Source organism: Rhinoraja longicauda, chromosome 7 (assembly GCF_053455715.1).
Source record: "Rhinoraja longicauda isolate Sanriku21f chromosome 7, sRhiLon1.1, whole genome shotgun sequence".
Lineage (NCBI taxonomy): Eukaryota > Metazoa > Chordata > Chondrichthyes > Rajiformes > Arhynchobatidae > Rhinoraja > Rhinoraja longicauda.
This window is the reverse complement of record NC_135959.1, coordinates 72,571,132-72,715,310: the sequence shown is the minus strand read 5'-3', so window position 1 is coordinate 72,715,310 and position 144,179 is coordinate 72,571,132. Positions and strand designations below refer to the sequence as shown.

Below are 144,179 nucleotides of genomic sequence, written 5' to 3'. Positions count from 1 at the left end.
GGTGAGAGAATCTAAGACCACAGGGCACAGCCTCAGAATAAAAGGACGTATCTTTAGAAAGGAGACGAGGAGGAATTCCTTTACTCAGAGGGTGGTGAAACTGTGGAATTCACTGCCTCAGACGGCTGTGGAGGCTAAGTCTGGGTATTTTTGACAGGTTATTGATTAGTAAGGGCATCAAAGTTTATAGGGAGAAGGCAAGAGAATGGGGTTGAGAGGGAAAGATAGATCAGTCATGATTGAATGGCGGAGTACTTGATGGACTGAATAGCCTACCTTTCTGCTCTTATCACTAAATGCTGGAGTAACTCAGCAGGTCAGGCAGCATCTCGGGAGAGAAGGAATGGGTGACGTTTCGGGTCCCGAAACGTCACCCATTCCTTCTCTCCCGAGATGCTGCCTGACCTGCTGAGTTACTCCAGCATTTTGTGAATAAATCGATTTGTACCAGCATCTGCAGTTATTTTCTTATGCTCTTATCACTTATGAATTTATGACCCTCTCACGGTATTGTTTTTAAGAATTTAAAAACCAGGTCAGTGACTCCTTGTTGCATTGCGTCTTTAACTAGAGAGCCCAATTCTTAACCTTGGTCACCCCATTACTGGAAGGATGTGGAGAGGGTGCAGGGGAGGTTTACCAGAATCAGGCCTGGATTAGAGGGTTTCAGTTGGAAGGAGAAGTTGGACAGACATGGATTGTTTTCTCTCGAGCGTCGGAGGTTGTGGGGAGAACTGATAGAAGTATAAAATGACGATAGGCATAGATGGGGTAGACAGTCAGAACCTTTTCCCATGATGGAACTATCAAATATACCAGAGGGCGAAGATTTAAGGTGAGAGGGGCAAAGTTTAAAGGGGATGTGCGGGGGAAGGTTTTTTTTTACACAGGAGGTGTCTGGAACGCATTACCAGGGGTGGTGGTGGAGGCAGATACGATAGTGGCGTTTAAGAGACTTTTACATAGGCACATGGATATGCAGGGAATGGAGGAATATGGACTATGTGCAGACAGACATGGCGACGTAGGCATTGTGCGCTGAAGGGCCTGTTTCTCTGTTGTACTGTTCTATGTTAGACACAAAGTGCTGGAGTAACTCAGCGGGTCAGGCAGCATAGAAACATAGAAACATAGAAAATAGGTGCAGGAGTAGGCCATTCGGCCCTTCGAGCCTGCACCGCCATTCAATACGATCATGGCTGAATCATCCAACTCAGTATCCCGTACCTGCCTTCTCTCCATACCCCCTGATCCCTTTAGCCACAAGGGCCACATCTAACTCCCTCTTAAATATAGCCAACGAACTGGCCTCAACTACCTTCTCATCATCATCATCATCATCATCATCATCATATATCTACAGCCGGAAACAGGCCTTTTCGGCCCTCCAAGTCCGTGCCGCCCAGTGATCCCCGTACATTAACACTATCCTACACCCACTAGGGACAATTTTTACATTTACCCAGCCAATTAACCTACATACCTGTACGTCTTTGGAGTGTGGGAGGAAACCGAAGATCTCGGAGAAAACCCACGCAGGTCACGGGGAGAACGTACAAACTCCTTACAGTGCAGCACCCGTAGTCAGGATCGAACCTGAGTCTCCGGCGCTGCATTCGCTGTAAAGCAGCAACTCTACCGCTGCGCTACCGTGCCGCTACCGTGCCACCTTCTGTGGCAGAGAATTCCACAGATTCACCACTCTCTGTGTGAAAGAAAACTTTCTCGTCTTTCAGCATCTGTTGGAGAACATGGACAGGTGGCGTTTGGCAGACTGGTGCTGCCTGACCCGCTGAGTTACTCCAGCCAGCACATTGTGTCGTGTGCGTGTGTCTTTGGTTAGCCGGCATCTGCGATTCCTTGTTTCTGTGCTTCCACCTGTTCGGGTTTTCCTGAGCCTGATTATAATTGCAGCCTGCCTTTTATGTTGTGAGCTGTGATTTATCTATTCTGTAGACGTTTAGCTGAGTCGCTGCTTGAATGAGCAGGCTGTATTCTGGCTGCCGCCGTTGCTGTTTGACACATCTTCCCGAGACACCTGGGGAAAGAATAATGTGCGATCGCGTTCACTGGGCTCCCGAGTCAGTGCGCCAGACATGCCCGTCTCTGTAATTGGAGTTAATACAACCCTGGCAGTCTGCGGCTGCTTCTCCTGCTTCATTAAAAATACATCACAGTCACAATTTTGCATCATTAAATTTTTGTTCAGACAGATGAAAGGATTTTTTATTTTTTTTTTGCAATCAAAACCTTCTTCCCAGGATGGAAAAATCAAATACCAGAGGGCACAGCTTTAAAGAGACTGAGGCAATGTTTGTCTTTTTTTGCAAGCCAGCGTTCCTGTGTCGACATCTTTATCCTACATGGGAAGTATTTATTCACAAAATGCTGGAGTAACTCAGCAGGTCAGGCAGCATCTCGGGAGAGAAGGAATGGGTGACGTTTCGGGTCGAGACCCTTCTTCAGACTGATGTCAGGGGGGGCGGGACAAAGGAAGGATATAGGTGGAGACAGGAATATAGAGGGAGATCTGGGAAGGAGGAGGGGAAGAGAGGGACAGAGGAAATATCTAAAGTTGGAGACGTAGAGCAGGAGGGCAGGACAAATCACAGAGGGGGAGCAACGAGAGAGCATGTTGCTAAACTCGCGTCGAAGAGAGGAGGAGAACGTCTTCAAAGTGGACATACCTTGAGGAGAAATCGCAGTGGAGCAACAGGTAGTATAAGAAAATAACTGCAGATGCTGGTACAAATCGAAGGTATTAATCCTACATGGCTTCTCCCATTTCTTTGTGGGGAAATGGCCGGGATGATCTTACCTCCCTGAGCTATAGTCAACAGGGACACAATACGATCGAAAGGGAGACACAAAAAGCTGGAGTAACTCAAGAGGGTTGTTCCTTTTCTCCGGAGATGCTGCCTGACCAGTTGAGTTACCCCAGCTCTTTGTGGACATCTTGGGTGTAAACCAGCATCTGCAGTTCCTTCGCACACAGGGAACTGGCAATCTTATTTCAAAGACCGACACACAGTGCTGGAGTAACTCAGCAGGCCAGGCAGCATCTCAGGAGAAAAGGAGAAGGTAATGTTTCAGGCAGGTTAGAGATAATACAACTGTCACAGGCTGTGGCAGTATCTCCGACTTCGTTAAAAATACATCACAGTTGCAATTTTGCATCAGTAAAATTTGCATCCAGACAGATGAAAGGAATTTTCTTTTACATTGTATGGAACATGGGTGGGAGGGGAAAGAAAGGGGGATAAAAGGGAAATTTAATGGGGTTTTTTTAGTTTAGTTTATTGTCACAGGTACAGTGAGAAGCTTTTTGTTGTGTGGAGACAGGAAGGTAGAGGGAGATCTGGGAAAGTCAGCGGAAAGATGATACATGATCACAATTGAGCTGTCCACAGTGTATAGACACAGAATAAAGGGAATAACGTTTAGTGCAAGATAAAGTGCAGTAAAGTCCAATTAAAGATAGACCGGGGGTCTACATACAATGAGGTAGGTGGGAGACCATCGCTAGTTGGTGATAGGATTCAGTTGCCTGATAACACCTGGGAAGAAACTGCCCCTGAATCAGGAGGTGTGCGTTTTCACACTTCTGTACCGTTTTCAAGAGGGAGTTAGATTTAGGTCTTTGGGGCTAAAGGAATCAAGGGATATGGGGAAAAAAGCAGGAACGGGGTACTGATTTTAGATGATCTGCCATGATCATATTGAATGGCGGTGCTGGCTCGAAGGGGCCGAATGGCCTACTCCTGCATCTATTTTGCTCTGTTTCTATGTTTTGCCCGATGGGAGAGGGGAGAAGAGGGAGTGGCCAGGGTGCGACTCGTCCTTGATGATGCTGTTGGCCTTGCCGAGGCAGCGTGAGGTATAAATGGAGTCAATGGAAGAGGAAACACTGAGATAAGAGATGAAGATAGAACCTTTGGAAGACGGGAACAGGCCCTTCGGCCCTCAATGTCTGTGCTGGCCATGTGACCAATCCCAACTCTTATCTGACTGCACATGATCCATAGGTTTACAGGGTTCAGAGGAGGTTTACGAGAATGATCCCCAGGATGATTGGGTTAACCTATGATGAGCGTTTGACGGCTCTGGGCCTGTACTCGCTGGAGTTTGGAAAGATGAGGGGGGAACCTCATTGAAACTTACTGAATAGTGAAAGGCCTGGATAGAGTGGATGTGGGGAAGATGGAGGCCATAGCCTCAGAATAAAAGGACGTACCTTCACAATGGAGAAGCGGAGGAATTTAAGTTTAAGTATAAGGGGCAGGCCATTTAGAATGATGAGGAAAAACCTTTTCAGTCAGAGAGTTGTGAATCTGTGGAATTCTCTGCCTCAGAGGGCAGTGGAGGCCAATTCTCTGAATGCATTCAAGAGAGAGCTAGACAGAGCTCTTAAGGATAGCGGAGTCAGGGGGTATGGGGAGAAGGCAGGAACGGGGTACTGATTGAGAATGATCAGCCATGATCACATTGAATGGTGGTGCTGGCTGGAAGGGCCGAATGGCCTACTCCTGCACCTGTTGTCTATTGTCTATAATATCTTCAGCCAGAGGGTGGTGAATCTGTCGTCCAGGTTTGTAGGTTAATTGGCTTGGTAAAATTGAACATTGTCCCTACTGTGTGTAGGACAGTGCTAGTGTACGGGTATCCTTGTTTGTTGTTGTGGTTATATACACAGAGGTGCTGCCTCATTGCCTGATCATGTTGACTGCTTGCTGCATTGATTACTTGAAGGATGCAGCACAGAAACAGTCCTTTGGTCCACCGAGTCCACGCCGACCATCGATGAACTGTTCGCACCAGTTCTCTGTTTGCCCACTTTCTCATCCACTCCCTGCACACGAGCGGGAAGTTACAGAGGCCAATTAACCTACAGACCCGCACGTCTTGGCTAGGTTTAGAGTTACTGCACTGTGCCATCACCGACCAGCGATCCCCGCACACTAACACTCCCCTGCACACTCTCGGGACAATTTACGTTTTTACCAAGCCAATTAGCCTACAAACCTGTACGTCTTTAATTTATTATCGTCGCGTGTACTGAGGTACAGTGAAAAGCTTTCTGGTTTGGTGCTGCCCACTCAGCGGAAAGATTATACATGATTGCAATGAACCCATCCACAGTGTACAGATACAGAAACAAGGGTATAACGTTTAGTGCAAGACAAAGTCCAATTAAAGATAGTTCAAGGTCTCCAATGAGGTAGATAGTAGCTCAGCTTCTCCAACACTCTGTGTCTATTTTTGGTATATATCAGTACATGCTGAGTTACTCCAACACTTTGTATTTATTTAAAATTCCAGCTACGCCACTCTCTGCATTTAAAAATAAACCTGCCGCACATAGCGGAGCCGCCCGCTCGCGATCACCGGCTCCCCTCTCCTCTCTCCCCTTGCTTCTCTCCTCTCTCCCACACCCGGGAGACCCTCTCCCCGCTATCGCCCCCCCCCCCCCCCCGGACCTTTCACTAATGCGCTCCCCCCCCCCGGACCTTTAACTGATGCCTCCCCCCCCCCGGACCTGTTGGTGCTGGGGGCAAGAGAGAGTAGGGGAAAGGGGTGTGCTGGGGAATGGGGGGGTGGGGGGTGGGGCAGAGTAAGTGTGTGTCTGGGGGAGAGAGAATGGGGGGTCTGAGAATGGGGACTGGGGAGGGGGACAACAGGGGTCGTGCGGAGGGGGCTTGGTGGTGGGGGAAAGAGGGGTACTGGGAAAAGGGGAGGTCGTGGGGAAAGGGGGGGTGTGGGGAGAGTAAGAGTTGGGCTGGGGGAGGAGAGAATGGGGGGTGTGGGAACGGGCCCAACGGGCCCTCTTTGCTAGTATACTACTAAAACTCTCGTTTGTTATCTTGTTTGTGACTGAACTTCAGCCAAAACGGTACACGATAGCGCAACAATGTTAGGCCCACCTTACTCACCATTGTCACTTTAGTGATAATGCAAGTAGTTTTATTGAAATCGGTGTTATATTTTTAAAGTTATTCACATTTTAAAGTTTAAAAGGAGGGAGGGGGGAGAAGGGAGAGGGCAGGGGGGGGGGGGGGGGTTGAGGAGAGAGGGGAGGGGGGGAGGAGAGGGTGCTGCACCAATGCAGGAGAGGTTTGGGCCCAACGGGTCCACTTGGTCTAGTCTCCTTTAAAATGTTCCCCTCTCACGTTCAAGCCGTGGCCCCTAGTCTTTGGCATTTCAACACTGGAAATAAATGTTTTTTCTCTAGTTACCCTATCAATGTTGATACGTTCTCGGAGGAGAGTTAAGGCCATTTCGCCCATCAGGTTTACTCCACCATTCAATCAAGGCTGATCCCATTTCCTGCCCTCTTCCCGTAACCCCTGACACCTGTACTAATCAATCTAATAAACTCTCTTTCAGCTTCCTCCGCTCCCACCACCCCACCCCACCCTGCTACAGTCAGTCTGAAGAAAGGTCCCGACCTAAAATGTGGTCTGTCCATGTTCTCCAGAGATGCTGCCTGACAGGGGCACAGTCAGAACCTTGCCCAAGAGGATGGCAAAATCAAATATCAGAGGGCACAGCTTTAAAGAGTCAGAGGCAAAGTTTATTTTTTTTTGCAAGCCAGCATTCCTGTGTGGGCATCTTTATCCTGCATGGCTCTGATCCATATTCCCTGTGTTGAATGGATTCTTTGTAGGAAATGGCTGGGATGATTTTTCTCTCTGCGCTCTACCCAACAGGGAACTGACGATAGAAGAGAGACACAAAAAGCTGGAGTAACTGGGAGGGTCGTTCCTTCTCTCCAGAGATGCTGCCTGTCCCGCTGAGTTACTCCAGCTCTCCGTGTCTATCTTCGGTTTAAACCAGCATCTGCAGTTCCTTCCTACACAGGGAACTGACAATGTTATTTCAAAGACAGGCACACGGTGCTGGAGTAACTCAGCGGCTCAGGCAGCATCTCTGGAGAAAGGGAATGGGTGACGTTTGGGGTCGGGACCCTTCTTCGGACAAAGTAGGGCGGCTTCACTCTCGGCGTCTCGTCTGGGAGCCGGAAACCTCTGCTTGTGGCCGCTCCATCAAGGGTGGAGTCTGGCGTTTGGAAACATCTGCTCTCACAGTGCGGTTCAGCTTTGGCGCCCCTGCCTCGGCCCCTTGCTCACTGATATTAACGGCTGCTTTTCGTGGGAAACATGTGTGGATGTTTAAGATGGTATTCCGCGATTTCCCCATCTACCCCTCCCCCTCCTAGATTGTAATGTCTGGAAGCAATGTGCTTGTGGTGCTTTCCCACTGCTCCATATAGGGTTGCCAACTTTCTCACTCCCAAATAACGGACAGACGGTGACGTCACTGCCCTGCGCCCCACGTGACCTCACCGAGCCAGCGGCCACGTGCTCTCACTCCACAAAATGGCAGCCGACCGGGCCGGGAGGCAGGTTGCGATGCAACCTCCATTAGGCGGCGCCCGGGCCTACTGTGTCCCGGTCTACTGTGTCCGGGCCTACTGTGTCCGGGCCCACTGTGTCCGGGCCCACTGTGTCCGGGCCCACTGTGTCCGGACCTACTGTGTCCCGGCCTACTGCGTCCGGTCCCACTGTGTCCGGGCCCACTGAGTCCGGGCCCATTGTGTCCGGTCCCACTGTGTCCGGGCCCACTGTGTCCGGGCCCACTGTGTCCGGGCCCACTGTGTCCGAGCCCACTGTGTCCGTGCCCACTGCGTCCGGGCCCACTGCGTCCGGGCCCACTGCGTCCGGGCCCACTGCGTCCGGGCCCACTGCGTCCGGGCCCACTGCGTCCGGGCCCACTGCGTCCGGGCCCACTGCGTCCGGGCCCACTGCGTCCGGGCCCACTGCGTCCGGGCCCACTGCGTCCGGGCCCACTGCGTCCGGGCCCACTGCGTCCGGGCCCACTGCGTCCGGTCCCACTGCGTCCGGTCCCACTGCGTCCGGGCCCACTGCGTCCGGGCCCACTGCGTCCGGGCCCACTGAGTCCGGGCCCACTGCGTCCGGTCCCACAGCGTCCGGTCCCACTGCGTCCGGTCCCACTGCGTCCGGTCCCACTGCGTCCGGGCCCACAGCGTCCGGGCCCACAGCGTCCGGGCCCACTGTGTCCGGGCCTACTGTGTCCCCCCAGGCCTAATACGGGACAGTTGGCAACCCTAGCTCCATACCGCTCCTTTCAACATTAAGTGTATAAAATTGTGAGAGGCGTAGATAGGGTAGACAGTCACAACCTTTCTCCCAGGGTGGAAATATCAAATACTAGGGAGCATAGCTTTAAGGTGGGAGGGGCAAAGTTTAAAGGAGATGTGAGGGGCAAGTTTTTTTGACACAGTGGGTGGTGGGCGCTCCCGGGGGTGGTGATGGAGGCAGATACAATAGTGGTGTTCAAGAAACTTCTGGATAGGCACATGGATGTGGAGGGATATGGATCATGTACAGGCAGATAAGAGTTGGTCGTGACATCTGGTTCAACACGGACATTGTGGGCCGAAGGGTCTTTTGTCGTCCTGTACTGTTCTATTAAGGAGTGATTTTCTTTCTACATACAGTGTTCAGCAACATTTAGCATACGTCCATTCACGTAAATACCTGTGTATTGTAGACTGACATTTATCAGCTCATGGCTTTGTGAAATTGCCATCATCTCTCATCCACCAGTAATCTATACTGAGCCAAGCATGCACGTAGGCTTGATAATAAAATGATATCAAATATGATCTCTGGGCGTTCAGCAACTCAAACGCCCAGGAACAAAAGAGACTACAGAGAGTGGTGGACACTGCCCGGTCCATCACAGGTACTGACCTCCCCACCATCGAAGGCCCATCACAGGTACTGACCTCCCCACCATCGAAGCGATCTACAGGAGGCGCTGCCTCAAAAAGGCAGCCAGCATCATCAAAGACCCACACCACCCTGGCCACGCTCTCATCTCACTGCTACCATCGGGAAGAAGGTACAGGAGCCTGAAAACCGTGACCTCCAGGTTCAAGAACAGCTTCTTCCCAGCAGCCATCAGGCTCTTGAACACTGCACAACACTAACCTCAGTGGGTACAGCTGCTGCCTCACGGCAATAGGGACCCGGGTTCAATCCTGACCTCGGCTGCTGTCTGTCTGGAGTTTGCAAGTTATCCCTGTGACCCTGTGGGTTTTCTCCGGGTGCTCCGGTTTCCTCCCACTTCCCAAAGACGTGCAGATTTGTAGGTTAATTGGCCCTCTGTAAATTGCCCCTAGTGTGCAGGGAGTGGGTGAGAAAGTGGGATAACATAGAACTAGTGTGAACAGGTGATCGATGGTCAGCGTGGGCTCGGTGGGCCGAAGGGCCTGTTTCCATGCTATGTCTTTCAATTGATCAAAATGATGCTGATCTTTGGTTGCATTACAGACTTTGACTTGACACTATATGATTACCCAGATATGGCAGATATTAATTTATTGTATATTTATCTGTGCGTTTTTGCATTAACAGGCCTGTTAAGCAGCAGCAAGTAAGAATTTATTTGTTCCATTGACGGTACATGTGAGAAGTAAACACTCTTGACTGTTGAAAGTGCCATTAAACTATGGCAGCGTGATTGAGCCTTGCAGCTCCAGAGTGCTTGTCTGTACGGAGTTTGTACGTTCTCCCCGTGACCTGCGTGGGGTTTCTCCGAGATCTTCGGTTTCCTCCCGCACTGTAATGACGTACAGGTTTGTAGGTTAATTGGCTTGGTATAAATGTGAAAGTGTCCCTCGTGTGTGTGTGTGTGTGTGTGTGTGTAGGATAGTGTTAATGTGCGGGGATCGCTGGTCTGTGCGGACTCGGAGGGCCGAAAGACGTGTTCCCGCCCTGTATCACTAAACTAAACAACATAGAATGAGCTTGGCGTGCCAGGCTAATGTAAAACACATTGCCTGAGACTGCTATGTGTATGAGGGTTAAATTTGGAATGGCAAATGGGCAGCTTATATCTTCAAATGTCACGGATTGAACGTGAACATCTGCCGTGGGCAAAGACAGCAGGTCCACGAGCTGGCAGGGCAATCTCCAAACGGCCTTGAATATCTGAGATTCACGCAGCATCACCGAACCCGGTTTCCAGGGGTGTGTGTGTGTGTGTGTGTGCGTGCGTGCGCTCGCTGTGTAAAGGAAGAATTGGCTGCCGCAGTGTTAGATTCGATACTTGGCGACAGCCCAAGAGGTTCAGACTGGGGAGTTCAGTACTTAGTTTAGTTTAGAGACACAGCGCGGAAACATGCCCTTCAGCCCATTGAGTCTGCGTCGATCAGCGATACCCAAACACTCGCACTATCCTACACACAATAGGGACAAATATACCAAGCCAATTCACCTTCAAACCTGTACGTTAGATTCACCACCCTCAGACTAAAGAAATTCCACCTCATCTCCTTTCTAGAGGGACGTCCTTTAATTCTGAGGCTGTGCCCTCCGGTTCGAGGCTCTCCCACTAGTGGAAACATCCTCTCCACATCCACTCTATCCAGGCCTTTCACGATTCGGTACGTTTCAATGAGGTGCCCCCTCATCCTTCTGATTCCTGGGATGGCAGGACTTTCATATGAAGAAAGACTGGATAGACTCGGCTTGTACTCGCTGGAATTTAGAAGATTGAGGGGGGATCTTATAGAAACTTACAAAATTCTTAAGGGGTTGGAGAGGCTAGATGCAGGAAGATTGTTCCCGATGTTGGGGAAGTCCAGAACAAGGGGTCACAGTTTAAGGATAAGGGGGAAGTCTTTTAGGACCGAGATGAGAACGCTTTTTTTCACACAGAGTGGTGAGTCTGTGGAATTCTCTGCCACAGAAGGTAGTTGAGGCCAGTTCATTGACTATATTTAAGAGAGAGTTAGATGTGGCCCTTGTGGCTAAAGGGATCAGGGGGTATGGAGAGAAGGCAGGTACAGGATACTGAGTTGGATGATCAGCCATGATCATATTGAATGGCGGTGCAGGCTCGAAGGGCCGAATGGCCTACTCCTGCACCTATTTTCTATGTTTCTAAACTCCAGCGAGTACAGGCCCAGAGCCTTCAAACATTATGTGAACCCAATCATTCCTGGGATCATTCTCGTAAACCTCTGGACCCACTCCAGAGCCAGCACACCCTTCCTCTGATATGGGGCCCAAAACTGCTCACAATACTCCAAATGGAGTCTGACCAGCGCCTTGTGGAGCCTCGGCATTGCATCCCTGTTTTTGTATTGCAGCCCTCTTGAAATGAACGGCAGCATTGCATTTGCCATCCTTGCAACTGGTTCGAAGTGCAAATGAACCTTTTGGGAATCCTGCACCACTTCCAAGTCCCTTTCCCAACAGCCTCGAGGCAACAAGTGCTGGCGCAGTCCCGGAATGGTTTCTCTGTCGGGGAACGTTGGACGTCCTGGGTTTACGGTGCAGGTGAGGACAGGCGAGGGGTGCCTCTTTGGTCAACACACCGAGGACAGGCTCTCGCCCGCTCCACTTAAAGTTGGCGTTTGTGGTGGGAGTCAGCGGGCCTGCAGAATGGCTTCAGAGTTGACAGCCTTCAAACAACCTGGAGATTAGCAGGGAATGTCCCCTGCCAGTGATAAACGCATGCCTGTGGAAGCCAGCAAACGACAGACACAGCTCAGAGACAGGCCCTTCGGCCCAACTCATCCATGCTGGCCCACCTGCCTGTGTTTGGTCCAAACCCCTCCAAACCTATCCTATCCATGTACCTGTCCAAATGTCTTTTAAATGTGTTTTCAAGTACCTGCCTCAACTGCCTCCTCTGGCAGCTCGTTCCATGTACCCACCACCCTCTGTGGTACCCACCACCGGGTCCGCACCGCCCAGCGATCCCCGCACATTAACACTATCCTACACCCACTAGGGACAATTTTTACATTTGCCCCGCCAATTAACCTACATACCTGTACATCTTTGGAGTGTGGGAGGAAACCGAAGATCTCGGAGAAAACCCACGCAGGTCACGGGGAGAACATACAAACTCCGTACAGACGGCACCCGTAGTCAGGATCGAACCTGAGTCTCCGGCGCTGCATTCGCTATAAGGCAGCAACTCTACCGCTGCGCCACCGTTTAGTGCAACGTAAAGTCTGATTAAAGACAGTCCGAGGTCTCCAATGAGGTAGATGGGAGGTCAGGACCGCTCTCTAGTTGGTGAGAGGATGGCTCAGTTGCCTGATAACAGCTGGGAAGAAACTATCCCTGAATCTGGAGGCTTCCAATCTCCAGTGTTGTTTGAAGCCTGTCTATGACTCTGTGGCTCTGTGACACTGAACCAGCAAGAAGGAACGTGAGGTCTCCCAGTTGCCAAACACTTTAATTCCCCCTCCCACACTGACCTTTCTGTCCTGGGCCTTCTCCATTGTCAGAGTGAGGCCCAGGACTAATTGGAGGAACAGCACCTCATATTTCACTTGGGCAGCTTACAATCCTGCAGTTTGAATATTGATTTCTCTAACTTCAAGGAACCCTTGCATTCCCTCTCTCTCCATCCCTCCTCCACTCTGGTCTTCTTTCTAATTTCCCCGATAGTGTTCCTTCGTCCTCGCCTCGTCCCCAGCCAACAATGGAGCGTTGTGGGCTCCAGCTTTCCTGAGTGATCGATGCAGGCTCTGCTTTAATCTGTACCTTGGGCGACGTTTCAGGTCGAGACCCTTCTTCAGACTGAAGTCTCAACCCGAAACTTCACCCATTCCTTCTCTCCTGAGATGCTGCCTGACCCGCTGAATTACTCCAGCATTTTGTGATACCTTCGATTTGTACCAGTTGTTTTTCCTACTCCCTGTGACGCCCTGGGTTTCCTCCGCGTGGGTTTCCTTCCACACTCCAGAGATGTGCGGGTTTGTAGGTTAATTGGCCCTTTGTCAATTGCCTCTGCTGTGTGGGGATTGGATGAGGGAGTGGGATACGGGCCAAACGCAGGCAGGTGGGACCAGTGCAGATGGTGTACGTTGGTCGGCATGGGCAAGTTGGGCTGAAGGGCCTGTTTCCACGCTGTGTGACTCTATGACAATGTAGATGGAGCGAGGAGCGAGGCTTCAGGGACCTCTGCCTGCAGTGTTGTGGAGCTCTGTCTGTTCAAAGCCCTGCCGCACCTGCCATTATTTAGTGGCTCTCCGCAGTGATTGTATTCAATGTTTAAACAGGCCAGTGTCGGCACACAACACACCCAGGTCTGTTGTTCCCAGTCTACACGCCTCAGTCTTTAGCTCTTTTCCTCCACCCACCCCCTAGAGATTTTGCTCCACGTCAAACAATTAGAGACATCCGCCCAGAGGGTTTGGCAGGGAATAAAAAAAACATTCCTTTGGTCCTTGAGCTGAAATATTAACAACGGCATTAGGTTGACGTTTAGGTTGAGGTTAAGTATTAATGCTGGGAAAAAAAGAGCCCGAGGGACATAACTCTCCCCACCCGAGACGTCACCTGCCCACGGTTGGCGTTTCGGGTTGAGACCCTTCCTCAGACTGGCTCCGACCCAAAACGTCACCCATCCTTTTTCTTCAGAGATGCCGCCTGACCCACTGAGTTGCTCCAGCACTTTGTGTCCTTTTGTGTAAACCAGCATCTGCAAATATAAGTCCATAAGTTGTAGGAGCAGAATTAGGGCATTTGGCCCACCAAGCCTACTCCACCATTCAATCATGGCTGATAGACACATGGACAATAGGTGCAGGAGGAGGCCATTCGGCCCTTCGAGCCAGCACCGCCATTCAATATGATCATGGCTGATCATCTAAAATCAGTAGCCCGTTCCTGCTTTCTCCCCATATCCTTTGATTCCGTTAGCCCTAAGAGCTCTATCTAACTCTCTCTTGAAAACATCCAGTGAATTGGCCTCCACTGCCTTCTGTGGCAGAGAATTCCACAGATTCACAACTCTGGGTGAAAAGGTTTTTCCTCATCTAAATGACCCACCCCTTATTCTTAAACTGTGACCCCTGGTTCTGGACTCCCTCAACATCGGGAATATTTTTCCTGCATCTGGCCTGTCCAATTCCGTAAGAAATGTATATCATATCATCATATCATATATATACAGCCGGAAACAGGCCTTTTCTGCCCACCAAGTCCGTGCCGCCCAGCGATCCCCGTACATTAACACTATCCTACACCCACTAGGGACAATTTTTACATTTACCCAGCCAATTAACCTACATACCTGTACGTCTTTGGAGTGTGGGAGGAAACCGAAGATCTCGGAGAAAACCCACGCAGGTCACGGGGAGAACGTACAAACTCCTTACAGTGCAGCACCCGTAGTCAGGATCGAACCTGAGTCTCCGGCGCTGCATTCGCTGTAAAGCAGCAACTCTACCGCTGCGCTACCGTGCCGCATACCGTATATGTTTCTATAAGATCCCCTCTCATCCTTCTAAATTCCAGTGAATGCTATCGACCCCATCTATCTTTCTCTCAAACCCATTCTCCTTCCTCTCCCCATAACCCTTGACACCCTTACTAATTAAGAACATCAATCTCCGCCTTGAAAATATCCATTGACCCTGGCTCCACGGCTGCCTGAGGCAATGAATTCCATAGATGACTGTGAAGCAAAGGGAAATAGAAGAAAGCACAAACTATTTGAAGACTTCTGGTGTACGATGTTTCAAAGTGCTTTCCCGTGCTGTTAAGATGGAATAAAGATGAAGTAGCTTTAATAATTTGATGGACAATTTTGACTTGTCTCCTCGGGCCAGAGGCTTTTGGGAGGCCCACCTAATCATAAAACATTTAAGTACTAACAAGACCGGTGGTGTGATCACTCGTGTTAATGTACCGACTCCATTGAGATTGGATTAGCATGCTCATTTCAAAGATTAGATTATCTCATTTTTATCCAAAAGGCTTTCGCCCGACTGAAATAAAAATTACTCAACATGTGAATCACAGCCGATACATGATTACATAGGTTCGGCATGGTAGCACAGCGGTAGAGTTGCTGCCTCACAGCGCCAGAGGCAATAGACAATAGGTGCAGGAGTAGGCCATTCGGCCCTTCGAGCCAGCACCACCATTCAATGTGATCATGGCTGATCATTCTCAATCAGTACCCCATTCCTGCCCTCTCCCCCTACCCCCTGACTCCGCTATCCTTAAGAGCTCTATCTAGCTCTCTCTTGAATGCATTCAGAGAATTGGCCTCCACTGCCTTCTGAGGCAGAGAATTCCACAGATTCACAACTCTGACTGAAAAACTTTTTCCTCATCTCCGTTCTAAATGGCCAACCCCTTATTCTAAAAACGGTGGACTCTGGACTCCCCCAACATTGGGAACATGTTTCCTGCCTCTAACGTGTCCAACCCCTTAATAATCTTATATGTTTCGATAAGATCCCCTCTCATCCTAAATTCCAGTGTATACAAGCCTAGCCGCTCCATGACCTGGGTTCATGTCTGACTACGGGTGCTGTCTGTGTGGAGTTTGTACGTTCATTCTGTGACCGTGTGGGTTTTCCACGGGTGCTCCGGTTTCTTCCCACATCCCGATGACGTGCAGATTTGTTGGCTAATTGGCGTATGTAAATTGTCCCTGGTGAAACTAGTTGCATTTGGCCCACAGGCCGCCAAGCCCCTTCCTGTCCATATATCTGTCCAAATGTCTCCGTAGGACGTAGAAACAGATTTAGGCCATTCGGCCCATTTAGTGTACAATGTATGTCTTAATTGTATCGGCTGTAGCTTGCTCTGACAGCTCGTTCAAGATATGGACTACCCTCTGAGTGGAAAAGTTGCCTCTGAGGTCCCTCTTAAATCTCTCCCCTCTCACGGTAGCTTTAGATTCCTCCACCCTGGGGAAAAAGACTGAGCACTCTCTTCAATCCAGGCCCTCCATTTGATGATTGATTGAAAGACACAGCATGGAAACAGTTTCAGTTTAGTTTATTGTCACGTGTACCGAGGTACAGTGAAAAGCTTTTGTTGTGTGCTAACCAGTCAGCAGAAAGACAATGCATGATTACAATCGTGCTATTGACAGTGTACAGATACATGAGAAGGGAATAAAGTTTAGTGCAAGGCAAAGCCATCAAAGTCCGATCAAGGATAGTCGGAGGGCCATCAATGAGGTAGATAGTAGTTCAGCTCTGCTCTCTCTGGTAGGATGATTCAGTTGCCTGATCACAGTCTCTTCCCTCCGATCTCCTAAACCTTCTGTACTTCCAAACTTCTGCTCATAATTGCCCCTCAGAGAGCGTGGTTAAAAACTCAAGCGCTCCCTTTATTGCCTGAAGTGTTTAGTTTAGTTTAGAGAAACAGTTTAGAGTGGAAACCGGCCCTTCGGCCCACCGAGTCCATGCCAACCAGCGATCACCCCGCACACTAGCACTATCCTACACACCAAGATCAATTTACAATTTTACCAAACTAATTAACCTGCATGCCTTCAGAATGTGGGAAGCAACCAGAGCACACGGGGAAAATCCACGCGGTCACAAGGAGAACGTACAAACCCCATACAGACAGCACCCGTAGTCAGGATCGAACTCTGGTTTCTGGTGCTGTAGGGCAGGCTCAGTCATACAGCATGAAAACAGGCCCAACTCATTAATGCTGACCACCTAAGCCAGTCCCATTTGCCTGCGTTTGGCCCATATCCCTCCAAACCTTTCCGATCCACATATCTTTTATCCAAACTGGGCAAGCTGTCCCAAAATTTCCCCGCCGAGTCCACGCCGACCATCGTTCACCCTTTCACAGTAGTTCTCCATTACCCCACTTGTTCATCCACTCTGTACACACAAGGGACAATTTACAGATTGTCAATCGGCCTACAAACCAGCACGTCTCTGGGATGCGGGCGGACAAAAATCTTGTTCAAACGCTTCCTGCAGCCAATACCCCACAATAAAACGCAGACACAAGGAACTGTTGATGCTGGTTTACAAAAGAAAGACACAAAGTGCTGGAGTAACTTAGCGGGTCAGGCAGCATCTGTGGAAAACATGGATAGGTGACGTTTCAGGTCGGAGCCCTTCAAATCTCCTTTGCGAACTCTGTTTTAAAATATGATTGATTATTATCTACCTCACTGGAGACCTTTGAACTATCTTTAATCATACTTTATCGGATTTCAATGGTATATCTTTGCAGTAAATGCTGTTCCCTTTATCTGTACACTGTGAACGGCTGGATTGTAATCATGTGTCGTCTTTCCGCTGATTGGATAGCAAAGATTTTCACCGTACCTCGCTGCGCGTGACATTAATAAACTTAACTAAGCTTTTTACACACCCCATCAATCTACATTTTAAAACACAAAGTGAAGTAGTTATCGGTTACGTGGAGAATATTGATCCAATGTGCGGGATGGGTGCACAGTATTAATATCCTATTTAGTTTAGAGACACAGCGTGGGCGGCACGGTGGCGCAGCGGTAGAGTTGCTGCCTTACAGCGAATGCAGCGCCGGAGACTCAGGTTCGATCCTGACTACGGGTGCTGTCTGTACGGAGTTTGTACGTTCTCCCCGTGACCTGCGTGGGTTTTCTCCGAGATCTTCGGTTTCCTCCCACACTCCAAAGACGTGCAGGTATGTAGGTTAATTGACTGGGTAAATGTTTTTTAAAAATTGTCCCTAGTGTGTGTAGGATAGTGTTAGTGTGCGGGGATCGCTGGGCGGCGCGGACTCGGTGGGCCGAAGGGCCTGTTTCCAAGCTGTATCTCTAAATCTAAAAAAAAAGAAACAGGCCCTTCGGCCCACCGAATCCATGCCGACCAGCAATCCCTGCACATTAACACAATCCTACACGCACTAGGGATAATTTACATTTATACCAAGCCAATTAACCTACAAACCTGCACGTCTTTGGAATGTGGGAGGGAACCGAAGAACTGGGAGAAAACCCTCGCAGGTCACAGGGTGAATGTACAAACTCCGCACAGACAGCACCCGTGGTCAGGATCGAAACCGGGCCTCTGGCGCTGCAAGGCAGCATCTCTCCCGCTGCGCCACCATGCTGCCCTATTAGTTCTGTCAGTGCTGATGTGGGATGATGGGCCAGGGTTTACAGTTCTCTGCAGCTTTTGCCAATGGCTGCATCTCATCTGGACCCCATGAAGCATTTAAACAACGCTTAGAAGGCTGGGAGCAGGATGGCACGTGGTGAAATATATTTTCATCTTCACTGCACGTGCCCTGAGTTTTCCCCACTCCCCTCTCATTATGATCAAAGTGAAGGAACAACACGCTGGTGCAGCGGGTGGAGCCGCTGCCTCTCAGCGCCACAGACCCGGGTTACATCCTGACCTCGGGTGCTGTCTGTGTGGAGTTTCCAGTGACAGTGTCTCCTGTCTCCGGGTGCTCCGGTTTCCTCCCACATCCCGAAAACGTGCTGGTTTACAGGTGAATTGGCCCTCTGTAAATTGCCCCTCGTGTGGAGGGGGTGGATGTGAAAATGGGAAAGCAAGTGTGAACGGGTGATTGTTGGCCAATGCGAACTCGATGGGCTGAAGGGCCTGTTTCCCTGCTCTCAGCATCTTTAGTCTAAACTGAAAAGCGAGCGATGCTGCAAGCAAACCTACCAGAAATGTTCTGGCATCCTGTCCCAGAACTTTAGTTTAGTCATCGGGTCACACGGCACATTCCGACCTAGATGCCCCATCCATGCTCTCGTCCCATTTGCCTGCATGTGGTCCATATCCTTCCAAACCCTTCCTATCCATGTACTTGTCCAAATGCCTTTTAAATGTTGTTAAAGTACCTGCCTCAACTACCTCCTCTGGCAGCTCGTTCCACACACACCCACCACCCTCTGTGTGGAAAAAGTTGCCCCTGGTGTTCCTTGTAAATCTTTCTCCTCTCACCTTAAACCTATGTCCTCTAGTTCTTGATTCCCTGACTCTGGGTAAAAGATCCTGTGCATTCATCCTATCTATTCCCTTCATGATTTTGTACACCTCTATAAGATCTCCCCTCATCCTCCTGCGCTCCAAGGAACATAGTCCAAGCCAGGCCAACCTCTCCCTATAGCCCAGGCCCTCGAGTCCTGGCAACATCCTTGGGAGTTGCTGTAAATTGTTCATGCACACTTTGAATTGATTTAAGACTACAAGTCGTGCTGCCATCTGATTATTTTGCTAGTGTGTTGCAGGGATAATGAGTCACGGTGCTTGAGTTGAATGTTTTAGTCCGTAACCTGAAGACATTTATTACCTGATGCAAAATGAGCTGAACTTTCACAGGTGAACATATTTTATTTCAAGGCTTAAAACAGCATTAAAAATATTTCTCAGTATTCATACGCATGAAAGAATTATGTATTTCAGTGTAGACACAAAATGCTGGAGTAACTCAGCGGGTCAGGCAGCATCTCGGGAGAGAAGGAATGCGTGACCTTTCGGGTCGAGACCCTTCTTCAGACTGATGTCAGTGTTAGCGGCAAGGAGATGTTACAAAAGCAGGAATGCTGGAAGAACTCCAGTCAGTCGAGCAGCATCTGTGGACAATGTCCACAATGGGGTAGAGGTGAATCGGACAGTACCCTAGCTTATGGAAGGGCCGTTCAGATGCCTGATAACAGAGGGGAAGAAGCTGTCCCTGAGTCTGGTGGTGCGCGTTTTCAAGCTTCTGTACCTTCTGCCGGACGGGAGCGGGGAGAAGAAGGAATGACTGGGGTGGAAACAATGGACCATTGTGGGCTCCTGGGCCATCGGTGCCGGCTCTGATTTGTCCTGAACCTTTTCATGCCTCTAGTTTCCCTGACTCTCAGTCTGAAGAAGGGTCTCGGCCCGAAACGTCACCCATTCCTGACCCGTGAGTTACTCCAGCACCTTGTGTCTATCTTTGATGATGTCGGCTGCTTTCCCGAGGCAGCGTGACGTGTAGATGGAGTCGATGGTGGGGAGTCTGGGTCTGTGTGATGGGCACACACAAGACCAGACACTGAATGTTGTGTGGACAAGGAGACCAAGTCTGGCTTTGAGACTCTTGGAAAAATGCAAGGGAGCAGGAGTTGAAGTAGATGATTATTAAATAACTGATCGAAGGTATTTATTCACAAAATGCTGGAGTAACTCAGCAGGTCAGGCAGCATCTCGGGAGAGAAGGGATGGGTGACGTTTCGGGTCGAGACCCTTCTTCAGACTGAAGTCTCGACCCGAAACGTCGCCTCCCGAGATGCTGCCTGACCTGCTGAGTTACTCCAGCATTTTGTGAATAAATACCTTCGATTTGTACCAGCATCTGCAGTTATTTTCTTACAAAGATAATCCAAGGGTCACCAATGAGGTTGATAGTAGTTCAGGGCTGCTTGCTAGTTGTGGTTCATTTTGTGAATAAATACCTTCGATTAAATAACTGATGATCTGCTCTGGGGTTCTCTGTGAATAAACCACCTCATTTATAAACGCAGAACTCCACCAGCTTTGTCCCTGAATCAAATGGTTTGGATCCGACAGTGTTTGCGTGAGAGGACAAAAGGGTCAGGCATTTCATAACGGCTGGTTTGGGAATTCATAAATCAAACCAGCAGGAATGTAACCTTAGCTGTGAGCACTGAGAAACCTGATGTGTTTCACTGGATGTCAAGTGGCACGCTAAACTGAAGGAGCAGTGCCATCTGTACAGTCAGTTTATCACTTTGGTTTATAGTCACGTGTACCGAGGTGCAGTGAGAAGCTTTCGTTGTGTGCAATCCAGTTAGCGGAAAGACAACACATGATTATAATAGAGTCATCCACACTTGTATGTGTTATTGCATTTTTATGGATTATTCTTATTGGTCTTATTGTTGAACTGCGGGTAATTTTTCATTTCACAAATAAATGACTATTGACTATACAGACGCAGGATAAGGGAATAGTGTTTAGTGCAAGGCAAAGCCAGCAAAGTCCGATCAAAGATATCCACCTATATCCTTCCTTTGTCCCGCCCCCCCAGACATCAGTCTGAAGAAGGGTCTCGACCCGAAACGTCACCCATTCCTTCTCTCCTGAGATGCTGCCTGACCTGCTGAGTTACTCCAGCATTTTGTGAAATAAATATCTTCGATTTGTACCAGCATCTGTAGTTATTTTCTTACAAAGATAGTCCAAGGGTCACCAATGAGGTTGATCCCAATCTCGTTGTACCCCTGGGTACAATGACAATAAAGATATATTGTATTGTATTGTATTGATAGTAGTTCAGGGCTGCTCACTAGTTGTGGTTCAGTTGCCTGATAACAGCTGGGAAGAAACTGTCCCTGAATCTGGAGGTGTGCGTTTTCACATTTCTGTACCTTTTGCCCGATGGGAGAGGGGAGAAGAGGGAGTGGCCAGGGTGCGACTGGTCCTTGATAATGCTGCTGGCCTTGCCGAGGCAGCGCGAGGTGTAGATGGAGTCAATGGAAGGGAGGTTGGTTTGTGCGATGGTCTGGGCTGCGTCCACAATTGGCTGCAATTTCTTGCGGTCTTGGATGGAGCTGTCAGAGAGTGCCGGGCACAGCGTGAGGTGTGGGCTGACAGTCCCCAGGCCCTGCCACATACTTTGTGCATTGCGTCGACGTTGCCAGCGATCCCACACATTCCCACTTGCATCAGTGGGAGTCATCTCAGTGAGGTGCCGCCAAACGCTCATCATATGTTAACCCACCCATTCCTGGGGTCACTATCGTAAACCTCCTCTGGACCCTCTCCAGTGCCAGCACATCCTTCCTCAGATACGGGGCCCAAAACTGCTCACAGTGTTCCAAATCCAGTCTGACCAGTGTTTTAGTTTAGTTTAGTTTAGAGACACAGCGCGGAAACAGGCCCTTCGACCCACCGAGCCCGCGCCGACCAGCGATCCCCGCACATTAGCACTATCCCACACACACAGCGGACATTGTCCACTGATGCTGCTCGACTGACTTAAGTTCTCCCAGCATTCCTGCTTTTGTAACATCTCCTTGCTGCTAACACTGAAATCAGTCTGAAGAAGGGTCTCGACCCGAAAGGTCACCCAAAGACGTACAGGTATGTAGGTTAATTGGCTGGGTAAATGTAAAAATTGTCCCTAGTGGGTGTAGGATAGTGTTAATGTACGGGGATCACTGGGCGGCACGGACTTGGAGGGCCGAAAAGGCCTGTTTCCGGCTGTATATATATGATATGATATTCCTTCTCTCCCGAGATGCTCCAAGCCAATTTTTCCAAGCCAATTAACCTACAAACCTGTACTTCTTTGGAGTGTGGGAGGAAAATCCCATGTTTGACCCATATCCCTTTCCTATCCATGATCTGTCAAAATGCCTTTTAAATGCTGTTGTCGTACTTGCCTCAGCTGCCTCCTCTAGTCTCATAAAGTGTCTCGTCATGTGTCTAAGAAGTGTCTCATAAGGCCTCAGCATTACATCACGGCTTTTGCATTCTCTCTTGACTCTTAAAAACAAAAGTAAGAAACCAGAAGTAGGAAAGTACATTTTAAAAAATGTTGTGTCTGTGCTGGACTGAAGACTCATTAAACTTGTTTACAGCAGTGTGTCCAGGGATGAACTCATGGAAAATGAGAGTGCTAACGAGCTGCCTGTCTGCACTGGACGGCCACAACTACCGTCCTCAGGCAAGCAACACTCTGTGGGTTTTGGAATTAGACAATAGGTGCAGGAGGAGGCCATTCGGCCCTTCGAGCCAGCACCACCATTCAATGTGATCATGGCTGATCATTCTCAATCAGTACCCCGTTCCTGCCTTCTCCCCATACCCCCTGACTCCGCTATCCATAAGAGCTCTATCTAGCTCTCTCTTGAATGCATTCAGAGAATTGGCCTCCACTGCCCTCTGAGGCAGAGAATTCCACAGATTTATAACTCTCTGACTGAAAAGGTTTTTCCTTATCTCCGTTCTAAATGGCCTACCCCTTATTCTTAAACTGTGGCCCCTGGTTCTGGACTCCCCCAACATTGGGAACATGTTTCCTGCCTCTAACGTGCCGAACCCCTTAATAATCTTATATGTTTCGATATAATCCTTCTAAATTTCAGTGTATACAAGCCTATTCGCTCCAGTCTTTCAACATACGACAGTCCTGCCATTTCGGGAATTAACCTAGTAAACCTACGCTGCACGCCCTCAATAGCAAGAATATCCTTCCTCAAATTTGGAGACCAAAACTGCACACAGTACTCCACGTGCGGTCTCACTAGGGCCCTGTACAACTGCAGAAGGACCTCTTTGCTCCAGAATTGTTGCCAGAACATGGAAACAAAGCTGGCTGGAGCAAATCACAAAGTGCTGGAGGAACTCAGCGGGTCAGGCTGCGTCTGTGGAAGGAATGAACACGTGATGTTTCGGGTCGGGACCCTTCTTCAGACTGATGGGGGGGGGGGGGGGGAGAAAGTTGGAAAAAAAGAGGTGGGGAAAAGGCCTGGCAAGTAATAGATTGGTGGGGAGTGCTGGAGTAACTCAGTGGGTCAGGCAGCATCCGTGGAGAAAAAGGATGGGCAACGTTTTGGATCAGAATGAAGATGGGTCCCGAACTGAAACATCACCCAAGCATTTTGTCCAGAGTTGCTGCCGGACCCGCTGAGTTACTCTATCTTCGGTATAAAGCAGCATCTGCTGTTGCTTTCCACACGAGTAATAGGTGGATACAGGTGAGGGGGGTGATTGGCAGATGTTTACTTTAGTTCATTATTATTATCATGTGTACCGACCGAGGTGCAGTGAAAGTGCTTTTTCTTGCATGCTAACCATGCAATGGTGGAGTGAGTGACGAAGGCAGGATGTGAAAAGGGGACAAAAGGTTGTCAGACAAGGAGAAGAGGAGGAGTGAAATGTGAAGTCGGAGGGAGGGATGTGGGTGGAAAGGGGTGGGCAAAGAGGCAGGAGGTTGAGAGGTGATCGTAGATACATGATCGTGAGGGGAATAGATAGGGTATAGATAGGGATAGAGTAACTCAGCAGGTCAGGCAGCATCTCAGGAGAGAAGGAATGGGCGACGTTTCGGGTCGAGACCCTTCTTCAGACTGAGGGCCCATTCCTTCTCCCGAGATGCTGCCTGACCTGCTGAGTTACTCCAGCATTCTGTGAATAAATACCTGCGATTTGTGCCAGCATCTGCAGTTATTTTCTTATACTTGGAATAGATAGGGTAAAGGCACAGAGCCTTTTAACCAGCATAGGGGAATCAAGAACCAGCAGACGTAGTTCTGAGGTGAGAGGGGAATGGTTTATTAGGAACCCGAGGGCAACGTTTTCTTACAGAGGGTGGTGGGTGTACGGAATGAGCTGCCAAAGGAGGTAGTTGAGGCAGGTACTATAACAGCATTGAGAAGACATTTGGACAGATCGATGGATAGGAAAGGGATATGTGTCAAAGATGGACATGTGGGACTAGTGTGGATGGGGCATCTTGGTCGGCATGGACGAGCTGGGCCGAGCGGCCTGTTCCTGTGTTGTATGACTGGGACACTTTGGCAGGTTCTGATGTGAGGGCAACCATGTTACGATTACTGCACTAGTTGCAAACAGGATGACAACTTACTGAACAGTGAAAGGCCTGGAAAGACTGGACGTGGAGAGGATGTTTCCACCAGTGGGAGAGTCTGGGACCAGAGGGCACAGTCTCAGAATAAAAGGACGTGCCTTTAGAGAGGAGAGGAGGTGGAATTTCTTTAGTCGGAGGGTGGTGAATCTTGGGAATTCATTTATTCACAAAATGCTGGAGTAACTCAGCAGGTCAGGCAGCATCTCTCCCGAGATGCTGCCTGACCTGCTGAGTTACTCCAGCATTTTGTGAATAAATCGATTTGTACCAGCATCTGCAGTTATTTTCTTATACTACTTGGGAATTCATTGCCGCGGACTGCTGTGGCAACCAAGTCATTGGGAATTTTTAAGGCAGAGATTGACCGATTCTTGATTAGTACGGTTGTCGGAGGTCGCAGGGGAATGGAGTTGAGGGGGGAAGATAGAACAGTCATGATCGCGTGGCAGAGTAGACCCGATGGGCCAAATGGCCTCATTCTGCTCCTACGAATTATGATCTCGTGACGGGAGTGTTGGCTTGTCTCTACAATTTCCCTTTGAAGAATGTCAGTGACCGACTGGCTGGCACCAGTGCTCCATTGTGCCAGAAACTGCTTGAACTCTGCTGTGGTTCTTGGCAGGGTGGCGCGGCAGAAATGGTGCCAAGTGGACAGAAGGTTACCCAGCACTGCTGTTTCCGTGCTTGCTTTAGTGTTTGTTTAACATGTGCTAACAGTCTTGCTGTTTGTAGCTTGGAATGACTTGAACATGTCTCCCCTGTGCAAGCAAGCTTTGAGCAAGAACTTGGGGTCAGTCAGCACGAGAGACTTTAGTCTTTAGAGACTAGTCTTTGGGCCCTTCGGCCTACCGAATCCACACCGACCAGCTACACTAGCACTATCCCACAAGCTGGGGACAATTTACAATCTTACAGAAGGCATATAACCTACAAACCTGTATAGACAATAGGTGCAGGAGTAGGCCATTCGGCCCTTCGAGCCAGCACCACCATTCGATGTGATCATGGCTGATCATTCTCAATCAGTACCCCGTTCCTGCCCTCTCCCCGTACTTTGGAATGTGAGAAGAAACAGAGTACGTGGGGAAAACCAGGGAGAACGTGCAAACTCCATCCAGACAGCGCCGGCAGTTGGTATTTTACTTACTTCGCCCCTTTGTCAATCGCCAAATCCCCTCGCCTGTATCCACCTATCACTCGCCAGGCTTTGTCCCCCCCCCCCCCCCCCCCCCCACCTCTCTTTCCCAGCTTTCTCCCCCCTACTCCATCGGTCTGTAGAAGGGTCCCGACCCGAAACATCGTGTGCCCATTCCCTCCGCAGATGCTGCCTGACCCGCTGAGTTCCCCCAGCACTTTGTGTTTTGCCTCGTTGAGGAGGGTTAGGCTCGAGTTGATATTTGGTTCGCTTAGTTTAGCCGCACAGTGCGTTAATAGGCCCTTCGGCCCACTAGGTCCACGCTGACAAGTGATCACCCCATGCACGAGCACTTTACTACACACCAGTGACAATTTACAGAAGCCAATTGACCTACAAATCCGCGCGGCCTTGGAGTGTGGGAGGAAACCGGAGCGCCCGGGGAAAACCCCATGCGGTCACCGGGAGAACGTACCAACTCCGCACAGACAGCGCCCATAGTCGGGATGGGACCCGGGTCTCTGGCGCTGTGAGGCAGCAACTCTACCGCTGAGCTCCTGGTCCCTTCAACGGCTTTGGAAAATGACTGCCTTCTCGTGCGCAAGACCACACTGTAAATCTTGCCCTCGTTAGGAAAGGGCAACTGTCCTGTCAGGCTGCCTTGTCAAGGCGAGAAACACGAGGCTCTTCAGGGAATAATTCACGCCAGTCAGGCCAGTTCCAAAAGAATCGGCGGTGCGTTATTGCGGTTTAATTAAGCGTTGGATGGACACATTCATTTGAACAGCAACCGCATTGTGCCGCAGGACCTGCTTCCGGTTTGTACAGTAAAGCCATTCATCGTCAGACCGCATTACAGACCAATTAATCACCTTCCCAACTCTGATTGAGAATGGTTTATTCCTCCATAGCTGCGGACACTGTTATCGACAGCCCCACAGCAAAAGCTAATCAAAATATTTGCTCTGCTAATTCCAGGGACATTCGAACATTGAGATCTCCACAGACTGCCTCCCAGCCTCTCATTAGACCTCGTGCTGCAGTAACTCAGCAGGTCAGGCAGCATCTCTGGAGTTTTCTAAAGAAGGGTCGCGACCCAAATCGTCACCTATCCATGTTCCCCAGAGATGCCGCCTGACCCCGCTGAGATACTCCGGCACTTTGTGTCTTTTTTTGTCAACCAGCATCTGCAGTTCCTTGTTTTTTTTGGTTATTTAAAAAAAAAAGTTTTTAGAGATACAGCGCGGAAACAGGCCTTTCGGCCCACTGGGTACGCACCGCCCAGCGATCCCCACACACCAACACTCTCCTACACACCCTAGGGACCATTTTTTACATTTGCCCAGCCAATTAACCTACATACCTGTACGTCTTTGGAGTGTGGGAGGAAACCGAAGATTTCGGAGAAAACCCAGGCAGGTCACGGGGAGAACGTACAAACTCCGTACAAACGGCGCCCGTAGTCAGGATCGAACCTGAGTCTCCGGCGCTGCATTCGCTGTAAGGCAGCAACTCTACCGCTGCGCCACTGTGCCGCATTCTGTCTCTGGAGAACGTAGATAGGTGACATCTCTGGTCGCGACCCTTCTTCAGAATGATTGTGGTGCGGGGAGTGGAAGAAATCTGGAAGAGATGTGGGGTCAAGATGGAGGTTGGCGAGTGATAGGTGGATACTGGTGGGGGGGGGGGGGGGGGGGGGGGGTGATAGGCAGATGGTTGGAGAAAGGCCGGAGATGAAAAGACAAAACGTTGTGAGATAAGGAAAGGTGTCCAAAATCATGAGAGGAATAGACTGAGTCGACGCACAGAGTCTATTGCCTCGAGTAGGGGAATCGAGAACCATAAGTTTAAGGTGGGGGGGGGGGGGGGGGGGGGGATGGTTTTAATAGGAACCTGAGAGGTAACTTTTTTTACACAAAGGGTAGTGGGTGTTTGGAATGAGCTGTTGCAGGAGGTAGTTGAGGCTGGGACTATCGTAATACGTAAGAAACATTTAGCCAGGTACATGTATGGGACAGGTTTAGAGGGCTCTGGGCCAAGCACAGGCCGGTGGGACTGGCGTAGATGGGGCATGTTGGTTGGTGTGGGCAAGTTGGATGGCTCTGTGACTCTTAAGACACTCAATACAGGAAGCACCTATATTCCTTTCCACTAGCTTCACGATCCCTGCCTCCTCTGCCCTCAATACACTTCTTCTTTCTCTGCTCTACTCTTTGTCCACCCATTTGCCTCTCGAACCTATCACCTGTATCTACCTATCGCTAGCCAGGCTTTGGCATGTCCCCCCCCCTCTCTTCCAGCTTTCTCCCCACCACAATCCGATTGAAGAAGGATCCGGACTTGATCGGTCACTTGTCCATGTTCTCCAGAGATGCTGCAGTACTTTGTGTCTTTTTTTTTGTAAATCAGCAGCTGCAGTTCCTGGTGTCTACATCTTGTATATGAATGTACTTAGTGGAGTCATGGGGTTGAACAGCAGGGAAACAGGCCCTTCGGCCCACCTTGTCCATGCCGACCAAGTTGGCATGCTGGTTTGTGTAAGAAGGAACTGCAGATGGTGGTTTAAACCGGATCAATACAAAAAGCTGGAGTAACTCAGCGGGTCAGACAGCATCTCTGGAGAAAAGGAATAGGTGACATTTTGGATCGAGACCCTTCTTCAGACTAGGCTAGTCCCATTTATTTCACAAAACGCTGGAGTAACTCAGCAGGTCAGGCAGCATCTCAGGAGAGAGGGAATGGGTGACGTTTCGGGTCGAGACCCTTCTTCAGACTGATGTCGGGGGGGCGGGACAAAGGAAGGATAGTCTTAGGCTAGTCCCATTTACCTGCATTTGGCCCAAATCCCTCCAAACCCTTCCTATCCATATACTGTATCTGTCCAAATGTCTTTTAAAAGCCATGATTGTATCCACTTCTACAGCTTCCTCTGGCAGCTCGTACCAGATACGGACTACCCTCCGAGTGAAAAAGTTGCCCCTGAGGTCCTTCTTAAATCTTTCCTGTCTCAGCTTAAGCCTGAACTCTGGTTTTAGAATCCTCTACCCTGGGGGAAAAAGACTGTGAGCGTTCACTTTATCCGTGCCCCTCGTGATCTTGTACACCTCAATAAGGTCACCCTTCTATGCTCCAAAGTAAAAAGTCCCAGCCTATCCAACCTCTCCCTGTAACTCGACTCAGGCCCACAAGCCCAGTACAGGGAGCAGATTCCTTAAAGTTTTGATTTTTCACCGGAGTGATGGGGGTGGGATACAGGAAGAAGGGGGGGTACTTTTGCAATGGTTCTTTAACTGGGATGGAAAAGACGAGCTGCAATTTCCTTGAGGGAGATTTTCCGTGACATGAAGGGCAAGGCGTGAACACGGGCAGTCTGCTGTCATGAGTGGCTGTGTCTCGAGGAACTCGCAAGCATCATGGGAGAATGAGTGGCTGCTGGCCCATTGCTCCTCTTGAAGCCGAGGGCAGGGAGAACTGTGACGGAGAATGCCGAGAGTGGGAGGAGGTGGTGCATTCAGCAGTCCATATACAGAATGTAGTCAGGCATACATCCCTGGCGGATGCAGGACTAACGTCCGAGCTCGAGACTGACCAGGGAAAGCCATAGTGGAATGTGCTTGATGTTTTTTATGGCTGTTGGCAAATTAATTTTCCTCCTAGGATAAATAAAGTTCCATCGTATTGCACAGTACAAGGATACACTGTGCTGGAGTAACTCCACAGGTCAGGTAGCATCTCTGGGGAACGTGGATAGGTGATGTTTCGATTCGGGACCCTTCTTCAGACTTGCAAGCATTCACTGGAATTTCGAAGGATGAGGGGGGATCTTACAGAGAAGTATAAAATAATAGACAATAGACAATAGGTGCAGGAGGAGGCCATTCGGCCCTTCGAGCCAGCACCGCCATTCAATGTGATCATGGCTGATCATTCTCAATCAGTACCCCGTTCCTGCCTTCTCCCCATAACCCCTGACTCCGCTATCCTTAAGAGCTCTATCTAGCTCTCTCTTGAATGCATTCAGAGAATTGGCCTCCACTGCCCTCTGAGGCAGAGAATTCCACAGATTCACAACTCTCTGACTAAAAACGTTTTTCCTCATCTCAGTTCTAAATGGCCGACCCCTTATTCTTAAACTGTGGCCCTTGTTCTGGACTCCCCCAACATTGGGAACATGTTTCCTGCCTCTAACGTGTCCAACCCCTTAATAATCTTATACGTTTCGATAAGATCTCCTCTCATCCTTCTAAATTCCAGTGTATAAAAGGACTGGACAAGCTAGATGCAGGAAAAATGTTCCCAATGTTGGGGGTGAGTCCAGAACCAGGGGCCACACACAGTCTAAGAACAAAGGCCATTTAAAACTGAGGTGAGAAAAACCTTTTTCACCCAGAGAGTTGTGAATTTGTGGAATTCTTTGCCACAGAAGGCAGTGGAGGCCAATTCACCTGATAGATTTAAAAGAGAGTTAGATAGAGCTCTCGGGACTAACGGAATCAAGGGATATGGGGAGAAGGCAGGCACGGGTTACTGATTGTGAATGATCAGCCATGATCACAATGAATGGCGGTGCTGGCTCGAAGGGCCAAATGGCCTCCTCCTGCACCTATTGTCTATTCTCTATGGTATTCTTGCCTTAATCGTTCGGAACATTAAGTTTAAGAGTCGGGGTGTAATGATGCAGCTTTATATGACTTTGGTCAGGCTATATTGGGAGTATTGCGCCTAGTTCTGGTCACCCCATTACAGAAAGGATGTGGAGGCTTTGGAGAGGATGCAGAGGAGTTTATTAGGATGCTGCCTGGATTAGTGGGTATTAGCTACAAGAAGTTGGACAGACTTGGATTGTTTTCTCTGGAATGCCAGAGGTTGCGGGGAGACTTGATACAAGTACGTAAAATTATGAACGGCTTAGGTAGGGTAGACAGTCAGAACCTTTATCCCAGGATGGAAAAATCAAAGACCAGAGGGCATAGCTTTAACGTGAGAGGGACAAAGTTTAAAGGAGGTGTGGGGGGCAAGTCTTTTTACACAGGGTGGTGGGTGCCTGGAACTTGCTGCAGGGGTGGTGGTGGAGGCAGATACGATAGTGGTGTTTAAGAAGCTTTTAGATAGGCACATGTAGGGATATGGGTCACGTGCACCAGAGGCATCATTTAGATTTAGAGATACAGCGCAGAAACAGGCCCTTCGGCCCACCGGGTCCGCGCTGCCCAGCGATCCCCGCACACTAACACTATCCTACACCCACTAGGGACATTTTTTACATTTTTTACATTTGCCCAGCCAATTAACCTACAAACGTCTTTGGAGTGTGGGAGGAAACCGAAGATCTCGGAGAAAGGTCACGGGGAGAACGTACAAACTCCGTACAGACGGCGCCCGTAGTCAGGATCGAACCTGAGTCTCCGGCGCTGCATTCGCTGTAAGGCAGCAACTCTACCGCTGCGCCACCGTGCCGCATCATGTTCGGCACGGGCAATGTGGGCCGAAGGGCCTGTTCTTGTGCTGTGCTGTTCTACGTTCTTGGTCTGAGAATCCTTCATAGTGTTTTTATTCACAATCTGTTAAGAAAAGAAAGTCAAGAATGTTGAGTTGTCATATGTAGTGGCAACAGAACAATTATACTCTCACTGCTGCTCGACATGCTGTTAACACAATAACACACAGATAAATACATAGCAATAAATAATACAATAAATACATTCATGACTTTAATACCAGGTAACAATGATAGTGCAAAACTAAAGGGAAAAGTGAATCCAAATACACATAGAAGATCACAATTGCTGAGATTAGTAGACACAAGGAACTGCAGGTGTTTTTTTTTACAAAAAACAAATGCACAACGTGCTGGAGTAATTCAGTTGGTCGGGTAGGTGACCCAAAACGTCGCCTATCCATGTTCTCCAGAGAATGCTGCCTGACGCGCTGAGTTACTCCAGCAGTTTGTGTCTATCTTTGGTATAAACTAGCATCTGCTGTTCCTTGTTTCCACCTATCACTTGCCAGGCTTTTTCCCGCCTCATCCCCTCTTTTCCAGCTTTCTCCCCCCTGCTCCATCAGTCTAAAGAAGGGTTCCGACCAGAAATATTGTCTGCCAAGTCAAGTTTATTTGTCACATACACATAAATGTGCAGTGAAATGAAAGATTACCCACAGTCCAACAATAAGAGCAATACAAATAAAAATAAGCAATAACACACACAATCAAACAAAAGAAACATCCATCACAGTGAGTCTCCTCCAGCCACCTCCTCACTGTGATGGAAGGCCAGAATGTCTTTTCTCTTCCCCTGCCGTCTTCTTCCGCGATCAGGCTGTTGAATTTGCCACTCCCTCCACAGATGCTGCCTGACCCGCTGAGTTCCTCCAGCATTTTGTGTTTTGCTCATGATTCCAGCATCTGCAGTTCCTTGCGTTGACCCACATGTTGACCTCCTGATTCCTGCAACAAATAGCTACAGAGGCAAGACTTTCCCCACAGAATGCAAATAATACATTAGAGGAAGGCATAGGCTGATAAATAGTTAAAGAATCAAGCATCATCATTTTAACAATCGATTCACTCTCTGCCGTAATCTTTACTATTTTAAATTATGCATTCTATTGATTTATAAAGCCTTCGACTTTAATATGCAACTGCAAATATATCAGAGGCTGCAGGGCATGTGGCTTCTCAACAATGATCCCTGCGGCACTAACACCCATAAAATTAGAGGCAGCAGGTGAATACATTGCAGTATTGACCATGTGTTATTTGTGGCCAAGATGTATGTGGACAGGGATGTAGTGCTGAGGATCTATAAGGCGCTGGTCGGACCGCATATGGAGTACTGTGAGCAATTTTGGGCCCCATATCTGAGGAAGGATGTGCTGGCTCTGGAGAGGGTCCAGAGGAGGTTTACAAGAATCATCCCAGGAATGAGTGGGTTAACATATGATGAGCGTTTGTCGGCACTGGGCCTGCACTCGCTGGAGTTTAGAAGAATGAGAGGGGAACCTCATTGAAACTTGCCGAACAGTGAAAGGCCTGGGATAGAGTGGATGTGGAGAGGATGTTTCCACTAGTGGGGAGAGTCTAGGACCAGAGGGCACAGCCTCAGAATTAACGGACGTTCCTTTAGGAAGGAGATGAGGAGGAATTTCTTTAGTCAGAGGGTGGTGAATCTGTGGAATGCATTGCCACGGAAGGCTGTGGAGCCATCAATTGATCTTTTTAAGGCAGAGATAGATAGATTATTGATTAGTACGGGTGTCAGGGGTTATGGGGAGAAGGCAGGAGAATGGGGTTAGGAGGGAGAGATAGATCAGCCATGATTGAATGGCGGAGTAGACTTATTGGGCCGAATGGCCTAATTCTGCTCCTATCACATGAACTTATGAAAGTATAGACACCCTTGTACCAGATCTATCAAGCTTTAAAATATTTCTTTATACACACCATCCCAGATTCTTATTCGAGCTGGCAATTGGAAAGTGTTCTCCAGTAATCTCCTCATAGATTCATACAGCACGGAAACAGGCCCTTCGGCCCAAATCTTCCATGATGACCAAGATGCTCCATGCAAACAAGTTCCATATCCCTCTAAACCTTTCCTATATCTATTCCCCTCATGATTTTATATACCTCTATAATAATCACCCCTCAGCCTCTTGCACTCCAAAAGTCCCAGCCTGCCCATTCAATGTACATTCAATTACTGCCCTGTGGTCTTGTTAGGATTACAAGATTTATTTTAACATTTAACCCGGACACAGAATAGTTCAACAGTTGAAAAAAAAAACATGCACATGTACTGAACTTTCTTTTGTTAAAGATAGACACAAAGTGCTGGAGTAACTTAGCGGGTCAGGCAGCATCTATGGAGAAAAAGGAAGGGTGATATTTCGGGCTGGGACCCTTCTCCAGACCTGAAAGGTCACACATTCCTTTTCTCCAGAGATGCTGCTTGACCCGCTGAGTTACTCCAGCACCTCGTGCCTGCCTTTGGCATAAACCAGCATCTGCAGTTCCTTGTTTCGACACCTGGACTTTTTGTTGTTATTTATTATGGGCTTTACAGAGTATTGCGTGTACAACATATCTTTTGTGCTGCTGCAAGTGAGAATGTCATCGTTCCACTTCGGGGCGTATGACAAAAAAACACAGGACAGCTGGGGTTGGATCCTGTGAATCGCAGTGCGCTGACTTTGAATGAACTCTTCACAGCGAGTCCTGGTCTAGACAGTAACTGTCCTGTGCAGGAACTAATTATCTCCACGTGTCAACATGGCTGCCAACCCATTCCCACCGATGACTTATTGCCTGTGCAGTGTTACAGTGAAGAAGCTATTTTCTCACTCACTTCCACAAAGAGGTTTTGTATTTGATGGAATTGATTAAAAGACACAGCACGGAAACAATCCCCCTGGCCCACCGAGTCCAGTCCAACCATCGATCACCCGTTCTATGTTATCCCACTTTCCCACACCCTCGTAAATCTTCTCTGCACTCTTTCCAGCTTGGTGACATCCTTCCCAGGGCAGGGTGACCAAACCTTAACGCGGTACTCCAAGCGCAGCCTCACCAACGCCTTGTGGCATAATGTCACAACACAACACACCAAATACTTCCTCACTGTAAGAGGAAGGGTTAATGCATGATGAGCGTCTGACACCACTGGGCCTGTGCTCGCATTAACAACTTTTAAAATACATTTGGATAGGTACGTGGATAAGAAAGGTTTGGAGGGATATGGAGCAGAATATTGTAGCGCATCAGTTCCAGAGACAAAGTCCAATGTCCGCAATGGGGTAGAGGCGAATCGGACAGTACTCTAGCTTAGGAGAGTTAGATATAGCCCTTAGGGCTAACGGAATCAAGGGATATGGGGAGAAAGGAGGAAGAGGGTACTGATTCTGGATGGTCAGTCATAACCATATTGAATGCGGTGCTGGCTCGAAGGGCCGAGTGGCCTACTCCTGCACTTATTTTCTATGTTTATGGAAGGACCGTTCAGAAGCCTGATAACAGAGGGGAAGAAGCCGTTCCTGAGTCTGGTGGTGCGCGCTTCAAGCTTCTGTACCTTCTGCCGGACGGGAGCGGGGAGAATAGAGAGTGACCGGGGTGGGACAAGTCTTTGATGATGGTGGCTGCTTTTCCGAGGCAGCGTGAAGTGCGGATGGAGTCAGTGGTGGGGAGTCTGGTCTGTGCGATGGGCTGGGCTACATCTACAACTCTGCAATTTCTTGCGGTCTTGGGCAGAGCTGTTCCCAAACCAAGCTGTGATGTAACCCGACAGTGTGCTTTCTGCGGCACGTCTGTAGAATAGGGAGGTAGTTTGGATGTATCCCCGAAGATCCACTCCTTATATGTGGCGTTGGGACTAAGATCACAAGAGGTCATCCAAGCAATCTCTGGGAACCAGAGCTGATGAGAAGCCCAGGCTTGCTGCACAAGATGCTGGCAAGCGGAGCAGTCCACAGTGGGAATCATTAGCTGGAACAACATTGCTCATTTCAATCCAAAACGGTGTATGTGCTGAAATCCTCCATCCACAAAACAGAAAATGACTTTCCGGTATGGTCCCTCTGTTCATAATAACCTTCAGGAGTAACAATTATAACGATGTTCTTCCAGTTGAGTGATAGAGTGGTACAGCGTGGAAACAGGCCCTTCGGCCCAACTTGCCCACACCAACCAAGATGCCCCATCTTCACTAGTCCCACCTGCCTGCGTTTGGCCAATATCCCTCTCAACCTCTCCAATCCATGTACCTGTCCAAGTGTCTTTTAAATGGTGTTATAGTACCTACCTCAACTACCTCCTCTGGCAGCTCGTTCCACACACCCACCACCCCCTGCATGGAAAAGATGCCCTTTAGGTTCCTAGGAGGAATCCAGAACCAGGGGCCACAGTTTAAGAATAAGGGGTAGGCCATTTAGAACGGAGATGAGGAAAAACCTTTTCAGTCAGAGAGTTGTGAATCTGTGGAATTCTCTGCCTCAGAAGGCAGTGGAGGCCAATTCTCTGAATGCATTCAAGGGAGAGCTAGATAGAGCTCTTAAGGATAGCGGAGTCAGGGGGTATGGGGAGAAGGCAGGGATGGGGTACTGATTAAGAATGATCAGCTGGCTCAAAGGGCCGAATGGCCTCCTCCTGCACCTATTGTCTATTGTCTTTTAAATCTTTCTTCTCTCACTTTACACCCATGTCCTCTGATTCTTGATTCCCCTACTCAGGTTGAATGCACAGAGTCTTTTACCCAATCCATGGTTTTATACACAAGGCATGTTTTTCATTTTATTTGGCCTCTTCAGTCCTGGCCAGTGGATAGTAGAGCTTAATTTTGCTTTTGCACAATGTACCTTTAAAAAAAAAAAATTTTTTTTTTTAATTGAACTTTATTTTTTTCTGTTTGTTTATTATATTATCTCCCCGTTCACTCCAGTTCCCGGTGTGACCCCGGTCACTCCCTCTTCTCCCCTCTCCCATCAGGCATGAGGTACAGAAGTGTGAAAAGGCACACCTTCAGATTCAGGGACAGTTTCTTCCCAGCTGTTATCAGGCAACTGAATCATCCTCTCACTAACCAGAGAGCGGTGATGGTCTCTCACCTGCCTCATTGTAGACCCCCAGTCTATCTTTAATTGGACTTTAATAGACTTTATCTTGCACTAAACGTTATTCCCTTTATCCTGTGCCTGTCCACTGTGGACAGCTCAATGGTGATCATGTATCATCTTTCCGTTTGTTTGTTTGTTTGTTTGTTTGTGACTGAACTACAGCCAAAACAGTACACGATAGCGTGACAATTTTAAGGCCCACCTTACTCACCGTTGTCACTTTAATGGCAATGCGAGTAGTTTTATTGAAATTGGTGTTATATTTTTAAAGTTATTCATGTTTTTAAGTTTAAATCTATCTCCTAGGGAGGGAGGGAGGGAGGGGGGAAGGATAAGGGGGGTTGAGGGGGATGGAGTGGGGGAGGGGAAGGGGGGGAGGGGGAGGGGAAGGGGGAGGGTAAGGTAGGGGGAAGGGGGGAAGGGGGGAGGGGAAGGGGAAGGTGGGGGGGAGGGGGAAGAGGGGAGGGGGGGGAAGGAGAGGGTGCTGCACCAATGCAGGAGAGGTTTGGGCCCAACGGGTCCACTTGGTCTAGTAATAAACTAAACTAAACTGAACTAAACAATCTCTTGAATGGTGCATCTACAAACTTGCTGCAGCAAGTAAGAATTTCTTTGCTCTGTTTTTTGGTACATTTGACAATAATGAATACTCCAGAGGGTGGGTGGGTGGCTTGGCGGGGGGGTTGGTTAGTATGCCTGGACAATGCACACCATTCAATCTCCCCGCCAGTGAGAGAGGGCCCAAGCTTCCACTTGGCCGCTGGGTCCAGGGTACCAAAGGCTGCCAACCGCAGCCTTTGCAAATACCTTGCCCATTTACAGTGTGGCCTCCACTTGCAGCACTGCCTTGTAGGGGATGGCTCCACGTAGAAAAGCAGACGGGCTTTAGTTTAGAGATACAGCGTGGAAACAGGCCCCCCTGCCCACCGCGCCCATCAGTGATCACCCCGCACACAAACACTACCCTGCACACACTGGGGACAATATACAGTTTTTACCGAAGCCATTTAACCTGCAAACCTGTACGCGTTTGGAGTGTTGGAGGAAACCTACGCAGTCACGGGGAGAAGGTCCAAGCTCCACACATATGGCACCCGTAGTCATGATGGAACCCGGGTCTCTGGCACTGAGAGGCAGCAGCTCGACCTCTGTGTGCTGCCATAACAGGTGTCACGGTTTAGATTTTTTTTAGATTTAGAGATACAGCGCGGAAACAGGCCCTTCGGCCCACCGAGTCCGCGCCGGCAAGCGATCCCCGCACACTAACACTATCCTACACACACTAGGGACAATTTTTACATTTACTCAGTCAATTAACCTACATACATACCTGTACGTCTTTGGAGTGTGGGAGGAAACCGAAGATCTCGGAGAAAACCCACGCAGGTCACGGGGAGAACGCACAAACTCCGTGCAGACGGCGCCCGTAGTCAGGATCGAACCTAAGTCTCCGGCGCTGCATTCGCTGTAAGGCAGTAACTCTACCGCTGCACCACCGCGCCGCCTAAAGCCAGGACACTGCGTGTCTCTGTCTCTCTCTCACCTACAACACATTCCAATATTCCCACTGGGAGAGTGGGAATAGAGACAATTCCAACATCAGCAAAAGACCAGCAATGGATTTGTTCTGTATTCCATTAGGATTTGCCATTAAAGTCGCACGGCAGTTCAGACATTGCGATGTATTAGTGCTGTGACTGGGTCCCTTTATGGAACGCAGGACAGCACAGGAACAGGCCATTCGACCCGCAACATCTGTGCCAGTAGAGGTTTTTTATTTTCCATCAAATAATGTTGACGTGCTTCTAAACCTAGAACTTAGAACGGCACGGCACAGCATAGGAACAGGCCCTTCAGTCCACAATGTCCATGCTGAACATGACCCATATCCCTCCATTTCCTGCATATCCACGTGCCTATCTAAAAGCCTCTTAACTACCACTATCGTATCTGCCTCCAGCACGTTCTAGGCCCTCACTATGTTCTATGTGAAAAACATCTCACTCATCTCCCTGAAGCTTTATCCATTTATTTAAAGCTATGCTCTCGAATCTTTGACATTTCCACCCTGGAAAAACGTTCTGACTTTGTACCCTATCTATGATCTATCTCATAATTCCACATATTCTATCCCATCTCCTTATAACTAATACAAATATTCCATATATTCTAGTCATCAATGTCTTAAGATAACAGCAGCGATTTTATATTGTATCTGAGAATGATTGTTCTTTTCAGAAGTAAAATGAGAAAAAGTCATTGTTCCATTGAAAGAAAATGTGGTGCAATTCTGTATTTAGAGATGCAGGGTGGAAACAGGCCCTTCGGCCGACCGAGTCTGTACCGACCAGCGATCCCCGCACTCTAACACTATCCTACACACTAAACATACACCAAGCCAATTAACCTACAAACCTGTACGTCTTTGGAGTGTGGGAGGAAACCAAAGATCTCGGAGAAAGCCCATATGGGTCGCGGGGAGAACGTACAAACTCCGTACAGACAGCACCCGTGGTCGGGATCGAACCCTGTATTCAGTCCGGCACTGAATTCACTGTAAGGCAGCAACTCTACCACTGCGCCACCGTGCTGTATATAGTGTTATACAGCATAGAATCAGGTCCTTCTGTTCAACTTGTCCATGCCGACCAAGGTGCCTGTCTCAGCTAGTCCCACTTACATTTGTACAAGTGGTTGGTGAGACCACACTTGGAGCACTGTGTGCAGTTCTGGTCACCCAGCTACAGGAAGGATGCCATTAAGTTGGAAAGGGTGCAGAAGAGATTCACCGGGATGTTACCTGGGCTTGTGGGCTTGAGTTACAGGGAGAGGTTGGATAGGCTGGAACTTTTGTCTTTGAAGCGTGGGAGGCTGAGGGGTGACCTTATTGAGGTGTACAAGACCACGAGGGGCACGGATAAAGTGAACACTCACAGTCTATTTCCCAGAGTAGAGGATTCTGAAACTAGAGGGCACGGGTTTAAGGTGAGAGGGGAGAGATTTAAGAGGGACCTCAGGGGCAACTTTTTCACTCAGAGGGTAGTCCGTATCTGGAACGAGCTGCCAAAGGAAGCTGTAAAGTGGTTACAATTACAACTTTTAAAATACATTTGGACAGATATATGGACAGGAAGGGTTTAGGGGGATATGGTCCAAATGCAGGTAAATGGGACCAGCCCAGTATGCCAACTTGGTCCGCATGGACAAGTAGGCCGAAGGGTCTGTTTCCGTGCTGTACAGCTCTGTGACTCTGTGGTCAGGTAACTGGTTAGGAATTACACACCAGATTCCCAGGGTTCATTGCCGACCCTCTATTCATTACATTCAGGAGACTATTTACTATATGAATAGATAACAATAAACTCTTGTTAAATATTCTGACACAAGGAACTTCAGATGCTGGAATTTTGAGCAAAACACAGAGGGCTGAAGTAACTCAGCAGGTCAGGAAGCATCTGTGGAGGGAAACGACAGATAACGTTTCGATTGGGACCCTTCTTTAGACTGACTGTGGTAGAGGGGAGAAAGCTGGAAGGGGCTATATAAATCCCATTTGTCATGTACAGTACTTACGTACTCCCCCTGTGTGATATTCAACATGATATTTAATGTAGAACAGGTGTGAACAGGTGACCGATGGTTTAGCTTAGTTCATTGTCACGTGCACTGAGGTACAGTGATTAGCTTGATGGGCCAATATTCCTAAAGCTAAACTCAATCCCCAGTCTGGACTAGTGCCTAGGAGATCCATGTTCATGCATAGAAGATGGAGCTGTGTGCAGGGTTGAAGGTAATTAAACGTGTTGGATGGCAGAGTTGGGGGGTCTGTGCTGACTCACGGCGATCTGTTAGCTCAGCTGGACAAAGCTCTGCCAGCCTTGCCACATTGAGAGATTCCTCCCACAGGCGTCCATGCTGAGAGTTTGGGAACATGCCCACGAGCTTGTGGTTCCCATCTGGAGATGGACCATAGGACAAGATGTTTATTTGTCATATGCGCCAGCAATGGAACAGTGAAACCCTCACTGCAGCCTGTAAACACAATAACACACAGATACATAAATGTTGTTGTTGTTCGTCCTTCGGGTTGGAAGATGAGCATGACTTCACTTTCAGTTGGAGGATTGGTGACTGTGGGTCCAGAAGTGACTGGTGAGGCCAATCCGGGCCCGGAAGGCACGCCCACACGTAGGGCACAAGTGGATGGGTGCTGCAGTGGAAGTGGAGGTAGCCCAGGCCTTGCGCGCGGTGCGTTTCCTCTGGGCCTCTGCAGTTGGTCTGTTCTCTGCTGCACGGGCTCCTGTGGTCAGCTTGCTACGCCAGGTTGGACGGTCCAGAGCAAGAGACTCCCAAGTGCTGAGGTTGATGTCCAAGTCTTTGAGGGACACTTTGAGGCAGTCCTTAAACCGTTTCTTCATATATGTAATTAATGACCGGAATACTGGGTAATAATGATAGTGCTACTTGGATTGGGATAGACTCAGGAGAGGAGACAATGCATCCACTAGGGTGACACAGTGTTGGTGTACTTTGTTCTATGTTTATTCTGACTAATTGACACTAATCCTGCATTAATCCCATTGCACCATAGGTGCTGCTTTACACAAAAGGACACAGAGTGCTGGAGTAACTCAGCGGGTCAGGCAGCATCTCTGGAGAACATGGATAGGTGACGTTTCACAGAGTGCTGGAGTAACTCAGCGGGTCAGGCAGCATCTGTGGAGAACATGGATAGGCAATGTTTTGGGTCGGGACCTTTCTTCAGACTGGGTTACTCCAGCACTTTGTGTGCTACCCCTTAATGAGTCAGAGGCTTCAGGAGAGAACAACAGGAGGAGACGATACAGAATAATACACAGATAAATAGATGTAATTAATAACGCAATAAATGAATAACTGTAATACTGGGTACCAATAACACTGCCCATTGGACTGTGTGAGACCCAGGAGAGGTGGCAATAAGATAGTCGTTAAGATAGTTCAAAACTGCTAGGAGTAGAATTAGGCCATTCAGCCCATTGAGTCTACTCCACCATTCAATCATGGCTGATCTATCTTTCCCTCTCAACCCCATTCTCCTGCCTTGTCCCCATAACCCCTGACACCCGTACTAATCAAGGATCTATCAATCTCTGTCTTAAAGACGGCCTCCACAGCCTTTTGTGGCAATGAATTCCACAGATTCATCACTCTCTGGCTAATGAAATTCCTCCTCATCTCCTTTCAGAAGGTACGTCCTTTTACTTTGAGGTTGTCTCCCACTAGTGGAAACATCCTCTCCACATCCACTCTATCCAGGCCTTTCACTGTTCACTTATTGCTTCCTGCTGCTGCTCCATCTTTGTCCAGCATGGCTGGAGCACGCCGGATGGAATGAACCACAGGATGTCCATCGCAAAGCACTGACGAGTTGTCTTGTTGGGAACAGAAGGCTTCTTCTCGCTTCATCACCCCTCTCTCTCCCCTCACGCATCCTCTCCCAGCACAATCTGGGCAGCGCTGTCCTGCCTGAAGCTGATCCAGTCAAGGGACAATCCTGGATCACCAGCCCGTCCAACCCGGGCACGACCCACAACCCATAGTTACAGAAGGACGCTCTCCTTGTGAGCGTTATTTAATATCATCAATGACTTTAAACAACCATTGGTGAAAATATAGTTAATACATTAAATTGTTGGAGAGTGCAAAAGAGGATCACCGACCAACCAGACAAATTTGTAATTAATTCCCCACTTTACTAGTGCCCTCCCCTAATTCCCCATTTATCAGTGCCCTCCCCTAATTCCCCATTTACTGGTGCCCTCCCCTAATTCCCCATTTACTAGTGCCCTCCCCTAATTCCCCATTTATCAGTGCCCTCCCCTAATTCCCCATTTACTGGTGCCCTCTCCTAATTCCCCATTTCCGAGGGTCCCCTCTCCCAATTCCCAATTTAATGGTATCCTCCCCTAATTCCCCATTTACTGTTGCCCCCCTAAAATATAATATAATGGGAATAACGTAGAATTAGTCCAAATGGCCTAATTCTCCGATTTATGAATTTGTGAACTTAAGCCTGCATGTGATCCATATCCATCCATTCCCTGGATAATCCACATGCCTATCCTAAAGTCCCCTCAATGGAAGTCGTTGGTAAGGATGGGCTCAGTGGGGCGCAGGGCCTGTTTTGTGCTGTCTGACTCTCTGACCACCGGACAGTTTGGATCAACTCTAACGCAGGGACAGCTGAGGGTTAGATTTAGATTTTAGATTTAGAGATACAGCGCGGAAACAGGCCCTTCGGCCCATCGCGTCCGTGCCGCTCAGCGATCCCCGCACATTAACACTATCCTACACACACTAGGGACAATTTTTACATTTGCCCAGTCAATTAAGCTACATTGGAGTGTGGGAGGAAACTGAAGATCTCGGAGAAAACCCACGCAGGTCACGGGGAGAACGTACAAACTCTGTACAGACGGCGCCCGTGGTCAGGATCGAACCTGAGTCTCCAGCGCTGCATTCGCTGTAAGGCAGCAACTCTACCGCTGCGCCACCGTGCCGCAGTGCTGTTAATTAACCTAGTCTCGGAGCCAAGTTCAATTGCGGTCGAGATGGGGTGGATAGAGGCTCTCTCTCTCTCTCCCTTCCAAGTATAAAATCTGTTCTTGCATTGTCCTTTGTTCATTACTGATGCTCGGAATTGGCCAGTTCCCTCATAGCATTGCCGCCAGGTCACAAACGGTCATTTCCTGCAATCTTCAAAGTTATTTGGTGATGGGATTCGGTGAGAGAACCACAGGGCAGATCTGAACAGCAACGAGCAACTCATTACTCACACAGGGCCTGTGTGGCCACCAATTGAAGTGGTGCACTACTTAAACATGTTAGCAAGAATGTTATAACTCTAAAAGGATCGGCACTTTCTAAATGAGTCAGTTAACTGGGTTTACAGAGCGTTGAGAAGATGAATGAACAATGTACTTTTGTTCACTCAAAGAAACTTTACTTGAATTACCGAATAATTCCACAGTTGTGTAAGACGTTGGTGAGTCCAACACTTGGAGTATTGTGTTCAGTTCTAGTCACCCTGAAAAGACCCCATGAAGCTGGAAAGAGTGCAGAGACGATTTACGAGGATGTTGCCAGGACCCGAGGGTCTAAGCTCCAGGGAGAGGTTGGGCAGGCTAGGACTTTCTTTGGGCCACAGGAGACTGAGGGGTGATCTTATAGAGGTGTATAAAATCACGAGCTGAATAGATAGGATGAATGCACAAAGTATGTTGCCCAGGGTAGGGGAATCAAGAACCAGAGAACATAGATTTAAGATGAGAGAGGAAAGATTTAATAGGAACCTGAGGGGCAACCTTTTCATACAGAGGGTGGTGGGTGTACGGAATGGGCTGCCAGAGGAGGTAGTTGAGGCTTTTAGATGGGCATGTGGATATGCAGGGAATGGATGGATATGGATTTTGTGCAGGCAAAGGGAAGTAGTTTATATTGGCATCATGTATGACACAGATGTTGTGGGCCGAAGGGCCTGTGCTGTTCTATGTTGTATGTTCTTACACAGCTATATGGATAGAGGGATGTGGGCTAGTGGGACTAGTATAGATGGGGCATCTTGTATAGCCTGGGCAAGTTGGGCCGAAGGGCCTGTTTCCATGCAGGTGGTGTCTGTACGGAGTTTGCACGTTCTACCTGTGATCGTGTGAGTTTTCTCCGGGTGCTCCAGTCTCCTCCCACATTCCAAAGATGTGCAGGTTTGTAGATTAATGTGGCTAGGGTAAAAATTGTAAATTGTTCCTAGTGTGTAGGATAGTGGTCGTGTACAGGGATCGCTGGTCAGCACGGACTCGGTGGGCAGAAGGGCCTGTTTCTGCCCTGTGGCTCCAAAGTCTAAAAGAAAGCAAAGTCTAAAATTGGAACTGAAGTCGAGATGCTGTCCTCATCCGGACCGGGTGCTTTAACAGAACATGTTTCATTTCACGGAATCAGGGAGAAAATTAAAATGTCATAGCTTCCTTCAACTGGCGATCTGTCAGCGAATTTTCCCCGCAGCAAGGAATAGTTTTGACTTAGAGCTGTTTATGCTGGCAGCGTAGGTTTACTAGGTTAATTCCCGGAATGGCGGGACTGTCATATGTTGAAAGACTGGAGCGGCAAGGCTTGTATACACTGGAATTTAGAAGGATGAGAGGGGATCTCATCGAAACGTATAAGATTAGTAAGGGGTTGGACACGTTAGAGGAAGGAAACATGTTCCCAATGTTGGGGGAGTCCAGAACCAGGGGCCACAGTTTAAGAATAAGGGGTAGGCCATTTAGAACGGAGATGAGGAAAAACTTTTTCAGTCAGAGAGTTGTGAATCTGTGGAATTCTCTGCCTCAGAAGGCAGTGGAGGCCAATTCTCTGAATGCATTCAAGAGAGAACTAGATAGAGCTCTTATGGATAGCGGAGTCAGGGGGTATGGGGAGAAGGCAGGAACGGGGTACTGATTGAGAATGATCAGCCATGATCACATTGAATGGCGGTGCTGGCTCGAAGGGTCGAATGGCCTCCTCCTGCACCTATTGTCTATTGTCTCTCACAGCAAGAATAAATTCAGTTAAAGTTAAAATGTTGTGAACAGTCTATGGAAAGCATGAGCTCTTCCCAGTTCACTGCTCACCCAGCGTTTGCTAGTGGCTAATAGATAGCAGTACGGGCAGAACGGTGGCGCAGCGATAGAGTTGCTGCCTCACAACGACGGCAGTTCGATCCCGACTACGGGTGCTGTCTGTATGGAGTTTGTACGTTCTCCCCATGGCCTGTGTGGGTTTTCTCCGAGATCTTCGGTTTCCTCCCACACTCCAAAGATGTACAGGTTTGTAGTTCAATTGGCTTGGTGTAAATGTAAAAATATTGTCCCTAGTGTGTGTAGGGCAGTGTTAATGCGGGGGGATCGCTGGTCAGTAGGCCGATGGGCCTGTTTCTGTGCTGTATCTCAACTAAAGTAAACTAAACTGGGGTTTGTCCATGGGAGCATTAAAGGAAGATAAAGGGAGTAAGAGGTTCTGTATAGAATGTCATGCAGAGAGTCACACAGCATGGAAACAGGCCCTTCGGCCCAACTCGTTCATGCTGACCAAGATGCCCCATCTATGGTAGTCTCATTTGACCGCGTTTGGCCCATATCCCTCTAAACCTTTCATATCCATGTACCTGTCTGAGTGTATTTTAAATGTTGGGATAGTCCCAGCCTCAACTACCTCCTCTGGCAGCTCGTTCCATATTCCCAAACACCCTCTGTGTGAAAAAGTTCCCCCTTAGGTTCTTTCTAAATCTTTCCTATCCATGTACCTGTCCAGGTGTACCTGGGTAACAGACTCTGGGCATACACCCTACCTATTCCCCTCGGTCAATTTATAAACCACTCTAAGATCACCCCTCATCCTCCTACCTCAGCCACCTCCTCTGGCAGCTCATTCCACATGGCGAGCACATTCCGTGTGGGAAAAGTTTCCTATTAAGTCTTTCCCCGCTCACATTTGCACTTACTGGGATCAATAGACAATAGACAATAGGCGCAGGAGTAGGCCATTCGGCCCTTCAAGCCAGCACCGCCATTCAATGTGATCATGGCTGATCACTCTCAATCAGTACCCCGTTCCTGCCTTCTCCCCATACCCCCTGACTCCGCTCTCCTTAAGAGCTCTATCTAGCTCTGTCTTGAATGTATTCAGAGACTTGGCCTCCACTGCCCTCTGAGGCAGAGAATTCCACTCGCGGAGGAAGCAGGGGCATTGCTGAGGAGGGTGTCGCTCGGGAGATGACTGCTGGAGCTCTCTCCTCGTTAGTACCGCCTGCTCGCTGGCTGGGGCCGCCGGGAGAAGGCTGGTGTGTACACGGCTTGGAGCAAGGCGCGGGCACTTTCCAGTGTCTGCATGATAGATGGCGGCCTGTGTAATGAGGAACCTAACGAGGGTGTAAACAAATGAGCTGCCAGACGTTGGAGCGGGCTGCACAGAGAACAGGGCCACAAAGAGCCGGGGTTGGTGCTCCCATCCCCCATGGCCTCACCACTACTCCCCCCACACTGTCATGGGGGATCACCTCACTCGCTCTGAGTAACATCAACTTAACACAGGCACGTGAGGGATCTCGCCACGGCCACATGGCCATTGCTCGTGGTCAGAGACTAGAGACGCAACACCAGACTCAGGAACACCTTCTTCCCCTCTGTTTCTGAATGGTCCTTCCATAAGCTAGGGTACTGCCCCATTCACCTCTACCCCATTGTGGACATTGGACGTTGTCTCTGGAACTGATGCGCTACAATGTTTAGAACTCTATTCTGCACTCTGTATCTCCCCCTTTCCTCTGCCTATTAACCTATGGATGCTGGAGAATGGAATTGATAGGGGAAAGATAGATCAGCCATGATTGAATGCTGAAGTAGACCCGATGGGCCAAATGGCCAAATTCTGCTCCAATGACTAATGAACGAATGAACTGATTTTATTTGAGTTTCACTTGATTGAACTATGTGTAGTATTATCTGATCTGATTGGATAGCATGTAAAACAAAGCTTTCTGCTGTACAATGTACATGTGACAATAATAAAGCTGAACTTAATCCCTCAATAGTTTTTAGTTTAGTTTAGAGATTCGGCGCGGAAATAGGCCCTTCGGCCCACCGGGTCCGCGCCGACCAGCGATCCCCGCACATTAACACTATCCTACACCCACTAGGGACAATTTACAATCTGTTACAAAGCCAATTAACCTACAAACCTGTACGTCTTTGGAGTGTGGGAGGAAACCGGAGCACCCGGAGAAAACCCACGCAGGTCACGGGGAGAACGCACAAACTCCGTACAGGCAGCGCCTGTAGTCGGGATCAAACCCGGGTCTCCGGCGCTGTGAGGCCCCTGTACCGCCCCTTGGACTTGATCTCAAAGAATACAAATATCAAGGCTGCATGCAGGAGGTGTGACTGAACCCATTTGGCAGGACTGTCATATGTTGAAAGACTGGAGCGACTAGGCTTGTATACACTGGAATTTAGAAGGATGAGAGGAGATCTTATCGAAACGTATAAGATTATTAAGGGTTTGGACACGTTAGAGGCAGGAAACATGTTCCCAATGTTGGGGGAGTCTGGAACCAGGGGCCACAGTTTAAGAATAAGGGGTAGGCCATTTAGAACGGAGATGAGGAAAAACTTTTTCAGTCAGAGAGTTGTGAATCTGTGGAATTCTCTGCCTCAGAAGGCAGTGGAGGCCAATTCTCTGAATGCATTCAAGAGAGAGCTAGATAGAGCTCTTAAGGATAGCGGAGTCAGGGGGTATGGGGAGAGGGCAGGAACGGGGTACCGATTAAGAATGATCAGCCATGATCACATTGAATGGCGGTGCTGGCTCGAAGGGCCGAATGGCCTATTCCTGCACGTATTGTCTATTGTCATTTACCCGTTCAGAGTTCATGATTGTTTCTCTTCCTCCCCACTCTGAAGTGATTTTCCTTCCACACTCCACGACCCGTTATTGAGTGAGTCCCCCCTCCCACCGTTGCAGGAAGCAAACCCTGGCTTCTCTCCCTGGTGAAAATGTATTCATATAACGACATTTCCTTCAAGAAATATGAATTGCTTTTATTGTGGAATTCAGAAAATTGGCAGATACTCAATTTAGTCTGGAGGCGTACAGTGCTTGGGGCCAGAGTCGGGGCTGGGAGGCTCCAGCAGAAAGCCAGCTCTCTCATCAGTTCTCGATCCCTCTGCCCTGGGTAAAAGACTCTGTGCATTCACCCTGCCTGTTCCCTTCATGGTTTTGTACACCTCTATAAGATCTCCCCTCGGCCTCCTGCGCTCCAAGGAATAAACTCCCAGACTGCCCAACCTCTCCCTGTAGCTCAGGCCCTCGAGTCCTGGCAACGTCTCTCTAAATCTCCGATGCATTCTTTCCGGTTGCTTTTGTTGTGGTAGTTATTAGACTCAGAGTGCTGTGCAGCACAGAAACAGACCCTTCGGCCCTAACTTTTCCATGCTCTTTTCAGCCGAGATGACCGTTGCAATAACGGTCATCTTTGAAGACCCTCAAGAAGTGGAGATTAGTACGGGTGTCAGGGGGTTATGGGGAGAAGGCAGGAGAATGGGGTTATTACTGAACGGCAGGGCGAGTTCAGGAACACAAATGGTCTCGCCCTGTCCTACCTCATGTGGCCATTGCCATCAAGCTGCTGGAAGGTGTTAACCTTCTCAACCTTGCCTACTTCCTTAGAAGGCTTAGGAGGCTCAGCATGTCCCCAGCAACTCTCACCAATTTCTACAGATGCGCCGTAGAAAGCATGTTATCGGGGAGCATCACAGCTTGGTTTGGGAACAGCACCATCCAAGACCGCAAGAAATTGCAGTGAATTGTGGACACAGCCCAGACCATCACACAAACCAGCCTCCCTTCCATTGACTCCACCTACACCTCACGCTGCCTCGGCAAGGCCAGCAGCATAATCAAGGACCAGTCTCACCCCGCCCACTCCCTCTTCTCCCCTCTCCCATCAGGCAAGTGGTACAGAAGTGTGAAAACACACACCTCCAGATTCAGGGACAGTTTCTTCCCAGCTGTTATCAGGCGACTGAACCATCCTCTCACCAACTAGAGAGCGGTCCTGACCTCCCATCTACCTCATTGGGGCCCCTCATACTATCTTTAATCGGACTTTAATGGACTTTATCTTGCACTAAACCTTATTCCCGTTATCCTGTATCTGTAAACTGTGGACGGCTCGATTATAATCATGCACAGTCATTCCGCTGACTGGATAGAGTACAACTAAAAAGCTTTTCACTGTACCTCTGTACACGTGACAATAAACTTAACTAACCACTCAGTCTGTTCTGATCATCAGCCACCGAGAGGTCAGGATTAATCAGATTAGCTGTGATATCACCTCCTCACCTGTATCCACCTATCACTCCAGGCTTTGTCCTGCCCCCACCTCTCTTTCCAGCTTCCCCCCCCACTCCATCAGTCTGAAGAAGGGTCCTGACCCGAAACGCCATCTGTCTATTCCCTCCACAGATGCGGCCCGACCCACTGAGTTACTCCAGCACTTTATGTTTTGCTGAGGATTCCTTGTGTCTGTCAATGAAAGGCGTCATTGAGTTTCATGTTTGGGTTTATTATTGTCACGTGTACTGAGGTACAGTGAAAAGCTTTGTTTTGCGTGCTATCCAAACAGATCAGATAATACTGTACACAAACGCAATCAAATCAAACTCACGCTGCCTCAAGGACAATAGGCAGAGCAGAGGGGAAGGTACAGAGTGCGGAACATAGTTGTCAGCATTGTAGCGCATCAGTTCCAGAGAGACTGTTTCACTTTCACCTACCAGCCAGGCCGGTGACAGTAAGAGTCTCCCTGCAGGGTAGGGAGCAGCTCCATAGGTTGGCGATGTACGTGAGGTGGGACAGCATGGGGGGGCGTTAACATGCCAGCCTCTCACCCCCTGGCCCCACTCTGTGCCACCTGTGAGGCCGGCTGATCACCGCTGTGATACCAGCTTTACCAGGCAGCTTCTCACGTTAGGGGTGGAGCCAGAGGGAGGGTACACACACTCTCTCTCTGTCTCACGCTCTCTCTCTCAGTCTCTCAAAAATTGGCTGTGGTAAACTTGTAAATTGTCCTTGGAGTGTAAGATAGTGCTGGTGTACAGGGTGATCACTGGTCAGCACGGACTCGGTGGGATGAAGGGCCAAGTTTCCATGCTGCATCTCGAAAGTCTAAAGTCTACTTGATGTTACAAGCAACTAGACCAAGTGGGCCAGTTGGGCCCAAACCTCTCCTGCATTGGTGCAGCACCCTCTCCTTCCACCCCCATCCCCTCTCCTCCCCCCTTCCCCCCTCCCTCCCCTCTCCTCCCTCCCACTCCCTCCCCTTCCCCTCCCCCTCCCCTCCCCCACCCCCTCCCCTCCTTCCCCTCCCCCCCACTCCATCCCCCTCAACTCCCCTTATCCTCCTTCCTCCCCCCCTCCCTCCCTAGGAGATAGATTTAAACTTTAAAATGTGAATAACTTTAAGAATATAACACCGATTTCAATGAAACCTTCCATTGGCACCAACGGGATGACGGTGAGTAAGGTGGGCCTAACATTGTCGTGCTATCGTGCACCGCTCTGTCTGTAGTTCAGGAACAAACAAACAAACAAACGAGAGTTTTAGTGTGTAGACATTGATTGTCCCAGTGTGGTCATTGAATGTTGGTCTTTATGCTTGCTTTGGGCAGGACTGCTGATCGGTTCGGGATGTGCCCTTTACCCGCTGGGCTGGAACAGTGAGGAGGTGCGACAGACCTGCGGCAATCTCTCCGACCAATTTGAGCTGGGTAAGGGCCTAACCGACCCCCCCCCCCCACGACCTCCCCACGCCCGATCTCCGACCCTCAAAGTGTGCACGTCCTGCTGATGTTCCCTCATGTCACAGGAGCAGGATCAGGCCACTCGGCCCATCGCGTCTACTCCGCCGTTCAGTCGGGGCTGACCTATCTTTGCCTCCTAACCCCATTCTCCTGCCTTCCTCCCTGACACCCGCACTAATCAAACGTCTCTTTATCTCTGCCTGAAAAACACCCACGGCCTCCACAACCGTCTGTGGCAGTGAATTCCGCAGATTCACCACCCTCTGGCTAAAGAGATACCTCCTCGTCTCCTTTCTAAAGTTACGTCCTTTTATTCTGAGGCTGTGCCCTCTGGTCCTAGACTCTTCCTCTCATGGAAACATCCTCTCCACTTCTCCTGTGCCCGGGCCTTTCACTATTCAGTAAGCTCAGAGTGCAGAGCTTGTGGGCAAAACAATAAACAACCCCCTCATGACACTTCTATCCCGAGGTCTCTCTTCCATGCTGAGGTATCTCAGGACCCCATGTAGATGGGGACTGAGCTGCTGGAGACTGGCTGAGCAGTGTCTACCACACTCCCTGGAGCACAGGAGGATGAGCAGAGATTTTACAGAGGTGTACAAAATCACGAGAGGAATAGACCAGGTAAATCCACAGAGTCTTTTACCCAGAGTAGGGGAATCGAGAAGCAGAGGACATAGGTTTAAGGTGAGGGAGGAAAAGATTTAATAGAAATCTGAGGGGCAACTTTTTCACACAGGTGGGTGGGTGTATGGAACGACCTGCCCGAGATGGTTATGTAGGAAAATAACTGCAGATGCTGGTACAAATCGAAGGTATCACAAAATGCTGGAGTAACTCAGTGGGTCAGGCAGCATCTTGCAGAGAAGGAATGGGTGACGTTTCGGGTCGAGACCCTTCTTCAGACACTGGAGGAGGCCCACTTCCAGTCTGAAAGCCTTAACCAACCTGATCTCCTGGTGGCTCAGCACTTCAACTCCCCCTCCCACTCCCAGTCTGACATTTCTGTCATGGGCCTCCTCCAGTGCCATAGTGAGGCCCACCGCAAATTGGAGGAACAGCACCTCATATTTCGCTTGGGCAGCTTGCAGCCCAGCGGTATGAACATTGACTTCTCTAACTTTAGATAGTTCCTCTGTCCCTCTCTCCCCCCCCCCCCTCCCCCTTCCAAGTTCTCCCTCTATCTTCCTGTCTCCACCTATATCCTTTCTTTGTCCCGCCCCCCTGACATCAGTCTGAAGAAGGGTCTCGACCCAAAACGTCACCCATTCCTTCTCTCCAAGATGCTGCCTGACCTGCTGAGTTACTCCAGCATTTTGTTATAGCTGAGATGGTAGTTGAGGCAGGTACTATCGCAACATTTAAGAAACAATTAGAGGATAGAACAGGATAGAGCAGGTTTAGAGGGATATGGGCCAAACGTTGGCAGGTGGGTCTAGTGTAGATGGGTCGGCGTGGGCAAGTAGGGCCGAAGGGCCTGTTTCCACGCTGTAAGACGCTATGATTCTGCCCCTCGAGCCCTGGCGAGACTGTTGTAAAAGTCCTGTGCGTTCGCGCGGCGTGGGTGTGATGTAGTTGTGTTTTGTTGCAGGCACCTGTCAACTGGGATGGGCGTACTACTGCACTGGAGGAGGTGCAGCAGTTACTATGCTTCTCTGCACTTGGTTAGCTTGCTTCGCTGGCAAGAAACAGAAACAGTATCCGTACTAAAACACCCAAATAAGGGCAGAGAAACAGTTCTGGGCAAGAGAACTGCGGAGGAGTTAAGTTACGAGCAAAATAACTTCTGGGAACTTTTCCAAAGTCTCCTCACTGAACTTGCTCCACATCGGACTTGAAATCAGAAAATTCCCAGCTGAACATGAGACTTCAGGCCAACATTTTTGAATTTTTTCCCGTGTTCTGTGTTTGTTTCGATGAAGGACTTGCAAGTCTTCGAGGAGGAAGATAAGTCTGGGATCAACCTTTTTGTTCAAAGTGCTTCCTGTGGGAAGTAGGTAGCCAAGCGTAAATGTTACAATGGAACTGACGTAAGACTAACATTGTGTAGGAAGGAACTGCAGATGCTGGTTTATACCGAAGATAGACGCAAAATGCTGGAGTAACTCAGCGGGTCAGGCAGCATCTCTGGAAAAAAAAAGAATAGGTGACATTTCGGGTCGAAGAATGTCACCGGTCCCATGTTCTCCAGAGATGCTGCCTAGGATTGCCAACTTCCTCACTCCAACAAATCATCCTCCAATATTTCCGTCACCTACAACGGGACCCCACTACTGGCCACATCTTCCTAGCTCCTCCCCTTTCTGCGTTCTGCAGAGACCGTTCCCTCCGTATCTCCCTGGTCTACTCGTCCCTTCCTACCCAAACCACCCCCTCCCCGGGCACTTTCCCCTGCAACTGCAGGAGATGCAACACCTGTCCCTTTACCTCCCCCCTCAACTCCATCCAACGACCCGAAACGTCACCCATTCCCTCTCTCCTAGATGCTGCCTGACCTGCTGAGTTACTCCAGCATTTTGTGGTACCTTCGATTTGTACCAGCATCTGCAGTTATTTTCCTACATCCTCACTCCCAAATACGGGACAAGGTGACGTCACCGCCCTGGGCCCCATGTGACCTCACCCAGCCAGCGGCCACGTGCTCCCGCTGCACCAATGGAGGCCACCCCGGCTGGGAGGCGGGTTGCTACGCATCCTCCGTTAGGTGGCGCCCGAGCCTACACTGTCTGGGCCTACAGCGGCCCCCGGACTATAGTGTCCGGGCCTACATTGTCCAGGCATACAGTGCCCGGGCCTACAGTGTCCGGGCCTACATCGCCTCCGGGCCTACAGTGTCTGGGCCTACAGTGTCCGGGCCTTCATCGCCTTCCGGGCCTACAGTGTCCGGGCCTACAGTGTCCGGGCCTATAGTGTCCGGGACTATATCGCCTTCCGGGCCTAATACGGGACAAGGGCGGTCCCGTACGGGACACATCAATTTAGCCCAAAATACGGGATGTCCCGGGTAATACAGGACAGTTGGCAACCCTAATACTGCCTGACCCACTGAGTTACTCCAGCACTTTGTGTCTATCCTGTGGCAAACCGTCCCTGCTTTGATAGGGAATATCCTGAGCTGGTTCCATTGGATGGAGTGTTTACGAAACAGCCTGGCCCCTGAACTCTGGAGAGGCAGCCACGTGTGTTCAGTCATATTCACCCGCACACCCTCCCTCAATAGAAAGCTTCCCTCAATCAGCACACAAGCAATAAAGTGATGAGTGTTTCATTACATCTCACTAAACATGGAGCATTTCAATAAGATTTACTCCCCTTAGATTTTCATTTGCTTTTAAATAAGGTGTTCCACGGACCAATTTAAGTAGAAAAGGTAATTTTTTAAATGCACGTGTATATACTTTTATATGTGTAATATATATCCGTGTACACAAACACAGCACACACATCCATTTTTGGAAAACATTCATTTCATGTCTGACAAAATTAAACACTAGTTAATGTATGTAATAACAAAGTTTAATATTCAAGGTATTGTCTCTAGCTAGATTGTATTCAAGACTGACTTAATCCAACTCTGAATATATTTCTGTAAGGTACGATTGTCAGTGTTATTGCTGTTTTGTTATACAGGTTAAGGCCCAGTTTTATTGTAGACCAAACGGGGCCGGTACGCACTACAAATAAACATTAAGCTACATTTATTAATAATGTTTTTCCATCAATTTACCCAACTTTGGGAACACTAACTTGTAATATAATAACAGAGCTCGAAGTCTCAACAGCTAAAATTTCTGCTTAATTCACGTGCATTAGCAGACTTCCCACCATCGACTCCATCCACACTTCACGCTGCCTCAGGAAAGCAGCCAACACAATCAAAGACTTGTCCCATTCCTTTTTCTCCCCGCTCCCATCCTGCTGAAGGTACAGAAGCTTGAAAGCGCGCACCACCAGACTCAGGAACAGCTTCTTCCCCTCTGTTATCAGGCTTCTGAACAGTCCTTCCATAAGCTATGGAACTGTCCTATGGGGTGAAGGTTCTGAGAGGGGAAAATAGATCAGCCATGATTGATGGCAGACCAGACTTGTCCTGCCAAATGGCCTAATTTTGCCCCTTTGTCCTGTGAACTTGTGTCAGACTCACCTCTCTCATTGCGGACATTGGACTTTGGCCCTAGTAGACCCAGGACAGATCATAGTTTGGAGTTTAGTTGGAGTGCATAGTGTTCCAGAGCCTGGTGGTTGCTGGGAAGAAGCTGTTCTTGAACCTGGAGGTCACGGTTTTCAGGCTCCTGTACCTTCTTCCCGATGGTAGCAGCGAGATGAGAGCGTGGCCAGGGTGGTGTGGGTCTTTGATGATGCTGGCTGCCTTTTTGAGGCAGTGCCTCCTGTAGATCCCTTTGATGGTGGGGAGGTCAGTACCTGTGATGGGCCTTCGATGGTGGGGAGGTCAGTACCTGTGATGGGCCTTCGATGGTGGGGAGGTCAGTACCTGTGATGGGCCTTCGATGGTGGGGAGGTCAGTACCTGTGATGGGCCTTCGATGGTGGGGAGGTCAGTACCTGCGATGTACCGGGCAGTGTCCACCACTCTCTGTAGTCTCCTTCGTTCCTGGGTGTTTGAGTTACTGAACCAGGCCGTGATGCAACCAGTCAGTGTGCTCTCCACCGTACACCTGGAGAATGATAGAGTGTTTGTGGAGATTCCTCAGACTGGATAGTTTGATGCCTCAGTCTGTGCGTGGCCAGTGGAAGCTCGTATCCACTCAAGGACCGCTTCATTCATCAATGGTCTGGAGCTTGGGGCAGCTCAGTGTGCCCGCAGTTATCAGAACCCGTTTATCACCAGTGTTCTAAAGCTGTGCTGGCCCGTCGAGCTTAGAACTGTGCAGCACAGCAACAGGCCGTACGGCCCACATTGTCCATGCTGAGCATGATACTCGCAATGTCCATTCCCTTCACAGATGCTGACCTGACCCGCTGAATTCCTCCAGTACTTTGTGTTTTGCTCAAGATTCCATCACCTGCAATTTCTTATACCCCATCTCACCTGTATCCAGCTATCACTCGCCAGGCTTTGTCCTGCCCCCAACTCTCTCTTCCAGTTTTCTTCCCCCCCCCCCCAAGACCCAAACAATTGTCTGTCCATCCCCTCTACAGATGCTACCTGACCTACTGAGTTCCTCGAGCACTCTGTGTTTTACATCTTTATAGGATATCTCCACCATTAGTAAACTTTTCAAACTTCCCTTTAAGGGAACCTGCAAGCAGTGAACAATTCAGTACGTCTGTTCTAATCTACCTGCTGCCTTTGTCCTAATTCCCAATCTGTATCTCTTCCAATTACAATCTTTTGTATATTAATATTCCACAACATATCAGTGTGCGGATTTTATTAAATGATGAATTTGTGATAAGCATCATCTACATTCACTCAGATTATTACAATTCTAGTTGCTTTGATTTATGTGTAAAAGTAGCATTTATGACTGAATCTTTTCTTCATGACATAATTTAGGTATTGCAATGAATCTCTCGATTGATTGATACAACATGGAAACAGGCCCTTCAGCCCACCGAGTCACCAAATCACCCCATCAATCACCCATTCACACTAGTTCTATGTTATCCCACTTTTCAGATTTTACAGATTCACCAGGGCTTACTGGGGCTCGTGTTATAGGGGGAGGTTGGATAGGCTGGGACTTTTTTCTCGGAGCGTAGGAGGCTGAGGGGTGACCTTATTGAGGTGCACAAGATCATGAGCGACACGGATAAACTGAACACGCACAGTCTTTCTCGCAAGGTAAAGGATTCTAAAACTAGCTGGCACAGACTTAAGGTGAGAGGGGAGAGATTTAAGAGGAACCTCAGGGGCAACTTTTTCATTCAGATGGTAGTCCGTATCTGGAACGAGCTGTCAGAGGAAGGTATAGCAGACACAATTATGACTTTAAAAGACATTTGGACAGACATATGAATAGGAAGGTTTTAGAGGGATATGGGCAAAATGCGGGCAAATGGGACTATATTATATCAACTTGGTCAGCATGGATAAGGCGGGCCGAAGGGCCTGTTGCCGTGTTGTACATTTCCATGACTCTAAAAGACATTTGGACAGGTCCATGGATAGGAAAGGATTAAAGGGATATGGCCGAATGTGGGCAGGTGGGACAAGTGTAGATGGGACATGTTGGCCAGCATGGGTGAGTTGGGCTGAAGGGCCTGTGCCACGCTGCACGGATCTATGACTCTGGAAGTGAAACAAACTATTTAATTCACCACCACCTGTATATAAATCACCGGCATCTTTACACCTGAACTTGTATCCTTTGTTATTGTGGTAGCTCCCACAGTTATGCCCCATGTAACTCGATATTAACTTGTGACTAAAACCTGTCATCTGTTGCAGGGATTGGCATGGTGCAAGCATTGTGACATGGAGGAGGCTATAATCAGGGTAGTGTTGAGTTTGTTCCATGGTCCTCCCAGCATGCAAATGTTGACTCTGGTCAGCACACAGTGGCCATTGTGAGAGAGCTTGTGCTGTGCTCCGCAATGTTTCCTCCTGCGTCAGTAAAGCATTGAACTGTGGCCAACTCAACGACCCATCGGAAATGTGGTGGGAACAAGGAACTGCAGGTGCTGGCTTACTAAAGAAGACACAGAGTGCTGGAGGAACTGGAAAAGAGAGGCGGGGGCAAGACAAAGCCTGGCAAATGGTAGACATGAGGAACCACAGACGCTGGAACCTTGTGTAGAACCTGGCCCCACGTGACCTCACCCAGCCAGCGCCCACGTGCTCCCGCTCCACCAATGGCGGCCGCCCAGGCCGGGAGGAGGGTTGCTACGCAACCTCTGTTAGGCGGCGCCCGGGCCTCCGGACCTAGACTGTCCGGAGCTAAAATGACGGAAACCTAGAGTGTCGGGACCTAAACTGTCGGGATCTACAGTGTCTGGGCCTACAACGTCCGGGCCTACAGCGGCCCCCGGGCCTAATACGGGACAAGGGCGGTCCCGTACGAGACAAACCAATTTAGCCCAAAATACGGGCTGTCCCGGCTAATACGGGACAGTTGGCAGCCCTATGTAGAACACACCCACGCACTGGAGTAACTCAGCACTTTGTGTCCTTCTGTTCATTCACCATATCTATTCCCCTCGTGATCTTATAAACGTGCACTATAGAGATTAATATGATCATGAAGGAATAGATGTGGTGAAGCACCATAACATGATTTTATAAACCTGTGAATGGGGGGGGGGATATGGATCACATGCAGGCAGGGGAGATCAGTTTAACTTGGTAACATGTTCAGCATGTACATTGTGGGCAATAGGGCCTGTTCGTGAGTTGCACTGTTTTGTATCCTATGGGCCGCGTGGTTCTGATATCCAGTGTTGATCCAAGCAGGTTTGAGGTCCACGTCAGATGCGGGAGTCAATGGTCAGAGGTTGGGGAGTTTCAAAACGAATGGGTTAGGTACACAAAGAAATAGTTTCTGTTTACCCAAAATCAAACCGAACTATAGTCTGTGAGAAATCCAGCAGGCTGTCAAAGCCCACAGTACGAGCTTTGTTGTTAAACAGACAGGTAGGAATGTGTGAATAGCTTACAATGTGAGCAGCGGTATGAATATTGAAGGTAGACACAAGCTGCTGGAGTAGCTCAGCGGGACAGGCAGCATCTCTGGAGAGAAGGAATGGGTCCTTTCTCTAACTCCAAGTAACCCTTGCTTTCCCTCTCTCTCTGTCCCTACCCCACCCTAGTTATCCGACTAGTTTCACTGTCCTCTTGGTTAATTTAACCGTAAGCCTTGTTGCCATCTTCCCCTCAGCCAACAATGAAGCATTCTACATTTCCCTAACCATCGACTGCTTTGATCTGTCGTTTTCACATCTTACCCTTCCACATCTCTAGTTTCCCTCTCCCCTGACCGAAGAAAGGTCTCAACCCGAAACGTCACCCATTCCTTGTATCCAGAGATGCTGCCGGTCCTGCTGAAACTTGTTCCTGTTTTTTATGTCATGTTCTTACAACTGATTTCAGTTAAACATCAGTTCTCAGAAATATGACATTCTCATACATCTTTTTGTGCTCAAGGTGTGAAGCATTTTGTGCCTATGTTAGGAATATAACAGGTGAATGGTCAGTCCCATCAACAATGCAGGTGGAAGTCACAACTGCATGGAGCGAGCTTCCAAATCTCCGGCACTTTCTCCCCTACAAGTTTATCTTTTCAGGCTGTTTCTGTTAGCGTGGGAAACAAGATTCCGTCCTTTGATATATTCCACTTGTTTTTGGTGGTTTTAATGTTTAACAGGACCGATTTTTTGAAGTGTTCAGTGATCTGAACACAAGGCACAGGTGACTGGAGTAACTCAGCGGGTCAGGCAGCATCTCTGGAGAACATGGATAGGGGTGACGTTTCACAGAGTGCTGGAGTAACTCAGCGGGTCAGGCAGCATCTCTGGAGAACATGGAGAGGTGATGTTTCGGGTCGCGACCCTTTACTGACCCTCCCTGTGGGACCCTCAGTGATCTGATGCTGGCACAACAGTAGTTAGGAAGATAACTATCGCAAACTTTATGAAACATTTGACCAGGTACATGGATTGGACGGGTTTACTGCAAGTAAGAATATCATTGTTCTATCTGGGACAGATGACAATAAAATACTCTTGACTCTTGACTAGAAGAATATGGGCCAAACGTAGGCAGATGGGACTAGTGAGGATGGGGGCATGCTGGTCAGTGTGGGCAAGTTGGGCCGAAGGGCCTGTTTCTATGCTCTATGACACTCTAAAGAATTTTCCATTGAGGAATTGTGTGCTATGGTTATGAGCACTAATAAAATTCGTTTTGGTAAACTTGGTGCTATTTATTTTATATTTTAGCAAGAATTACAGATCAAGTGGCTTTGTCAAATGTCTACCTTGCTGGTGTAACTCAGCGGGTCAGGCAGCATCTCTGGGGAGAAGGAATGGGTGACGTTTCGGGTTGAGACTCTTCGTCAGACTAGAATTCAGGGGCGAGGGAAACGGGTTATGGAAGGGTACAAATAACACGCAAGGTGTGAAAACAACAGATCAAACCAACCGTAGGTGATGCAACACCTGTCCTTATCCCTCCCCCCTCGACTCTGTCCAAGGACTTTGACAGTCCTTCCAGGTGAGGCAGAGGTTCACTTGCACCTCCTCCAACCACATCCACTGTATCCGCTGATCCAGGTGTGGACTCCTATATATTGGCGAGACCAAGCGCAGGCTCGGCGATTGTTTCGCTGAACACCTCCGCTCAGTCCGCGTGATCTCCCGGTTGCCAAACACTTTAACTCCCCCTCCCATTCCCACACTGACCTTTCTGTCCTGGGCCTCCTCCGCTGTCAGAGTGAGGCCCAACGCAAATTGGAGGAACAGCACCTCATATTTCGCTTGGGCAGCTCTCACCCCAGTGGTATGAATATTGACCTCTAACTTCAAGTAACCCTTCCTTTCCCTCTCTCTCCGTCATTCGCCCCACCCTAGTTCTTCGACTAGTTCCACTGTCCTCCTGTTTAATTTTACTGTGTGTTTGCCTTGTTTTCACCTTCCCCCAGCCAGCAGTGAACCATTCCACATTTCCTTGAGCATCGCCTACTTTGATCTGTCCTTTTCACACCTGACATTCTCTTTGTACCCTTCCATATCTCCAGTTTCCCTCTCCCTTGACTCTCAGACTAAAGAAGGGCCCCATCTCGAAACATCACCCATTACCTTCTCTCCAGAGATGCTGCATGTCCCGCTGAGTTACTCCGGCATTTTGTGTCTATCTTCAGTGTGAACCGGCATCTGTAATTCCTACCTGCATGTCACCTACCTTCTTGAAGGAGATTCGGGATGTCAACAAATGTTCTACCAAACTTCGGTAGAGAGCACATTGACTGGTTGCATCACGGCCTGGTTCAGTAACTCAGGAACGAAGAAGAGTGCTGAGAGTGGTGGACACTGCCCGGTCCATCACAGGTACTGACCTCCCCACCATCGAAGGCCCAACACAGGTACTGACCTCCCCACCATCGAAGGGATCTACAGGAGGCGTTGCCTCATAAAGGCAGCCAGCATCATCAAAGCACCTCAGGTTTTCAGGCTCATGTATATTCTTCCCAGCGGTAGGAGTAAAATGAGAGCGTGGCCAGGGTGGTGTGGGTCTTTGATAATATTGGTTGCCTTTTCCATCCCACTGCTCTACAACACTCCCCAGGGCCCTGTCATTTACTGTGAACGTCCTGCCCGGGTTTGACTTCCCAGAATGCAACATCTCACACTTATCTGCATTACATTCTATTAATGGTTCCTCGGCCCACTTGGCCAGCTGATCAAGATCCTGCTGGAATTTTTGATAGCCATCTTCATAATCTACGACACCACACGCTTTGGTGTCATCTTCGAACTTACTAATCATGCCTTGTACATTCTCATCCAAATCGTTGATGTAGACGACAAACAGCAATGAGCCCAGCACCAAACCTTGAGGCACACCACTAGACACAGGCCTCCAGTCTGAAAAGCAACCTCCAGCCACCACCCTCTGCTTCCTTCCATGAATTCTGTGCAGGGAGTGGAGGGATATGGGTCATGTGCAGGCAGAGGAGATTTGTTCAACTTGGCATTATGTTCAGCACAGACATTGTGGGCCGAAGGGCCTGTTTATGTGCTGTGCTTGTTCTGTATTCTACATTCCAGTGCAGTGGTGAACAATTTTCAATCTTAACGCTACTTTCTCTATTAATAATTAACAAGGAAGTAATTTAAAATATGAAAATGAGACATTCCATTACTTCCTCTCAATGGGTGTGTTGAGCATTAATGTTAATAATTATAATGTTTAATAATATCATAGAGTGAAAATGGGTTCATTGTTTACAGACGGCTGGAGTTTCATTTTTCTCATAATTACATCTTTCAGCCGAGTGGCTGCAAATGTATTCTTTGACGCAGGATATAAACGTACTAAGTGGTTGTACAAGTGGCTGATGGATGTGGGCAGTGACCGCTGAATACTGATCACTCAACTAGGTCAGAGAGTTATAGAGTCACGCAGTACGGAAACAGGCCCTTCGGCCCAACTTGCCCACGCCGACCAACATGCCCAATCTACACTGGTCCCACCTGCCCGCGTTTGGCCCACATACCTCTAAACCTTTCCTACCCAGATACTTTTCCAAATGTTTTTTAAATGTTGTGATGGAACCTGCCTCAACTACCTCCTCCGGCGGCTCGTTCCATACACCTGTGTGAAAAAGTTACGCCTCAGGTTCCGATTAAATCTTTTTAAAAACCCTCACTTTAAACCTATGTCCTCTAGTTCTTGATTGCCCTGCCCTGGGTAAAAGGCCCTGTGCATTCACCCTATCTATTCCCCTCATGGTTTTGTACACCCCTATAAGATCACCCCTCAGCCTCCTGCGCTCCAAGGAATAAAGTCGCAGCCTGTGTGAAAGTCAGGGAGACCAACTCAAAAGGCAACGGAGAGAATATTGATCCTTTGGAGGAGATAAGGTGAGCAGAGCATGAAGGCAGCCACCCATTCACAGACATTGCCTACGCAACTCCCCGAAGCATTCATCAGTTAAGTAGTCGACCACACCTCCTGGAATAGCTGCTGCAAACCATCATCTTTGATAAAATACACTGCCCTTATTCAGAGAAAATGCTATGAATAAATTAAATGTTTTATCCTAATGTACCTCCCCACCATCGAAGGCCCATCACAGGTACTGACCTCCCCACCATCGAAGGCCCATCACAGGTACTGACCTCCCCACCATCGAAGGCCCATCACAGGTACTGACCTCCCCACCATCGAAGGGATCCACAGGATGCGCTGCCTCAAAAAGGCAGCCAGCATCGTCAAAGACCCACACCACCCTGGCCACGCTCTCATCTCGCTGCTACCATCGGGAAGAAGGTACAGGAGCCTGAAAACCGTGACCTCCAGGTTCAAGAACAGCTTCTTCCCAACAACCATCAGGCTCTTGAACACTGCACAACACTAACCTCAGCAACTATGGTATGCGTAACGGGCAGGTGGGGCCAGCGTAGATGGGGCATCTTGGTCGGCATGAACGAGTTGGGCCGAAGGGCCTGTTTCTGTGCTGTATGACCATGATACAGATGCTGCTTGATGCATTGAGTTCTTCCAACAGGTTTACCAGTGATGCCTGGATTAGAGAGTTTCAGCTGTGGGGAGAGGTTGGACTGGCTGAGATTGCTTTCTCTGGAACATCAGAGGTTGAGGGGAGACCTGATAGAGGAGCATAAAATTATGAGAGGCACAGATAGGGTGGACAGATAGAACCTTTTTTTTACTTTAGTTTAGTATAGTTTATTGTCACATGTGCCAAGGTACAGTGCAAAGCTTTTTGTTGCATGCTAACCGGCCAGTGGAAAGACTATACATGATTACGATCGAGCCATTGACAGTGCACAAACACAGGACAAAGGGAATAAAGTGAATTAATGCATGATAACGTCCAGTAGGGTGCGATTATAAATAGTCTTGACGGTCTCCACTGAGTTAGATAGTAGCTGAGAATGGCTCTCTCGCTGTTAGACAGTAGACAATAGGCGCAGGAGGAGGCCATTCGGCCCTTCGAGCCAGCACCGCCATTCAATGTGATCATGGCTGATCATAGATGGTTGTCCAAATGTCAAAGACCAAAGGGCACAGCCTTAAGGTGAGAGGGGCAAGGTTTAAAGGAGATGTGAGGGGCAGGTTTATTTACACAGAGGGTGGTGGGTGCCTGGAACGTGCTGCCAGGGGTGGAGGCAGATACGATAGTGGTGTTTGAGGCTGTTAGATAGGCACGTGGATAAGCAGGGAATGGAGGGGTATGGGTCACGTGCAGTTTATGTTGGCATCACGTTCGGCTCTGGTGATGTGGGCTGAAGGGCCCGTTCCTGTGCTGTACAGTTCTATGTGTTTTTGCCTTTAACGGAAACATGTTTGGGTGTGTGGGGTTTGAGTTTCCTGGCTGGGGTCAGCGTGACTGACGTTCGGTGGTTCACCGGAGCCAGCTGGTCCTACAGATGTCCGAGTGTGCTGCTTCTTCCCGAGTGCCCCTGCCACGCTGCCGGGCACAAGGAGGGGGTCCCTAGCTGATCGCTGAGGCCCTGCACAGCCTGCGGCCTCCTCCTCTCTCCGCACCCGGCCCAGCCCTGGATCCGACTGCAGGACGTGCAGGGAATGAGCAAGCAAGTGGAAGTGGAGATGAAAGCTCTCAGGGAACAGGAGAATAATCTGCTTCCCACAGCAGGCAGAACTTTAATTATCAAGCATAAATTAAAGGAATTTGTGTGATTCTGCTTGGGTTTGGCAACACTTCACCGGGTTGTACGCATGGAAAGGTCTCAGTGTGTGTTTGCACTTGACAATAATGCACCATTGATCCTCCCCCCCCCATCGAAGGCCCATCACAGGTACTGACCTCCCCACCATCGAAGGGGATCTACAGGTGTTGCCTCAAAAAGGCAGCCAGCATCATCAAAGACCCACACCACCCTGGCCACGCTCTCATCTCGCTGCTACCATCAGGAAGAAGGTACAGGAGCCTGATAACCGTGACCTCCATGATCACACAAGCGGCATGGTAGCGCAGTGGTAGAGTTGCTGCCTTACAGCACCTTGAGACGGGTTCGATCCCGACTACAGGTGCTGTTGGGTTTTCTCCGGGTGCTCCGGTTTCCTCCCACACTCCAAAGACATGCAGGTTGTAGGTTAATTGGCTTTGGTAAAGAGGATAAATTGTCCCTAGTGTATGTAGGATAGTACTGGATCGCTGGTTAGCACAGACTCAGTGGGCCGAATGGCCTGTTTCCCATGCTGTATCTCCAAAGTGTAAAGTCAGAGAGGAGAAGATTGAGCATCCGAGTCTCCGCTGTCCTCTGACCCCTCATAACAACATCAGTGAGGGTCTGGAAGTGGATCAGCCACGTGTCAAGGAGAAAGGTTTGTGCCAGACCTGAAGAAGGGGATAATCAGCCACGCCAAGTCCGTTTGATAAAGACACAAGTGCTGGAGTAACTCAGTGGGTCAGCCAGCATCTGTGGGGGACATGGATAGGTGACGTTTCACAGAGTGCTGGAGTAACTCAGTGGGTCAGCCAGCATCTGTGGGGGACATGGATAGGTGACGGTTTTGTGTTGGGGCCCTTCTTCAGACATTGTCATTGGAATTGACACTGAACACCATGCTGGAGGGTGGGAACACCTGCCTCAACTACCTCCTCTGGCAGAGCATTCCGCACACCCGCTACCCTCTGAGTGAAAAAGTTGCCCCTCAGGTTCCTGTCAAATATTTCCCCTCTCACCTTAAACCTTCTCTGGTTCTTGTTTTTGCCTACTCTGGGTAAAGGCTTTGTGTATTCATTCTATCTATTCCCCTCATGATTTTACACACCTCTATAATATCACCTCTCATCCTCCTGCACTGCAAGGAATAATAGACAATAGGTGCATGAGTAGGCCATTCGATCCAGCACTGCCATTCAATGTGATCATGGCTGATCATCCACAATCAGTACCCCGTTCCTGCCTTCTCCCCATACCCCCTGACTCCGCTAACATTAAGAGCTCTATCTAACTCTCTCTTGAAAGCATCCAGAGAATTGGCCTCCACAGACTTCTGAGGCAGAGAATTCCACAGATTTACAACTCTCTGAGCGAAAAAGTTTTGCCTCATCTCCGTTCTAAATGACTTACCCCTTATTCGTAAACTGTGGCCCCTGGTTCTGAACTCCCCCAACATCGGGAACATAATGTCCTAGACTGCCCAACCTCTCCCTGTAGCTCAGGCCCTTGGGTCCTGGCAACATCGTCATGACTTTGAATTTCATGGAGTTTGTGGGAGTGCGATGTGTGGAATTTGCCCAGTTGCTGCATCCAAGAGGCGATGACATCTCTTTGGAATTCCCTGAAAGAATCCTGGCATGGTTTAAAATCACCAATCATCCCGCATTTTCCCTGTGCGATTTCTGGCCTATGATTAATATTCGAGGAATGTCATCATTTTAAATGAAGGCAATATATTCAATCAAATGACAGTTTTATGTGATCAATTAACCCCACAATTGTCATTAGTGAAAGTATAAGAAAATAGCTGCAGATGCTGGTACAAATCGAAGGTATTTATTCACAAAATGCTGGAGTAACTCAGCAGGTCAGGCAGCATCTCAGGAGAGAAGGAATGGGCGACGTTTCGGGTCGAGACCCTTCTTCAGACTGATGTCAGGGGGGCGGGACAAAGGAAGGATATAGGTGGAGACAGGAAGATAGAGGGAGAACTGGGAAGGGAAGGGGAAGAGAGGGAGAAGTCAATGTTCATACCACTGGGCTGCAAGCTGCCCAGGTGAAATATGAGGTGCTGTTCCTCCAATTTCCGGTGGGCCTCACATAAAGGTCTGGTGTTTGTCGGTGGGGTCATGGTCCAGGGATAAGTAGGAAGAGGTGTTTGAGAGTTGTCATCTGGCCTTGGTCCAGTAGAGGTCAGCACACCAGACTACCACAGCACCTGGTCATTAATGATATCTATACTGTAAATAATACTGGAGTTGTGGAAAGGAGAACAACTAAAGTTATGTACAACTAAAATGAAGTACAACTAAAGTTATGGCACATCTGAACTTTATGAACAATATTTCCATTGATGACAAATGTACAAGGCTTTGAGTGCGATTGCTGGAGTCTTGATAACAGACCAACTTATCCAACCACAGTGAGATTTTAGTCGAGGATCTACACTGATGACTGAACCAGGACCACCTCCTGCACCCGTGCAGAACTCACAGACGTTAACTTTACTACTAATTCCCATCCTGCACTCAAAGTCACTGCGACCATCTCTGACATCTCCCCACCGTTTCTTGATCTCACCGTCTCCATCGCAGGAGACAATCGACTGACGTCTATAATAAACCCACCTCTATCTCGACCACACTTCTTCCCACCCTGCCTCCAGCAAAGACTACATCCCCTACTCCCAAATCCCCCATCCATGACGCACCTGCCCAAGATGAGATGTTCCATACCAGGACATCCGAGATGTCCTCGTTTTTTAGGGAGCGGGGGTTCCCCTCTTTCATCATAGATGAGGCCGTCACTAGGGTCTCCTCGGTACCCCGCAGCCTCGCCCTTTCTCTCCCTCCCCCTAGTCCTCACCTTCCACCCCATCAGCCGTCGCACACAGCACATAACCCTCCGACATTTTCGCCACCTCCAACGGGATCCCACCACTAGTCACGTCTTCCCATCTCCACCCTTTTTCCCGCAGAGGCCGCTCCCTTCAACCTGCCCTCTGCTCGACCGCTCGGTTAGTTTAGAGCTGCAGCGTGCAAACAGGCCCTTCGGCCCACTGAGCCCATGCTGACCAGCAATCACCCATTCACCCTAGTTCTATCCTGCGCACTTGATACAAATTACAGGAGCCAGTTAACCGACAAACCTGCACGTCTTTGCAGTGTGGGAGAAAAACGGAGAACCTGGAGAAAACCCACACATAGCTGCAGGGAGAACATGCAAACTCTGTAGACAGCACCCATGGTCAGGATCGAACCGGGGTCTCTGGCGCTGTGAGGCAGGAACTTTACCGCTGCACCACCACACCGCCCAGATTGTTGGAATATAGATGTTTGGAAATCCAACACAAAATGTACTCGGGAGATCTGGCTGCATTGGTGGGGGCAGAAACATAGAAAATATAGTAGGCCATTCGGCCCTTCGGCAGGAGTAGGCCATTCGGCCCTTCGATCCTGCACCGCCATTCAATATGATCATGGCTGATCATCCAGCTCAGTAACCTGTACCTGCCTTCTCTCCATACCCCCTGATCCCTTTAGCCACAAGGGCCACATCTAACTCCCTCTTAAATATAGCCAATGAACTGGCCTCAACACAGGCTGTAGCTCAAGGACTCTTCCACAACGCAGGAAATGTGATAAGGATACATAGAACAGTACAGCACAGGAACAAGGCCCCATGCCCCACAATGTTCATGCTGAACATGATGCCAGGTTTAACCTATCTCCTCTACCTGCATGTAATCCATAGCCTTCCATTCCCTGTATATCTGTGTCTACTCAAAAGCCTCTAAACCACCAGTATTGTATCTGCCTCCACCACCACCCCAGGGCAGCACGTTCCAGGCACCCACCACCCTCTGTGTAAAAAAACCTTCCCCGCACATCTCCTTTAAACGTTTCCCTTCTCACCTTAAACTCATGGCCTCTAGTCTTTGACATTTCCATCATTTTTTTAAATACAATGAATTTATTTTATGGAAATGTTTTATCATTTTTTAAGATTAAAACTCGTTCAAAAACTCTTTGAATACTCTATTAGGGGCGGCACGGTGGCGCAGCGGTAGAGTTGCTGCCTTACAGCGAATGCAGCGTCGGAGACTCAGGTTCGATCCTGACTACGGGCGCCGTCTGTACGGAGTTTGTACGTTCTCCCCATGACCTGCGTGGGTTTTCTCCGAGATCTTCGGTTTCCTCCCACACTCCAAAGACGTACAGGTATGTAGGTTAATTGACTGGGTAAAATTTAAAAATTGTCCCTAGTGTGTGTAGGATAGTATTAATGTGCGGGGATCACTGGGTGGCGCAGACTCGGTGGGCCGAAGGGCCTGTTTCCGCACTGTATCTCTAAATCTAAATCTAAATCTAGACTTCTCCAGGTGTACAGTCGAGAGCACACTGACTGGTTGCATCACGGCCTGGTTCAGTAACTCAAACGCCCAGGAACAAAAGAGATTACAGAGTGGTGGACACTGCCCGGCCCATCACAGGTACTGACCTCCCCACCATCGAAGGTCCATCACAGGTACTGACCTCCCCACCATCGAAGGGATCCACAGGAGGCGCTGCCTTAAAAAGGCAGCCAGCATCATCGAAGACCCACACCACCCTGGCCACGCTCTAATCTCGCTGCTACCATCGGGAAGAAGGTACAGGAGCCTGAAAACCGTGACCTCCAGGTTCAAGAACAGCTTCTTCCCAGCAACCATCAGGCTCTTGAACACTGCACAACACTAGATACAAGGAATGGTTTACAAAAAAAGGCACAAAGTGCTGGAGTAACTCAGCGGGTCAGTCAGGCAGCATCTCTGGATAACATTGTCAGGCAACCTTTCAGCTCAAGAGTTTTGAATCTGAAGAACATTCCAACACTATTGAAGACCCATTCCTTCTCTCCAGAGATGCTGCCTGACCCGCTGAGATACTCCAGCATTTTGTATCTACCTTTGATTTAAACCAGCATCAGCAGTTCTTTCCTACACATTTTCCCAACACTGTCTCCGTTTTCAGAATTCGGAAGGCCCCAGCCCAAAACGTCATCTATCCATGATGCTGCCTGACCCGGAGTCACTCCACTTGTGTCTATCTTTGGTATAAACCAGCATCTGCAGTTCTATGTTTCTACATTATTAGATTGCTACCTAGTGGATGAGATGCAAAACTGCACTTTGGTTTCAGTGTATCTTTGTCACGTGTTTAGGTTTGCCAAGATCTTGATCACCACCCCAGGCACGAGTGGCAAGTTGTGGGGGGATAGTTGTATCATTCACTGTATTCCTGTGGATCTGAGAAAGGATCAGCATCACCGATTCAGTGCCGTTCTTCCAACGAACAATTCCAATGCCTCTTGAACGTTTGATAGACACAAAAAGTTGGAGTAACTCAGCTGCATTCCTTTTCACCAAAGATGCTACCTGACCCACTGAGTTACTCCAGCACTCTGTGAAACATCACCTATCCATGTTCTCCAGCGATGCCGACTGACCCACTGAGTTACTCCAGCACTCTGTGAAACGTCACCTATCCATGTTCTCCAGCGATGCCGACTGACCCACTGAGTTACTCCACCCTTTTTGTATCTACCTTCGGTTTAAACCAGCATCTAGTTACTTCCTACTCACATGCCTCTTGTATGTTTATAGGTATCCTTCACAGCAACAGGCCCTTCAGCCCATCTTTTTCCTGCTGACCAAGTTGGCATACTAGTCTCAATTGCCTGCATTTGGCCCATCTATCTATATACTAAAACTCTAGTTTGTTATCTTTTTTGTGATAACTTCAGCCAAAACAGTACACGATAGCGCAACAATTTTAGGCCCACCTTACTCACCATTGTCACTTTAGTGATAATGCAAGTAGTTTCATTGAAATGGGTGTTATATTATTTAAGTTATTCACATTTTAAAGTTTAAAAGGAGGGGAGGACGAGGGAGTGGGGGAGAAGGAAGAGGGGATTGAGGAGGGCGGGGGAGGACAGGGTGCTGCACCAATGCAGCAGAGGTTTGGGCCCAATGGGTCCACTAGGTCTAGTATCCCTCTAAAACCTTCTATCTATATCTCGGTCCAAAAATGTAATTGTATCTGCTTCTATAGCTTCAGACTACCCCTAATTGAAAAGGTTGCCCCCGAGGTCCCTCTTAAATCTCTCCCCTCGCACCTTAAGCCTATGCCCTCTGGTTCCTGATTCCACAACCTTGGGGGAAAAAATGCAATTTTTCCATGCATTCACCCTATCTATTCATCCTATGATTTTGTGCACCTCTATAAGATTACCCCTCAGCCTCCTGCGCCCCAAGGAATATATTCCTAGCCTGCTCAACCTCTCCCTGTAGCTCAGCACCCCCCCCCCCCACCCACCGCCATATCCTCGTAGATCTTTTACCGCACTCTTTCTAGCTTGACAACAACTTCCCGATAGCAGGGTGACCCAAACTGGCCTCTAGTTTTGGAATCGTTAACCCTGGGCAAAAGACTGTCAACATTCACTTTATTCGTGCCCTTCATTTTAATTGCAGGTTTAGGTATAAGCTTGTTGACCATAGGAAGAAATGTTGGTGTAAAATGAGGATAAGCTTGGAAGCAAGGAGAAATACACAACTGGAAATCACATCACTGACAACCATAATCAACTTTATTTACTTACAATAGCTTAACGTTTTTATTTCCCAGCATGTTCGTTACATTTAACAGGTTAAATTAACCCCAAGAAAAACTTCAGCGCTGTGGACAGTTTTTGTAAAGGCAGAGCATTCTTATATCAATACTTTCATTTTGCATTACTTTCCCCTTTAATATTTCCATTAGCCCCTCAATTTATTGACACATTTTTGGCAATTTTCTTTACTCAAGAAGTCATGAGTTGTATACAAGCCTTGTTAGCCAGTGTCAGCTAATTACTGCCACAGGTCTTTATACGCAAAGGCATTAATATCCTCATCCGAGTTACAGTGCTGTTACATTCTGGTGCATGTTTCACCAGTCTCGAGCGACTGTTCGGAATCATCGATAGGAAAGAGGCACTTTGTGCAGTGGGGGGTTGGCATTTAGTCTTTGCCGTTGGGCACGAACCGCTGTGCCTGCCGCGCACCGATTTGGGCGACATAAATGGCGCCGGTTTTGAGGCTGACGTCCACGAGATGGGGCTTCACTCCGTCGGCCAGCTGGATGGTGTCGGCAACGTGGCAAGGCCCAATGTCACCGATCGGCGGCATGGTCAGGAACATCAATCTGTTCACGTTCAGCTGGGCCACGACCAAGTACTTGTTGTCGTACGTCAGCCTGCAACGTTACACACTAAATGATCCGCTTCATTCACAAACGCAGCATGCTCCACAGATGCTGCCTGACCCACCGAGTTACTCTGGCACTTTGGGTATTTAAAAAAAAATGGTAATAGACCCTTCGGCCCACATTGTCGTGCCTTCCCACAACATATCAGTGAAGCATCCCAAGTTCACCTGTCCAATTGTCTTTTAAATACTGTTCTAGTACCTGCCTCAACTACCTCCTCTTTCAACTCATTCCTTGTACCCACCACCCTCTGTGTAAAAAGGATGCTCCTCAGGTTCAATAGACAATAGGTGCAGGAGGGGGCCATTCGGCCCTTCGAGCCAGCACCGCCATTCAATGTGATCATGGCTGATCATTCTCAATCAGTACCCCGTTCCTGCCTTCTCCCCATACCTCCTCTTATATCTTTCCCCTGTCTTCTGCTCCTCGATTCCCCTTGTCTGGGTTAAAGATTCTGTGCATTCACCCTATCTATTGCACTCATGATCTTGCACACCTCTATCAGATCACGCCTCACCCTCCTGCACTGCCAGGGATAAAGTCCTAGCCGGCCCTCAACTCGCCCTAGAGCTCAGGCCCTCGAGTTCTGACAGCATCCTCGTAAATCTTCTCTGCACTCTTTCCAGCTTAACGACATCCTTCCTCCAGCAGGGTGACCATAACTAAACTCAACTGAGTTAAGACAGACACAAAGTGCTGGAGTAACTCAGCCCGCTGGAGTCAGGCTGCATCCCTGGATTTAGACTTAGATATACAGCGCAGAAACAGGCCCTTCAGCCCACAGGGTCCGCGACGCCCAGCGATCCCCGCACACTAACACTATCCTACACCCACTAGGGACAATTTTTTTAAACATTTGCCCAGCCAATTAACCTAAAAACCTGGAGTGTGGGAGGAAACCGAAGATCTCGGAGAAAACCCAAGCAGGTCACGGGGAGAACATACAAACTCCGTACAGACAGCACCCGTAGTCGGGATCGAACCCAGGTCTCCGGCGCTGCATTCACTGTAAGGCAGTAACTCTACCGCTGCGCCACCGTGACCGCCCCGAACACTGGAGAACTTGGATTGGCGACATTTCGGGTTGGGCCCCTTCTTCAGTCTGGGTTCAGAGTTGAGAGAGGAATGGGCCTGCATGCCAACACTCCCACATTCTCTGTGAACACTGTGGACGGAAATAGTGCGGACCACATCCATCCCCACGGCGAGGAAGCACCGGACAGCACTCGTGCTGTTTAAAACATATCTAAATTCTATGTAATTTCTCAGGAAGGGCCCCGACCCGAAGCATCGCCTCTCTGTTCTCCATAGATTCTGCCTGACCTGCTGACCTTTGTGTTCCACCAAAGACTCCAGCAGCCGCAGTTCCTGATGTCTATCACTTGCCAGACTTTCCCAACTTTCTTCCCCCCTACGCCGTCTGTATGAAGAAGGATCCAGGCAAAATGTTCTCCAGAGGTGCTGCCCGACCCACTGAGATACTCCAGTACCCTGTGCCTTTTTTGGTAACCCAGCATCTGCAGTCATTGTGTCTATGGAATGTCCACGGAACAGATAAATGGAGTTGCAATCTCACCTGACTGAGGAAGGGCCATCGTCGGTGAAGCAGCTGGACCAGGCACCCACCCAATCTCCCATCTCAGCATCAAATGCTTGCAAACGTTTGTTGCCCCGGTCAGCCACCCACACCTGAAAGTAGACGCAACAGAATCAGTGGCAGAACTACAAGCCCAGTTCTGTGAGCACATGCTGACCAAACTCTGAAACTCAACATTCAGCTTTGGAGGGCTCTGAGTCAAAATGCAGCCAAATAGGACAAGCTTAAGGCAGGCTTGGACTTTATTCCTTGCAGTACAGAAGCTGAGGGGTGATCTTATAGAGGCGTATAAGATCACGGGGGATATAGATAGGGTGAATGCACAGAGTCTTTTACCTAGGGGTTTAAAAAAACAGAGGACATAGGCTTAAGGTGATAGATACAAAGTGCTAGAGGAACTCAGCAGGTCAGGCAGCAAACCTGAAGAAAAAGTATGGGTGACGTTTCAGGTCAGGACCCTTGTTCGGACAATCTGACGAAGGGTCATAGAAACAGAAAAATAGGTGCAGGAGTAGGCCATTCGACCCTTCGAGCCAGCACTGCCATTCAACATGATCATGGCTGATCATCTAAAATCAGTACCCCACTCCTGCTTTTCCCCATATTTCTTGATTCCTTTAGCCCTAAGAGCTAAATCTAACTCTCTCTTGAAAACATCCAGTGAATTGGCCTCCACTGCCATCTGTGGCAGAGAATTCCACAGATTCACAACTCTCTGAGTGAAGAAGTATTTCCTCATCTCAGTCCTAAATGGTCCACCCCTTATTAAACTGTGGCCCCTGGTTCTCAACTCCCCCAACATCGGAAACATTTTTCCTGCATCTAGCCTGTCCAATCCTTTAAGAATTGTATACGTTTCTATAAGATTCCCTCTCATCCTTCTAAATTCCAGTGAATACAAGCCCAGTCGACCCATTCTTTCATCATATGTCAGTCCCGCCATCCCGGCAATTAATCTGGTGAACCTACGCTGCACTCCCTCAATAGCAATAATGTCCTTCCTCAAATTAGGAGACCAAAATTACACACAATACTGCAGGTGCGGTCTCACCAGGGCCCTGTACAACTGCAGTAGGACCTCCTTGCTCCTAAACTCAAATCCTCTTGCACTGAAGGCCAACATGCCATTAGCTTTCTTTACTGCCTGCTGTACCTGCATGCTTACTTTCAGTGACTGATGTACAAGCACAAGCAGGTCTCGTTGCACCTCTCCTTTTCCTAATCTGACACCATTCAGATAATAGTCTGCCTTCCTGTTCTTGCCACCAAAGTGGATAACCTCACATTTATCCACATTATACTGCATTTGCCATGCATCTGCCTACTCACCCAACCTATCCAAGTCACCCTGCAGCCTCATAGCATCCTCATCGCAGCTCACCCAGCCTCCCGACCTGAAACGTCACCCATCCTTTTTCTCCAGAGATCCTGCTGAGAGGATGGTTCAGTTCCCTGATAGCCGCTGGGAAGGAACTGTCCCCGAATCTGGCCGTGTGTGTTTTCACACTTCTGTACCTCTTCCCTGATGGGAGAGGGGAGAAGAGGGAGTGGGCGGGGTGAGACTGGTTCTTGATTATGCTGCTGGCCTTGTCGAGGCAGCGTGAGGTGTAGATGGAGTCAATGGAAGGGAGGCTGGTTTGTATGATGGTCTGGGCTGCAATTTCTTGCGATCTTGGATGGAGCTGTTCCCAGACCATGATGATGCTCCCCGATAACATGATTTCTACGGCGCATCTGTAGACATTGGTGAGAGTTGCTGGGGACACGCTGAACCTCCTAAGCCTTCTAAGGAAGTAGGCAAGGTTGAGAAGGTTAACACCTTCCAGCAGCTTGATGGCAATGGCCACATGAGGTAGGACAGGGCGAGACCATTTGTGTTCCTGAACTCGTCCTGCATCAGTAATACCACGACTGATCCACGGAAAAACTACAATTCAACAAGTGTCTTCTTTCAGAAATCCCTCAGCCTCCTGTGCTCCAAGGAATAAGGCCCTAGCCTGCCCAACCTCTCCCAATAGCTCAGCCCCTCGAGTCCTGGCAACATCCTTGTGTATCTTCTCTGCACTCTTTCCAGCTTAATAGCAGCTTCATGGGCTTTTTTTTCTCCAGTTAATTCTCTCCACCTTCAATTAATATCAATGACTGTGTGCGAATTGCAGCTTGAATGTTAATATTCATTACCAACTTGAAAATGTCAGAGACTCACCCTGCCGACGTTATCTACAGTTACACTGTGCGGAATGTAAAACTGGGAAGGTTTGCCTCCCTTTTCTCCTTTCATCCAAGCGACGTCAAAGCCTGCAATGGAGAAGAGCATGGGGCACTGAAGGATTTATTTTCTTCAACGATTATTCAATTCCTGTAATGCTCAGTGAGAAAAGGGAATGCAACGTTTCAAAAACATATGGAGAGGTACATGGATGGGACAGGTTTCGAGGGATATGGTCCAAGTGCGGGCAGGTGGGACTAGTGTAGATGGGGCATGTTGGTCGGCATGGACAAGTTGGGCCAAAGGGCCTGCTTCCATGCTGCATTACTGTGTATACTTGCAAGATAAAATGTTAATCACTCCCGCAACAGCTGTAATCAGTAGGTACCTGGGTCAAGTTTGATGAGTCGGTTATTTAAGCCTCCATCTCCATCCACGATGAACAAATCCCCCTTTCTGGAAATAAACACTTCTGCTGGTTGATCAAACTGCAGGGGGTTCAGGGAGGAGCCCGTGGTTCCTGGTGTCCCCAGCATCTGAAGCAGCTTCCCAGACCGCGAGTACTGCTTGACAGTGTGCCCATACTTCCCTGCAATTGAAAGAAGTGGTCTTTCACATCCTCCGCATTGATCTCAATGTGTTTCACAGTCAAGGTTATTGGTAGACCTATTTCCATCCCATTCAAACTTCATAAGTTTAAAGTAGTTCATGAGGAGAGCTCACACATAATTAAGTTGCAGAATTAGGCTACATGTAGAATTTGTCTGTTGAATTAGTCGGCGGAACTTGTCTACATGTAATTCATGTGGGCGGCACGGTAGCGCAGCGGTAGAGTTGCTGCTTTACAGCGCCGGAGACTCAGGTTCGATCCTGACTACGGGTGCTGTACTGTAAGGAGTTTGTACGTTCTCCCCGTGACCTGCGTGGGTTTTCTCCGAGATCTTCGGTTTCCTCCCACACTCCAAAGACGTACAGGTTTGTAGGTTAATTGGCTGGGTAAATGTGAAAAATTGTCCCTAGTGGGTGTAGGATAGTGTTAATGTACGGGGATCGCTGGGCGGCACGGACTTGGAGGGCCGAAAAGGCCTGTTTCCGGCTGTATATATATGATATGAATCAATCAACATAACTTTGCCTTTCACATCCTCAGCATAGCCCTCAACATGTTTCACAGTCAGTGCTATTGCCTGATTTTTTTCCCATCCCATCCAAACTTCATCTATAAGTTTTTTAAGTTCAGAGTTTTAAAAAACTATAAAGTGTTTACAGCATTTCAAAACAAAGTTTCATATAGGTAATAAAGGTTAGATTTGTATTCTTTGGAGTTCGAAAATGAGGGGGAGAAGGGGGAGGGATGTTATTGCAGCATTCAAGACCTTTAGAGGGCATGTCACTGTTTGGTTGCTGGTACACATAACAATTAAACACTCTGGAAAGAGAGAATGGGGATTTCTGGGCTCTGGGAAGGGGCACAGAAGTGGGATTGAGATCTGAGGCAGACCAGCCAAAATTGTACAGCTGACCCTATTTTCTTGTGTATGTGACAGTGACGTGATAATACGACAGGTTTGTTTGCTGTGGGATAACAGATGATTGTTGTGGGATAAACTCTACTCAGGTCACTGAAGGCAAGACCCTTTCAAAGTAGTGGCCTGGATGTTTAGTGGTCACTGCTCCGGCACATCTGACCACGCAGTGTTACAGGGTCAGCCTGACCGCCTGACCTCGACGAGTGGCACCAAGCTCACTATCACACGGAAACCTGCAAGTGCATGGGTGGAGCAACTCAGCAGCTCAGGCAGCATCTCTGGAGAGCATGGATAGGTCATGTTCGGTTCGGGACACTCCATCAGTCCGAAGGATCGCCACTCAAAACATTACCTATCCACATGGGTGGCACAGTGGCGGAACAGTAGAGTTGCTGCCTTACAATGTCAGAGACCTAAAGCGGAAGTGGCGGCGCCTAACGGCTGCGGCTCGCTAGCAGTCTGTTCGTCTTTTTTCCTTTTTTTTTTGTTGTGTGTCGGTGTTGGGATGGTTTTTTTTTTTTTTTGGTTGTGTATGTGTGGGGGAGGTGGTGTGGGTGGGGGGGGGTGGTGGGGGAAACCTTTCTCTTTTAGGTCTCTTTCTCACGGCGCGGGGTGCGGCTCGGCCGCGGGGCCTTCCATCGCCCGGCGCGGCTCGGCCGCGGGACCTAACATCGCCCGGTGCGGCTCGGCCGCTGGACTTAACATCGCACGGCGTGGCTCGGCCGCTGGACTTAACATCGCCCGGCGCGGCTCGGCCGCGGGACCTAACATCGCCCGGCGCGGCTCGGCCGCGGGACCTAACATCGCCTGGTGAGGCTCGGCCGCGGGACCTAACATCGCCCGGTGCGGCTCGGCCGCTGGACTTAACATCGCCCGGCGCGGCTCGACCGCGGGACCTAACATCGCCCGGCGCGGCTCGGCCGCGGGGCCTAACATCGCCCGGTGCGGCTTGGCCGCGGGGCCTAACATCGCCCGGCGCGGCTCGGTCGCGGGACTTTTCATCGCTGGTGCGGCTCGGCCGCGGGACCTAACATCGCCCGGTGCGGCTCGGCCGCGGGACCTAACATCGCCCGGTGCGGCTCAGCCGCTGGACTTAACATCGCCCGGTGCGGCTTGGCCGCGGGGCCTTCCATCGCCCCGTGCGGCTCGGCCGCGGGACTTAGCTGCGCACGGCTCGGCCGCGGGGCCTTCCATCACCCGGCTCGGCCACGAGACGTTTCAGCGCCCGGTGCGACTCGGCCGCGGGGACTTCCATCCCCTTGCGGGGGCTGTGCGGGTCGGTTGGGGACGAGCTGTCTGTCCGTGGGCGTGGGGAAGAGAGTGGAAGTTTTGTTGCCTCCATCACAGTGAGGGGGTGTTTGGAGTCACTGTGATGGACGTTTGTGTTGGGGTCATGTGTCTTGTGTTCTTTTTTTGTGTGTGACTGCTATGTAGTTGGGGTACCTTGGTACCGAATGACAAATAAAGCTCTGTTGACTGTTGACTGTTGATCCTGACCATGGGTGCTGTCTGGACAAAGTTTCACTTCTCCCTGTGACTGCATAGGTTTTCTCCGGCTGCTCCGGTTTCCTCCCACATTCCAAAGATGTGCAGATTTGTAAGAATTGCCTTCTTAAAATTGTACCTAGTGTATAGTATAGAACAAGTGTATGTGTAATCGTTGGTCGGCATAGATTTGGTGAGCCAAAGGACCTATTTCCTCACTTCCTATTTCCTACCCAGCACGCAGGCTGTTCTCCTTGTTACCGTCAGGCAGACGATACAGGAGTATGGCTGCGCGTACCCCGAGACTGAAGAACAGTTTCTACCATCAGGCCATCAGGCTTCTGAACTCATAAACACATTTCACATCATATATATTGATTATTTTAATATTGTCTTTTTATCTTACTAATGTCTTTTTTATCTTATTTATCCTTGGAATATTACTGCTGAGGTGACCCGTTGTCTTGTCAAATACATTTCATTGTACCGTTGACCCTGTGCCAACCTACATATGACAAATAAAATTTAAAAAATTAAAATTAATTAATTAATTAACTGTAACTCTAAGCTAAACTAAAAGTGCTGTGAGATTGAATAAGCCTGTCCTGGAAATATAATATCTACTAATAACTGGAATTGTTACAAATTATAGGATAATAATATTAGGCAGATATACAATTTTAGATTTGGTCTATTCGTACCATTGCCAACGTCTGTCACCCATAAGGATGTTCCTGGGGAGGTGCTGGTTGCAAAGATGCCATGTGGCATTTCGATTGAGGTGGTATTCCATGCTTGGAGGAAGTATCCATGTTCTGAAAACATTAATACTTTTGGTACAGATTCTCCTCTCTGCAAGGTTTAAGAAAGCAATGATATTTACTTGCAATTGCGAGAGATTCTAAATCATTAAAAATATATGAAATAGGAGGAGCGATGTGCCAACTATCTATTTATTTATTTATCTATTATCTGGAATGAGCTGCCAGAGGAGCCTACAGACAGATACAATTTTGTCTTTTAATTGTGGAGCATGGAAACAGGCCCCTTTGGCTCTTCGACTCCACGCCGACCATCGATCACCGATCACCCGTTCACACTAGTCCTATGTTATCCCACTTTATCATCCCCTCCCTGCACACAAGGCGGCAATTTACAGAGGGCCAATTAACCTACAAATCCGCACGTCTCGGGGACGGGGGAGGAATTTGAACGGTCAGCATGGAAAAGGTGGGCCGAAGGGCCTGTTTCTGTGCTGCACTGCTCTATGAGTCTATAATTGCCGTAACAAAAGAAACTGGAAAGAGTGCAGAGACGATTTATGAGGATGTTGCCAGGACTCGAGGGCCTGAGCTATAGGGAGAGGTTGGGCAGGCTAGGACTTTATTCCATGGAGCGCAGGAGGATGAGGGGCGATATTACAGAGGAGTATAAAATCATGAGTGGGTTAGACAGGGTGAATGCACTGAGTCTTTTATCCAGAGTAGGAAAATCAAGAACCAGAGGGCATAGGCTTAAGGTGAGAAGGGAAAGATTTAATAGGAACCTGAGAGGCAACATTTTTTACACAGGGCGTGGTAGGTGTATGGAACAAACTGCCAGAGGAGGTAGTTAAGGCAGGTACTATTACAACCTTTAAAAGACATTCAGACAGGTACATGGATATGAAAGGTTTAGAGGGATATGGGCCAAACGCGGTCAAATGGAGTGACCGTAGATGGGGCATCTTAGTCAGCATGAATGAGTTGTGCTGAAGGCTCAATGACTCAAAACCTATCTCACCACAGGGAGTGAGAAGAGAGATCTTTACTCTTCCTGTGCACTTCAGGTGATTACTGACACATGGTAGAGGTCTGGTTTCAATTCTTTATCTTCATTTGTTAAAAGGCATCTTTTTAATGGCAAAGTCCAAGTCACAACATACAGCTCACCTGTGCCACGTAAACAATATCATCCACTGGGTCTACTGCAACGGCAAACACCTGACCCGTGAAAAACTTTGGAAACTTCGGCCATCCCAGGTCCAGTTTATACAGATTTATCTCTGATATTTTCTTTCTTCCCAAGAAATATGCAGAAGACTCCTGATTGATGCATGGAAAACAACATTAAGCACTACGAATGTAGACAAAATCACGTCAGATATTCACGGTTAGGTTCAGTCTGAAGAAGGGTCCGACCTGAAACGTCTCCAGAGATGCTGCCTGACCCGCTGGGTACTGTAGCACTTTGTCTATCTTTGGTATAAACCAGTATCTGCAGTTCTTTGTTTCTAGGTTTATTATTGTCAGATTTAGATTTATTATTGTCATGTGTACCAAGATACGATGAAAAGCTTTGTTTTGCATGCTCCAAACAGATCAGATAATACTATATATAAATACAATCAATAAGGTGAGGGGGGGGGGGGGGTGTAATAGGAAAATGAAGGGCAACTTTTTTACAGAGGGCAATGGGTATATGGAATGAGCTGCCGGATGAGGTAGTTAAGGCACGCACTATCACAATATTTAAAATACAAATGGATGGGACATGGATAGAATAGATTTAGATGGATAAGGGCCAAACACAGGCAGGTAGGACTATAGATAGGAAATGATGGTTGGCTTGTGCAAATTGGGCTGAAGGGATCGTTTCCACGCTGTATGACTACAGGTCAATCTCAAGTACAATGGGTAGAGCAATGGGGAAGATAGAGTGCAGAATATAGTTCTCAGCATTGTAGCACATTGTAGATTCCTCTTTCATTTTATATTCAGCCCTCAGAAATATACTCATTTGTCTCCTTTAGATGTTTTCCCCCTTCACATTATGTTGCAAAGATGTATGGAAGACAAAAGACAACTGATACTATTAAATGTTTACACAAGCAACGCCAGGTTTACACAAAATGATACAAAGTGCTGGAGTAACTCAGCGGGTCAGACAGTTTTATTCATACAATTCTCATGAGGGTCTTGACATTGGACATCCACAACACTCACTTTGTTTTAGGAAAATGGTCATTTCTGCCAAGTACCCAAATACATTATTCCTTCAATTTCTCCTTGTGTTCCTGGCAATGGATTTTGGCAACATCCTATCATTAATTATTCTGTGCAATTACAGATATTGAATAATTCCTACTTCCTTCTCCGCATAACAGCTTCCTCTTTTACTGGGACAAACGCACATCCAGAGACTATGGATTGTTGATCAGCTCTCTGCACTACTGTACATACAAATATGCCACCCAGTTTATTCGCACCATTAGTAAAATGACATACCCATCTCAGTCCACTTTTGCAGTCTCAGGGTTTAACGTCATCCTTAACTGATCTGTTGCTGAAACCTCTCTCAGTTGTTCTCTGTCGTTTCTTGGCTCACTCATACACTTCCACATTTTACACATGCTGTCATTCTGGAGGCTAGGGCCACTGGAGGGATGATCTTATACCGGTGAATAAGATCATGAGGGGAACACATAGTAAATAGAATGCTACTTTTACCCAGAGTAGGGAATCAAGAATTCGACGACATAGGTTGACTTTTGGTGGGTATCAGTATATGAGCTGCCTGGAGAAGTAGTTGAGGCAGGTACTATAACAGCATTTAAAAGATACTTGGACAGGTACATGGAGAGAAAAGGTTTAGGGGGGTATGAGCCAAACGCAGGCTGATGGGACTAGCTTAGCTGGGGCATCTTGGTCAGCATGGATGAGTTGGGTCAAATGGCTTATTTCCGTGCTGTATGACTCCATGACTATGACTGAGATTGTGGTTCTGGCATGCTGTATCTCTGCATGTATCAACAGTATTACTAATAGTGGGCTCAAAGGCCCTACAAGCAAGTAAGAAGTGTAAACAATGTTGTCATCAGATAGAAATTGACAGTACCTGCATATTGTGTGACCTTTGGGCAAATGTAATATAAAATATAGAACAGTACAGTGTAGGAAGGAACTGTAGATGCTGGTTTACCGAAGAAAGACACAGAAAGCTGGAGTCACTCAGTGGGACAGGCAGCATCTCTGGAGATAAAGAATGGGTAACATTTCGGGTCAAGACCCTTCTTCAGTGTCTATAATTAGTATAGCACAGGAACAGGCCCTTCACCTCACAATATCCATGCCGAACATGATGCAAAGATAAATGTCATCTTTCCTATATCTGGTCATCCAGAAGTGCACACATTACTCCAGGTGTGGTCTCACCAAATTATATTTGTAGTATTTTCAGTTATTTGCCCATTCAAGTCCATATCATAGAACAATATCATGGAACAATGTCACCTATCCATGTTCTCCAGAGATGATGCCTGACCCTCTGAGTTACTCCAGCACTTTGTGTATTTTTTGTATTAACCAGTTGTATTCACCCTATCTGTTCCCCTGTATTTGTATCAAGTCTTCTCTCAACCTCTGATGCTCCAGAGAAAACAATCAAAGTTTGTTCAACCACGCCCCCCCTCCCCCTTGTAGCTGAAACCTCCTTAATCCAGGTATCATTTGGAAGAAGGATTTCAACCCAAAACTTCACCTATTCCTTTTCTCTGGAGGTGCTGCCTGACCCGCTGAGTTACTCCAGCAATTTGTGTCTAAATTAACCAGCATATGCAGTTCTTACCTACACATCATTCTGGTAAACCTCTTCTGCATGCTCTCCAAAGCCACTCCATCCTTTACCGAGGCGACCAGAACTACACGCATCACCTTTCCTTCACTTGTCCTAAATCGTGCAACCCTCCACTCCACAGCAGTGGCATGTAGAACAAAAAACAGTTCAGTAAAGGACCAAGCACCTTCGGCTCACAACGCCTGTGCTGAAATGAAGCCCTCTCAACTAATCTAAACTTGCCCTCTAAACTAAACTTGATTGTAATCATGTATTGACTTTCTGCTGACTGGACAGCACGCAACAAAAAGCTTTTCACTGTACCTCCGTACACGTGACAATAAACTAAACTAATTGCCACCGTTTGCACGTTTCTATACTGTAAGTACTAGATCCCAATTTGTCAATGTGGGCCAGTCTCATTCGACCCATCCCGTCAATACTTTGCTAGTCCATTCGGCCCATCGTGTCAATGCTGGGCCAGTCCCATTCGGCCCATCCTGTCAATGCTGGGCCAGTCCCACTCGGCCCCTCGCTGTCCGCCTATCCGCCCCTAGCTCGGGGCCGCACTCACCAGGCCGGGGGCGCGGACGGGCAGCAGTAGCCGGAGGCAGAGGAGGGTGACGATTACGACGGCGACGGCCATCAGACGGAACTGCTTCAGCCACACTAGCGGCCGTAGCTTGTTTAGCATCTCCTTCCTTCCTTGCTTCCGTCCGTCTCACCGCCCCCGAGCGGGTTGGCAGGCGGCCGGCCAAGTGCCGGGGCGCAGATCACCCGTCCGTCTCCCCACCTGAACTCCGCGGGAGGCTGCAGAATGACCCGGAAGACCCAAGCAATGCGTCACGACCTCGGCAGCGGGGTAAAACTGCGAGAGAAATGACCGGCACCAGCTCAGGCGCGACCTGGTGATGTATGAGATGTCATCATCGTTGGTCAATGCAGGGCGGAGGCCCCCGGCGGGCCGGCGGTGGACGGCGATTGGACAGGCCGCGGGGCAGACGTCATCACGAGCCGCCGACGCGGGGCGGAGGCCCGCGTTGGGCTGACGGTTGGAGGCGGACCAACGGTCGCGCTCGAGCGCCGCCGCCCGAGGCGGGGGCAGCGGCGGCGGCACAGTGCGCATGCTCCAGCGCCGGCCGGTGCGGCAGTGCGTATGCTCGGGCCCGGCAGGGCGGTCTGCGCATGCTCGGTAGCCGGCACTGACACGCCCGTTGCGCATGTGTGAGTGCCGGCGATGCTGGCAGCGCCGACTGCGCATGCTTCAGATGCCGGCCGGAGGCCTCGGCGTCTGTCCCGCTCGGTGAGCGGAGGAAGCGGCTGCCCGATAGTCCAGGCCTCGGTCCCTCCCCGCCGGCGCCATGCAATAGCGCCGCTGCTCCTTGTGCGACCCTTGAACAAGACCTGGCTCGGTGCCCCCCCGGGACACCATGGACAACAAGTCGTTCGCCATCGTGCTGGACGAGATCAGGAAGGTAAAGGACCGACCGCCGCTCACAGACCGGCACAGCCATAGGGACACACAGGGACACACAGGGACACAGGGTCTCGACCCGAAACGTCACCCATTCCTTCTCTCCCGAGATGCTGCCTGACCTGCTGAGTTACTCCAGCATTTTGTGAATAAATACCAGGGGCACAGGGACACACAGGGACAGGGACACGGACCCACAGGGACAGACATAGGGGGACAGGCACAGGGATAGGGACACGGACATAGGGACAGGGACACAGGGATAGGGACACAGGGACAGGCACACAGGGACTGGGACAGGGGGACACGGGCACACAGGGACAGGCTCAGGCACACAGGGACTGGCACACAGGTACAGGGACACAGGCACAGGGACGCTGAAGGGACCCAGTGGGCCGGGCAGCATGTGTGGGGAACATGCAGCGGCCCCACACACCATGGTGTAAGACAGTATCTGCAGATCCTTCCTACACATCCCAACATTTGTGATTCAGTTGGTCTATTTATTGTCACTCACATGCACACAGTGAGATGCATGTTCTGCACAGTGGACACAAGGAACTGCAGATGCTGGTTTACGCAACAAGACACAAAGTGCTGGAATGACTCAGCTGGTCAGGCAGCATCTCTGGAGAACATAGGTGATGTTTCGGGTCGGGATCCTTCTTCAGACTGAAGCAAACTGAACAAAGCTTTGTGTAGGAAGGAACTGCAGATGTTTGTTTAAGCCGAAGATGGACACCAAAAGCTGGAGTAACTCAGCGGGATAGACAGGTCTAATGTAGGGTCTTTACCCGAAACGTCACCTGTTCCTTTTCTCCAGAGCTGCTGTCTGATCCGCTGAGTTACTCCAGCACTTTGTGTCTATCTATGGTCAGGTGACATTTTGGTCAGGGCCCTTCTTCAGACTGAAGCAAACAGAATAAAACTTTCTTGATGTGCGATAGCAATGCCAGCTAAACACCACTGGTGCAAGCCGTCGGACACACAAACGACCCTCCATTAAAATCCTCTACCTCCTATCACCAAGCCAAGTTTGGATTCAGCTCACTTCTTCTTTCATGTCTATCGTTTATGTTCCAAATGTTACATCACTGTCATCGTCCATCCTGAAAAGGGCGCAAGCTTCCGATGACAATCAGTGGGAGGCTTCACTTGTACAGTAGATGATGGTGGTAGCAGAATTAGCTCAGGACACTTCCAGTTTCCAACCCCGCTTCTGCTACGGGGCCATTCAACTCACTAATATGCCATGGATCTCACACACCCCAACCATTTGTCAGTTGTCATGCCAATGTCTGTTCTGAACATGATGGCAAGTTAAAGTATTCTCTGCCTGCACGTGATCCATATGCCTGCATATCTTGGTGCCTATCTAAAAGCCTCTTCAAAACCACTATCGTATCTGCTTCCACCACCATCCCCGGCAGCGCTTTCCAGTCACTCATCAGTCTCTTTGTGAAAAAACTTGCCCCGCACATCTCCTTTAAACATCCCCCACTCACAAGCTACGCCCTCTGATATTTGATTTTAACACGGACGTAGGTTTAGGTTTATTATCGTCACGTGTACCGAGGTACAGGAAAGAAAATGGATGCAAGTGGATGGCTCGATTGTAATGTATAGTTTTTCCACTGATTGGTTAGGAGGCAACAAAAGTTTTACACGTGACACTAAACTAAGAACTAAGATCAAATATATCATGCATAAATACAATCAGTTCAAACTCAAGTACAATAGGAAGTGGGAATAGTGAAGGATGACCATCTATATGTGGAGCCTGATAGGGGGAATGGGAGGAGTAGAGAAGCTCTGCCCAGGGGGAGAGGAGAGGGGAGCGAGGGCAGGAGGAGTAACAAATGGATGAGATGCACTCAAGTGCAGAGGGGAAACCTCTGAGGGAGGCATGCTAGCCATTGACACGCTGTATTCTTTATATTAAAACATAAGATAAAGAAGTTGTCCCGAGGCGCTGCCAGGGGTGGTGGTGGAGGCAGATACCATAGTGGCGTTTATGTCTTTTGGATAGATACATGAAAATGGAGGGATATGGTTTATGTGCAGGTGGATAAAAGATGGTCTTGGCATCATGTTCAGCACAGATATTATGGGCCATTGAGCTTGTGCTGTACTGTTTTATGTTGTATGAGACTATTCATACTCATGATTTAAAGCAGTCGCTTATCACTCCAGCATGCCTTATCACTCCAGCATGCCTTATCACTCCAGCATGCCTCCAGCATTTTGTGATACCTTCAATTTGTACCAGCATCTGCAGTTATTTTCCTACATTCCAGCATGCCTCATTTACATTAAAACAGTCCATAAGCATTGTTATTATTTTCCATGATTTTGAATGTTGAAGCTACAATTTTTTTTTAGGGTGTTCTGACTGATCAAAAAATAAAGGCGATTGAATATGTACACGGATATTTTTCAAGTGAACAGGTATTGTCAACAAACAAAGATTCTCTTATCTTCACTAATTTGTGTTTTTTTTTCTGATATTGCAATGAACAATTTTTGTTCTAACTACTTTGATAGATATATTAAAAATCTGATCTAGACTGCAATGTGAAAAAATGTAGAAATACATTTTTCCCTTTATCTCTTCCTATCCCTGACTTAGAACTGAAAATACTGATGTTGATGTGATTTTGTTTCTGATACTGATCACTGACTGCTGATGAATAATACATGTTTTAATTTTTTTGCGACATTATAGTGTTGTGATATTACGGTGCTGCACATAACAGGCCCTTTGACCCACAATGTTTGTACTGAACATGATGCCATATTAAACTGATCTCATCTGCCTGAACATAATCCATTTTCCTCCATTCCCTGCACTTCCTTGCGCCCATCTAAAAGCCTCTTAAACACCGCTATTGTATCTGCATCCACCACCACCCATGGCAATGCGTTCCAGGCCCCCACCACACTCGAGTGTAAAAAACACTTGCCCCACACATCCAACACCCAAGTGTAAAAAACACTTGCCCCACACATCTCCTTTAAACTTTTCCCCTCTCACCTTTGCCCTCTCGTGGTGGACATGTCGACCCTGGGAAAAAGGTTCTGACAGTCTATCCCATCTAAGTCTCTCATAATTTTATACACTTCTATCAAGTCTCGCCTCAACCTCTGATGTTTCAGAGAAAACAATCCAAGTGTATCCACCTCTGCCTTGGTTGAAACTCTCATCCAGGCAACATTCTGGTAAACCTCTGCAACCTTTCCGAAGCTTCCACATCATTCCTGTAATGGGGCGACCAGAACTGCACACAATACTCCAAATGCAGTGTAATCAAACTTATAGAGATACAAGGAATTGCAGATGCTGGTTTAAAAAAAAGACACAGTGCTGGAGTAACTCAGTGGATCTGGCAGCATCTGTAGAGAACATTTCTGGTCGGGATAGATGACGTTTCTGGTCGGGACACTTCAGAGTGATTGTGGTCCTTCTTTCAGACAAACAACTAGTCTGAAGAAGGGTCCCGGCCGGAAACGTCACCTATTCATGCTCTCCAGAGATGCTGCCTGACCCACTGAGTTACTCCGGCACTTTATCTTTTTATTCAACTTTGATTATTCTGTAAATCAATCCACAGTTTTTGATCAAATGCATAATGTACTGATGCGAGGAAAGCTGTAGAATAGTGCATTATGAAAAGCTGCTTAAAATTACCAAATTTATGTGCTGTTGGTGTTTTTTGGCATCGAATGTTGAAGTTCTTGCAAATTTATTAATAAATATCCTGTTTGCTTTTTCAGTTTTCTTGTTAAAATTTATCAATTTCTTGCAGATTGTTGAGCTGCTGAAGTATTTTTCTTGGGCAGAACCACAACTAAAGGCTCTTAAAGCCCTACAGCATGTAAGTATTAATCTAATGCCATGTTATTTTGTTGCATGATATTAAAGGAAAGTATACTCGGGAACAGCTTCTGATATCAGACAACTGAACAGTCCTCCCAGTAGCTAGGATTGTCCAACCTGCCTCATTACAGACATTGGACTGTCTCTGGAACTGCTGACAACTTTGTCTGCACTCTTTTTCTTCGCTCTGCCTATTGCTCTTGAGGTTAGCTTGATTGTATTCATTTTCAGATATATCATTGCATTGGCTAGCAAACAAACAAAAGCTTTTCACTGTATCTCGATACACACAACAATAATAAATGTAAATCTAAACATAAAAAATTTACATTGACCCTGTTTTATTAAAACACAATGGTTTCTCCTCCATACGAGTCCCTGTAAACTCCCCCATCTTTATAACTCCGAGGTATTTATACTTGTCTAATTCTAGCCACATCTTCATCTCCAAATGTAACCAATCTGTTGTGGTGTTGATGTCCTACCTCTGGGATTCATTCCCTCAATATTGCTGCCCTCCTTCTCTTTCCTCCATAAAACCAACTCATTTTGCAAAGCTTTTGGTCATCTGTCCCAATATCTCATGTGGCTGGCATCTGTTGTTTGTTCGATTATTCTCCTGGAAAATTGCTTGGAATGGTTTTGCTTGTTCAGAGTTAAAGATATGAATCAATATTGTTGATGTCTTGTTTTATTGAGTTAGCAATAATACCAATTGACTAAATAATTTAAAACTACTATTTTATGTTTTTCAGAAAATGGTCGCCATCCATGTATCTAAAGTAATAAATATTCTCCATTGTCTCACTTTCACAAAAGATAAGCTTGTTGCCTTAGAGCTAATAGCTTTGTAAGTATGTTTTTGATTTAGTTATGTTATCACATGTACCTTATATTATATTTGCTATGATGTGTTCATTTCTTCATTTCTAACTGAATTATTTCCAAATCATCCTGTTGTACCTGTACATGGATGACATTTACCCCATCCTTTTTATCCTTCAAAACCATCTCACTATTTCTCCCATAGTTAGAATAAGCAGAAACCCTGTTCCGTGCTTCTGAAGAAGGGTCCCGACCCAAAACAGCATCTATCCATATTGCCCAGAGATGTTGCCTAGTCAAGTCAAGTCAAGTCAAATTTATTTGTCACATACACATACTCGATGTGCAGTGAAATGAAAGTGGCAATGCCTGCGGGTTGTGCACAAAAAGAATTAGTTACAGCATATAAATAAAGTTAATAAGTTACTAAACATAGCACAAAAAGTGTCGACAAAAATTTAGTCTCTGGGGTTATAAAAGTTGACAGCCCTGATGGCCTGTGGGAAGAAGCTCCGCTGAGTAACTAATCCGCTGAGTTACTCCAGCACTTTTTTTAAAACAAGCATCTGCAGTTCCTTGTGTCTTCATACTTTTGAACACTATCTTGGACTTGCCAGATTATATCCGTTCCTCACTAACCTCCCACTAACCTCCCATTTCAACTGGTCCCATCCGGAACCGTTGTCTATTCATGTAATAGAGTCAACACGGAAGCAGTCCTTTCAGCCCAACCCGTCCATGCCAACCATGATCCTATCCATGTTCCTATCCATGTATGTACCTGTGAAAGTGACTTTTAAATGTTATATAGTATCTGACTCGACAACCTCAGCTTGATCCGTATATTCGCCACCTGCTGAATGAAAAAGTTGCCTCCTATTAAATCTTTCTCCTTTCACCTTAAACCTATGCCCTCTAGTTGTTGATTCCCCAACTCTGGGTAAAAGACTCTGCATTCACCCTGTCTATTCCCCTCATGATTTTATACACCTCCATAAGATGTTCTCCAAGATGCTGCCTGTCCCACTGAGTCACTCCAGCACTTTGTGTATTTTTTCCTTTCAAAGTGAGTGCTTTAAGGACAATGCAAAAATTAAATGTCTGAAAACAAGTACAAGCTCTCTTCCTTTCTATTTATTTTTTGTGCTGGGCATGAAATCAGGTGTGAGTGTGAATGATAATAGCCGTGTGTGAAATCTCCGCTGCTATGGATTCGAGCAAGGACCTCTATTTCAATGTTTGTAGAGTAATATTAATTGCATGTTGTAACAATGTTACAAGAAGTGTAAAATTCATAGTATCCTACTATTAAAATATTGTTTATTACTTCGTTGTGGGAAGGCCTAATAGCGGTGTATAAAATGAAGAGAGGCACAGATAGGGTAGACAGTCAGAACCTTTTCCCAGTGTGGAAATATCAAATACTAGAGGGCATAGCTTTAATGCGCGAGGGACAAAGTTTAAAGGAGATATGGGAGGCACATTTTTTACACAGAGGGTAGGGGGTGCTTGGAACATGCTGCTGGGGGTGGTGGTGAAGGCAGATACAATAGTGGTGTTTAAGAGACTTTTGGATAGCCACGGATATGCAGGGAATGGTGGGATATGGATTATGGGCAGGCAGATACGAGTTGGTCTTAGCATCATGATGGGCACAGACATTGTGGGCCGAAGGGCCTGTTCCGATGCTGTACTCTTCTGTGTAAGGTGACATTTTCCGGTGCATACAGGAAACGTGATCAACAGTTTTTTAATCTGTAGGAACATTATTGATTCTCATAATTATCGACTGATTGAAGACATTTTCCGGGTACACTTGCCAGAAAAGAAACGATGCAAAAGAATTCTAGATCAGGTAATGCATCTCTTGCTGAGATAACTTTTTTGGTTTTGCAGGTCCATTTTTAGCGCTGTATTTATAAAATAATAATTTCAATGATAATGCATGTGGAAGCGTCCAGTTAAGAAATAAAATCAGATGGTTTTGTTAAATTACCCAGAACATTACAGCACAGGAACGGGCCCATCGGCCCACAATGTCCGTGTTGAAGATGATGCCATGTTAATCTCCTCTGCCTGTACGTGATAAATATCCCGCCATTCCCTGCATATCCATGTGCCTATATAAAAGTCTCTGAAGCACCACCATTGTATCTGCCTCCACCACCCATTGCAGTGCATTCCAGGCACCCACCCCCATCTGTGTAAAAAAACCTGCCTGCACATCTCCTTTAAACTTTGCCCCTCTCACCTTAAAACTATACCCTCAAGTCCTTGACATTTCCACCCTGGCAGAAAGGTTCTGACTTTAATAATTTTATATACTTCTCCCTCAACCTCTGGTGTTCCAGAGGAAACAATCCAAGTCTGTCCAAACTCTCCCTGTAGCTAATAACCCCAAATCCAGACATAATTCTGGTAAACCTGGTCTGCACCCTCCCCACGCCACTCCATCCTTCCTGTAATGGGGCGACCAGAATTGCACACAATACTCCAAATGTAGCCTAGCCAAATTAGTGTATAATATTTGTAAGAATGTTCTGTTGAAAATGGAGGTTAGATGGAAGTATTGTGATGAAAATGATAAGGATAGAGGTATACAATAATTGGATCGTTGCCTGACTAAGGAGGTTATATTTTTGCCATCATTAGTAACTGGAGTTGGGAGGGCAAAACAATTGCTTGGAGTGAAAGAGGAAGAGAGAAAAGTGGAACCCAGAGCAGGGCTTTGGCTTGAGGGGTAGTTTGTGCAGGTCATTAAAATCATTTGGTAAGTGTGGCATGTTGGCGCATTGCTGCAGGCAGTACTGTACACGCATCCGAACCAAAGTTCTATAAAACTGCACTGGTGTCCTGACTTTGAAACTCTTATGTTTGGATTAAGATGATAACAGTCCTCCTTTAAAATATCAATAGATTGTTAGACGAGTGAAAACGGAATGATTTAAAGTTTACAATGGATATAAAACAAGAGTTGTATTCGGAATTGCTTTGCTGATTTGGTTTAATTTTTTGTCTACCAGGCTTCGAAGGCAGGCTGCAAGGCTCCCCTTGCCATGAGATCTTCATGTGGAATGATCCCAGGGAATCCGTACCCTAAAGGAAAACCCAGCATGTTAAATGGTTTGTTGGCAGTAAGTACAAAATGTTGCTTTGTCATACATTGATCAAGATTATTTGTGGCAATAATGTTGCCCAAAACTGAACACAATACCCAAATGTGGCCTCACCAACGTCTTATACAACTGTAACATGACCCCCCCAACACTCTATATTCAATACTCTGACCGATGAAGGCCAGTGTCGATAGCCATTTAGGCCACCCTATCTACCTGTGATGCAGTTTTCAAGGAACTATGTACCTGCAATTCTAGATCCCTCTGTTCAACAACACTCACCAGAGCCTGACCATTCACTGTGTAAGTCCTGCCCATGATGGACTTCCCAAAATGTAACACCTCACATTTCTCTATTAAATTTCATTAACCATTCCTCAGCCCACCTGGCCAACCGATCAAGGTCCTGCTGCAATTTCTGACAACCATCTTTACTATCTACAATACCACCCACTTTTGTGTTATCTTCAAACTTGCTAATCATGCCATGTACGTTCTCATCCAAATCATTGATATTGATGACAATCAGCAGTGGGCCCAGCACCGAACCCTGAGGCACACCACTAGTCATAGACCTCCAGTCCGAGTGGCAACCTTCCACCATCACCCTCTGCTTCCTTCCATGAAGCCAATTTTCTAACCATCCAGAGCAGCCTACCATGTGGAACCTTGTTGAATGCCTTACTGAAATCCATGTATACAACCTCTACACTCTATCCTCATCAACCTTTTTGGTCACATCATCAAAAAATTCAATCACATTTATGGCACGATCTTCCATGTATAAAACCATGCTGACTACCCTAATTAGCCAGAGTCCATCTAAATGAATGTATATCTTATCCCTCAGAATACTCTCTAGTCACCTTCCGAACACAGATGTTAGGCTCATTGTCGTGTAGTTCCCAGGCTTTTCCCTGTAGCCCTTTATTAATACAGGCACAGCATTTGCCACCCTCCAGTCTTCCGGCATCTCGCCTGTATTTAGAAACATAGAAACATAGAAAATAGGTGCAGGAGGAGGCCATTCGGCCCTGAGAGCCAGCACCGCCATTCATTGTGATCATGGCTGATCATCCACAATCAATAACCCGTGCCTGCCTTCTCCCCATATCCCTTGATTCCACTAGCTCCTAGAGCTCTATTTAATGACAACTCATTAATCTCTGCCAGGGCATCGGCATTTTCCTCTCTAGCTTCCATCAGTGTCCTCGGATACATCTGATCAGGCCCGGGAGATTTGACTACCTTCATATGCGTCAGAAACGTTATCACCTTTTCGACCGTAATACTGACTGCTCTCAAGAGACTTGGATTAACTGCTTGAAGTTCCCCAGTCCCCTTGTCTTTCTCCACAGAAAAAACAGAGGAGAAATGCCCATCTCCTGTGGCTCCTCACAGAGTTAACCGCTTTGATTCCTGAGGGGTTCCACTCTCTCTGGTTATCCTTTTTCCCTTTATGTACTTATAAAATCTCTTGGGATTATCAATGCTATCTGCCAGAACTATCTCCTGTCCCTTTTTGCTCTCCTGATTTCCTTTTTTAGCTTGCTCCTTAGTTCCCGAAACTCCTCCCGGGATAGACTTGGTCCCAGCTGCTTATACCTACCCCATGCCTCCTTACTCTTGACCAGAGCTATTTCCCTGGTCATCTTGCCTTCCTTACGGTTACCTGCCTTGCCCCTCACTCTAACAGGAATGTGCATGTCCTGGACTCCCATCAACACACTTTTAAAAACATCCCACCTTCCTGACATTCCTTGTATAAGTAAGTAAAATGAAATTGTTTTTAGGCCAAAGATAGACACAAAGTGCTGGAGTAACTTAGCGGGTCAGGCAGCTTCTCCGGAGAACACGGATAGATTTCCTTTTTCTCCAGAGATGCTGCCTAATTCACTGAGTTACACCAGCACTTTGTATCCATAAATTAAATTGTGTGTTGGTCAGGTACAAATTTGATAGCTGAATGGTTGAATGTGATCTTATTTAATCAGGCTCTTTCCGTGAAGAAAGAAAATGAAGAAGGATGCATTATTAGCCGAGGAATAGCAACCTGCATCCTCGGACCCTCCAAACCAGTGAGTACCAGTGCTGAAATACTGGCGTGTCCCAGTTCAATCAGGCGAAGAATTGTAGTTGTCAATTAGTGATGTTTTCCTGTTGATCACCGTCAAGCTAGAATGCATACTTTGAATGATTTTTGAATTTTTAAAATATTTTACTCTTAATCCTGTATAATGTTATACAAAAATATTGTGAATGGAAATATTGTAATTTTTAGTAAAAAACTAGACCAAGTGGACCCGTTGGGCCCAAACCTCTCCTGCATTGGTACAGCACCCTGTTCTCCCCCCTCCCCTCTCTCCTCAACCCCCTCTCCCTTCTCCCCCACTCCCCCCTCCCCCTCCCCTTCTTTTAAACTTTAAAATGTGAATAACTTAAAAAATATAAGACCGATTTCAATAAAACTACTTGCATTATCACTAAAGTGACAATGGTGAGTAAGGTGGGCTTAAAATTGTCGGGCTATCATGTACCGTTTTGGCTGAAGTTCAGTCACAAACCAGATAACAAACGAGAGTTTTAGTATATAGATAAGTGAATATGTTTCTGAATGTTCCTCTTGTCTAGGCTCCAGCAACATATAATCCTCACAAGCCTGTTCCATACCCTATACCTCCCTGCCAACCACATGCAACTATCGCACCAAGTAAGATTTTTATATACATTTTTCCAGAACTTTTTGCATCGACTGCAGTAGTGGAGTCGTGGCACAGAGAATGCATGCATCTTGACTAATGTTATGTGCAAGTACCATTTACTGAGTTCCTCCAAAACACAGCTCTGGAGGAATTCGCTGTGCCAGGCAGCATCAGGGAAGGTCTGGATAGGAAGTGTTTTGGGTCGGGACCATTCTTCAGGCAGACAGCTGTCAAATATCGCATGTTAAACCTGCTTAATTTCTATGATTTGTGGATTAATGCAGCTCAAGTAATGTTTTTGAATGTTGATGCCCAGGATAAAGCAGCCCACTTGATTGGTAGTGTGTTCACCATTCTGAACATTCACCCCCCCCCCTCTATCGATACCACAGTGTGGAGGAACTGTGTATGTATTCCAGTCTGAAATAGGATCCCGACCTGAAACGTCACCTATCCATGTTCTCCACAGATGCTGCCTGACCTGCAGAGTTACACCAGCACTTGTGTAAACCTGTATCTGCAGTTCTTTGTTTCTACTGCGTAACTTCCACTGTGGGCAGCAGTAGGGTTGCTGCCTCACAACACCAGAGACCCGTGTTTAATTCTGACCTCGGGTGCTGTCTGTGTGGAGTTTGTACATTTTCCCTGTGGCTGCGTGGGTTTCCTCCGGGTGCTCCGGTTTCCGCCCAAAACCCAAAGGGATGTGTAGGTTTATAGGTTAATTGACCTCAATAAATTGCCCCTAGTGAATGAGAAAGTGGGATAACAGAACTAGTGTGAATAGGTGATCGATGGTCAGTGTGGACTCGGTGGGCTGAAGGGCCTGTTTCCATGCTGTATCTTTCAATTCAATTTAATTAAGAAAAATCTGGGACCCATTAAATTCTATGTCCCTGGAATATCACACAGAATTTCATGCCCAAGTTATTTCATCTCTACTCTGGGAATTTGCTCAATTTGCCGAATGTGTTTTTGCAAATAACATAATTAATTGATTCTCAGGTGGGTAAGTGATACTTAAATCATCCAGCTATGGAGAAAATGGCTAAATAAGTGCGTGATCCCACTATTATAATTCTGTTCATTCTAACTGTTTTAAATAATAATAATAATAATAATAATAATATTCATTTATTGTCATTGCAACGAGTACAACGAAATTAAAAAATAGCCAATCCTGACGGTGCGTACAAACATATATGCAATAAATGCAAAAACAAATAAATACAATTATATTAAGTACAAGATTTTTTAACGGTGTTGCCTAGTGCAAAGGTAGTGTTCAGTTGTCGTATGGCCCTGGGGTAAAAACTGTTCTTAAGTCTGTTTGTTCGGGATTTGATCGACCTGAAACGTCGACCAGAGGGCAGATGAACAAACAGACGGTGGCCGGGGTGGGATGGATCTTTTATTATTTTGCCTGCTCTACTGAGGCAGCGTAGGCTGAACAGGTGCTCCAGGGAGGGCAGTGAGCAGCCGATGATCTTCTGGGCCGTTGTGATGACCCTCTGAAGGGCCTTCCTGTCCTTCTCTGAGCAGCTGGCATACCATGTGGTTATACAGTATGCCAGCACACTCTCGATGGAGCAGCGATAGAAGGACATCATGAGCTTCTCCTGCAGGTTGGTTTTCCTGAGGATCCTCAGGAAGTGGAGTCTCTGCTGTGCCTTCTTTACTGTGGTGATGGTGTTGGTAGACCAGGTAAGATCCTCTGCTATGTGCGTACCCAGGAACCTGAAAGCGGGTACCCTTTCCACACAGACCCCATTGATGTAGCGTGGGTGTAGAGTGCCTTTAAGGGGCAAAAGTCAGATTTCTGGTTATTAATAACAACTTTGTATTTATTGTTCTTTCAAAAGACATTTAATTCAAAGATTCAATTATTTTATCTACTCTGGGAATCTTCTCGTTACAACGATTGTGTATTTGTATAAGCGCAAATAACATAATGAATTGTGTAATTACTAATGTAATTCTCTGGTTACTTAGCTCTTTAATGTCAGAAATAAGAGAGAATGGAAGACGATGCAGCAAACGTACTGTCAATGGTTCACTAATCTGCCTGTGTTGCTTCTCCTGTAGGTGCGTATAACACCGCTGGCCTGGTCCCAATGGGTGGTTTCATGACTCCTGTCGTAGCACCGGGTGCCTATGCAGCACAGCAAGGTCTGCATTGCACTTATTTTAGATTTTGACACAAAAGCAAAATATGGTATTTGTCGTCTACAGTGTAAAGGAGCATCACAGTGTTCCATACTGCTGCCTACAAATACCTATTGTGGATCAATGCTGTTGAATATTATGTCACAAGTGGACCCGTTGGGCCCAACTTCTCCTGCATTGGTGCAGCACCCACTACCTTCCCCCCACTACCTCCCCCCCCCTCCCTACCCCCCTCCCCACCCCCCTCCCCCTCCTTCCCCCACCCCACCTCCTTCCCCCGCTCCCCCTCCTTCCCCCTCCCCTCCTTCCTCCTCCCCTCCCCCTCCTTCCTTCCCCCTCCCCTCCTTCCTTCCCCCTCCCCCTCCTTCTTCCTCCCCCCTCCTTCCCCTCCCCCCTCCTTCCCCTCCCCCCTCCTTCCCCTCCCCCTCCTTCCCCCTCCCCCCTCCTTCCACCTCCCTCCCCCCCTCCCCCCCCCCACCACCTTCCCCCTCCCCCTCCTTTCCCCCCTCCCCTCCCCTTTTATTAAAGGCCAATTTTGGTTTCACCATATAGAAATTACAGCTGTGTTTATACACAGTCCCCCCATTTCAGGGCACCATAATGTTTGGGACACATGGCTTCACGGGTGTGTTTAATTGCCTCCTTAATGCAGGAATAAGAGAGCTCTCAGCACTTAGTCTTTCTTCCAGTCTTTCCATCATCTTTAGAAACAATTATTACTGTTGATCTACATGAGGACCAAAGTTGTGCCAATGAAAGTCAAAGAAGCCATTTAGAGAATGAGAAACAAGAATAAAACTGTTAGAGACATCAGCCAAACCTTAGGCATACCAAAATCAACTGTTTGGAACATCATTAAGAAGAAAGAGAGCACTGGTGAGCTTACTAATCGCAAAGGTACTGGCAGGCCAAGGAAGACCTCCACAGCTGATGACAAAATAATTCTCTCTATCATAAAGAAAAATCCCTAAACTCCTGTCCGACAGATCAGAAACACTCTTGAGGATTTAAGTGTGGTTTTGTCAATGACCACTGTCCGCAGAAGACTTCATGAACAGAAATAGAGGCTACACTCAAGATGCAAACCACTGGTTTGCTGCAAAAATAGGATGGTCAGTTTACAGTTTGCCAAGAAGTACTTAAAAGAGCAACCACATTTCTGGAAAAGGGTCTTGTGAACAGATGAGACGAAGATTAACATATCAGAGTGATGGCAAGAGCAAAGTAAGGAGGAGAGAAGGAACTGCCCAAGATCCAAAGCATACCACCTCATCTGTGAAACACGGTGGTGGGGGTGTTATGGTCTGGGCATGGATGGCTGCTGAAGGTACTGGCTCACTTATCTTCATTGATGATCCAACTGCTGATGGTAGTAGCATAATGAATTCTGAAGTGTATAGAGACATCCTATCTGCTCAAGTTCGAACAAATGCCTCAAAACTCATTGGCCGGAGGTTCATTCTAATGCAAAACAATGATCTCAAACATACTGCTAAAGCAACAAAGGAGTTTTTCAAAGCTAAAAAATGGTCAATCACCCAATCTGAACCAAATTGAGCATGTCTTTTATATGCTGAAAACAAAACAAGCGTCAGCTAAAGATGGCTGCAATACAGGCCTGGCAGAGCATCACCAGAGAAGATACCCAGCAACTGGCGATGTCCATGAATCGCAGACAGAATGCAAAGGATATGCAACAAATGCTTAACATGACTATTTGAATTACATGACATTGCTGTGTCCCAAACATCATGGTGCCCTGAAATGGGGGGACTATGTATAAACACTACTGTAATTTCTACATGGTTAAACCCAAAGATGGCCTTTATTAAAATCTGACAATGTGCTTTTTCTATTACAAATCTCAAAATGTGGAGTATGGAGGCAAATAAATAAATGATGGGTCTTTGTCCCAAATATTATGGAGGGCACTGTATACATGATTACCATCAAGCCATCCAGAGTGTTTAGATAAAGGTAAAGGGCACAATGTTTAGTGTAAGACTAGACCAAGTGGACCCGTTGGGCCCAAACCTCTCTAGCATTGGTGTAGCACCCTCCCTCCCTCCCTCCCTCCCTCCCTCCCTCCCTCCCTCCCTCCCTCCCTCCCTCCCTCCCTCCCTCCCTCCCTCCCTCCCTCCCTCCCTCCCTCCCTCCCTCCCTCCCTCCCTCCCTCCCTCCCTCCCTCCCTCCCTCCCTCCCTCCCTCCCTCCCTCCCTCCCTCCCTCCCTCCCTCCCTCCCTCCCTCCCTCCCTCCCTCCCTCCCTCCCTCCCTCCCTCCCTCCCTCACTCCCCCTTCCCCTCCACCCCCCTTCTCCTCCCCCCCTTCTCCTCCCCCCTCCCTCCCTCCCTAGAAGATAGATTTAAACTTTGAAATGTGAATAACTTAAAGAATATAACAGCAATTTCAATGAAACTTCTTCCATTAGCACCAAAGGGATGACGGTGAGTAAGGTGGGCCTAAAATTGTTGCGCTGCCGTTCAGGAACAAACAAACAAACAAACGAGAGTTTTACTATATAGATAAAGTCCAATTAAGGATAATTCGCAGGTCTCCAATGAGGCAGATGGGAGGTGAGGATCACTCTCTAGCTGATGGGAGAGCTGTCTAGTTGCCTGATAACAGCTGGGAAGAAACTGTCCCTGAATCTGTAACTCACTCCATCTCCCCTCTTTCTAATAGGGGTAGCTGAATTTATTTGGGTAATTTTCTCATAATTAGCATTGTGTAGTGACCTTTCTAAGTGAGTAGTATTTTCAGGTTTAGGTGTATTACTGGCACGTGTGGTTTTGTTTTATTTTGCATGCTATCCAAACAGATCAGATCATGTGCGTAGGAAGGAACTGCAGATGCTGGTTTAAATCGAAAGTAGACAAAATGCTGGAGTAACTCAGCAGGTCAGGCAGCATCTCTGGAGAGAAGGAATGGGTGATGTTTCGGGTCGAGACCCTTCTTCAGACTAATCAGATCATAGTCTACATAAACACAGTCAAGCCAAAGCGCGGCACAATGGCGCAGCGGGTAGAGCTTTTGCCTCATATCAGCAGAGAACCGGCTTTGATCCTGAACTTGGGTGTTGTCTGTGTGGAGTTTGCAAGTTGTCCCTGCGTTGTCATTGATCTTCTTGATAGAATAAGCGGCAGGTTAGTAGCTGATAAGCATCGGTCTTCTGATGGGCAACTTTTCTTTTGACTTTTCAAACAATCTCATCCCATCAAGTGTGAAAATGCAAATCAGCAGATTCAAGGACAGTTTCTTCCCAGCTGTTGTCAGGCAACTGAACCTTCTTGTCACCAGCTGGAGAACGGTCCTGAGCTACTATCTACCTCACTGGAGACCAACAGATTGCACTAAACGTTGTTCCCTTTATCATTTAGTATAAGAAAATAACTGCAGATGCTGGTACAAATCGAAGGTATTTATTCACAAAATGCTGGAGTAACTCAGCAGGTCAGGCAGCATCTCGGGAAAGAAGGAATGGGTGACGTTTCGGGTCGAGACTCTTCTTTAGACTGTACACTTTATCATCTGTACACCGTGGGTGTCTCAATTGTAATCATGTACTGACTGATTAGTACGCAACAAAAAGCTTTTCACTGTACCACGGTCCATGTGACAATAAACTCAACTAAACTCGCAGTAGACTAGCTTGCACTTTCCAGGGTGGAAAATCTCTTTTACATAAGAGAAGGAACTTACAATTATACGGTACACTTTTAAGATGCCAAGAGGGCTTTACAATTGAAGAATTAAAGGTTTAAAAAAGAATTAAAGAGGGATATAGGCCAAACGTGGGCAGCTGGGGCTGGTGTAGATGGGGCATCGTGATCAGCATGGATGAGTTGGGTCGAAGGGCCTGTTTTCAAGCGGTATGACTATAATTAGATTTGAAATCATGCTTCATTATTTAATAAAGCACTATAACAAGTAACCAGACTGTTGAGTATTCTTCAACAAAGAATAAATTATAACTATTTGAGAAATTGTTATGAATGCTGTTAGTCGGGAAAGCTGAAAAAAAGACTTTTCAATTAATATTAGGGTTTTTTTTTGTTGCTAAACTGAATCAGCAGCCAGGGACCTTAAAGGATCTTAAAGTGTGCAATGTAATCTGTACAATGTAATGTCTGAAGAAGGGTCTCGACCCGAAACATCACGTATTCCTTCTCTCCTGAGATGCTGCCTGACCTGCTGAGTTACTTCAGCATTTTGTGATACCTTCGATTTGTGCCAGCATCTGCAGCTATTTTCCTACACAATGTAATTTTAAGTTCTTTCTATCTTTTAGTTATTTAAAGACTCCAGCAAAACTGAATGTGGCATCTGAAATTTAGTCGAGGGATCTTATTTTCAGGTATTGCGATCAATAGTTTATTAATACCTAGGGCATCTGAGCAAATGTAGTGGACTCTTCAATCGCTGTCACAAGCATCGGGTAGGGGTCCCGGGAGACCAATCTTCCCCCAGACAAATGCTGGCTGCAGGCATGCTCTGGAGCGACATGCTGCATTGTACATCTTGGCAAAAACCCGCTCCTTGGATGGTTTGGCAGTGGCCACCCGAGATCAGACTGGTGGCTTCCCAGCTTTTGTTACGTGCTTCACGGCTCAACATTGTGTTCCTTCTGCTAGGATATGGGAACTGTTCATCGCTCCTTTTGAGATCAAAGACTTGACGGGGGGGGGTCATTTGGATCCCAAGCATTCAACGCGATTCATTAACATCGAATTTGACTGTGGACAGCCCACTTAAGCCAGAATTTGGACTAGTCAGCTGACGACCAAACAAAAATGGTCTGAGACTAGTCCGCCACAAATAGGACCAAGTTCCAGGACACCCAGCCACTGGCTTGGACGTGAGCCATCTAGTGGCTTTATTTATAAGTGCAGGTGACCATGCATTACTGCTGGACAAAGAACTGCAGATGCTGGAATCTTGAGCAAATCACAAAGTGCTGAAGGCCTTGGAGAGAATGGACAGACGATGTTTCAGGTCGGGACCATTCTTCAGTATGAGTTTCCCTCTGGCTTTACATTTCACTCCTCCGCTTCTCTCCTTATCTCCTATTCACCTCCAGCCTTTGTCACTTACTCCACCCATCTGCCAATCACCCCTCACTTGTCAGGCTTTGCCACCTTTTTTCCCAGCTTTCTCCCCCCTACTCTATCGGTCTGAAGAAGGGTCCCGACCCGAAATGTCGCCTGTCCACTTCTTCCACAGATGCTGCCTGACCTGCTGAGTTCCTTCAGCACTTTGTGTTTTGCCCTGCCTTGCAGTTGTTCAGGTTACAGAAATTCATCCTTAGTGATTTTGCAAATCACTACCCGAACGTATGGAATTTAAGTGAGGGAAAAATTACATCAACACAAAATTTGAAATAAGCAAATTTTATCTATTTCTATTTTTACAACTTACATTTCTAATGCTTGCCAAGATAAAAGATAATTTTTAACACAGTAAAACTGCCCCGCAATTTTTGCTCCCCCTAAATAGTTTTCATAATTAATGTACTATTAGCAAAATCTTACTGCTGGTGTAAAGTATTGAAAGGAAGCATGCAGGTACAGCAGGCAGTGAAAAAAGCCAATGGAATGTTGGTCTTCATAACAAGAGGAGTTGAGTATAGGAGCAAAGAGGTCCTTCTGCAGTTGTACAGGGCCCTAGTGAGACCGCACCTGGAGTACTGTGTGCAGTTTTGGTCTCCAAATTTGAGGAAGGATATTCTTACTATTGAGGGCGTGCAGCGTAGGTTTACTAGGTTAATTCCCAGAATGGCGGGACTGTCGTATGTTGAAAGACTGGAGCGACTAGGCTTGTATACACTGGAATTTAGAAGGATGAGAGGAGATCTTATCGAAACGTATAAGATTATTAAAGGGTTGGACACGTTAGAGGCAGGAAACATGTTCCCAATGTTGGGGGAAGTCCAGAACAAGGGGCCACAGTTTAAGAATAAGGGGTAGGCCGTTTAGAACTGAGATGAGAAAAAACATTTTCAGTCAGAGAGTTGTAAATCTATGGAATTCTCTGCCTCAGAAGGCAGTGGAGGCCAATTCTCTGAATGCATTCAAGAGAGAGTTAGATAGAGCTCTTAAGGATAGCGGAGTCAGGGGGTATGGGGAGAAGGCAGGAACGGGGTACTGATTGAGAATGATCAGCCATGATCACATTGAGTGGCGGTGCTGGCTCGAAGGGCTGAATGGCCTCCTCCTGCACCTATTGTATATTGTCTATCTCTCGTGAACAATGGCTGAACTGTTGCTGCTGCCCTAGGTTTTGAAAGGTGATGGTAAATGGTCAATTAATTCTCGTTGGGTCCATTTGTGGTGGGAAAATCAACATTGTTGCCAAAGGCTGGCCCAGGTCAGTCCAGGAAAGGGCTCTTGGCGTGACAACCACATAGTGAGGTACAGACAAGACAAACCAAAATAAAGGAATCTGTTGATGAGTTGAGCCTTTTTGGTTAGAACGATCAGTAGTCCAGGGTGAGAAACTGTCTGGAATCTAATTGAAGGATTTGGGGGGTATATATAAAATAACTGACCCCCAGGAATGAGTAACAGACTGACATTCAATCAAGGGCTGTGACATTCAATTATGTCTGGAATGAATCACATCCAGGTGTGCATTACGGGCTCAATCTAATCGAGGGATTCTGAAGAACTGTCTCGACCCGAAACGCCACCTATTCCTTTTCTCCAGAGATGCTGCCTGACCCGTTGAGTTACTCCTGCACTTTGTGTCTATCGAGAAATTCTGAACGTTTATGTATAGAATAACAGGTAACCTGGAGTGAGTTACAAGTGGATCAGGTTGATAGATTCTCGGGATATTATATGTTGAATAACAGGTAACCCAGTATGAGCTATAGGTGGATCTAGTTCAGTGATTCTGGGAATGATAAAGATTCAGTAGAATCTGAAGACTCAGTCTGAAGAAGGGTCTCGACCCGAAACGTCACACATTCCTTCTCTCCAGAGATGCTGCCTGACCTGCTGAGTTACTCCAGCACTTTGTGATACCTTTGATTTGTACCAGCATCTGCAGTTATTTTCCTACACAAGATTCAGTAATAGATAACTAGGAGTGAGTTACAGATGGATCTAGAATCATAGACTCATACCACATGGAAATAGGCCCTTCGGCCTAACTCACACGCCAACCAAGATGATCCGTGTAAGCTAGTGCAATTTGCCCATGTTTGTCCCATATCCCTCTAAACCTTTGCTATCTATGAACCTGACCAAATGTCTTTTAAATACTGTTATAGTACCTGGCTTAACTACCTTCTCTGGCAGCTCGTTCCACACTCTGTTTGTAAAAGTTATCCCTCAGGTTCCTATTAAATCTTTCCCCTCTCTCCCTAGTGTAGAGATTGTACAGGTATTATGTACTGGACAGCAGATAACCAAGATACTGTATGGATTCCAATCAAGGGTTGTAGATGTGGCTAGGGAAATCGATTCAGGCTAAAATTTAATCAGGAGATTTGTGCAGGGGTAGAGATCGGGCAGATTCACTCTAAATTTAAAAGTGGAGAGAGAAATGTAAGCAGTTTTTATTGTATATTATAATTTTAACAGGTACATGGTAGGAAAGGTTTAGAGGGATATGGACCAATTGTGGGCAGGTGGGATTAGCGTAGATGGGGCATCTTGGTTGGCATGGACGAGTTGGGCCACGAGTTGTGCTTGTGCTGTGTGACTCCATAATTGTGGAATGAGCAGTACACACCAGTTGAAGGAGAGAGGGTGTGAAGAGCGTTGGACGATCGTGCAACAGTGAGAGGCAGTTTTAAAGAGAAATGCTCTGTTCTTTTTCAGCTTTTTCCCGGCCAGCCAGCCAGCTGAGTTACAACACGTGTGCTGCCAACCTGCACACAGCTGCGTTCTCACCCCATGGATCGTACCCGTCGGCTCCAGCCACACCCATCGCCGCTCCTGCCCTTGTACAGTCTCCTGCAAACCAGCTGGGCTATGCCTCGGCACCCAGCACCCCGGCCTTCTTGCGCCTCGGCACATCCACCCCGGTGCCTGCGGTCTATGCAGCTGTGCCTCCGCCCACCGGCACCTCCACAGCTTCCTACCCCGAGTGCCAGAATGTGCCCACCATGGTGTCGGCACCACCGCACACCTCCCAGCCTCTGGGAGAAATGATAACCGTCAACACGGGCCCTGCCGCTCACACCTCCACCGTGGCAGGGCTGGCGTCCAGCGGCAGCAACGCAAGCTGCAGCCCCGCTGCCATGCAACAAACCGGGTGAGTCCCTGTCTAATCCACTTCATTATGGGACAAATACGGGAAAAGCTGTGTGTTTGCTGTTTAGTTTAGAGAACAGATCTGAGCACAAAGTGCTGGAGTAACTCAGCAGGTCAGGCAGCATCTCTAGAGAACATGGATCTCTGGAGAACATGGATCTCTGGAGAACATGGACATTTCGGCTCAGGACCCTTCTTCAGACTGACTGCCTGACCTGCTGAATTACTCCAGCACTTTATGTCCTCTTTTGTAAACCAGCATCTGCAGTTTAGACTTAAGACTTTAAAGAAACCGCGGAAATAGGCCCTTCCGCCCACCAAGTCTGCGCCAACTAGCGATAATATGTGTTTGGAATATGGGAGGAAATCGGAGCACCCGGAGAAAATTCATGCGGTGGCAGGGAGAATGTCCAAACTTCGTACAGACAACACCCGAGGTCAGGATTGAACCCGGGTCTCTGGCGTTGTAAGGCAGCCAGTTTACCACTGCACCACTGTGCCGCCCCACAAGTTTTTTGTTTCTACATGGAAACGGGTCCTTTGGCCCCCTGGGTCCACACCGGCCATCGATCACCCGTTCACACGAGTGGTATGTTATCCAACTTTCTCATCCAATCCCTACACACTAGGAACAATTTGCAGAGGCTAATTAGGTTTAGATTTATTATTGTCACATGTATGGAGGTGCTTTATTGTGCATGTTATCCAACAGATCAGATATATCATACAAAGATACAATCAGTTGTATCTGATACAGACCATTGACATTTGAGTGTAAACTCAAGCACAATAGGTAGGGCAAAGGGAAAATGCTGGTCTGAATATAGTTCTCATCAGCTCCATAGATGAAGTCCAATGTCCACAATGGGGTAGAGGTGAATCGGACAGTACCCTAGCTTGTGGAAGGACCATTCAGAAGTCTGATAACAGAGGAGAAGAAGCTGTTCCTGAGTCTGGTGGTGCACGCTGTCAAGTCTTTGATTATGTTATCTACAAATCCGAAGGTTTTTGGGATGTGGGAGTTAACTGGAGCACCTGGAGGAAACCTGCGTGATCTCAAGGAGAATGTGCAAACTCCACACAGCCAACTCCCGAGGTCAGGATTGATCTTGGGTCTCTGGAAATGTGAGGCAGCAGCTCTACCCATTCAGTAGAAGAAAGGCCCTTTTCGGTGCTGTATTTTTAAAATCATCTGTTTAAAAGGTGTCTGAGTTTTCTGATTGTAGTTACAGTATCCAGGTTTGCTACCAATTGATTGAACTATGGATTGCCATTTCTCAGTTTATCCTCAGGTTTTCCGACAAGTGAGTGTTCCAACAGCTCTCTGTGCACCGGCAACTCGTTCCCAAATCTAGTCTCCTTCCCAGGGATCTCCATGTTTTTCCAAAATCAGACTCTATCTGCTGCCACCCTGTCTGCACTCCAGGCTGGAATGAGCGCCGCCAATCTGCCCGGCCTTCAGTCCATCGCGGCTGCAGCCACCCTGGCAGGGATGCACTCATCTGGAGCGGCTCCGTCCCTGTCTGCTCTGCACAACGGTCTGCTGGCAGCCACGGGGCCAGGCCTGCAGCAGGTCAACTCCGCCGCTGGGCTCCAGTCTGCTGCCGACGTCGCCTCCCTCCACGGGCTCCCGACCTCGGTGTCCCTGGGCCCCATCCAGCCCACCGCCACCTCCACCTCTCTCCCCGGGCTGCAGCCTGCAGTGTCTCTGGCCGGAATGCATGCCGCCTCAGCCTCGCCCATCGCAATGCAATCCAGCGCTGCATCTCCAGCAGGACTGCGATCGACGGCTGCCTCCCCGGCCGCCCTGCAGGCTGCCGCCTCTCTCGCCGGGCTGCACGCCGTGGCCGCCTCTCTCGCCAGGCTGTCGCCAGCTGCCGTCTCGCAGGCCGTCCACGCCCCCGTCTCCGAGTTCCAGCCCGGCTCCTGCTCCCCCTCTGTCCTGCAGCCCCCCATGTCCTCCCTACCCGGGCTGCACCCCGCATCCTTCTCGAGGCTCCAGTCCTCGGCGCCGTTCTCCGGCCTCGACTCCATCGTTGCGGCCGCCTCCCTGGCGGGGTTGCAGACGGCGACGAGCGGGGCGGCCCTCCCCAACCTACAGTCGCCCGCCTCCGCTCTCCCGGGCCTGGAGTCCGCCATGGCCGCAGTTTCCTCCCTGCCCGTACTCCAGTCCGCTCTGGGGGCTGCCACCTTACCCGGCCTCCAGTCGCTGGGGGCCGGGTCCCTGCTCGGTATACAGTCTGTGGTGGGCAGTCCTGGCCGCCCTGCCATCCAAACCTCGTTTGCCGGAACCGGTGGTCAGCCCGGTGCAAATCCAGCAGCAACGATGGAGCTGGCGTCCACCGTGGATACAACATCGTTGCCGGGGTTTCAGACCACCATGGGAACCCAATCACTCCCTGGCTTACAGTCTGCTACACAGTCGGCTCTACTACAGGTACTGTGACTGCAGTATGGCCTCAGTGCTTCTTTGTTGTTTAGGTTTATTAGGTTAGGTTAGGTTTAGAAAGGAGATGAGGAGAAATTTCTTTAGCCAGAGGGTGGTGAATCTGTGAAATTAATTGCCACAGCCCCCTTCCCCCACTCACTTCCCTGCGCCCCACCTAGGTGCGCACCCATAACTCCCACCAACCCGCTCCTATTCTTCCCCCACCCCCCCGCTCCCTTTCGACCTACAGCCCTTCCTCTGGCTTCAAATTTCATGCCTTTTCTTTCCATATCTCACAACCTGTCTCCTTTTTCAACTCCGACTTTTGTCCATCCATCTGCCAATTACCCCCCTCCACCTATCACTTGCTTTGTCCCTGCCCCTACCTGTCGCACAGCTATCTCCCCTTACTACAATCAGTCTTAAGAAGGATCCTGAGCTGAAACATCACCTATCCATGTCCTCCAGAGAAGCTGAGTTACTGCAGCACTTTGTGTCTCTTTGTTCAAGACACGAATGCAAGACTTGCAGCAATGCCTTGACTGCGGAAGATACAGAGTAGTTAGTTTACAAGGGCCAAGTTATAAATGTGTGTCCCCAATAAAGGCACGGTGGAGAGTGAAGGAAGTCGTCTAAGGTTACAACATGAGGTCACTTGGAGAGTGGGTAAAGGATTACCGGATGGAATTTAACTCAGAGTTCCATCCGGTAATCTTTTACCCACTCTCCAAGTGACCTCATGTTGTAACTTTAGACGACTTCATTGCCTCATTTGCCTCATTTAAGGAAAGAGAGGCAAAGTGTTTAGGAGATGTACAGGGTAAATTTAAGACAGTGATCTTTAAGAGGCGTATAGATAGGCAATGTATTGTCCAAATTCTAATTTTCAAATCCTAATTAATGTAAATTAACATCATTTTAAAAAAACTTTTGATTCGTGCTGTTGTTTGAATCTAAATGTCTTCTCTTTGATTTTTATAAATCTCCGGTTAGTCTTTTTTTTTCATGTGACTCAATTGTTTCCAGAAATAAACAGGAAATCATAGGCAACATTTTATATCAACACGCCACGAGTAAAACGTCACCTAATGTCATTAAACTGACAAAGTCCCCTGTTGTAACACGAGTGATTTAGCAGCACAGAAAACGCCCCGTCAGGCCAACTCGTTCATGCTGACCAAGATGCCCATCTACACCAGTCCCATTTGCCTGCATTGAGCCCATTAACTTCTAAACCTTTCATAAGGTCATGTGATAGGAGCAGAATTAGGCATTCGGTCCATCAAGTCCACGCTGCCATTCAATCATGGCCTATCTATCTCTCCCTCACCCCATTCTCCTGCCTTCCCACCTAACCCCTGACAACTGATCTATCTAGCTCTGCTTTAAACATATCCATTCACAGCCTCCACAGCCTTCTGCAGCAAAGAATTCCACAGATTCACCACCCTCTGACTAAAGAAATTTCTCCTCGTCTCCTTCCTAAAGGAACGTCCTTTAATTCTGAGGCTACAATGCCCTCCGTAATGTTTGGAACAAAGACCCATCATTTATTTATTTGTCTCTGTACTCCACAATTTGAGATTTGTAATAGAAAAAATCACACGTGGCTAAAGTGCACATTGTCAGATTTTAATAAAGGCCACTTTTATACATTTTGGTTTCATCATGTAGAAATTACAACTGTGTTTATACATAGTCCCCCCATTTCAGGGCACCATAATGTTTGGGACACATGGCTTCACAAGTGTTTGTAATTGCTTAGGTGTGTTTAATTGCCTCCTTAAGAGAGCTCTTAGCACCTAGTCTTTCCTCCAGTCTTTCCATCATCTTTGGAAACTTTTATTGCTGTTTATCAACATGAGGACCAAAGTTGTGCCAATGAACGTCAAAGAGGCCATTATGAGACTGAGAACCAAGAATAAAACTGTTAGAGACATCAGCCAAACCTTAGGCTTACCAAAATCAACTGTGTGGAACATCATTAAGAAGAAAGAGAGCACTGGTGAGCTTACTAATCGCAAAGGGACTGGCAGGCCAAGGAAGATTTCCACAGCTGATGACAGAAGAATTCTCTCTATAATAAAGAAAAATCCCCAAACACCTGTCCGACAGATCAGGGACACTCTTCAGGAGTCATGTGTGTGGATTTATCAATGACCACTGTGCTCAGAAGACTTCATGAACAGAAATACTGAGGCTGCACTGCAAGATGCAAACCACTGGTTAGCTGCAAAAATAGGATGGCCAGGTTACATTTTGCTAAGAAGTACTTAAAAGAGCAACCACAGTTCTGGAAAAAAGGTTTTGTGGACAGATGAGGCGAAGATTAACTTATATCAGAGTGATGGCAAGAGCAAAGTATGGAGGAGAGAAGGAACTGCCCAAGATCCAAAGCATACCACCTCATCTGTGAAACACAGTGTTATGGCCTAGGCATGTATGGCTGCTGAAGGTACTGGCTCACTTATCTCCATTGATGTTACAACTGCTGATAGTAGTAGCATAATGAATTCTGAAGTGTATAGACACATCCATCTGCTCAGGTTCAAACAAATGCCTCAAAACTCATTGGCCGGTGGTTCATTCTGCAATAAGACAATGATTCCAAACATACTGCTAAAGTAACAAAGGAGTTTTTCAAAGCTAAAAAATGGCCAATTCTTGAGTGGCCAAGTCAATCACCCGATCTGAACCCAATTGAGCATGCCTTTTATACGCTGAAGAGAAAACTGAAGGGGACTAGCCCCCAAAACAAGCATAAATGGAAGATGGCTGCAATACAGGCCTGGCAGAGCATCACCAGAGAAGACACCCAACAACTGGTGATGTCCATGAATCGCAGACTTCAAGCAGTCACTGCATGCAAAGGATATGCAACAAAATACTAAACATGACATTGCTGTGTCCCAAACATTATGGTGCCCTGAAATGGGGGGACTATGTATAAACACTGCTGCATGGTGAATTTCTACATGGTGAAACCAAAATGTATAAAAATAGCCTTTATTGAAATCTGACAATGTGCGCTTTAATCACATGTGATTTTTTTTCTATTACAAATCTCAAATTGTGGAGTACAAAGGCAAATAAATAAATGTCTGTCCCAAACATTTGTTTGTCCCAAACATTATGGAGGCCATTATGGAGGACTAGTATGACCTCTAGTCCTAGACTCTCCCACTAGTGGAAACATCCTCGCCACATCCACTCTATCCAAGCCTTTCACTATTTGGTCCGTTTCAATGAGGTTCCCCCTCATTCTTCTAAACTCCAGCGAGTACAGGCCCAGTGTCGTCAAACGCTCATCATACGTTAACCCACTCATTCCTGGGATCATTCTTGTAAACCTCCTATGGACCCTCTTCAGAGCCAGCACATCCTTAGATATGGTGCCCAAAATTGCTCACAATACTCCAAGTGCGCTTGACCAGCGCCCAATAGATCCTCGGCAGTACATCCCTGTTTTTGTATTCTAGCCCTCTTGAAATAAATCCCAGCATTGCGTTTGTCTTCTTTACTACCGATTCGACTTGCAGATTAACTTTTTGGGATTCCTGTACCAGCACTCCCAAGTCCCTTTGCACCTCTGATTTCTAGATTCTCCCATTTAGAAAATAGTCTACGCATTTATTTCTACTACCAAAATGCATGACTCCATACTGTGCTGCACTATATTCCATCTGCCACTTTAGTGCTCACTGTCCCAACCTGTTCAAGTCGTTCTGCAGAGTCCCTGCTTTCTCTACACTACCTGCCCCTCCACCTATTTTTGTATCATCTGCAAACCTGGCCACAAAGCCTTCAATCCCCTCATCCAAGTCATTAATATACAACGTGATGAGTGTCCCAGCACTGACCCCTGTGGAACTCCGCTAGTCACTGACAGCCAACAAGAAAAAGTCCCCTTTATTGCCACTCTTTGCCTTCTGCCATCCAGCCAACCTGCTATCCATGCCAGTATCTGCCCTTGGATACCATGGGCTCTCATCTTCCTCAGCAGCTTCACATGTGGCACCTTATCGAAGGCTTTTTGAAAATCTTGGTAAACAGCATCCACTGACTCTCCTTTGTCTGTCCTGCTATTTACTTCTTCAAAGAATTCCAGCAGATTCTTCAGGCAGCATCTCCCCATCACAAAGCTATGTTGACTTCAACCTATTTTATCAGGAACTTCTAAGCACTCCGTAACCTCATCCTTTATAATGGACTCTAAAATCCTACCAACCACTGAGGTCAGACTAACCGGCCTATAGTTCCCACTACTCTGCTTTGTTCCCTTCTTGTACAGCAGGGTAATATTGCCAATTTTCCAATCGTCTGAAACCACTCCTGACTCTAGTGATTCTTGAAAGATCACTATTAATGCCACGATAATCTTTAAAGCCACCTCTTTCAGAACCCATGGGTGCAGTCCACCTGGTCCAGGTGACCTATCTACCTTCAGCCCTTTCAGCTTCCCAAGCACCTTCTCCTTAGTAATAGCCATTCCACTAACTTCCACCCCCTGACTCTTTTGAATTTCCGGCATGTTGCTGGTGTCTTCCACTGTGAAGACTGATGCAAAAAAGTTATTCAACTCCTCTGCCTATCAATGAAATTGCACAAATGTCTTTTAAATGTTGCAAGTACCTGCCTCTACACATTCCATATACCTACCACCTTGTATGTGAAAACTTGCCTAAATTCCCTTTTAAAACATTTCCCCTTTCACATAATCTCTGCCTTCTAGTTTTAGATTCCTTTGAGGCTGTCACATGGTCATGATTGTGCATATCTCTATAAGGTCACCTCTCAGCCACCTGTGCTCCAGGGTAAACAATCCCAGTCCATCAAATCTCTCCTTATTGCACGCCTACCAGTTCCAGTGACGTCCTTGTGAATGTTTTCTGCATCCTCTCTATTTTAATCACATCCCTTCTATGTCATGGTGACCTGAACAGCACATAATATTCCAGCGCCGTTTCATGAACAGCACTATTTCAAAGCAGTACTTCCCTCTTCTCTAGAACACAGACCTATATTACCCCCTGCCCTGGAGATTCAAGGAACCTCACATCAGCACAATGTTCAAACAAAAGTGATTGTGAGACAACTTAATACTTGAAAATTGCCATTTTTGTTTTATTTATAGAAGTTTAAATGATCTGTCAATGAAATGGTTAGAATTCATCTCTGGAACAAAGGGCTACAGATCATCACAGTAAATGTCAAAAGACTGCTTTTAAAGTCATACTTGGCTTGGTTAGAACGCGTTGAGAGCGTAGTGTGAACAAACTAACAACTAATTGAGAGTTTAAATGAATGGAACATGGGAGAGCACAGAGTGCTGGAGTAACTCAGTGCCTCAAGCAGCATCTCTGGAGAACATGGATAGGTGATGATTCTGGTCTTCCGAATGAATCACGGGGCTTGGTGTTGTGTTTGTGGGCAGAATGGATGTAGTCCCCTGATCCTTGGCTTATCTAAAGTAGGGGGGATGGCACATAGGGAGCGTAGTTTTACCCATTGTCTATCTCTCACTGTTATAAAATCGCTTGATTCACACGTTTGCATGCTCTTGTAATTTTTTTCTTCACTCTGAGCATTCAAACAGCTGAAGATTTTGCAGTAAATACCATTTGTAGCTTGAAAGACCAAGAGATGAAAGCTCAAAGGAATCCTAAACCTTCACTACTCAAGCTTTCAAGTCCTTTGAAGTATTTAAAAAATAGTGACCAATTAAACAGCTTAGTTTAGTTCAGAGGTACACCATGGAAACAGTCCCTTCAGCCCACTGAGTGCCTGCTGACCATCATTCACCCATTCACACTAGTTCTATGTTATCCCACTTCAGCCATTCCCTGCACTCGAGGGGAAATATAAAGAGGTCAATTAACCTGCAAACCTGCGTATCTTTGCAATGTGGGAGGAAACCGGAGAACCCGGAATAAACCCATGCGGTCAAACTCCACACGGCCAACGCCCGAGGTCAGATTCTAACACGGGTCTCTGGCATTGTGAGGCAGCAGCTCTACCCGCTGCACCACTGTGCAAAATGAGAGACTTGTGTGGAGCTTGAGAGTTAGCAGTGAGACTGAACTGGAATAAGAGTAACATAAAATTTGTTTCCGATTAATTGACACGGCAGTGTGGACTATTACTTAAAAAAGCAAATCCGAAGGCATAATTGCCATGGATAGGAAAGGTTTAGAGGGATATGGGCCAAATGCAGGCAGGTGGGACTGGTGTAGATGGGGCAACATAGTCAGCATGGACAAGGTGGGCCAAAAGGCCTGTTTCCATGTTGTGTGCTGAGTCAGATGGTCACGTCGCACAGCGACCCGGCACAGACCTATTTGCACTTTATTCTGTTTTAAAACTGTTTCTATCTTTGTTTCTCTGGGTTGTCTAAATTTATGTCCATTAGCTAATTAATTTATTGCGTCGTATGGGAGGCGCATTCCCAATCTCGTTATACCCCTGTACAATGACAATAAAGATATATTGTATTGTATTGTATGACTAAAATGAATCAATGAATTTCTTTACGAGCGGGCTGAAATAATGAATATTGTTGTTGTTTGTCTCTTTTCAGGCACATTCAGCTGGTTCTCTGGAGAGCTTTCAAAATCAGGGCAGCAACAGTTTTGCATGCTATCCCTCTGGGCCCACTACTCCGTACTCCCTCCAGCCCGGCCCCCCTTCTCAGCTTGGGTGGCAGTAAGGCGTGACCCTGGGCTTGTGATTCAACACTGTGCCAGTTGAACTTATTCAGCTCTTTTGGAGATTTAACAGTGGGTGCAGCTGAAACTTGGTGACCTTTTTTTAAAAAAAACAATGAATTTAAAGATTTCAAAAAAGTGTGAAGATTGAAATGCAGTATTTTAATTGAATTGTTCCTTGTTACTTGTAATGAGCCTTTTCAACTGGAAACTCAATCACACACGTTAAATTCACTCAACCTCGGTACACATGACAATAATTATACCAAAAATACTAATGCATTATGTGTTATACTAATGCATTATGTGGGAACTGAGGGACTGGATCATGCCATTGAGTTCCTGGGCTTGTTAAATGCAATCAGATTTAGGTTTGGATTAATTCTTGTCATGTGTACCGAGGTACAGTGAAAGCTTTGTTTTGCATGCTTTCAGCAAATTAATTTAAAAGCATAATTACAATGAGGAGTTTAATTGACTAACAGCATTTTTATAAGATTCCGGCATCTAAAGTAGTTCTTTTTATTTTCATAGGTTAGGTTGCTGGACTGGTAGCTGGAATTTTAAGACACAAAGTGCTGGAGTAAATCAGTGGGTCAGGCAGTATCTCTGGAGAACATGAATGGGTAACGTTTCGTGATGGGACCCTTCTTCAGACTGAACAGATACGCCCCGACCCGAAACGTTACCTGTCCATATTCTCCAGAGATGCTGCCTGACCCACTGAGTTACTATAGCACATCGTGTCAATTGTTTTGTAAACCAGCACCTGCAGTTCCTTGTGTCTGGCTAAAATTTAAAAACGGGTAATTGAATACATATGGACTTTAAAAACAAATCTCAGTAATGGCAAACAGATTATTTAGATTGTCCATAAACTTCCACCTGATCAATTAGTGTCCTCCAGGGTAGGACATGCCTAGTCTTTGTCTGGTCCAGTCTATATGTGACTGCTTATCCACCTTTGAGATCAGCTTCTTAACTCAGGGACAGTTGGAGATTGTCAATAAACGCCTGAGATGTACACATCTAATTCCTTGGAGTGCAGGAAGATGAGTGGTGATCTTAGAGAGGTGTAAAAATCACGAGAGGAATAGATAGGGTAAATGCCCAGAGTAGGGGAATCCAGAACTAGAGGCCATAGGTATAAGTTGAGTGTGGAAAGATTTAATAGGAACCTGAGGGGTAACGTTTTTCATGAAGGGTGGTGAGTATATGGAATGAGCTGCCGGAGGAGGTAGTTGAGGCAGGTACTATAGAACATTTAAGAAACATTTGGACGGGTACATGGATAGGAATGGTTTAGAGGGATATGGGCCAAGCCCATGCAGATGGGACTAGTGTAGATGGGGTATGTTGGTCGGCATGGGAAGTTGGCTGTTGTTATTCTGTATGACTCTGACTATCTCATGATCGAATAAATAAAAGGAAAAAGCAGAATGGTATACCATGTTCCAACTGGATCAAAGTTGCTGAACAAAGATGTTCCCATTTAAGACCCATCTGAAGAAGGGTTTTGACCCAATATCACCTATCCATGTAATCCAGGGATGCTGCCTGACCCGCTGAGTTACTTTAGCATTTTGTGTCCTTTTGTTCCCATTTAAATCATGTCTGTGGAACGGATGGAAAATAACGATGAAAAAAATGAGATCATGGTCAAATCTGTTAATAGCTCATCAAGTCTATGCTCTGTAGAAAAACCCCTGCCACAGTCCAAATAATTCAGTACAATATGGGGGAAACAGTAAAGCCACAGATACAGGAAGTGTATAAAACCACGAAGGGATCAAAAACCAGAGGACATAAGTTTAAGGGAAGAGGGGAAACATTTAGTAGGGAACTGAGGGGCAACATTTTCACACTGAGAGTGGTGGGTATATGGAACGAGCTGCCAAAGGAAGTAGTTGAGGCAGGTACTTTAACAACATTTAAAAGGCATTTACACAATTACATGGATATGAAAGGTTTAGAGGGATATGTGGAAAATGTGGGCAAATTATACTAGCTTAGATGGAGCATTTTGGTCAGCATGGGCAATTTGGACCAAAGAGTCTGTTTCCATGCTCTATAAATTAAGTCTAGCAACTCTGGTGAAAACAAGTTAAACTTCATTTTTTGTTTTGAGTACTCTGGAAATATTCACCCACTAGTCAGCGTCTGGTTTGAGGGATCACAGAATACTTTCTGATTTTAAACATTCCTGATTCCTGAAAGTGACGCCATGCTTTTTGAAATTCAGACTAATTTCATGCATGTAGTTTCTTTTGTGTAGCAGTCCATAATCATCTTAGATATGAGATAGTGACTGTTCAATCCAATGAGGAATCGGGAGCGATTTTTATTCAGGTAAGTGGTAAGATTTAGGACGTTGTGACTAGCAGGCATTTAGACATAAATTAGTCGATGAAATATGAGCAATAATGTTAGATTTTTGTTACGAAACAGGAAGCTAGAATTACTTAGAAATTTAATAAATTGCTATTCAATTTTAATATTTTTAAGTGACTATAATGTAAATACTAATGGAAATACCAGCTGTGACCTTATCCTCATGTAGTCTCAACAAAGACTAAAAATCCTCAGACGTCAGAAATGATTCGTGAGTGAAAGTTGAAGGCTACATGGTTAGCTGGCAGCTCTGTTAGGAAAATTATAAATTTGCCAGCATACTCATCAAGGAATTCATAGACCTCATATTATTGAGGAAGGTTCATTCAGGAGTAAACCTTGGTTCAGCTACTGATTTTCTGCATTCTCTGTGTTTGTCTGTTTTATAGAAAACTATTGTATAAAATGAACATTTTGTCAGAATTATGAGAGCTGCAATTAAGAAGTTTCAACAATCGACATTTTAGATGTTCCTAAGTAGTGATGTGGAGATACATGTAAGCAGTTAAACGATGTTCTCATAATCATGTTGCATCAATTTTAACTTAACAATCCTGTATTTTACCAATTGTTGGTATCATGGGGTATCATCTTTAAAAAGATTTTTAAATGTGAAGCTGTAAAGCTTATAAGAGGTTGCATCCTTAATATTGTTTTTAAATAGGTGTAGCGGGTTGCACATGCATGTGATGTAAAAACATACTTTCAGAAAGTGTTGCTCCTGTATCATTAATACATGTATCATTGAGTGTGGTATCAAATTTGTATGTCATTGTTTCAGGTCGGTTTTATATACTGTTGGGATAAAATGGACTTCACCATGAATAGAGTGTATGTTACTTCTGTATTTGAGTTTGAGTTTTTAATGTCATGCAAATATCTATCAGAACATGAAGATTTAAAAAAATATATACACTTCCCAGCCTCAGAGTGCTCTTTTGTATTTGTGAAATCATTTACACACGATTCTTCAGGCACAAATTATGGTATCATTGATCATTCTTGGCTTCCCCCAGCACCTGAGGTTCTGCTTGCCAAGTTGATAAGACCATCAGAACCTTTCTGATCAATCAGAACTGAACGAGTATGAAATGTGCCTAAAATGGCAATGAAGCGGTGAAGAGTGTGATAGGGTGACTAGGATTGTCGAGGGTGATACAATGTCCAGCTCCACCTGTCAATTCATCTGCTATACCAACGTAGTCATGCAGGTTGACGAGGATGTTGCCAGGACTCGAGTGCCTGAGGGAGAGGGAGTGGTTGGGCAGGCTAGGACTTTACTCCTTGGAGCGCAGGAGGCTGAGGGGTGATCTTACAGAGGTGTATAAAAGGGTTAGTGTGAATGCACAATCTTTTCTCTCGAGTAGGCGAATCAAGAACCAGAGGACATGGGTTTCAAATGAGAGGGGAAAGATTTAATAGCAACTTGAGGGGCAACTTTTTTTACACAAAGGGTGGTAGGTAGATGGAACGAGATGCGGGAGGAGGTGGTTGAGGCAAATACTATCACAATATTTAAGAAACACGCAGGACAGGTTTAGCGGGATATGGGCCAAGCACGGGCAGGTAGGAAGGACTAAAGTAGATGGGGCATGTTGGTCGGTTTGGGCCGAAGGGTCAGTTTCCACGTATTACTCCATGTTTATCCATACCAAAAGCTAACATGCTCTAGCCTTGATTGACCTAGCTTTCTCCCGCTCATTCTTCAGAAAATTCAGGTTTGAATTATTGGTGTTGCCACTCGGAGTATTTTCCATGCTGCCTGACCTGCACTCTGTGTTTCACTTTACCTCCACGAGAAGTGGTTGTCATGAAGTGGTGCAAAAGTGACATCAAACATGCTGAGCAACCAATAGCAGTGTGGAATAACTCATTCAGAAAATAAGATTCTTTCATTAATATTTGAAACTTGTTGCAGACTGGGAGTAAATTCAGTTAAGATAGAAGATGGAATACCAGAAACAAAGAATAATAAAGAAAAAGGTGGGATTCAAATATGATTAATAAAGGAGTAGCAATTCACAGAACAACTTTCTGGAGCTTAAGCCATTGATAACCAGCAGTTATAGTGCAGCATAGTGGCGTTGTGGTAAAGCTGCTGCCTTACAGCGCTAGAGACCCAGGTTTGATCCTGACTGGGTGCGGTCTTTGTACGTTCTCCTTGTGACCTTGTGAGTTTCCTCCGATTACTCCAGTTTCATCCCACATCCAAACAACGTGGTTTGTAGATTAATTGGCTTCTGTAAATTGTCCCCAGTGTGCAGGATAGAACTAGTGTATGGGTGATTGCTGGCCAGCGCAGACTCAGTGGGCTGAAGGGCCTTTTTTCACGTATCTCTAAACTAAACTGCGTTGCACCTTGTGTTCCTAGCCCCTGTGCCTGCATGTGGAAGGTACCTTGGGATACATAGATTAAAGGATAATTGGGATTGATTGAAGAATCCAAGCCGTTGGACCCAGGTCTGTCTCTGTCAAGGACCGTGTGGTGGGTGCCAGTTTCCTCATGGTAAAAGATGTCACGCACAGGAGTCCACCATAAAGTCTGTGGCTCCAGGATCGGCCTCTTCAGCCATCTCAAGACCCACAGAAAGTAATTGGCATTGACTGGAGTGATTGGCATTGACTGAAGAGTAATTGGTACTGAATGTCATGATGGATGGAATACTTTATTGTCACATATGACTAGGCACGTGAAATTCTTTGCTTGCATACCCAATGTATACAAATAGCATACAAATGTATACAAATAACATGATTGGCATTGGCTGGAGTGATTGGCATTGATGAGTGATTGGCATTAACGAGTGATTGGCATTGACTGGTGATTGGCATTGACTGGTGATTGGCATTGACTGGTGATTAGCAATGAGTGGTAATTGGCATTGACCGGTGAGTGGAATTGATGATTGGCATTGACGTGATTGGCATTGATGATTGGCATTGACAGGTGATTGGCATTGATGATTGGCATTGACTTGATTGGCATTGACAGGTGATTGGCATTGACTAGTGATTGGCATTGACTGGAGTGATTGGTATTGATTGATCAGTGGTATTGATTCATGAGCGATTGGTATTGATTGATGAGTGATTGGCATTGACTGGTGATTGGTATTGACTGGTGATTGGTATTGATTGAAGAGAGGGCCAGGGCGTGGCAACAGGGGGGTTGAGGGTTTTGACCCGATAGATGAGACTCAAATGTGACCAGAGGTGACCACAAGAGGGGGGGAAGGTTTTATGCACATTTCTTCTGTAATTTAATGCATGCTTTTCTTACGCGTCCTTTGCAATATACGGTAGAAAAATGTAAACAGGTGGGCATGCAGTGCAAGTTCCATAGAACTATATTCCACACTCTGTATCTCCCCCTTTGCTCTACTTATTGCATCTTGGGTTAGAACTAATTACCTCCATGTGTATATAGATCTGATCCAGACCATAGAACAGTACAGCACAGCAACAGGCCCATCGGCCCACAATGTCTGTGCCGAACATGATGCCACCAACTCTTATTAACCTTGCCAAAATCCATATCCCTCCTTATCCTACACTGTACCTCCGTACAAATGACCATAATAATAAATCTAAACCTCAACCTGGATTCAAATGCCAACATTCATTCCGATCTCGTTTTCATGATACTGAACTAAGTCTTTTTCCCGTGGAAGAGGATTCTAAAACTAGAGAGCATAGATTTATCCCTCAAACAAATACATAACCTCAGGTTTCAAAGGTCTTTTATTGTCATGTGTACCAATTAAGGTACAGTGATATGCGAATTACCATACAGCCATACGAAAAAAAAGCAACAAGACGCACAACTACATAAAAGTTAACATAAACATCCACCACAGTGGATTCCCCACGTTCCTCACTGTGATGGAAGGCAAAAAGTCCAACCTTCTTCCTCTTTATTCTCCTGCAGTCGAGGCAGTCGAACCATCCGCAGTCGGGGCGATCGAAGCTCCCGCATCCGGTGGTCGAAGGCCCCGCGTCGGGGCGATTGAAGCTCCCGCATCGGGGCGGTCAAAGCTGCGGCTTGGAGTTCCCCGAAATCGGTCTCTGACCGGAGACCGCAAGCTCCGCGATATTGAAGTCCGCAGGCACCCACGGTTGGAGCTCCGAGGTTGATCCCTGGCAAAGGGATCGCGGGCTCCTTGATGGTAAGTCCGCAGGCTCCCTGCGATGGAGCTCCCCGGTCGATCTCCAGCAAGAGGCCGCCAACTCCTTGATGTTTGGCTGCAGTGCAGACGCAGATACGATATGGAAAAAAATCGCATCTCCGTCGAGATAAGAGATTTTAAAAAATTTCTCCCAACTCCCCCCCCCCTTCACCCCCCACATAAAACAAGCTAAAGAACAATAAAAACATACATTTAACACATAGTATTTAAACACAAAGACGGAAGGGACAGACAGACTGTTGGCGAGGCAGCCATTGTTGGCGAGGCAGCCATTGTTGGCGAGGCAGCCATTGTTGGCGAGGCAGCCATTGTTGGCGAGGCAGCCATTGTTGGCGAGGCAGCCATTGTTGGCGAGGCAACCTGATAGTATATAAAACATTCAGAGGCATAGATAACGTAGACAATCAGAATTTTTTCCCAGGGTTGAGACTAGAGGGCATAGCTTTGCGGTGAGAGGGGCAAAATTTAAAGGAGATCAACGGGGCAAGTTTATTACACAGAAGGTGCCTGCAACACGCTGCTAGGGGTGGTGGTGTGGGCAGATACTATAGTGGTGTTTAAGAGGCTTTTAGATAGACACATGGATATGGAGGGAATGGAGGGGATATGGATCACATGGATAAGACTAGTTTATCTTGGCCTCATGTTCGGCACGGACATTGTGGGCCGAAAGGGTCTGTTCCTGTGCTGCACTTTTCTCTGTTCTATCTCTTCTTCAAATAGTGCAGTGGGATTGGCACAGTCATGTGGGCCTTACGGAGAGAGGGGCAAAGTTTAAGGGAGATATGTTGTGCAATTATTTTATACACAGAGGGTGGTGGGTGCCTGGACCAGGCTGCTTATGGTGGTGGTGGTGGAGGCCGATACGATAGTGGTGTTTAAGTTGTCTGGATAGGCACGTGGATATGAAGGGATATGGATCACGTGGAGGCAGAGGAGATTAGTTTATCGTGGCATCATATTCGTCACGGACACTGGGTCGAAGGGCCTGTTCCTGCGCTGTACTGTTTATTGATTGCATATTATTATTTCAGTTTATTAATATAATACGTCAGCGGCTGTCATCTCCATCGGCATCCCCGTCATTGTCAGCGTTGTTACATGCACCTCTGGCCATTTAAGTTTGCTGATATGTGACAAGACAACGGTTGTGATCAGGGAGGAGAGCATTGCAAAGGTTTTGTGGGGGAACGTCTGGACGTAGCAGCCATCTTGGAAGTGCCCCCCGGGATAGTGGATGAGAGCTGGGAGGTCAAACAGTGGCTCCCCACCAGCCATCCTCAGCAATGCCCCCGCCAGGATGCCGGCGACGAACCCAAACCGGTTGACGCAGGGAGCGTACAGGACGCACACCAGCTGGGGGAAAAGGACCACGTACACGATGTCGGCGCTCAGCGCGTACAGGCCGTAGATGGTGCTGGTGACCAGGGCAAGGACGGTGGCAAGGACCGTCACCAGGAGGACTGTGCCCTTCATCACGTACATCACTTCCCGTTCTGACGCCTGGCAATGAGCAGAAAATGGCAGCTGTGAGAATCAGTTTCCATGGAAACACAAGTGAATATATTACAGAGTCGTACAGCGCGGGAACAGGCCCTTCAGCCCAATTAACCCATGATGCCCCATCTGCACTAGTCCCATTTGTCTGTATTTGGCCCACCTTTCCTATTCACGTACCTGTCCAAATGTATTTTCAAGTAGCTCCTCTGACACCTCATTCATACACCCACCACCCTCTGTGTGAAAAAGGTGCCCTCAGGTTCCTATTAAATCTTTCCCCTCTCACCTTAAACCAATGTCCCCTGGTTCTTGATTCCACTACTCTGGGAAAAGGATTTCTGACCCTATTTATTCCCATCGTGATTTTATACACCTCTATAAGATCACCCCTCAGCCTCCTGCACTCCAAGGAATAAAGTCCTAGCCTGCCCAGCCTCAGGGCCTCAAGTCCTGGGATCATCCTCGTAAATCTTTATGGCACTCCTTCCAGCGCAATGACGTCCTTCCGATATCAGGGTGACCAAAACTGAACACAATACTCCAAATGCAGCCTCACCAATATCTTGTACAACCATAAATATAACGTTCCAACATCCATGCTCAACACCTGACTGATTAGACAGTTCATTGGCTATATTTAGGAGGGAGTTAGATGTGGCCCTTGTGGTTAAAGGGATCAGGGGGTATGGAGAGAAGGCAGGTACAGGATACTGAGTTGGATGATCAGCCATGATCATATTGAATGGCGGTGCAGGCTCGAAGGGCCGAATGGCCTACTCCTGCACCTATTTTCTATGTTTCTATGAAACTTCCACACTAATTTAAAGGAGATGTTCTTTTCACTGAATCTGAATGACACAGTGAATGAAGAGATTGGGTTTATGTGAACCATATTCTCCCCCTCTGTTATCAGGCTTCTGAACAGTTCTTCCATAAGCTAGGGTACTGCCCGATTCACCTCTACCCCATTGCGGACATTGGATTTTGCCTCTGGAACTGGAGCACTACAATGCTGAGGACTACATTCTGCACTTTGTATCACCCCTTTGCTCTACTTATTTTACCTGAGGCACAAGGAACTGAAGATAAAAATTGTCAGAAGGAACTGTAGATGCTGGTTTACAAAAAAAAGTAAAGTGCTGGAGTAATTGAACGGGTGAGGCAGCATCTCTGAAGATCATGGATTGATGACGTGTTGAGTTAAGTCTGAGGAAGGGTCCCAACCTGAAAGGTCACCCACCCATCCATGTTCTCCGGAGATGCTTTCTGGGCCGCTGAGTTACTCTGGCACTCTTGTGTCTTTCTTTCCCTTTCTCATCACCTTTGGTCGGAGAATCCTGCGGTAGATGTTGTGGGTGAACATGGAGCTGCACGAGAGGAGAGAGGAGTCGGTGGAAGACATGACGGCAGCAGCAATGGCGCCAGTCCCAAGCAGGGAGACGTAGGGAGGGCACAAGTGTCGAAGGGCGATGGGCAAGATCATGGCAGCCTCGCCCTTCTCGAAAGGTGATGTGGCACCATACGAGGTTTGATTCCAGTCTGAAACAGAAAAGCACAGACGTGTCCATAGAAACATAGAAACATAGAAAATAGGTGCAGGAGTAGACCATTCGGCCCTTCCAGCCTGTACGCACCGCCATTCAATATGATCATGGCTGATCATCCAACTCAGTATCCTGTACCTGCCTTCTCTCCATACCCCCTGATCCCTTTAGCCACAAGGGCCACATCTAACTCCCTCTTAAATATAGCCAATGAACTGGCCTCAACTACCTTCTGTGGCACAGAATTCCACAGATTCACCACTCTCTGTGTGAAAAAAAACGTTCTCATCTCGGTCCTAAAAGACTTCCCCCTTATCCTTAAACTGTGACCCCTTGTTCTGGACTTCCCCAACATCGGGAACAATCTTCCTGCATCTAGCCTGTCCAACCCCTTAAGAATTTTGTAAGTTTCTATAAGATCCCCCCTCAATCTTCCAAATTCCAGCGAGTACAAGCCGAGTCTATCCAGTCTTTCTTCATATGAAAGTCCTGCCATCCCAGGAATCAATCTGGTGAACCTTCTCTGTACTCCCTCTATGGCAAGAATGTCTTTCCTCATATTAGGAGACCAAAACTGTACGCAATACTCCAGGTCTGATCCATAACCAGAGATGGTGGGGATCCGTGTTAATAGATACCGTCTTCCTGAGCACACGTCTAAAGTTCAGGCCGAAGAGGCTTCTTGCCTTCCCAGTTCTGACAAAGCGTCTTTGACTTGAAATGTTAAATGTTTCTCATTCCACAGAGGCCGCCTGACCAGCCGAGTATTTCCAGTACTTTCTGTTTTAGTTATAATCCATGTTTGATCACAAATATAGAACTACTTTGACATCAGTTAAAGTGCCATACAGGCCTTTCAACCCAATTTGCCCACACCGCCTAACATGCCCATCTCCACTAGTCCCACCTACCTTCATTTGGCTCATATCCCTCCAAACCTGTTCTATCCATGGACCTATCTAAATGTTTTTTAAATGCTGTAATAGTATCTGCCTGAACTTGTTCCATAGTTGTTCCATACACCAACCACCCTCTGTGTGAAAAAGTTACCTCTCAGGTTCCTATTAAATCTTTCCCCCCTCACCTAAACCTATGTCCTCTGGTTCTCAATTCCCCTACTCTATGTAAGTAATTCTGTGTGTCGACACGATCCATTCCTCTGAAAATGTTGTAAGATTATTATGTTAAAAATATGCAGCTAAAACATTCAAGACATTACAAAATACAGAGTGCTGGAGTAACTCAGCGGGTCAGGCAGCATCTCTGGAGAACTTGGATAGGTGACGTTTCACAGAGTGCTGGAGTAACTCAGCGGGTCAGGCAGCATCTCTGGAGAACATGGATAGGTGACGTTTCACAGAGTGCTGGAGTAACTCAGCGGGTCAGGCAGCATCTCTGGAGAACATGGATAGGTGACGTTTCACAGAGTGCTGGAGTAACTCAGCGGGTCAGGCAGCATCTCTGGAGAACATGGATAGGTGACGTTTCACAGAGTGCTGGAGTAACTCAGCGGGTCAAGCAGCATCTCTGGAGAACATGGATAGGTGACGTTTCACAGAGTGCTGGAGTAACTCAGCGGGTCAGGCAGCATCTCTGGAGAACATGGAGAGGTGACGTTTCACAGAGTGCTGGAGTAACTCCGGATCGGGCAACATCTCTGGAGAACATGGATTGGTGACGTTTCGGGTCTTCTTCAGAAACATCACCCATCCTTTTTCTTTAGAGATGTTGCCTGACCCGCTGAGTTACTCCAGCATTTTTTGTCAATCTTTGGTATAAACCAGCATCTGCAGTTCCTTCTTTCTACATTTTTTTCCATATCCAGAGTGGTAATCGGTGCATGCGGAAAGGATATTGAGTTATGTGACACATAGCTGAGTTAGACAATCAACTTCATACGTCACGCATATTTAGTTCAATAGCCCCATAGCAGAAGCGTCTACATCGCGGGGCTGGAACCTGGAAGTGTCCTGAGCTAATTCTGCTACCGCCATCATCTACAGTAGAAGTGAAGCCTCCCACTGATTGTCACCGGAAGCCTGACGCCTTTTCAGGACGGACAATGACAGTGATGTAACATTTGAAACATAGACGATGGACACGAAAGAAGATTTAGTTCAGTTGAGAGGTCTTGAATGAAAATAGGCCTTTTGACCCACCGAGTCCACACTGACCAGTTCACTCAGTCCGCCTTAACCAACCTGATCTCCCGGTGGCTCAGCACTTCAACTCCCCCTCCCACTCCCAGTCTGACCTTTCTGTCATGGGCCTCCTCCAGTGCCATAGTGAGGCCCAGCACAAATTGGAGGAACAGCACCTCATATTTCACTTGGGCAGCTTGCAGCCCAGCGGTATGAACATCGACTTCTCTCACTTTAGACAGCTCCTCTGTCCCTCTCTTCCCTTCCCAGATCTCCCTCTATCTTCCTGTCTCCACCTATATCCTTTCTTTGTCCCTCCCCCCCCTGACATCAGTCTAAAGAAGGGTCTCGACCCGAAATGTCACCCATTCCTTCTCTCCAGAGATGCTGCCTGACCTGCTGAGTTACTCCAGCATTTTATGATCCCACTCTGACTATTGACCACCCATTCACACAACTTCCATCTTATCCCACGTTCTCATCCACTCCATACACACTAGAGAAAATTTACAGAGGGCCAATTAACCAACAAACTCGCACGCCTTTGGGATGTGGGAGGAAACCGGAGCACCCGGAGGAAGCCCCGGCACCCGAGGTCAGGATCGAACCGCTGTGAGGCAGCAGCTCTACCCGCTGCACCATTTGCCACCTTGTGTATATTTTGATCATGAACCTAGGTTAGGTTTATTATTGTCACGAGTACCGAGGTACAGTGAAAATCTTTGTTTTGCATGCCATCCAAATAGATCAGATAATACGATACATAAATACAATCAAGCCAAACTCCAGTACAATAGGTAGAGCAAAGGGGAAGATACAGAGTGCAGAATATAGTTCTCAGCATTGTAGCGCATCAGTTCCACAGACAAAGTCCAATGTGTGCAATGGGGTGGAGGTGAAGCGGACAGTACCCTAGCTAATGGAAGGGCCGTTCAGAAGCCTGATAACAGAGGGGAAGAAGCTGTTTCTGGGTCTGGTGGTGGTGCTCGCTTTCAAGCTTGTACAAGTGCCTGCGTTACTGTACCTGTAGAAGCTGCCACAGAACCAATCAGTATTGAGGGAATGCCCATGATACATCCACCAAACGCTCCGGCTATTGATAGTATCTGAGCATTTTTCACAGAGGACGAAGCCAGCACTCGTTGAAAATAAGCTTGCCACGGGATCCCGCCTAGCACCTGGAAAGCAAATGCCAATCTGTCTGTGTACGAAGTAGAGTTGTAGAGAGCTTCATGTTCTTAGGAATAAATAAGGCCGTTTACACCACAGCAGTATGAATAGTGACTTCTCCAACTTTGTAACCCTTGCTTTCCCTCTCTCTCCATCCCTCCCCCTTCCTAGTTCTCTGTCCGGTCTGACTGTCCTCCTGATTAAATGTTATCTCTGTACACATTCTCCGAGCTAACAATGGTCTATTCTACAGTTCTCTTGGAGGCCAATTCTCTGAATGCATTCAAGAGAGAGCTGGATAGAGCTCTTAAGGATAGCGGAGTCAGGGGGTATGGGGAGAAGGCAGGAACGGGGTACTGATTGTGGATGATCAGCCATGATCACATTGAATGGTGGTGCTGGTTCGAAGGGCTGAATGGCCTCCTCCTGCACCTATTGTTTATTGTCCCTTGATCCCCAAGGGCGGCACGGTGGCGCAGCGGTAGAGTTGCTGCCTTACAGCGAATGCAGCGCCGGAGACTCAGGTTCGATCCTGACTACGGGCGCCGTCTGTACGGAGTTTGTACATTCTCCCCGTGACCTGAGTGGGTTTTCTCCGAGAACTTCGGTTTCCTCCCACACTCCAAAGATGTACAGGTATGTAGGTTAATTGGCTAGGCAAATGTTTTTTAAAAATTGTCCCTAGTGGGGTGTAGGATAATGTTAGTGTGTGGGGATCGCTGGGCGGCGCGGACCCGGTGGGCCGAAGGGCCTGTTTCTGTGCTGTATCTCTAAATCTAAAAAATTCTCCTCTGATGTCACATTTTCACACCTTACCCTTCCTTATCTCTGTGTCTCCCTCTCCCCTGAGTCTGAAGAAGGATCTCGAGCCCTGAAACGTTATCCATCCCTACTATTCAGAGATGCTGCCTGTCCCGCTAAGTTACTCCAGCATTTTGTGTCCATCACCGACAGCTTGTCCTGGACCAGCCTTATCTAATCTAATAGAGGTGCACAAAATCATGAGAGGAATAGATCGGGTAGATCGCACAGAGTCTCTTGGCCAGAGTAGGGGAATCGAGAACCAGAGGATTAAGGTGAGTGGAGAATGATTCGGTAGGAACCTGAGGGGTAATTCTTTCACGCAAATGGTGGTAGGTGTAAGGAGCGGGCTGCCGGAGGAGGTAGTTGTGACAGATACTATTTTAACATTTAGGAACCATCTAGACAGGTACATGGATAGGACAGTATATAGGACATCAGGGCCGTCTTAACGCATGGGCCTGATGGGCACTTGCCCGGGGGCCCACAAGCATAGGGGCCCCATGCTGATCTGTGTGTGTTAAGTGACTTGCAATAAATAAATACTACTTTAAAAATGTAGGTTCAATAAGCGCTTTTTTAGCAACATTTTCGGTCACTAAGTGCTTCTCACAGCGATCTGCAAGTGCTTTTCGCAACAATGTAGCACCCTAAGTCCATCGCTAAGTGCTTTTCGGTAAGTGCTTTTTGCCGGCACGACAGGGGGGGGGCTGGTAGGGAAAGGGGGGTGGGGGAGAGTAACGGTAGGGGTCCCAGTACACTTCTTTGCCCGGGGGCCCATAATGCTGTAAAAACGGCCCTGTAGGACATGGATAGGATGTAAAACACTATGACTCTTTGACCAGCCCTATTGAATCAATGGCTAAGAAAGCACACTAGCACCTCGACTTCCTCAGAAGGCCAAGGGGAAGTTGAGTTGAGTTTGGGCTTAGTTTCTTGTCACGTGTACCGAGGTACAGTGAAAAGCTTTTGTTACGTGCTATCCAGCCAGCGGAGAGACTGTACGTGATTCCAATCAAGCCGTCCACAGTGTACAGATACAGAATAAAGAAAATAATGTGAAAAACCAGTTTGGCCATAGTGGTCCCCTGGAGCACTCCACTGGTAACAGGCCTCTCATCAAAAAAACCCTCACTTCTTTAGCTGCCAGGCCGTTTAATTTAACGTCTCACAAAATGCTGGAGTAACTACGGGCCGTTTAATTTAATTTAGTTCAGAGATACATTGTGGAAATTGGCCCACTGAGTCCATGTCAACCAATGCACAGCCGTCCACTAGTTCTATTCTACAAACGCTAGGGACATTTTATAGAAGCCAATCAGCCCACAAACCTGTGTGTCTTTGGAGCGTGGGAGGAAACCGGAGCACCCGGAGAAAACCCTCGCGGAGAACGTACAAACTGCACACACACAGCACCCGTAGTTAGGATTGAACCTGGGTCTCTGGCGCTGTGAGGCAGCAACTCTACCGCTGCGCCAACGTGCCAGCCCCGATTATGTGTCCATGAATTAGCCCCGCATCCAGGTGAAACAGTGAACGTCCCCTTTAACGTTCTTACCATCAGCAAAAGATCATCTATCCATTTTCCAATAAATATCTCATCAATTTTTCCCAGCCAGGGCTTTTGATGGACCTCCTTGAAGGCTGTGATCCTGATGCTGGTCACAGCATGATTTTGAAAGGTGAATGGCACACAGAGCCACTAAAAGAAAGAACACACCTTGTGATTATCCACCACGAACCTCGCTGTGAAGACAATACATTGGTGATTATCCACCATGAATCTCGCTGTGAAGGCAACACATTGGTGATTATCCACCATGAATCTCGCTGTGAAGACGATACATTGGTGCCCACTGCAGCTGGGGTTCTTGCTCAGATGTAAGGCAGGTTATTAGTCATGTCATTTAACCTGTTCATAAGTTCTTTGGCAGCTTTGATGGAGAGTTTAACCTATCCACTCCACAGAGTGCTGTGGGGTGGCACAGCGGTAGAAATGCTGCCTAACAATGCCAGAGACCCTGGTTCAATCCTGACTCCGGGTGCTGGTTGCACGGTGGCTGCACATTCTCCCTGTGATCGCGTGGGTTTTCTCCAGGTGCACCGCTTTCATAGGTTTATACGTGATAGGAGCCGAATTAGGCCATTCGGCCCATCAGGTCTACTCCACCGTTCAATCATGGCTGATTTATCTTTCCCTCTCAGACCCATTTTCCTGCCTTCTCCCCATAACCCCTTGACACCCGTACTGATCAAGAATCTATCCATCTCTGCCTTAAAAATACCCATTGATTTGGCCCCCAGAGCCTTCTGTGGCAAAGAATTACACAGATTCACCACCCTCTGACTAAAGAAATTCCTCCTCATCTCCTTCCCAAAGGAACATCCTTTAATTCTGAGGCTGTGCCCTCTGGTCCTCGACTCTCCCACTAGTGGAAACTCCCTCTCCACATCCACTCTATCCAAGCCATTCACTATTTGGTAAGTTTCAATGAGGACCCTCTCTTCTTTCTAAACTGCGAATACAGGCCCAGTGCCTACAAACGCTCATCATAGGTTAACCCACTCATTCCTGGGATCATTCTTGTAAACATCCTCTAGATTCTCTCCAGAGCCAGCACATCCTTCCTCAGATATGAGGCCAAAAATTGCTCACATGACTACAAATGCGGCCTGACCAGCGCCTTATAGAGCCTCAACAATACATCCCTGTTTTTGTACACAAGCCCTCTTGCATTGTGTTGCCTTCCTTGCAACCAGTTCAAATTGCAAATTGGCTTTTTGGGAACCAGCACGCTCAAGTCCCTTATATTCCATCTGTCACGTTTCTTCCCACTCTCCCAACCTCTCCAAGTCCTTCTGCAAAATCCCTGCTTTCTCTGCACTACCTGCCCCTCCGCCTATTTTCGTATCATCTGCAAACCTGGCCACGATACTTTGAATCCCCTCATCTAAGTCATTACGCGAAGAGTAGCGGCCCCAGCACCGACCCCTGCGGAACTCCGCTAGTCACTGGCAGCCATCCATATTGCCTCTCTTTGCCTTAGTTTAGTTTAGTTTAGTTTAGAGATACAGCGCGGAAACAGGCCCTTCGGCCCACCGAGTCCGCGCCGCCCAGCGATCCCCGCACACTAACACTATCCTACACACACTAGGGACAATTTTTACATTTACCAAGCCAATTAACCTACAAACCTGTACGTCTTTTGAGTGTGGGGGGAAACCGAAGATCTCGGAGAAAACCCACGCAGGTCACGGGGAGAACGTACAAACTCCGTACAGACAGCACCCGTGGTCGGGATCGAACCCGGGTCTCTGGTGCTGTAAGCGCTGTAAGGCAGCAACTCTACCGCTGTGCCACCTTGACCGCCCTGGTGGTGTGGGCCTTCTGCCATCCAGCCAACCTGCTATCCATGCTAGTACCTTCCCTCCCACACTACAAAGATGTGCAGGTTTGTAGGTTAATTGGCCTCTGTAAATTGTCCCTCGTGAGTAGGGAGTGGATGGGAAAGTGGGATAACAGAATGAACAATTGATTGATGGACTCTGTGTGGACTCAATGGGCCAAAGGGCCTGTTTCTAAGCTGTTTCCCTAAACCAAGCTACACTAAAACCTAATGGTTGTAGGAAAGTAGCTGTTCCTGAACCTGGTGGTGTGGGACTTCAGGCTTGTGAGGGCGTGCAGCGTAGGTTTACTAGGTTAATTCCCGGAATGGCGGGACTGTCGTATGTTGAAAGACTGGAGCGTCTAGGCTTTTATACGCTGGAATTTAGAAGGATGAGAGGGGATCTTATCGAAACATATAAGATTATTAAGGGGTTGGACACGTTAGAGGCAGGAAACATGTTCCCAATGTTGGGGGAGTCCAGAACCAGGATCCACAGTTTAAGAATAAGGGGTACACCATTTAGAACGGAGAAGAGGAAAAACTTTTTCAGTCAGAGAGTTGTAAATCTGTGGAATTCTCTGCCTCGGAATGCAGTGGAGGCTAATTCTCTGAATGCATTCAAGAGAGAGCAAGATAGAGCTTTTAAGGATAGCGGAGTCAGGGGGTATGGGGAGAAGGCAGGAACGGGGTACTGATTGAGAATGATCAGCCATGATCAAATTGAATGGTGGCGCTGGCTCGAAGGGCCGTATGGCCTCCTCCTGCACCTATTGTCTATTGTCTATTGTACCTTGGTGTGAAGAGGGCATGGCCCAGATGATGGGGATCCTTGATGATAGATGCCGCCTTCTTGAGGAATCATCTAAAGTTCAGGTCGAAGTGACTTCTTTCCTTCCCAGTCTAACAAAACGTTAACTGTGTTTCTCTAACCTGAGAGTTGCCTGACCTTTAGTTTAGAGATAGAGCAAGGAAACGGACCCTTTGAGCCTACAGCTACCAGCGATCACCCCATACACTAGTTCTTTCCAAGACACTAGGGACAATTTACAGAAACCAATTAACCTACAAATCTGCACGACTTTGGAGTGGGGGACAAACCGGAGTGCCTGGAGAAAACCCATGTAGTCACGGAGAGAACGCTCAAACTCTCTACAGACAGCACCCGTAGTAGGGATTGAACCTGGGTCTCTGGCGCTGTGAGGCAGCAACTCTACCGCTGCCACTCATCCTGCTGCCCCAATACCCACCGAGTATTTACAGCATTTTCCAATTTAGTTCTAATCCATGTTTGATCGCAAACATAGAACAACTTTGATATTACCATGTTAAAGATATGTAGCTAAAATATTCAAAGCTTAGCAATAAACAAAGTGCTGTAGTAACTCAGTAGGTCAGGCAGCATCCTAGAGTATACACCGATGAGCCAAAACATCATGACCACTGAGAGGTGAAGTGAATAACATTGGTTACCTTGTTACAATGGCACCTGTCAAGGGGTGGGATATATTAGGCAGCAAGTGAACAGTCAGTTCTTGAAGTTGGTGTGTTGGATGCAGGAGAAATGGGCAGGAGTAAATACCTGAGCGAATTTGACAAGGGCCAAATTGTTATGGCCAGACGACTGGGTCAGAGCATCTCTGAAACGGCAAGGCTTGTGGGGTGCTCCCGGTCAGCAGTGGTGAGTACCGACCGACAGTGGTCCGAGGAGGGACAAACCACAAACCGGCGACAGACAGGGTGTTGGGCGCCCAAGGCTCATCGATGCGCGAGGGCAACGAAGGCTATCCCGTCTGGTCCGAACCGACAGAAGGTCGACTGTGGCACAAGTCACAGAAAATTCTAATGGTGGTCACGGGAGGAATGTGTCACAATACACAGTGCATCGCACCCTGCTGTGTATGGGGCTGTATAGACCGGTGTCAGAGTGCCGATGATGACATAATGTTTTGGCTCATCAGTGTATGCCCCAAAATGGAACAACAGAATTTTATTACATGCAGCATCACAAGATGTAAACATAACAACGGTTTGGTCGAGATATGAAACGTTGCCTGTCCATTTCCTTCACAGGTGCTGCCTGACCCGCTGAGTTCCTCCAGCACTTTGTGTTTTGCTCAGGATTCCAGCACCTGCAATTCCTTGTGTCTCCAGTCATAGGTGTAGCTATGCCGAGATGCTGTCATGATATCATAGAGGCTGCAACTCACCAAACCAAAGGAAATGCATCCTAACTGAACAACGTCAGTGTATGCAACGGAATACAGGCCGCCAAGCAGTGTGTAGACCATAGCCACGCCGGCCGAGATCACCATTGAGAGAGTCCTGTCCAGATCAAGCATCACACTGGATGTTGTACCTGCGTAACAAAGAGACATGCAGACTTTGTTCTACTAATCAAAAATATTTATTCAAATATTAATATAATATATACAATGTAATAGAAACCAAAACAGAACCCACCACCATTATACAAGACAAACAGTAAACTACCAATCAACAAAATGCTGGAGTAACTCAGCGGGTCAGGCAGCATCTCGGGAGAGAAGGAATGGGAAACGTCACCAATTCCTTCTCTCCCGAGATGCTGCCTGACCTGCTGAGTTACTCCAGCATTTTGTGAATAAACACCTTCGATTTGTACCAGCATCTGCAGTTATTTTCTTAAACTGCCATATAACTATCTTACACTCCTTGTCAAGGATGCTTTCAACTCCCCCGCGGTCCCGGAAATCCCCCAGGGTGCCCGTGGACAGAGCCTGGTCCCTCTCCAACACCACCCGGGCACGGACGTAACCCCGGTAAAGGGGCAGGCAGCCGGCTCGGGCAGAGCCCTCTCCCACCTGGCGCCGTGACTCGTGGATGGCCAGCTTGGCCGGGCCCAGGAGCAACCCAACCAGGACATCCTCGGCCCAGGAGATGTTGTAGCGACCATAGGGATTGGTCCTGAGAGTCGAACCCTCAGATTGGCCAGCGAGGTCACATGGTGGTGCGGCCATAGGGGTTGGTCCTGAGAGCCGAACCCTCGGATTGGCCAGCAAGGTCACATGGTGGTGCGACCATAGGGATTGGTCCTGAGAGTCGAACCCGCTGATTGGCCAGCAAGGTCACGTGGTGGTTTTGGACCCAAAAGCCAGGCAGTGGGAAGAGAACTTCGATGTGAACAGTTTGAGTTAATGGTTGTCTGTAATCTCGTTTGTTATCCTTTGTAATTGAATATTGCTGCCGCAATAAACTTCTTTAACAAAGTACAAGCCTCCAGACTCGCCATAATGTTCAAGTTTAGCCATCCACCGATATTTTGTGTCACTGAGTCACAGGCCTCTCTCTCTGCCTCTGTGCTACGTTTCGATGACATCGTTTGAGGTGTGGAGCGCTGGAGCAAAGATACTGCAGGTTCATACCTAAGGCAGCCAGGATGGCGGCAGACCAGAATATCTCCCCGATTACAGCGGGGATGAATATCAGGCTGGCGATGTGGTTGCCATACTGCTGTTGGAAGGGGTCCAGCATGGTCACGTACTTGCGACGACGCATCTTCTTGGCAAAAAACAATCCCCCTGAGGAGCACAGAAGGAAGATCTTGGTTACGGCCCGCACCAACTTTACGGGCGGCACACTGGCTGAGTGGGAGAGCTGCTGCCTCACGGTGCAGTGGTAGAGATACCCCACAGCACAGTGGTAGAGATACCGCCCCACAGCGCAGTGCTAGAGCTGCCGCCCCACAGCACAGTGGTAGAGATACTGCCCCACAGCGCAGTGGTAGAGATACCGCCCCACAGCACAGTGGCAGAGCTACCCCACAGCGCAGTGGTAGAGCTGCCTCACAGCGGTGCAGCGGTAAAACTGCCACCTCACAGCGCTAGACCCAGGTTCCACCCTGGCCTCGGCTGCTGTCTGTGTGAAGTTTGCACGTTCTTGTGCAAACTTGCAGGAAACATGTTCCCAATGTTGGGGGAGTCCAGAACCAGGGGCCACAGTTTAAGAATAAGGGGTAGGCCATTTAGAACGGAGATGAGGAAAAACGTTTTCAGTCAGAGAGTTGTAAATCTGTGGAATTCTCTGCCTCAGAAGGCAGTGGAGGCCAATTCTCTGAATGCATTCAAGAGAGAGCTGGATAGAGCTCTTAAGGATAGCGGAGTCAGGGGGTATGGGGAGAAGGCAGGAACGGGGTACTGATTGAGAATGATCACCCATGATCACATTGAATGGCGGTGCTGGCTCGAAGGGCCGAATGGCCTCCTCCTGCACCTATTGTCTATTGTCGATTGTGACCGCATGGACACTCCGGTTTCTTCCCACACTCCAAAGACGTGCGGGTTTGTAGGTTGTTTGGCTTCTGTAAACTGCCTCTCGTGTGCAGGGAGTGGATGAGAAAGTGGGATAATATAGAACAGGAGATTGATGGTCGGTATGGACTCGCTGGGCCGAAGGGCCTGTTTCCACGCTGTTTCTGTAAACTAATAAACTGTCAATGGGAAACGCAGATGAGAGGATTGCTCGATCAAGATGCGGCTTGCGAGAGGGAATTTACTGACTGTTCACTGCCACTCACACAACCTTGTTCTGGTATGTAAAAAATGCACGACTTGAGGAGTTAACATCAGCACACTAAACTAAACTAAACTTGGACTCTAAACTAAAGATAGACACAAAATGCTGGAGTAACTCAGCGGGACAGGCAGCATCTCTGGAGAGTAGGGCTGGATGACGTTTAGGATCGAGACCCTTCTTCAGACTGACTAATCTAAAGTAAAAGATTCTGCGTCGAATGGTGGCAGGGGAAAGAATAAGTCATTGTAAAGATCGGCATGCTCCCTGTCCTGAATTCTCCTAGATTACAGTGTAATTCAGAGTCGTTGCTCCAGGTAATTGTTGGACATCCGGAGAAAGGTCTACCCACAATGTTGCCTATCCATGTTCTCCAGAGATGCTGCCTGACCCGCTGAGTTACTCCAGCACTCTGTGAAACGTCACCTGTCCGTGTTCTCCAGAGATGCTGCCTGACCCGCTGAGTTACTCCAGCACTCTGTGAAACGTCACCTATCCATGTTCTCCAAAGATGCTGCCTGACCCGCTGAGTTACTCCAGCACTCTGTGAAACGTCACCTATCCATGTTCTCCAAAGATGCTGCCTGACCCGCTGAGTTACTCCAGCACTCTGTGTCTATCCTTGGCCTAAACCAACACCTGTAGCTCCTTGTTTCCACTGCTGGATGCTGCTGGCTGGGGAGGGACCGCGTGATGTAGGGGTTGGTATCTCGACTCACCGATGAAGAGGCAGAGGAGGGTGGTCCAAGGCGCCAGGGTCCACACCAGCCCGGCGCCTGGCCGGTAGACCATCTCAGCCGTGCCGTTGATGTAGGCTCCGCCAACCCACGTAGCTGCAGGGGGAAGCAGAGCGAATAATGTTGGACATTTTATCAAACGCTCGACCATCTGACCTTCCAGCAGAGGATACAAAGTGCTGGACAGAAACAATGGGTCAGGCAGCATCTCTGGAGAAAAAGGAAGGGTGACAATAGGCAATAGACAATAGACAACAGGTGCAGGAGGAGGCCATTCGGCCCTTCGAGCCAGCACCGCCATTGAATGTGATCATGGCTGATCATTCTCAATCAGTACCCCGTTCCTGCCTTCTCCCCATACCCCCTGACTCCGCTATCCTTAAGAGCTCTATCTAGCTCTCGCCTGAATGCATTCAGAGAATTGGCCTCCACTGCCTTCTGAGGCAGAGAATTCCACAGATTCACAACTCTCTGACTGAAAAAGTTTTTCCTCATCTCCGTTCTAAATGACCTACCCCTTATTCTTAAACTGTCATTTTGGGTTGGCACTCTTCTCAGACACAGGAGACGCAATAACATGACCTCCCCCCCCCGTTTGTGTGGTGTTACCAGGCCCAATGTGCTTGCAATTTGTCAATGACCAGCAACTCGAGGAACGAAGGAGACTACAGAGAGTGGTGGACACTGCCCGGTCCACCACAGGTACTGACCTCCCCACCATCGAAGGTCCACCACAGGTACTGACCTCCCCACCATCGAAGGCCCATCACAGGTACTGACCTCCCCACCATCGAAGGCCCATCACAGGTACTGACCTCCCCACCATCGAAGGGATCTACAGGAGGCGCTGCCTCAAAAAGGCAGCCAGCATCATCAAAGACCCACACCACCCTGGCCACGCTCTCATCTTGCTGCTACCATCGGGAAGAAGGTACAGGAGCCTGAAAACCATGACCTCCAGGTTCAAGAACAGCTTCTTCCCAGCAACCATCAGGCTCTTGAACACTGCACAACACTAACCTCAGCAACTATGATCTTCTGTGGACTGTGTCTTTGGTTGCACTACGGACTTCAGTTTTGGACTATTATGGTTACTGAGTATTACTGATTATGAATATTATATTGATTATTATACATTGTGTTTATGGGCTTGTTAACCTTCAGCAAGTAAGATTTTTTAATTATTCCATTGCCAGTAAATAGACACAAAATGCTGGAGTTAGCGGGTCAGGCAGCATCCCTGGAGAGAAGGAATGGGTGACGTTTCGGGTCAAGACCCTTTTCCATTGCCAGCGCACTTGACCAAAATCTGTAGCTGTTCTTGAACCTGTTAGTGTTGTGCAGTGTTCAAGAGCCTGATGGTTGCTGGGAAGAAGCTGTTCTTGAACCTGGAGGTCACGGTTTTCAGGCTCCTGTACCTTCTTCCCGATGGTAGCAGCGAGATGAGAGCGTGGCCAGGGTGGTGTGGGTCTTTGATGATGCTGGCTGCCTATTTATCTCCTCACCATTGGATCAAAGTAGGAAACCTAGAGATTTTGGATCAAATGAACAGTAAACACGGACAGCTTAAGAATGAGATGACTTTACCGGTAGTGGTTAGAATGCCGAGGACAATTCCAATGTTCCTTCCTGCGATCATCACCATCTCAGAGCGATCCCCCTCGTATGATCTCTCAGCTCTCTGTGCTTTCTTTGCAGCCCAGATGCCCACCACAAGAATGAAGAGGTAGAAGGCAGCCATGGTGACAGCCCCGGCAATATTCAGTGTCATGGTGCTAGATCCTGCAGTAGGACGCAAGTTACCACATGGACAAAAGGCAACACAACACAACGATACACAACACTACACAACGTAACGCAGTGCAACGCCACGCAACGCAATGCACCACACAACACAACACAACACACAACACACAACACACCACAACACAACAACACAACACACCACAACACAACAACACAACACAACACAACACAACACCACACAACACAACACACCACACCACAACACAACACAACACACCACAACACAACACAACACACAACACAACACAACACAACACAACACAACACAACACAACACACCACAACACAACACAACACACAACACAACACAACACAACACACAACACAACACAACACCACAACACAACAACACAACACAACACAACACAACACAACACAACACACAACACAACACAACACAACACAACACAACACAACACAACACAACACACCACAACACACCACAACACACAACACAACACAACACACAACACAACACAACACAACACAACACACCACAACACAACACAACACACAACACAACACAACACAACACAACACACAACACAACACAACACAACACACCACAACACAACACAACACACAACACAACACAACACAACACAACACAACACACAACACAACACAACACAACACAACACACCACACCACAACACACCACAACACAACACAACACACAACACAACACAACACAACACAACACAACACAACACAACACAACACAACACAACACACCACAACACAACACAACACAACACAACACACCACAACACAACACAACACACAACACAACACAACACAACACAACACAACACACAACACAACACAACACAACACACCACACCACAACACACCACAACACAACACAACACACAACACAACACAACACAACACAACACAACACAACACACCACACCACACCACAACACAACACAACACAACACACAACACAACACAACACAACACAACACAACACAACACAACACAACACAACACAACACAACACACCACAACACAACACAACACACAACACAACACAACACAACACAACACAACACACCACAACACAACACAACACACAACACAACACAACACAACACAACGCCACGCAACGCAATGCACAACACACCACAACACAACACAACACAACACAACACAACACAACACAACACAACACAACACAACACAACACAACACAACACAACACAACAAAACAAAACGCAATGCAATGCAACGCATCAGAGCGCAGCGCATCGCAACCCACACTGGCTTTCTAGTGCCCAAGCCAGATGACACTGTGTGCTGGTCCCAGAAGTGGATCTGCAATCACTCATTACTATTGCTCCACTCTTTTAAACCTCTGTTCCAACAGCAGCATTTCTTACTCTAACTATGCTCTTCTTAATCTTCACTCAATAAAAACGTTATTCCCTTTATCCTGTATCTGTTCACTGTGGATGGCTTGATTGAAATCATGAATAGTCTTTCTGCTGACTGGATAGCAGGCAACAAAAAGCTTTTCACTGTACCTCGATACACTTGATAATAATTATAATAAACTAAACAAAGCTAAAGTAAACCTAAACAAAAACTAAACTAAACCAAATTAAACCAAATTAAACCAAATTAAACCAAACCAGGCCACAGCAAAGCACTGCAGATGTTACTCTGGTGAAAGTGTCGGAAACACTCAGCAGGTCGTGCTGCCTCTGTGGGGATGTCATGTCCATGGAGTCATAAGGTTACACATCACGGAAACAGCCCAATTCATCCATGCTTAGGTTCAGCACACCACCAGACGAAGGAACAACTTCTTCCCCTCTGCTATCAGGCTTCTCAACGGCCAACCTTGCCCAACATGTCCCATCTACACTAGTCACATCTACCTACATTTGGCCCATATCGCTCGAAACCTTTTCTATCCTTGTACCTGTCCAAATGTTTTTTTAAACGATGTGATAGTTGCTGCCTCAACTAAGTCCTCCCAGCAGCTCGCTCCATACACCCACCACACTTTATGTAAAAAACATGCCCCTCAGGTTCTATTAAATCTTCCCCCCCCCCCACCTTAATCTTTCCCCCCTCACCTTATTGATTGTATTTATGTCTAGCAATTTCTGACCTGATTGGATAGCATGTAAAACAAAGGTTCACGTGACAATAATAAACCATGGACATGGTTGCACTACAGATGTCGATTCTGCACTGTTTTGGTTAACCAGTGTTCTCACACGCCGTTCTGGTGGCTGTTTACGTCTATGTTTAATTTAATGTGAATGTAGACACAAAATGCTGGAGTAACTCAACGGGTCAGGCAGCATCTCGGGAGAGAAGGAATGGGTGACGTTTCGGGTCGAGACCCTTCTTCAGACTGATTCCTTTCCTTCTCGCCCGAGATGCTGCCTGACCCGCTGAGTTACTCCAGCATTTTGTGCCTACCTTCGATTTAAACCAGCATCTGCAGTTCTTTTCCTACACCTTTCATTTGATGTGGTTATGTATCTTGTTGTTTTTTTGTATGTATGACTGATGGCAAATCAAATTCCTTGTATGTTTATATACTTGGCCCATAAATTAATTACAAGTACTGATTATTTATTCTATTAGTGATTATTCTATATTTACTTATTCACAAAATGCTGGAGTAACTCAGCAGGTCAGGCAGCATCTTGGGAGAGAAGGAATGGGCGACGTTTCGGGACCCGAAACGTCACCCATTCCTTCTCTCCAGAGATGCTGCCTGTCCTGCTGAGTTACTCCAGCATTTTGTGAATAAATACCTTCGATTTGTACCAACATCTGCAGTTATCTTCTTATACTTCTATATTTACTTGTTATTGGATTTACGGGCCTGTTAAACTGCAGAAAATAAGAATATCTTTGTTCCTTGTGACTATTGAAGCTATAAACTATGGAGTGTCTTTGGTCGCACAAAGGACTCTGGGCTTCTTTGCACTATAATTGTTTTCTTTTTGGGATTATTATTTTATTGATTTTTTTGTTGATTACATGTTATCCATGAGTATCGTGTTTGCTGCCCTGTTATGCTGCTGCCATGAACTATTTTCTCGTTCTGTTGTCGGTACGTATAACAACACTCTCAAGGGGCAGCACAGTGGCGCAGCGGTAGAGTTGCTGCCTTATAGAGCCAGAGACCCAGGTTCCATCCTGATTATGGATTGTAGTTTGTCTGCAGCTTGTACGTTCTCCCCATGGTTTTCCGTCATGGTTTTCTCCAGGTTCTCTGGTTTCCTCCTACATTCCATAGATGTGCAGGTTTGTAGGCTAATTGGCTTTGGTAAAATTGTAAATTGACCCTAGTCGGTTAGTGTTAGTGTATGGGGATCGCTGGGTGGCGCGGACTTGGTGGGCCGATGGGCCTGTTTCCCTGCTGTCAAGTCAAGTCAAGTCAAGTTTATTTGTCACATACACATACACGATGTGCAGTGAAATGAAAGTGGCAACGCCTGCGGATTGTGCAAAAAAAAAGAATTACAGTTACAGCATATAAATTAAAGTCAATACAGAGAAGACAAAATTTGGTCCCTGGAGTTATAAAAGTTAACAGTCCTGATGGCCTGTGGGAAGAAACTCTGTCTCATCCTCTCCGTTTTCACAGCGTGACAGCGGAGGCGTTTGCCTGACCGTAGCATCTGGAACAGTCCGTTACTGGGGTGGCAGGGGTCCCTCATGATCTTGCTTGCTCTGGATCTACACCTCCTGATGTATAGGTCCTGCAGGGAGGCGAGTGTAGTTCCCATGGTGCGTTCTGCCGAATGCACTACTCTCTGCAGGGCCATCCTGTCCTGGGCAGAGGTGTTCCCAAACCAGACTGTGATGTTTCTGGACAGGATGCCCCAGAGTAGAAGCAATGAAGGATCCTCAGAGACACTCTGAATTTCCTCAGCTGTCTAAGGTGGTAAAGGCGCTGCTTTGCCTTACCCACCAGTGCGGCAATGTGCTTTTCCCATGTCAGATCCTCTTTGATGTGGACTCCCAGGTATTTAAAACTGCTCACCCTATCCACAGTAATCCCATTTATCTCCAGTGGCGTGTACGTCCTTGGATGTTGAGCCCTTCTAAAGTCCACAATCAGCTCCTTAGTTTTTGTGACATTTAAGAGGAGGCTATTGTCCCGACACCAGAGTGCCAGATCAGCCACCTCCTCCCAGTAGGCCTTCTCATCGTTATCGGAGATCAAGCCCACCACCACAGTGTCATCAGCTGTGTCTCTAAACTAAACTAAACTAGACCGTTGAGATGCTGTATGACCCGCTGAGTTCATCCAGCGGTGGTTTTTTTTGCTATCAAATGTTTGAGGCATCTGCTGTTTAAGTGAACAAGCAAAATCCCACATGGCCCCATTACCACAAGAATCCTCTTTAAGAACATTTTCAAGTTTGATCTCCACCCTCTGTTTCCTACAGGTAATCTGGTGTTTTAGCAGATTAGGAACGTTTCCATTTCAATCCAATGTTGGAGCACCTGGATCCCACAAGGAGTGCCGTAGGTATGATGTGATTAGACAATAATAGACAATAGGTACAGGAGGAGGCCATTCGGCCCTTCGAGCCAGCACCGCCATTCAATGTAATCATGGCTGATCATCCTCAATCAGTACCACGTTCCTGCCTTCTCCCCATACCCCCTGACTCCGCTGTCCTTAAGAGCTCTATCTAGCTCTCTCTTGAATGCATTCAGAGAATTGGCCTCCACTGCCTTCTGAGGCAGAGAATTCCACAGATTCACAACTCTCTGACTGAAAAAGTTTTTCCTCATCTCAGTTCTAAATGGCCTACCCCTTATTCTTAAACTGTGGCCCCTTGTTCTGGACTCCCCCAACATTGGGAACATGTTTCCTGCCTCTAACGTGTCCAACCCCTTAATAATCTTATACGTTTCGATAAGATCTCCTCTCATCCTTCTAAATTCCAGTGTATACAAGCCTAGTCGCTCCAGTCTTTCAACATATGACAGTCCCACCATTCCGGATATTAACCTAGTAAACCTACGCTGCACGCCCTCAATAGCAAGAATAAGCAACAATGTAATAGCCATTAATCCAGGCAGCATTCCGGCAAACCTCTGCACCTGCCTGCCAATACATCTCAATTTTGAGCATTTCATCTATATATTTTATATATATCTATATATAATATATATAGATATATATAACACATGGCATCCCTGTGTGGTACCTCAGCTGCACGGAGGCAGAAAGGAAAGCTCTTCAGCGGGTAGTCCATAGAGCTCAGAGGACCATCGGAACACAGCTACCAGCCTTGGAGGGCATCTACAACACACGATGCCTCACAAAGGCCACCAGCATCCACAAAGACTCTTCACACCCCTGCAACAGTCTGTTCGAACTTCTACCATCGGGCAGACGATACAAGGCCTTCTACGCCCGCACCTCCAGACTCAGGAACAGCTTCATCCTCAGGGCCATAGCTGCCATGAACCGGTCCTGCTGAGCCGGATGGTCACATCGCACAGTGATCCGGCACAGATCTACTTGCACTTTATTCTGTTTCAAAACTGTTCCAATTTGTTTCATTGGGTTGTTTAAATTAATACTGACGAGCTAATTAATTTATTGCATCGTATGGGAGGCGCATTCCCAATCTCGTTGTACCCCTGTACAATGGCAATAAAGATATATTGCATTGTATTGTATTGTATTGTATATATATATATATACGTGCGTGTGTGTACTTGTGGGTATGTATATATATACACTGAACTTTTTTTTTCTCTCTCTTTGATCATATTTTCTACAGTGTTTCCATATTCTGTTGTGCTGCTGCAAATGAGACTTTCACTGTTCTATCTGGGACATATGACAACAAATCA

At 47.5% G+C, this 144,179-nt stretch overlaps 4 protein-coding genes across 6 annotated transcripts; 1 reads left to right on the top strand and 3 right to left on the bottom strand.

Annotated features, from left to right (window-relative positions):
- Nucleotides 1–7,421: 7,421 nt before the first annotated feature.
- On the bottom strand, nucleotides 7,422–11,215 carry LOC144595650 (uncharacterized). Its single transcript, XM_078403224.1, has 2 exons — nucleotides 11,132–11,215; nucleotides 7,422–8,102 (listed from the first exon to the last, which is right to left on the bottom strand). Exons 1-2 carry the CDS (start codon nucleotides 11,213–11,215, stop codon nucleotides 7,422–7,424), a joined length of 765 nt encoding a protein of 254 aa, XP_078259350.1.
- A 59,259-nt stretch (nucleotides 11,216–70,474) lies between these two features.
- On the bottom strand, nucleotides 70,475–83,350 carry LOC144595603 (NHL repeat-containing protein 3-like). The gene is made up of 7 exons (XM_078403178.1): nucleotides 83,139–83,350; nucleotides 79,903–80,055; nucleotides 78,673–78,823; nucleotides 75,346–75,546; nucleotides 74,955–75,046; nucleotides 72,728–72,840; nucleotides 70,475–71,139 (listed from the first exon to the last, which is right to left on the bottom strand). The coding sequence occupies exons 1-7, from the start codon at nucleotides 83,256–83,258 to the stop codon at nucleotides 70,905–70,907; spliced, it is 1,065 nt and encodes a 354-aa protein (XP_078259304.1). The 5' UTR covers nucleotides 83,259–83,350; the 3' UTR covers nucleotides 70,475–70,904.
- A 480-nt stretch (nucleotides 83,351–83,830) lies between these two features.
- proser1 (proline and serine rich 1) lies at nucleotides 83,831–117,392 on the top strand. 3 transcript variants are annotated; one of them, XM_078402845.1, is made up of 12 exons: nucleotides 83,831–84,039; nucleotides 86,421–86,486; nucleotides 87,845–87,913; nucleotides 88,671–88,765; nucleotides 90,502–90,595; nucleotides 91,764–91,874; nucleotides 93,851–93,934; nucleotides 94,488–94,566; nucleotides 96,641–96,724; nucleotides 104,546–104,981; nucleotides 106,262–107,417; nucleotides 113,986–117,392. In XM_078402845.1, the coding sequence occupies exons 1-12, from the start codon at nucleotides 83,995–83,997 to the stop codon at nucleotides 114,112–114,114; spliced, it is 2,448 nt and encodes an 815-aa protein (XP_078258971.1). In that variant the 5' UTR covers nucleotides 83,831–83,994; the 3' UTR covers nucleotides 114,115–117,392. The 3 variants fall into 3 exon arrangements, with proteins under 3 accessions (XP_078258971.1, XP_078258972.1, XP_078258973.1); XM_078402846.1 differs by lacking the exon at nucleotides 86,421–86,486; XM_078402847.1 differs by lacking the exons at nucleotides 83,831–84,039; nucleotides 86,421–86,486; nucleotides 90,502–90,595 and having other exon boundaries at nucleotides 87,880–87,913.
- Nucleotides 117,393–121,728: 4,336 nt separating this feature from the next.
- LOC144595379 (high-affinity choline transporter 1-like) lies at nucleotides 121,729–136,590 on the bottom strand. Its single transcript, XM_078402848.1, has 7 exons — nucleotides 136,503–136,590; nucleotides 134,637–134,792; nucleotides 133,443–133,591; nucleotides 129,405–129,548; nucleotides 126,900–127,053; nucleotides 123,512–123,729; nucleotides 121,729–122,193 (listed from the first exon to the last, which is right to left on the bottom strand). Exons 1-7 carry the CDS (start codon nucleotides 136,573–136,575, stop codon nucleotides 121,729–121,731), a joined length of 1,359 nt encoding a protein of 452 aa, XP_078258974.1. The 5' UTR covers nucleotides 136,576–136,590.
- Nucleotides 136,591–144,179: the final 7,589 nt, after the last annotated feature.

What these genes read in the sequence shown, in the direction of transcription:
- proser1 (XM_078402845.1), top strand. Translation starts at nt 83,995, where the DNA reads ATGGACAACAAGTCGTTCGCCATCGTGCTGGACGAGATCAGGAAG. An exon ending in GCAAAAGAATTCTAGATCAG is followed by an intron (nt 90,596 to 91,763) that starts GTAATGCATCTC and finishes TTTGTCTACCAG; the next exon opens with GCTTCGAAGGCAGGCTGCAA. An exon ending in TCCTCGGACCCTCCAAACCA is followed by an intron (nt 93,935 to 94,487) that starts GTGAGTACCAGT and finishes CCTCTTGTCTAG; the next exon opens with GCTCCAGCAACATATAATCC.
- LOC144595379 (XM_078402848.1), bottom strand. Translation starts at nt 136,575, where the DNA reads ATGGTCTACCGGCCAGGCGCCGGGCTGGTGTGGACCCTGGCGCCTTGG. An exon ending in GATGCATTTCCTTTGGTTTG is followed by an intron (nt 129,549 to 133,442) that starts GTGAGTTGCAGC and finishes TCTTTCTTTTAG; the next exon opens with TGGCTCTGTGTGCCATTCAC. An exon ending in GCAGGATTCTCCGACCAAAG is followed by an intron (nt 122,194 to 123,511) that starts GTGATGAGAAAG and finishes GCTCATTGCCAG; the next exon opens with GCGTCAGAACGGGAAGTGAT.
- LOC144595650 (XM_078403224.1), bottom strand. Translation starts at nt 11,215, where the DNA reads ATGGCAAATGCAATGCTGCCGTTCATTTCAAGAGGGCTGCAATACAAA. An exon ending in CGAGGCTCCACAAGGCGCTG is followed by an intron (nt 8,103 to 11,131) that starts GTCAGACTCCAT and finishes GTCCCGTATTAG; the next exon opens with GCCTGGGGGGACACAGTAGG.
- LOC144595603 (XM_078403178.1), bottom strand. Translation starts at nt 83,258, where the DNA reads ATGCTAAACAAGCTACGGCCGCTAGTGTGGCTGAAGCAGTTCCGTCTG. An exon ending in CCGTCCGCGCCCCCGGCCTG is followed by an intron (nt 80,056 to 83,138) that starts GTGAGTGCGGCC and finishes TGCATCAATCAG; the next exon opens with GAGTCTTCTGCATATTTCTT. An exon ending in ACTCATCAAACTTGACCCAG is followed by an intron (nt 75,047 to 75,345) that starts GTACCTACTGAT and finishes TCTCCATTGCAG; the next exon opens with GCTTTGACGTCGCTTGGATG.